Consider the following 144179-nt stretch of genomic DNA (forward strand, 5'->3'; position numbering starts at 1 on the left):
AGTGCATTCATACATGTTACTTCCTGCTTTACTTAACTAGAAGTGTTTGTGAAGAATTCAAACAAAACCTTTATTAAATGGAATAATATAATAAGGAAGCTTTCTGGATATGGATTTTCTTTATGAGTAGATTTATTATTATTACTAATTTTACTACCAAGTCAATTGTTTCATGTGTTCGATTATTTCTTTACAAGCCAGTTTTGATAGTTGATATTTTTCTTAATAAAATTGCCTGTTGCTTCTAAGATAGCTAATACAATTGTTTATATTATTTCTTCCTAATCATTTTTTTTTACAGTTGGCAGTAAAGTTCTCTCTTTCACTTCTGGGTCTATTAATTTGATCTCTCTCTCTCTCTCTCTCTCTCTCTCTCTCTCTCTCACACACACACACACACACACACACACACACACACACACACACGCATGCACGCACGCGCACTTGCTTAGTAACTGGATATATTATTTTGGAAAGTCTATCAACCCAATCCCACAACCACACTTCAGTGGTGAGCCTCTGGTATTGCTCTTTAGAAGATACACCTTCACCTTTAATTGAAAATAGTACTCAGATGTTATCTTGGTTTCTTTCTGAGGACGCACAACTACTCCTGGTTTATAATGTGTTGTTGGTTGCCCTGGGACTTAAATCGGTTTACATGATAATCCAGTCAAACCTGGCTTTCTTTTAATTGGAATTAGTTCCATAAAGTGTTTAATATTTGTTCTGATCCTAGGAGAGCATCTCCAAATTGTCTCCTTTTCTGATTCTCTCTTGAAAATTGGTCAGCCTACAATCTGTCCTGTATCTTCTTTCATCATTGAGTCTAAGAATATCCAACCAAATACCTTTTACTTTAATCTTGTCTGGTTTGGGGAATATCCTTAGGCTTGTGCTTCTACATATTCTGCTGCAAATTAAATCAGTTCCTTAGGAAAGAGATAAGGAGTTTGCATCCCGCTTCTCCTCCCAGGCAATATTGCAGAGCCAGGGCTGAATCTGAGAGTGGAAACAGGGACCGATTTCTGTCTGAGTGATGCTCCAGAGTTGATGTAAAGAATTCCACAAATGGGTGGGAAATTTCTGAAGCTGGCCTGGAACCTTTGATCCTACAGTCTCAGCCACCCAAGTACTGGGATTTTATAAGGTTTTCAAATATAAATTTTGAATTTCCATATTTGACAACTATAGGATTCTCAAACCATTTTTTTAGCTTTCCTACATAATTTTAGGAACTAGATGATTTTATTGGGAAGAATAGTTACTTTTTTTTGACCCAGCCTGGAGACACATTTCTGCATTATATATTTGGCTATGGTTTCATTTTCTTATTGACATTTATATTTTTACTCTAATTAAATTTAGTGAGGTTTTCTTTTTCAAATCACATAAACTACTAGCACTTTATATCATTTTTTAATGAATTAGAAAATAAGTCAGTAAGCCAGGCATGGTGGCACACGCTTGTAATCCCAGCATTTGGGAGGCTGAGACTGGAGGATCGCGGTTCGTGGACAGCCTCAGCTACTTAGTGAGACCCTGTTTCAAAATAAAGAATAAAAAAAATAGGGCAGGGGGTGTAGCTTGGAGGTCAAATGCCCCTGGTTTCCATCCCCAGACCCGTAAAAAAAAAAAAATATTGTTGATTTTAAAATAATTTTCAAAGTTTAGAACTGAAGAGTACTTAATCTCTCCAGGATATTATTCATTCTTTTTTATATTAATTCTTAAATTGTATTAAAGTTTATTAATAAATTATTCTAAATTTATGATAATTTTTAGTATTTCATTTGTTTCCACAGTATGACCATCACTAGTTTGTTTCTCAGACTTTTTTTTTTATTCTACCATATACAATTTATTATTGGCTATATTTTTAATGGAATTGGAGATTGAGTGCAGAAGCAGTCTGCCTCTGAGCTACATCCCTAGCCCTATTTTATTTTTACTTAGGAACAGAAACTCATAAACTTGTGAAGGCCTTGGTAAGTTGCTGATGCTAGTGGTGAACTTAAGAGCCTTCTGTCTCAGCCTTCCAAGTACTAACATTACAGGCATACACCACCACACCAGACTATTGACTATTCCTTTGAGTTTAAATTTTATAGATCAGGGACTTTCTAGCTAAATGAAGATGGCAATTCTGTTTCAATTAGCTACAATGGTAAAAACCATTAGAAAACTTAATACAGTGACTTAAGTGGATATATATATGACTGGTTAAAGATGCTGCTTGAGAAGACAGGGTTTTTATAATATGTACGGGAAAAGGAAAAATTAGAAGTAGAAAAGCACAAGAATTCTTAATTTCTAGAAGTAGAAAAGGGTGTCATGCAAAGTATGAAACTGAAAAGAGCACACAGAAGTGGGGAATTGAACCACTAAATAATTGTTTATATTATTGATGATTGCCATACAGAACAAAGGTATATCATTTGTAGGAAGATGGTTAGAACTGGAAAATATTATGGTAAAAGAGATTAGCCAGTCGCAGGAAGTAAAAGGCTATATATTGTCACTCATATTGTGGAAGCTAGAGAAAATCTGAGAAAGAAAAGTGACCTCAGTTAAATGAGATATTAACCTAGTAGAAATTCAGAATGGTGTTGGGGGAGGGAAAGTTGGAAAGGTAAAAGGGGAAACTTGATGAACAGAATGGTTCATATAATAGTGTGTTTATAGACAAAGTTATTAATATCAATTTCAATATTATGTACAATGAAGAAGAGGAAACAAGGTGGAATTGGGAGTGAAACACCAAATGCTGTGTGCGTGTGTGTTTCTATCATGCTGAAACTCATTATAATGTACAATTTCAGTGTACCGTTTAAAAAAATACATAGAAGTTAATGCCCCAATTTCCCCAGTGCAACCCAAACCCATAGGAAATAATTAAGCAGTCCCCCCCCCCTTTTTTTTTTGGTACTGGGTTTTCCTGGAAGCCCTTTTGCCTCCAGCCTATGCTCCCAGACATATTTTTTATATTTTTATTTGGAAACAGGGTCTCCTAAGCCAGCGCGGCTGGTTTGAACCTGCGTGATCCTCCTGTCTCTGCCTCCCAAGTGCAGGGATTACAAGCTTGCGCCACCACGCCCGGCTCAGCAATTCCCTATTGATTATATATTTCAACTGCAATATTGTATAGAAAAATAAGATTAGTCAATATTTTATGAGATACTTTTGGATATGTTAAAAACAAATATTGTTAAGATCTCTCTCCTAAAAACTCCTATGCCTGCCGGGCGTGGTGGCGCACGCTTGTAATCCCCGCGCTTGGGAGGCGGAGACAGGAGGATCGCGCAGGTTCAAAGCCAGCCACGCTGGCGTAAGAGACCCTGTTTCAAAAATATAAAATAGGTCTGGAAGTGTAGCCCGGAGGTAGAAGAGCTTCCAGAAATCCCAGTACCACACACACACACACACACACACACAAAAAAAAAAAAAAAAAAAAAAAAAAAAAACCTCCTATGCCAAACAATATCACTGTGTGCCTTAATAGAACCCACTTCTCTGAAAAATAATTTCAGTGATTCCCAATCTTTATAAATCTTCACGTCTTAGCCAGGCGTGACGGCATACTCTTGTAATCCCAGTACTCAGAAGGCTGTGACAGGAGGATCACAGGTTCACTGCCAGCTTTAGCTACTTAGTGGGGCCCTCTGATATTCAAAAAGACCCTGTTTTAAAACAAAAGAAAAATAGGCTTGTGACTGTAGCTTGGAAGTAGAATGCCCCTGATTTGCATCCCACAGTGCCACCAAAAAAAAAAAAAATCTTACAATATGACTCTGGCCACTTATTTATATTTTGATTAATAATTTCATGTATACCCCAAAATTATTAACTTTGAATTAAAATCAATAGTATTCTTTATTTAGGGATAGATTAGTCCCTCAATAAATTTTCCAAACCGGTTTTATTTCTGCTTCCTCCCTCCTGAGAATTGTTGTTAGCACTGATTTATTGCATTAGCACCTCTGTCAAAGGGTAAATACAGAAAATAAAAGAAGATGAAACAGTCCAATTTAGTTCTCCTTATGGACTCATAAAAACATTTAATGAAAGAGGATTTTTTTATAGGATGAATAAAAGTAAATTCCTACTTTTCAAAAATTATTTCCTTTTAAATTATATACATGTTTAACTATTACATGACTTTCATTAATATTTACAGTTCTTAAAACTTTTGTCTAGTATTTGAAAATAAATTTAACTTAAATAAAAAATACTGCAATGAATAAAAGTAATGAGTGGTTTACTTTTTTGTAAATACTATAAGAAAAAAATAGGTGAAGTAATATATGGTAAATCCCACTATGGCACAAAAGCAATAGGATTAATTGAAGCTTCTGAAAACCCAACATTAAATATTATTATTAACAATGCTATTACTACTTCTGAATGCAAATCACATTAAAATAGATTCATGTGGCTTTTTATAAAATGCTATAAATTGTAATAAATTATTCTTTACCTGTTATGATGTGTGTGTGTGTGTGTGTGTGTGTGTGTGTGTGTGTATGTGTGTGTGTGTGTGTTTGGTATTGGGGATGGAATCCAGGAGCTACCTCCAAGCTACATGCTAGCCCTATTTTTTAAATCCTTATTTTGAAACAGGGTTTCACTAAGCTGTGAAGGGTCTCACTAAGTCGCTGAGGCTGGCCATGAACCTGCAATTCTTCTGTCTCAGCCTGCCAAGTACTTGGATTACAAATGTGCACCACCACAGCTGGCTTCCTGTTATGATTTTAGCTTCGTAACAGTCCATATTTTTAACATTTTAACAATTTTTGACTATATTAAGACTCACAGAGTTTCCCTCTTACTCAAACCATTACTAATCTGCGATACCATGATTTTTTCTCTGATAATTCTCATGTTTTTAATGGCAAGTAGTATTTTTTCCAAACATAGTTTCTGTGAAAATATTATTGGCACCCTTTTTCCTCTTAACACTATAAATAATTTCCAAAAATAACATAAAGATTTCTATCCAAAGCAAATTGATGATAACCCAAAATCGGTTGTAAAGCTATTTTAAAATAAAGAATAAAATTTAAAATATAAATTTGTAGCTGGGCGTGGTGGCGCACACTTGTAATCCCAGCATTTGGGAGGCTGAGACTGGAGGACTGCGGTTTGCAGGAAGCCTCAGCTACTTAGTGAGGCTCTCTGCAACTTAGTGAGACCCTGTTTCAAAATAAAGAATAAAAAAAAATAGGGCAGGGGATGTATCACAGAGGTCAAATGCCCCTAGGTTCCATCCCCAGACCCCCCCCCAAAATAAAGAATAACACATACATTTTGAGGTGGAATTATAGTTCAGTATATGCTTATAAGTAATTGGAAAACTAAAGCAGATTACTTTTTTCATTAAAAAGTACTTTTATACTTCAAGGTATAACAATTTTGATATTATTGAGATGATAATACAATTCTTGTTGGTTTTCACTGACTTCAAAGTTATAGTAGCTATAGGCAGCTTCCTCCCCCTACCCTCATTCTCTTCCTGGTAAAGAATAATTCCATTTCAATTTGAACAATAATTGTACACAGTTTTATAAACTTAGTATGTCCCAGGAATTGTCCTATAGATGCCAAGTGTATCTCATTAATCATCTGAACAAGAAAGGTAATGTTATTTTAAATATAAAAGAGGGCAGAGAGTTAAATAACTTGTTTGATATTTCTTTTTTCACATTTAATACATGTATATTTATTCTTTATTTTGAAACAGGGTCTCACTAATTGCAAATGGCCTAAGTAGCTGAGGCTGTTCACAAACCACGGTCCTCCTGTCTCAGCCTCCTGAATGCTGGGATTAAAAGTGTGTGCCAGCATGACTGGCGACAGTTAGTATTGTAGAAGTGTTTACTCATGTATTTTATTTTATTTATTTATTTATTTATTTATTGGGACATTGTAATCATATATCACATTGGAATACAAGACTTGAGAGGATATACAAGCACACATCATCCAATTAGCCCTCATCCAGCCCCCATCCCATTCCCTTCCCCTCCCTCCATCCCATGCTTGTCTGGTGATTAACTTTGAAACATTTGTTTATGTACCTCCTGCGTTTTAAAGAGGCTCCATCCTCCCCTATTCTATACCCTCTGATTGGTCACCTTAGTTGCTTCACTATAGGGCCCTTTCTATAGCTTGACCTCTGCCTGTTGCCCCTTTCCTCCTATTTTTTGCTGATTAGGGGAAGCATCTGATTTTTATTTTCTGTGATATTTCTCTGCGCATGCCGTATTTCAAGTACTGATCCCACTCTTGACGGTCCCAGTAGTGGCCTGGCTACCCGGTGGACTGATCCAGACCTCCCTGGCTCAAGCAGTGGCCTTGCCTCATGGGGAGGCAAGATTCTTGTCTCGCTGACCCTGGCACCAGCCTAACCCCTCTGCAGGCTCCGATCCCAGCATCAGAGGCCCCAGCACCGGCCTTGCCTCACGGTGAGCTCCGATCCCAGCCACGCTGGCCCCGGCATTGGCCTAACCCCTTGGCAGGCTCTGATCCCAGCCTAGGAGGCCCAGTAGCAGTCTTGCCTCACGGCAAGCTCCAATGCCGGCCATTGGCCCTGGCACCGGCCTAACCCCTGGGCAGGCTCCGATCCTAGCTTCGGAGGCCCCAGCACTCGCCTTGCCTCACAGAATGCTCCGATGCTGGCCATTGGCCTCGGCACTGGCCTAACCCCTCGGCAGGCTCTTATCTCGGCCTTGGAGACCCCAGCACCGGCCTTGCCTCACGGCAGGCTCTGATGCTGGCCACTGGTCCTGGCATTGGCCTAACCCCTTGGCAGGCTCTGATCCCAGCCTTGGAGGCCCCAGTAGCGGCCTTGCCTCACGGCAGGCTCCGATGCCGGCCATTGGCCCTGGCACCAGCCTAACCACTCGGCAGGCTCTTATCCCAGCCTCGGAGTCCCCAGCACCGGCCTTGCCTCATGGTAGGCTGGCTCCCATCCCAGCCTCACTGGCCTCAGCACCGGCCTTGCCCCTCGGCAGGCTCTGATCCCGGCTTTGGAGGCTCCAGCACTGCCTTGCCTCAAGGCAAGCTCCAATCCCAGCTTTGCTGTGTCCATCGCCGGCCTCACCCCTCTGCAGGTTCCAATCCGAGCACCCTCTTCGCCCAACACCACACACCCTTGTTTGATATTTCTGTGGAAGATCGAGGGTTTGAAGAATTTTTATGGGTCCCTTGAAAGTCTGTGTTTCCACAATTCTTTTTATAATTCACATTTTTCTTTCAATTGTGATAAAGTATACATAACAAAATTTTAAATCTTAACTAATTTTAAATATACAGCTTAGAAGTACTAAGTACATTCAAGTTGTTTTGTGCAACCAGATTAATTTTTCAAAATAAACCTTTTATATTTTTGTTTCCTTTTTTTTTTTGTGTGTGTGTGTGTGTGTGTGTGTGTGTGTGTGGTACTAGGGATAAAACCCAGGGGCATTCTACTTATGAGCTACACTCCCAGCCCTATTTTGTATTCTGTATTTTGAAACAGTCTCACTAAGTTGTGGAGGACCTCACTAAAGTTGCTGAGTCTGTCCTCCAACTATGATCCTCCTGTGTCAGCCTCCCAAATGCTGGGATTACAAGTGTGCACCACCACACCTGGCTATTTTGCAAAATTAAAGTTCTGTATCTACTAAAAATAAAGTATTTTAAAATATTTTTGTTTTCAGGTTATACAACAAGTAATGTTTTTAATACTGATTATTAATTGGGTCACAGTGGCTTCAACAGCTAAAGATCTGCCTTTTATATAAGGCTATGTGTATATTCATTTTTTAAGTTTAAAATGTCTTCGAACATGAGAGAGGAGGATAGAACTTTTATTGTCATTTATCTGGAGGCAATGAGCAAAATCCAGCTTACTTTAGAAACAGTTGGTCAAGGATAATTCTCAGGAGACAGAAGAATTTTCTTGTGGATTATCACCTTTTGTTTGGATCACTTGAATTTTATCAACAAGGACCAAGAATAGTTAGTGGCAAGAGTCATGAGTGGCTGGGCGTGGTGACACATGCTTGTAATCCCCGCACTTGGGAGGCGGAGACAGGAGAATCATGCAGGTTCGTATCCAGTTGTGCTGGCTTAAGAGACCCTGTTTCCAAATAAAGAAAAAATATAAAATAGGTCTGGGAGTGTAGCCCAGAGGTTCAAGGGCTTCCAGGAACCCCAGTACCACCAAAACAAACAAATAAACAAACAAAAAGTCATGAGTACATCCAGAGACATAGGCAAGAAAAGATAGATTACATTAAAATCGAATTAAATTATCTAATTTTAATTTACAAGTATTAAAATTTTCATCCAATTAATTGTATTCCTTCTTTTAATAAAATAAAAAAACAACTTAAATGTATGAACGATTGCTATGGAGTTACATGAAGAATTTAACTATAAAGGTGTGAGATTATTTGAAGCTTGCTCATTTCTGATTAACAAGTGTGTGCTTAATTTGCCTTTGGAAATCAATTCTCCGGTTTATCACTTAGCATTCACATAGGGTGGCAAAAAAATTAATAAATGTATTTGGAATGACTAACACTGAATTTCTTGCCCATTATTTACAGTGGGAAATATGTACTTGAATTTGTATATTTTAGTTCAATTCCTATTTTATGCATCTACTATGCCTCCAATATCACCTGAGGAGGTATTATTACCACATGTATATATTTATATATATTTTTTAATTTTAGTATGCATACACTTTACTTTACAATATATTTTTAGGAAATAAAAAAGAAAAGTAGGAAATCCCAAACCAAATTTCCCTGAGAAATGCCCTAAGTATTTCTAACTTGTAGATTAATTAAAATTAACTATGTTTATTTTTACTTATAATTTCTGGGAAGCTACATTTATATCATTTTATATGGTAAGAGGCAATTACTGAAATCATTCCAGAAGGAAAAGTATTATTACTATATTGAAGATTTGTAGGACACACACACACACACACACACACACACACACAATTCCAATTTTTTTTAAGATTGATTTTCTCTCCAGATACCATACTGAATTTGTTGATCAGTTCTTTAAGCTGTTTGATTTTGTTGGGTCTTCTAAGTATAGTATCATGTCATCTGCAAATAGTGAAACTTTGAGTTCTTTTCCTATTTGTACTCCTTTGATTTTATTTTTTTGCCTTATTGCTCTGGCTAGCATCTAAAAGAGCATGTTGAAAAGAAGGGATGATAGTGGACATCCTTGTCTTGTGAATAAAGAAATTTTAAAAATATTAGAAGTTAGAAAGACCTCCTATATTCTTAGACAGGCAATGGCCCATTATCAAAAGCAATTTACAGATTCTAGGCAATCCCCATAAAAATATCAATGGCATGCTTTCCTGGTATGTACATGGCTCTGAGTTCAATCTCCAGAACACTACACATACACATGTGTGTATGTAAAAATATGGACACGAAAATAGTCCTAAATTTTATATGGAAGAATGAGAGACACACATTAACCAAGAGCTATTTGAGTAATAAGAACAAAACTAGAGACATCATGATATTTAATTTTAAGTTATACTACAGATCTATAATATCAAAAACAATGTGGTATTCATATAAAATTAGACACATTGATCAATGAAATATAATAGAAAATATAGGGAGCATAGCGCACAAGTATAGTTAATTCATCCATGACAGAATTACCAAAGCATATGTTGAAGAATATATAGCCTTTTTAGCAAATAGTATTGGAAAAACTGGATATCCATATGTAAAAAATGAAACTAGATTCCTATCTCTAATTCTGTATAAAAGTTAACTCAAAGTGGATTAAAGACCTAAGATTTAAACCAGAAATTTTCAACTACTATAAAAATCAAAGCATCAATTCCATCATATATACACAATTAGAAATTCCCTCAATGAGCTCAGGACATAAGAGAATCAATAGATAGAGTTGTATCAAACTAAAAATCATCTGCACAGCTAAGAAATCTTAGGAATATAAAAATAGTTCCTTATTACAGAAATAGTAGGAAATCATCACTTGCTACAATTCTGACATAAGATTATATATGGAACTCAAGAAACAACACCAAAATAACACCATAAATATCCTAATAAATAAACAAGATATTTAATTAATCTAACATTTCTCTAAAAAAGAAATGTACAGGAAAAACATTCAACATTTTTAGTAACAAGGAAAATGGAAATCAAATCTACACTGATATTTTCTCTCACCCATTTAAAATGGCAATCATGGGAAAACAAATTATAAATTCTGGCAAGGATGTAGGAGAAAAAGAACATTTATACATTTTTGGTAGAATTGAAATTTATTACAACTTCTATGGAAATCCATATGGAGATTCCTCCAAAAGAATCAGAATAGAATCACCATATGACCCAGCTATGGCACTCCTCTGTATTTAACCAGAAGAACTAAGGTCAGAATATTATAGTGTTGCATGTGTACACATGTTTATAATAATACAAATTACAGTAGCCAGGTTATTTAACCTACCTAGGTGTCCATCAACAAATGAATGGGTAAAAAGTATGTGGTATATATACACTATGATGTTTTACTCAGTCATAAAGAAGAACAAAATAATAGCATTTGCTGATAAATGGATGAAAGTGAAAAACATCATGCTGAGTGAAATAAGCCAAACTCAGAAAGACAAGGAATATGTTTTCTTTCATATGTGGAAGCTAGAGAGAATAAAGTAATGAACAAAGGGAATCATAAAAATGGAATTGAGACCAATAAAATATAAGTGGTAGATTAAGAGGACATATGAGTAGGTGGGAGACGAGTGGGAAAGGGGAAATGCTAGGAATTGAAATTGATCAAAATATGTTACATGCATATATGAATAAAACACAGTGAATGGCACATTTATGAATAATTATAATCCACCAATAAAAGTTATATATAAAATAATTTAAAAGAAATATCTTGATTTCAAATCTGCAAATCTTCCAGTTTATACAGGTAACCCAAAGAAATATAGTTCAAATTTGGCAGGTAACCTACTATAAGACCAGTGATAATGTCACTACTTCATAGTCCTTGTGAAACCCAGTGTTGCACGAGAACATGTGGCCCAGTACTCGATGTCCTTCATATAAATCAGCTGGGCGTGTTCATATCAGAACAAGATGCAAATGAAAAAGCTTTATGAAGCAATTGCTTACTGTAAATTTAGTCTGGTATGCTATTTATTTCACTTATTATGTTCATACTTTTATTGATGCATTACAGTCTAACATCATAATGTAGTTTCTAGTGATGGTGACATACATGCACACAGCACTTGGTGAATTTTCCCTGGGCTCACTTCCCATTCTCTCCTTTTCATACAAGCTATTGAGATTGGGATTGGTATTATCACCTGGGTACATAATGTCAGTGGAAGTGTTTTTGTTTTTGTTTTTGTTAATCCCCCTAACTTCCCTAAAACTACCTCTCTTGCTCCATTCAGGTTTCTCCATTATTTGGAGTCCCTCTCATATCCTAATTACTCCCTGGCTTCTACATGTGAGTGAAAACATATGACCCTTCAGGAATTTCTGAGACTGGCTCATCTCATTTAACATAATGTTTTCCAGGTCCACCCATTTTCGAGCAAATGGACATAATTTCTTCTTTATTGCTGAGTAGAAATTCATGCTGTTTATAATACTTTTGGAGTGATTACAATTATGGCATAAATCTGTTTCTAATGTAACTTTATAGTATACCTAATATTCACTTCTATAATCCTCAAACGTTACTGACCTTCCTTTAGCCATTAGTAAGGAAAAAAATTTGGCTCACTGACACTTTTGCTGAGTGCCTACTGTGAATCAGCACCAGAAAGTAACCTAATCATTTCTCTAGCTCTTTTCCATTGTATATAGCACTGTGAATCCCTGGGTATGTTTGATATATACTGAAGAACAAAAATAATATACACAGAAAGAGACTAATTCATGTTTTGTTGTATCTGCTTTCTGAAATGTTTATTAATAAACTATTAAAACAAGGTACAAAAGCACAGTTCATTTTTATGTTCTTATAAATATGGATTTTCTTTTTAATTTTTAAAAACATTTTACCTTTCCAAAACTACTTTCCATTCAACATGAGAAATAATACAAAGAGAAAAAAGTAGCTGTGTTAAAATAATGTATCATTTTTACAATGCTGTTTGTTTACATAATGCCTTTATTCTTTCTAAAATCGGGTGAAAATTTAAATTTTTGTGGGTTGATAAAACTTTTATAATTCTTGCACTGGAATGTGTAGAGTCCTCAAAATGTTGGATGATTTTCTGACTAAAGTAATTTCTCACTGAAAGAAGATAAACACTACTATATAAAATACAAACAAAACTAGTAAATAATAATTTTAAGAAATGAAATAATTAATTTATGGGAGAGCAATTTACATACACATTCTATATGATTTTAAATGCAATAATGATGAGATCCCTGGAGAAACCAGGCCCAGTAAGACGCTGGGTTCTGGGCAGGGGTCGCGCGCGGCGCACAAAAGCCGGGGCCTGGGTCGCGGGACCCTGGGCCCCGGGCCGAACTGCGCGTAGCACGCCAGACCCCTGGAGAAACCAGGCCCAGTAAGACGCTGGGTTCTGGGCGGGGGTCGCGGGCGGGGCACGCCTAATGGGGCCCGGGTCGCGGGACTCTGGGCCCCTGCCGAACTGCGCGTAGCACGCCAGACCCCTGGAGAAACCAGACCCAGTAAGACGCTGGGTTCTGGGCAGGGGTCGCGGGCTGGGCACGCCAGATGGGGCCCGGGTCGCGGGACTCTGGGCCCCAGGCCGAACTGCGAGTAGCACGCCAGACCCCTGGAGAAACAAGGCCCAGTAAGACGCTGGGTTCTGGGCGGGGGTCTAGCACAGGGCACGCCAGCTGGGGCCCGGATCGCGGGACTCTGGGTCCCGGCCGAACTGCGAGTAGCACGCCAGACCCCTGGAGAAACCGGGCCCAGAACAGAAAAAGATAAAGAAAAATATCGGAGAGGTGGTAAGAAAGCCGTTATGGATGCCAGGACACTGGAGATGCAGACAAAACTTATCTAAATGCACTGGAACTTATGGAAAAATTCGCCGTGAAAGAGGACTGCTATTTCTCTATATTGTTAAGAATCTCAGACATCACATATAAGGAGAGAGTTTAGCGGAGACCAAGGAGAAATGCGGTGTTGAAAGAGTTCTTCGCAATGGTGGTAGAGACTTGTATTCAGGAGAAGCAGAAACCGGATCTTACCAACTTTATTTTTTTGGAGAAATTACACCAAATGTCGAATGCTACCATCACGCATGCTTAGGAACACTGGACAACATTCAGAGTGGAAAAAGAGCCTGGGAAGGATTTGAAACGGTGGAGGCAGTGGCAATGCCAGTGGCCAATATTCGGGGGAGGCAGATATCTGATACATTACAACTGGAACCTTTGAAATACTAACCACAGAGACAGTGATCGGAACCTGCTGAGGGGTTAGGCGGGCGCCGGGGCCAGTGGCCGACATCGGAGCTTGCTGTGAGGCAGGGCCACTACTGAGGCCTCCGTGGCGGGATTGTAACCTGCAGAGGGGTTAGACCGATGCTGGGGCCAGCGAGGCCGGCATTGGAGCCTGCCATGATGCAAGGCTTGTGCTAGGGCCTCCGAGGTCGGGTCCGAAACATGCTGAGGGGTTAGGCCGATGCTGGGGTCAGCGAGGCCGGCATCGGAGCCTGCCGTGAGGCAAGGCCAGTGTTGGGGCCCCCGAGGATGGGACCGGAGCCTGCTGAGGGGTTAGGCCGGTGCTGGGGCCAGCGAGGCCGGCATCGGAGCCTGCCTTGAGGCAAGGCCGGTACTGGGGCCTCGAGGCCAGGATAAGAGCCTGCCGAGGGGTTAGGCCGGTGCTGGGGCCAGCGAGGCCGGCATCGGAGCCAGCCATGAGGCACGGCCGGTACTGGGGCCTCCGAGGCCAGGATAAGAGCTTGCCGAGGGGTTAGGCCGGTGCTGGGGCCAACGAGGCCGGCAGCAGAGCCTGCTGTGAGGCATGACCAGTGCTGGGGCCTCCGAGGCCGGGATCGGAGCATGCCGAGGGGTTAGGCCGGTGCTGGGGCCAGCGAGGCCGGCATCGGAGCCTGTCGTGAGGCAAGGCCGGTACTGGGGCCTCCGAGGCCAGGATAAGAGCCTGCCAAGGGGCTAGGCCGGTGCTGGGGCCAGCGAGGCCGGCATCGGAGCCTGCCTTGAGGCATGACCAGTGCTGGGGCCTCCGAGGCTGGGATCGGAGCCTGCCGAGGGGTTAGGCCGCTGCTGGGGCCAGCGAGGCCGGCATCGGAGCCTGCCGTGAGGCAAGGCCGGTACTGGGGCCTCCGAGGCCTGGATAAGAGCCTGCCGAGGGGTTAGGCCAGTGCTGGGGCCAGTGAGGCCGGCATCGGAGCCTGCCTTGAGGCAAGGCCGGTACTGGGGCCTCTAGGCCAGGATAAGAGCCTGCTGAGGGGTTAGGCCGGTGCTGGGGCCAGCGAGGCCGGCATCGGAGCCTGCCGTGAGGCAAGGCCGGTACTGGGGCCTCCGAGGCCAGGATAAGAGCTTGCCGAGGGGTTAGGCCGGTGCTGGGGCCAACGAGGCCGGCAGCGGAGCCTGCCGTGAGGCATGACCAGTGCTGGGGCCTCCGAGGCCAGGATCGGAGCATGCCGAGGGGTTAGGCCGGTGCTGGGGCCAGCGAGGCCGGCATCGGAGCCTGCCGTGAGGCAAGGCCAGTACTGGGGCCTCCGAGGCCAGGATAAGAGCCTGCCAAGGGGTTAGGCCGGTGCTGGGGCCAGCGAGGCCGGCATCGGAGCCTGCCTTGAGGCATGACCAGTGCTGGGGCCTCCGAGGCCGGGATCGGAGCCTGCCGAGGGGTTAGGCCGCTGCTGGGGCCAGCGAGGCCGGCATCGGAGCCTGCCATGAGGCAAGGCCGGTACTGGGGCCTCCGAGGCCAGGACAAGAGCCTGCCGAGGGGTTAGGCCGGTGCTGGGGCCAGCGAGGCCGGCATCGGAGCCTGCCATGAGGCAAGGCCAGTACTGGGGCCTCCGAGGCCAGGATAAGAGCTTGCCGAGGGGTTAGGCCGGTGCTGGGGCCAACGAGGCCGGCATCGGAGCCTGCCGTGAGGCATGACCAGTGCTGGGGCCTCCGAGGTCGGGATCGGAGCATGCCGAGGGGTTAGGCCGGTGCTGGGGCCAGCGAGGCCGGCATCGGAGCCTGCCGTGAGGCAAGGCCAGTACTGGGGCCTCCGAGGCCAGGATAAGAGCCTGCCAAGGGGTTAGGCCGGTGCTGGGGCCAGCGAGGCCGGCATCGGAGCCTGCCTTGAGGCAAGGCCGGTACTGGGGCCTCGAGGCCAGGATAAGAGCCTGCCAAGGGGTTAGGTCGGTGCTGGGGCCAGCGAGGCCGGCATCGGAGCCTGCCGTGAGGCAAGGCCGGTACTGGGGCCTCCGAGGCCAGGATAAGAGCTTGCCGAGGGGTTAGGCCGGTGCTGGGGCCAACGAGGCCGGCAGCGGAGCCTGCCGTGAGGCATGACCAGTGCTGGGGCCTCCGAGGCCGGGATCAGAGCATGCCGAGGGGTTAGGCCGGTGCTGGGGCCAGCGAGGCCGGCATCGGAGCCTGCCGTGAGGCAAGGCCGGTACTGGGGCCTCCGAGGCCAGGATAAGAGCCTGCCAAGGGGCTAGGCCGGTGCTGGGGCCAGCGAGGCCGGCATCGGAGCCTGCCTTGAGGCATGACCAGTGCTGGGGCATCCGAGGCTGGGATCGGAGCCTGCCGAGGGGTTAGGCCGCTGCTGGGGCCAGCGAGGCCGGCATCGAAGCCTGCCGTGAGGCAAGGCCGGTACTGGGGCCTCCGAGGCCTGGATAAGAGCCTGCCGAGGGGTTAGGCCAGTGCTGGGGCCAGTGAGGCCGGCATCGGATCCTGCCTTGAGGCAAGGGCGGTACTGGGGCCTCTAGGCCAGGATAAGAGCCTGCTGAGGGGTTAGGCCGGTGCTGGGGCCAGCGAGGCCGGCATCGGAGCCTGCCGTGAGGCAAGGCCGGTACTGGGGCCTCCGAGGCCAGGATAAGAGCTTGCCGAGGGGTTAGGCCGGTGCTGGGGCCAACGAGGCCGGCAGCGGAGCCTGCCGTGAGGCATGACCAGTGCTGGGGCCTCCGAGGCCAGGATCGGAGCATGCCGAGGGGTTAGGCCGGTGCTGGGGCCAGCGAGGCCGGCATCGGAGCCTGCCGTGAGGCAAGGCCAGTACTGGGGCCTCCGAGGCCAGGATAAGAGCCTGCCAAGGGGTTAGGCCGGTGCTGGGGCCAGCGAGGCCGGCATCGGAGCCTGCCTTGAGGCATGACCAGTGCTGGGGCCTCCGAGGCCGGGATCGGAGCCTGCCGAGGGGTTAGGCCGCTGCTGGGGCCAGCGAGGCCGGCATCGGAGCCTGCCATGAGGCAAGGCCGGTACTGGGGCCTCCGAGGCCAGGACAAGAGCCTGCCGAGGGGTTAGGCCGGTGCTGGGGCCAGCGAGGCCGGCATCGGAGCCTGCCATGAGGCAAGGCCAGTACTGGGGCCTCCGAGGCCAGGATAAGAGCTTGCCGAGGGGTTAGGCCGGTGCTGGGGCCAACGAGGCCGGCATCGGAGCCTGCCGTGAGGCATGACCAGTGCTGGGGCCTCCGAGGTCGGGATCGGAGCATGCCGAGGGGTTAGGCCGGTGCTGGGGCCAGCGAGGCCGGCATCGGAGCCTGCCGTGAGGCAAGGCCAGTACTGGGGCCTCCGAGGCCAGGATAAGAGCCTGCCAAGGGGTTAGGCCGGTGCTGGGGCCAGCGAGGCCGGCATCGGAGCCTGCCTTGAGGCAAGGCCGGTACTGGGGCCTCGAGGCCAGGATAAGAGCCTGCCAAGGGGTTAGGTCGGTGCTGGGGCCAGCGAGGCCGGCATCGGAGCCTGCCGTGAGGCAAGGCCGGTACTGGGGCCTCCGAGGCCAGGATAAGAGCTTGCCGAGGGGTTAGGCCGGTGCTGGGGCCAACGAGGCCGGCAGCGGAGCCTGCCGTGAGGCATGACCAGTGCTGGGGCCTCCGAGGCCGGGATCAGAGCATGCCGAGGGGTTAGGCCGGTGCTGGGGCCAGCGAGGCCGGCATCGGAGCCTGCCGTGAGGCAAGGCCGGTACTGGGGCCTCCGAGGCCAGGATAAGAGCCTGCCAAGGGGCTAGGCCGGTGCTGGGGCCAGCGAGGCCGGCATCGGAGCCTGCCGTGAGGCAAGGCCAGTACTGGGGCCTCCGAGGCCAGGATAAGAGCCTGCCAAGGGGTTAGGCCGGTGCTGGGGCCAGCGAGGCCGGCATCGGAGCCTTCCTTGAGGCATGACCAGTGCTGGGGCCTCCGAGGCCAGGATCGGAGCCTGCCGAGGGGTTAGGCCGCTGCTGGGGCCAGCGAGGCCGGCATCGGAGCCTGCCTTGAGGCAAGGCCGGTACTGGGGCCTCCGAGGCCAGGACAAGAGCCTGCCGAGGGGTTAGGCCGGTGCTGGGGCCAGCGAGGCCGGCATCGGAGCCTGCCGTGAGGCAAGGCCAGTACTGGGGCCTCCGAGGCCAGGATAAGAGCCTACCAAGGGGTTAGGCCGGTGCTGGGGCCAGCGAGGCCGGCATCGGAGCCTTCCTTGAGGCATGACCAGTGCTGGGGCCTCCGAGGCCGGGATCGGAGCCTGCCGAGGGGTTAGGCCGCTGCTGGGGCCAGCGAGGCCGGCATCGGATCCTGCCTTGAGGCAAGGGCGGTACTGGGGCCTCTAGGCCAGGATAAGAGCCTGCTGAGGGGTTAGGCCGGTGCTGGGGCCAGCGAGGCCGGCATCGGAGCCTGCCGTGAGGCAAGGCCGGTACTGGGGCCTCCGAGGCCAGGATAAGAGCTTGCCGAGGGGTTAGGCCGGTGCTGGGGCCAACGAGGCCGGCAGCGGAGCCTGCCGTGAGGCATGACCAGTGCTGGGGCCTCCGAGGTCGGGATCGGAGCATGCCGAGGGGTTAGGCCGGTGCTGGGGCCAGCGAGGCCGGCATCGGAGCCTGCCGTGAGGCAAGGCCAGTACTGGGGCCTCCGAGGCCAGGATAAGAGCCTGCCAAGGGGTTAGGCCGGTGCTGGGGCCAGCGAGGCCGGCATCGGAGCCTGCCTTGAGGCATGACCAGTGCTGGGGCCTCCGAGGCCGGGATCGGAGCCTGCCGAGGGGTTAGGCCGCTGCTGGGGCCAGCGAGGCCGGCATCGGAGCCTGCCATGAGGCAAGGCCGGTACTGGGGCCTCCGAGGCCAGGACAAGAGCCTGCCGAGGGGTTAGGCCGGTGCTGGGGCCAGCGAGGCCGGCATCGGAGCCTGCCATGAGGCAAGGCCAGTACTGGGGCCTCCGAGGCCAGGATAAGAGCTTGCCGAGGGGTTAGGCCGGTGCTGGGGCCAACGAGGCCGGCATCGGAGCCTGCCGTGAGGCATGACCAGTGCTGGGGCCTCCGAGGTCGGGATCGGAGCATGCCGAGGGGTTAGGCCGGTGCTGGGGCCAGCGAGGCCGGCATCGGAGCCTGCCGTGAGGCAAGGCCAGTACTGGGGCCTCCGAGGCCAGGATAAGAGCCTGCCAAGGGGTTAGGCCGGTGCTGGGGCCAGCGAGGCCGGCATCGGAGCCTGCCTTGAGGCAAGGCCGGTACTGGGGCCTCGAGGCCAGGATAAGAGCCTGCCAAGGGGTTAGGTCGGTGCTGGGGCCAGCGAGGCCGGCATCGGAGCCTGCCGTGAGGCAAGGCCGGTACTGGGGCCTCCGAGGCCAGGATAAGAGCTTGCCGAGGGGTTAGGCCGGTGCTGGGGCCAACGAGGCCGGCAGCGGAGCCTGCCGTGAGGCATGACCAGTGCTGGGGCCTCCGAGGCCGGGATCAGAGCATGCCGAGGGGTTAGGCCGGTGCTGGGGCCAGCGAGGCCGGCATCGGAGCCTGCCGTGAGGCAAGGCCGGTACTGGGGCCTCCGAGGCCAGGATAAGAGCCTGCCAAGGGGCTAGGCCGGTGCTGGGGCCAGCGAGGCCGGCATCGGAGCCTGCCGTGAGGCAAGGCCAGTACTGGGGCCTCCGAGGCCAGGATAAGAGCCTGCCAAGGGGTTAGGCCGGTGCTGGGGCCAGCGAGGCCGGCATCGGAGCCTTCCTTGAGGCATGACCAGTGCTGGGGCCTCCGAGGCCAGGATCGGAGCCTGCCGAGGGGTTAGGCCGCTGCTGGGGCCAGCGAGGCCGGCATCGGAGCCTGCCTTGAGGCAAGGCCGGTACTGGGGCCTCCGAGGCCAGGACAAGAGCCTGCCGAGGGGTTAGGCCGGTGCTGGGGCCAGCGAGGCCGGCATCGGAGCCTGCCGTGAGGCAAGGCCAGTACTGGGGCCTCCGAGGCCAGGATAAGAGCCTACCAAGGGGTTAGGCCGGTGCTGGGGCCAGCGAGGCCGGCATCGGAGCCTTCCTTGAGGCATGACCAGTGCTGGGGCCTCCGAGGCCGGGATCGGAGCCTGCCGAGGGGTTAGGCCGCTGCTGGGGCCAGCGAGGCCGGCATCGGATCCTGCCTTGAGGCAAGGGCGGTACTGGGGCCTCTAGGCCAGGATAAGAGCCTGCTGAGGGGTTAGGCCGGTGCTGGGGCCAGCGAGGCCGGCATCGGAGCCTGCCGTGAGGCAAGGCCGGTACTGGGGCCTCCGAGGCCAGGATAAGAGCTTGCCGAGGGGTTAGGCCGGTGCTGGGGCCAACGAGGCCGGCAGCGGAGCCTGCCGTGAGGCATGACCAGTGCTGGGGCCTCCGAGGCCAGGATCGGAGCATGCCGAGGGGTTAGGCCGGTGCTGGGGCCAGCGAGGCCGGCATCGGAGCCTGCCGTGAGGCAAGGCCAGTACTGGGGCCTCCGAGGCCAGGATAAGAGCCTGCCAAGGGGTTAGGCCGGTGCTGGGGCCAGCGAGGCCGGCATCGGAGCCTGCCTTGAGGCATGACCAGTGCTGGGGCCTCCGAGGCCGGGATCGGAGCCTGCCGAGGGGTTAGGCCGCTGCTGGGGCCAGCGATGCCGGCATCGGAGCCTGCCATGAGGCAAGGCCGGTACTGGGGCCTCCGAGGCCAGGACAAGAGCCTGCCGAGGGGTTAGGCCGGTGCTGGGGCCAGCGAGGCCGGCATCGGAGCCTGCCATGAGGCAAGGCCAGTACTGGGGCCTCCGAGGCCAGGATAAGAGCTTGCCGAGGGGTTAGGCCGGTGCTGGGGCCAACGAGGCCGGCATCGGAGCCTGCCGTGAGGCATGACCAGTGCTGGGGCCTCCGAGGTCGGGATCGGAGCATGCCGAGGGGTTAGGCCGGTGCTGGGGCCAGCGAGGCCGGCATCGGAGCCTGCCGTGAGGCAAGGCCAGTACTGGGGCCTCCGAGGCCAGGATAAGAGCCTGCCAAGGGGTTAGGCCGGTGCTGGGGCCAGCGAGGCCGGCATCGGAGCCTGCCTTGAGGCAAGGCCGGTACTGGGGCCTCGAGGCCAGGATAAGAGCCTGCCAAGGGGTTAGGTCGGTGCTGGGGCCAGCGAGGCCGGCATCGGAGCCTGCCGTGAGGCAAGGCCGGTACTGGGGCCTCCGAGGCCAGGATAAGAGCTTGCCGAGGGGTTAGGCCGGTGCTGGGGCCAACGAGGCCGGCAGCGGAGCCTGCCGTGAGGCATGACCAGTGCTGGGGCCTCCGAGGCCGGGATCAGAGCATGCCGAGGGGTTAGGCCGGTGCTGGGGCCAGCGAGGCCGGCATCGGAGCCTGCCGTGAGGCAAGGCCGGTACTGGGGCCTCCGAGGCCAGGATAAGAGCCTGCCAAGGGGCTAGGCCGGTGCTGGGGCCAGCGAGGCCGGCATCGGAGCCTGCCGTGAGGCAAGGCCAGTACTGGGGCCTCCGAGGCCAGGATAAGAGCCTGCCAAGGGGTTAGGCCGGTGCTGGGGCCAGCGAGGCCGGCATCGGAGCCTTCCTTGAGGCATGACCAGTGCTGGGGCCTCCGAGGCCAGGATCGGAGCCTGCCGAGGGGTTAGGCCGCTGCTGGGGCCAGCGAGGCCGGCATCGGAGCCTGCCTTGAGGCAAGGCCGGTACTGGGGCCTCCGAGGCCAGGACAAGAGCCTGCCGAGGGGTTAGGCCGGTGCTGGGGCCAGCGAGGCCGGCATCGGAGCCTGCCGTGAGGCAAGGCCAGTACTGGGGCCTCCGAGGCCAGGATAAGAGCCTACCAAGGGGTTAGGCCGGTGCTGGGGCCAGCGAGGCCGGCATCGGAGCCTTCCTTGAGGCATGACCAGTGCTGGGGCCTCCGAGGCCGGGATCGGAGCCTGCCGAGGGGTTAGGCCGCTGCTGGGGCCAGCGAGGCCGGCATCGGAGCCTGCCTTGAGGCAAGGCCGGTACTGGGGCCTCCGAGGCCAGGATAAGAGCTTGCCGAGGGGTTAGGCCGGTGCTGGGGCCAACGAGGCCGGCATCGGAGCCTGCCGTGAGGCATGACCAGTGCTGGGGCCTCCGAGGCCAGGATCGGAGCATGCCGAGGGGTTAGGCCGGTGCTGGGGCCAGCGAGGCCGGCATCGGAGCCTGCCGTGAGGCAAGGCCAGTACTGGGGCCTCCGAGGCCAGGATAAGAGCCTGCCAAGGGGTTAGGCCGGTGCTGGGGCCAGCGAGGCCGGCATCGGAGCCTGCCTTGAGGCATGACCAGTGCTGGGGCCTCCGAGGCTGGGATCGGAGCCTGCCGAGGGGTTAGGCCGCTGCTGGGGCCAGCGAGGCCGGCATCGAAGCCTGCCGTGAGGCAAGGCCGGTACTGGGGCCTCTGAGGCCAGTTTAAGAGCCTGTCAAGGGGTTAGGCCGGTGCTGGGGCCAGTGAGGCCGGCATCGGAGCCTGCCGTGAGGCATTACCAGTGTTGGGGCCTCCGAGGCCGGGATTGGAATCCTGCCAAGGGGTTAGACCGGTGCAGGGGCCAATGGCCAGCATCGGAGCCTGGCGTGAGGCAAGTTCACTCCTGCGGCCTCCAAGGTTGGGACCAAAGCCAGCTTAGGGGTTTGACCGGTTCAGGGGCCAGCGAGACCAGAACTGGGTCCTCCCATGAGGCAAGGCCGCTGCGTGAGCCAGCGAGGTCTGGATCAGTCCACTGAGTAGCCAGGCCACTACTGGGACCATCAAGAGTGGGATTGGTATTTGCAACGCAGCATGCACAGAGAAATATCGCAGAAAATATAAATCAGACGCTTCTCTTAATCAGCAATAACTAGGAGGAAAAGGGCAACAGGAAGAGGTTGAGCTATAGAAAGGGCCCTATAGTGAAGCAACTAATGTGATCAATCAGAGGGTATGTAATACTGGAGGACGGAGCCTCTTTAAAATGCAGGAGGTACATAAACAAATATATCAAAGTAAATCACCAAAGAAGTGTGGGATGGAGGGAGGGGGAGGGAATGGGACGGTGGCTGGAGGAGGGCTAATTGGATGATGTGTGCTTGTATATCCTCTCAAGTCTTGTACTCCAATGTGATTGATATATGACTACAATGCACCAATTTAAAAAATAAATTAATTAAATAAAAAAAAAATAAATAAAAAAAAATAAAAAAAAAAAAAATAAATGCAATAATGATCTCTTCTCTGAATAATTTGGAAGTTCTGATTAACTTATTGTGGTCCAAACTACCAAGGTGTAACATGAAGAAGATATTTAGAATGTAACACATCTTAAATATAGATTTCCTAAATTTTTTAGAAATATTTAATTGGATAAATACAAGTTATACAATATAAACAGGGGGTTTTATGTTAGAGAAAGTCTATGGTCCCTGAGTTGACAAATAATGGAGTTCAAAAATTTTTTTTTCAGTTAGCTGCTCAAAATTTTAGTAGTTACTTCATTCTTTCCAAATGTTCTTTCACTAAAATAAAATGTAAATATGTAATATGCCATGGACCCTAGAACTGTTTATAGGCTAAAATTTGATATTTTAAAAGATTCGTGAAAGCATTAGGACACACTACCAGGTACAATGTACTTAATGCCCCAGACAATATTTCTATAATTCATGAAGTAGTTACTGGATAGACAGTTTCACCACAATTTTACCTGTTTCTCTATATGTAGGAAACATTTTTCCACATATCTTCACATATAATATTACCTCTTGAGCATCTTCCTTTTCTCCACTTCATTCATCTGTCAGAACTTATTTTTATGTAAACTTCTGCACAAAGCCATCAAAGTCATAAAAATCCATGGCAGTTTCTATTCTATAACCTAAAAGCACTAGAATTTTTGTTCACTCATTTAAGTCCTTCCAGATATATCAGTACCTGGATTCTCTAAATTCATTCTTTAATATAATATAAGGAGGTGGGCAATAATAAGCTAGACAATTTACTTCAGGAGACATTGGCTTAATATAGGAGACTTTGTTCTCCTCTTTCTGCTAGAAGGTATATGGAAAGGGAGATCTTATACCCATGATTTTGTCTGTTAGTTGTTTTTGTTATTGTTTTGTTTTGATTACTAATTAGTAGATATCAGACTTCATAACACTAGGCTTTGGGACAAGGAATGGAACCTGGGATAGAATATTGACTCAAGGACAAGAAAATGCATAGGCAAGTAGAGAATATATATTTTCAGAGAGATAAATAATTAATTTCCATACAAAATTAAAGAAGAAAAACACTATTGGAAAGAAAGAGGAGAGAAAGAGAAAGAAAAAGTAAGGAGATATTGTATGAAACACTTACACAAAAAATTCAACATATACTCCTATATACTTTCAACATCCCTTCTTTATGCCCTGTTTTGCATACCTAACTTGATCAGAAGGAATAAGAAATGTCTGTAATGTATCCTTTAAAGTGTGACATAAAAACTAATGCCTCAAACAAAAATATTCTGTAAAATGGCAGTGAAGAAGGGAAGTAATATGGTAGAGATGGTAGTCAAATCACATTCACTAACCCATCATTTTCTAAATATTGAGTTTAAAAACATTTGTGTTCTTACATAGCAATACTATAGTCCCTAGTTTTCCTTGCTCTTAGATGAAATAATTAGATAAATTGATAAAGTTTTTGGTGATGGAATATGAACAGAAGTCTCTGATGCAAATTCTATGTCGGGCCCCAAAACAGTTCAAGGACAGCCTCAGCTACTTAGTGAGACCTTTTTCACCTCAGTGAGACCCTGTTTCAAAATAAAGAATAAGAAAACAGGGCTGAGGATATTGCTTGGAGCTAGAATGTCCCTGGGTTCCATCACCAGTACTGCAAAAATAAATGAATAAATAAATAAAATATGGTAATTTAAAAATATGCTATATTATAAAGAGTTATGATTGTGCACCATCCTATCCATTTCATAATTATGAAAGTAACATTCTATACGTATGCTCCAGACTATCTTCCCAGCATTGCATATGTGTTACCCATTTCTTCCTCAAACTAGCATCTCAAGTAGTTACCAATTCATATTGATTCTCTTCTTCATGCCTGGTTCATTCTTTCTTTGGCTTTTTGCCTTTTTCAGCAGAAGGAGGCATTGGCAAGTGCTTGGAAGGAGGAAATAGAACAGTTAGGGCTCTGGTCAACCATTGCTCTGATATAGAGTCACACTTTCTCAAAAACAGCTGTTGCCATGTGAATTTTGCAGTTGTATTCTCATCGATTTTCAACAACACAGTTTATCTAACTGGTCACTTAAGTCACAGTGGTGGTAACAGCTCAGCACTGTTAATTTTTTGTACCTCATAGTTTCTGTTTTTCTTTTTTGTGGGATGGAGATCAAACTCAGGAGCATTTTACCTCTCAACTATAAGACCAGATCTACTTTATATTTTATTTTGAAATAAAGTCTAAATAGGTTCCTAAGAGTCTCACTAAGTTGCTGAGGATGACCTTGAACCAGTAATCCTCCTGTCTCAGCCTCCCAAGAACTAGGATTACCTGTATGTGCCATGATGCCAGGCTCATTAGCGTCTCTTTAACTGAACCATTGTTCCTTGCTGACATATTTTCCTCATTTTATAGACAAAGAAGTATAAGCACAAAATGATCAACATCCCAAATTTATACTACAAATGATGCAATAAGGATTCAAAACCAAACAATCTGATGCAATATCTATATACTTAAATCTTAGGCAATAGTGCTCTGTGAATCAGCACTTACAGACACAAATACTTGCTCAAAATACCTTGTAAATAAATATGACTCTCTATGAGTTAACCTTTAAATCATTAGAAAAGAGGTTTAATTTTGTAATTTACAGGATATACAGTGCCAATTTCAATAGGAAAAATGTTATCAATGATCTTAGAAAATAAGGGAAAACATAGTTTGTGGTCCATCTAATAGAAAAGCCACAATAAATGAAATGACCACAGTGTACAACTCTGGTTGTCCTCACCGTTGAGGTCATTGCAAATATGTAGGAGAAATTAAGCTGCTTTCTTCTGGTGCCACTAAATAATCACCAAACCTCACAAAAGACATTTGTTCCTACTACACGTGCATCTCGCAGCTTTATGCTTTTGAGTTGTTTTTGTTATACTTCCTATAAGAAGTGAATGCACTAGCCATGCATATTAAAATTATGCTCTTCCTTTAGGTGATCTATTTCCATTTTAAAGTACTAGATAAATTGGTATTCTGAATATATTTATTAGTTTCTATCAGTTTGGTTAAGGAGTATCTGACTCTGTAGGATAGAGCTGTTTTCAAGCATCTGAGGAAATTGCATTTTTAAACTTGTAAGACTAAGGAACAATCATTTTATTATAAAGAGAAATTTTTGTTTTCAATTTAAATGCTGGCAATAAAGGAGTAATAGAAAGATGGTATACAGTACAATTAGCTGAAAACATAAACATGCTAGCTAAAAGGAATCTTATTCATCAGCATCATCCAGAAATAGCACTATGATACAACTCTGTATGCCAGGTTTTCCTAGTCACTCCTAGTTAACAGCCACGATCCTCAAAAGATTCAAGTTTTATTGCCTAACATAGAACATGTCATAAAAGATATACAAACAACTAAGCATGAGTATAGAAGCCAGCTTGACAGTAACATTTCTCAGGGTGGAATAATAGTTGTCATTCCTGTCTATCAACAAGTCTCTTGTGGGTTTTATTTTATCAAAATTCCTCCTGAGAGAGCTGACTTCTTCCATGTTTTTTCCTACTCCAAAAAAAGGGGAAAACAAGATCTTGGACCACAGGATGACATAAATTCCTTGGGAGATTCAGAATTGTCTGTTTAGTCTTTCTGATTCTGATTCATATGCACTATAAGTGGTTCTTCAGGGCCTGACCTTTCTAGTCTCACAAAATGATTTTATTATTGATTTGGTTACTTCCAGGCTGTATGACATTGCAAAAGGTGGATACTAATTTCAATATTCAATGGTTCTAATGAAATCTTTATTTATTTATTTATTTATTTGTTTGTTTGTTTGTTTGTTTATTTGCAGGTCTGGGGATGAAACCCAGAGGTATTTGACCTCCGAGCTACACCCCGTGCCCTATTTTTTATTCTTTATTTAGAAACAGGGTCTCACTAAGTTGCAGAGGGCCTTACTAAGTAGCTGAGGCTGTCCCTGAACCGCGATCCTCTGGTCTCAGCCTCCTGAATGGTGAGAATACAAGCGTGCACCACCACGCCCGGCTCTTATAATTCTTAAATTAAATAATGTGTCTGACATGTGAACCACTTATAAAAGCTATTATTGTTTTTATTTTAGTTCCATTTGAATCCTAATAACCACAATGGAAAGCTTCATTTGGTTACTAAAAGTTACCCTAGAATTTTATAGACTTAACATTATGAATATTAATATTATTTTACTTCAGATGAGTAAATGAGCAATTGCATGGAAATCTATAATTAATAAATGCCAGTTGAACCAGCTTTTACTGTAACTATACATATTTTATAAAAATATAGGTGAGAAAAAGTTGTTACTGGCTAGTATATCTTTAATTACCAGATAATGAACAGATATATTTAAAATTGAATACATTTTTCAAAGATACTTTGATATAAAATTTTTTGTTTTAATATTTGCATCGGAAACAGTTACTGAAACTAAAATAGACATATTTGAATCATTTTAATTGCAAATAGCTAGGTTTTAGTATGATATAAACATCTTTATTGAAAAATGTTTGGTTGCATTTTACATGTTTTTGAATCTATGCATTCAAACATGAATATTATAGAAAAATGTCTGCCCTTGAGAAGCTGTACTGATATATAATTAATCTGAAATTCTAATAATTATTCCCTTGCCTTATAATAGATAATACATATAATAATTTTATGGAATTGAATAGAAAATGAAGATTTCCAAGAGACCATTTTTAAGACTGTAGTGTTCCTATATGTGTATGCATTTATACACACATGTGTATGCCATTTACTTCACCAATCCATTTGTGAGGGAACAAAACATTTAAATTTATTCCTAAGTTTGGTTATTGTGAATCATATTCAAATAAACAAAGGAGTACAGATGTCTATTCGCTATACCTATTCCCATTACTTTCAAAGTACACCAGAAGTGGGATTGTTGGATCAAAATATAAAACTATTTTTGATTTTTTGAGAAACCTTCATAGACTTAATAAAGTTGATTATATTGATTTACATTCCCAGCAACAGTATACCAGGGTTTCTTTTTCTCTGCATCTTCCCCTATACATATTATTTTTAGTCTTTTTAATATTGTCATTCCCAAAAGTGTGAGGTGATACCTCACTGAGGTTTGGATTTTCATTTTCCCACTGATTAGAGATATTTATCATTTCTTTATGTATTTGTATTTATTGGTTATTGGTCTATTGAGAAATATCTGTTCAGATTCTTTGCTCACTGAATGAGTTATTTTCCCTTGCTATTGAACTATTTGAGTTCTTCTTATTGTTTTGTATATTACCTCTTATCAATTATATGGGTTGCAAATATTTTTCCCAGTCCATCAGTTGGATCTTCAATGTTAAGTTTTCTTTGCTGGGCAGAAGTTTTTAATTTGATGTTATTTGAGTTATCTTCTTCGTTATTTATGTCACCTGTGCTTTTTTTGGCTATATCTAAAATATCCTTGCCTACATGAATGCTTAGTAGCTTTATTTCTGTTCTCTTCTAATAGCTTCACATTTTTAGATCTTATTTTTTCAATTATTTTTACATATTTACCTTTTATGAAAATAGTTTATGTGCTATTCTATCTCCACTTATAATGGATCAAAAATATTCTGAAATAGACATGCTAGTGCTTATAAACTTTTATCATAAAAATGAGCTGGTTGAAGATTCTTAAAATTTCTATTTTACAATAAATTTCAGAAATTGCTAGAAAAGTAGAGTCTTTTTCTCTGTCCATGTCTTTGCTTTTCTGGATTGATTCTCTTGGCCTTTCTCTATTGCCACAGTTTAAAATATTCCAGTGGATTTTTTGTAAAATTTATTTCAAAAATTAGATTCATTCTCATTCTGACAACAAGAAAAGGAAAAAGAAGAAAGAATGACTATATGATAGAGCACACTGATATTATTTAATTTGTTGTTTTATAATATACATTCTGAAAATTTAAGACTAGTGTCTTTCATTATTGCTGTATTTTTCTTCAAAGCTTGATTTAGTTATTATTAATGTGCTATAAGCTTGATTATTTCAATGTAAATGCCACTGTCTTCTGTGTTATTGTTGTTGTTTTTATTACACAATCATAGACCCTTTACACAATTTTTGTTTTTTATATTCTTAAGTGAGCAGTTTTAATTCTTGGTATTTCACTGTCAGAGGCTCATCTGACTGTCTGCAAATATTATAAATCTTTAATCTTGAAAAATAACTCAAAATAGCAAAATCACATGAAGCAGACATTTTTATCTGAGCATATTCTCTTCTATCCACATTTTGTACCAAATAAGTCAATACTTCAAAGATTGAGACTGGCTTTTCAGAAATTGCTCTTTTCTGTTTATTCTGCTTGATAATGAACAGAAATCCAGAATGTGTGGGGATACCATTTCACTTCCCTACCAATATTTGCTGAGATGGTCACATAGCAGAAGAGAAATGGAATAATTTAGTGTCTGATTCTTTGACTTTTCCAGAAGAGCATTTATTATTTATTTGAATTTAGAGTTTATAGCAAGGATATATGACATCATGAAGATTGAAGACAAAATCTGAATCAGAAAAAAGCGGAGAGGATTTTAAGTCACTGTAGCTTTGTTCTTGAAGGAAGTATGTGTAGCTGAGTCTGCATATTTTCAGCTAAGTTTCATAACAGTTCTACAAAGCAACTTCCAATTATAAAATATTATTTGTTAATGATCAGGAATATCAACATTCTAATAGGAAGCATACAAATGCAATTAAAACTCTACCAATCTATAGTAATTGCATAGAAAATATTAAAAATTTTAAATAAGAAAAGATTGGGGTATTAATTTCTTGCTGGTCATACTAGAATTGCTGATACCTGGTGAGAGTAAAATTAGACCATGTATTAGTAAATGTAATTATTGCTTTAAATTCCTCCACATAAAATGCATTTCTTCACTCAGAATGGATCTCTTCTACCACATTTGTCTTAGAATTTCACTGACTAAACACATTTAAAAATTAAAAGAATATAATGAACTTCGATAATTCATACAGCGTTTGTTGAAATATCAGCATTGTGTGAATGTGTGTGTGCTGGCATTGAACCCAGAGTCTTTCTACTTTTGAGCTACAACCTGAGGCTTTTTTATATTTGTTTGAAAAAAAAAATCTTGTTAAATTGATGAAAACCTAGCTAAGTTGCTCAAGATGGCTTTGAACCTGCAATCTTCATATCTCAGCCTCTCAAGTACTAGTATTAAAGGCATACGCATTATACCTGGCTAATATCTGTATTTTTTTTTTTTTCGGGTCTGAGGATGAAACCCAGGGGCATTTGACCTCCGGGCTACACCCCCTGCCCTAATTTTTATTCTTTATTTTGAAACCGGGACTCACTCAGTTGCAGAGAGCCTCACTAAGTAGCTGAGGCTGTCCACGAACCGCGATCCTCCAGTTTCAGCCTCCCGAATGCTGGGATTACAAGCGTGCGCCACCACGCCCGGCTGCATTTTTGTTTTGAAAAAAAAAAAAAATTTTTTTTATGGTACTGGGGATGGAACCCAGGGGCCTTCTACCTCTATGCTACAACTCCAGACCTGCTTTATATTTTATTCAGAAACAGGGTCTCACTAAGTTGCTGAGGCTGGCTTCGAACCCGAGGTCCTTCTGTCTCAGCCTCCCGAGTACAGGGATTACAAGCGTTCACCACCACTCACTCTGGCTTGTTTTGAAATTTTTAATGAGGTAAAATAAGACAATCACACATCATACTAATGACTTTAGTAAAAACTTTCTTCAATATAAAAGAAAAACATAATTATGAAATAAAATGGAGTAAATAAAAATAATATGTTGTTAAAATTAAACTGATAACATTATGAAATTATATGTACATACACTCTAAAATTTATACAGTAAAAGGATAAAACTACTAATAGCAGATTTTAGTAACATATTCATTAACAATACTACTAATAGCATATTTAGGTCTTTGAAACAGCTTCTGATTAAATGCAATCTGAGATTTTTAAAGAAATGCCTGATCCCAAGTTTTTTTTCTGAAAAACAAAAAGTGATTTTGATATAAGCCAGGATAACAGAAATAAGAAAACTATCTTAGTCCATTTGTATTGCTATAATGAAGTTTCTGAGACTGGAAAATTTGTGAAGAGCAAAAATTTATTTTCTATGCCAGGCGTGGTGGTGCATGCTTGTAATCCCAGCATTCGGGAAGCTGAGACCAGAGTATCATGGTTTGTGGACAGCCTCTGCTACTTAGTGAGGCACTCTGCAACTCAGTGAGACCCGGTTTCAAAATAAAGAATAAAAACTAGGGCAGGGGGTGTAGCTCGGAGGTCAAATACCTCTGAGACCCCCCCCACACACACACACCCCGGACCCCCCCCCCCACACACACACAAAAATATATATATATATTTTTTTTCACTTAACATAATGTTCTCCAGTTCCTTCCATCTTCTTGCAAATGCTATTATTTTATTCTTCTTTATAGCTGAATAGAATTCCATTGTGTGTATTTCCCATAATTTTTCAATCCATTCATCTGTTGATGGAGATCTAGGTTGGTTCCATATTTTGGCTATTACAAACTGTGCTGCTATGAACATGGGTATGCTTATGTTAATGTAGTTCTCTGATTTCAGCCCCTTTGGAAAGGTATCCAGGAGTGGTATAGCTGGATCAAAGATAAGTCAAGCACAGAAAGAGAAGGGACATATGTTTTCTCTAATATGCCCAAGCTAGGGAGTAGTGGTAATACCAGAGGGACTCCAGATGACGGAGGAGAAATTTCAGCAAAGCTAGAATGGAAGGATAGGAGAGGAAAAAAATCTGAGGTTGTTCAATGGAGGAGCTACATATGAATATGTGTAATAGTATAAATATAACAAGGTTAACCTGGACACTCTTTATTGGGTAGGGGGAAGGGGAAAGGGGGGGAGAGGGCATGAAGCACAATCTAAATGTACACCATTTTCAATATGTTCAACTTATAAATAAAATAAAATATGGAAGAAAAAATTATTTTCTAACAATTCTAAGAATTCCAAGATCATAACAGCCACATTCAGTGCCTGGTGAGGGGCTGTTCTCCAATTCCAAGATGCCATATTTTTGGTGCATCAACTAAGGAAGGGCCAAATTCTATATATCCTGTTGATGTTGGTTTTTAAAATAGAAACGAATGGTTACTGATACACTATTTTATTAAATAGAAAATTACTATTTTATGACATTCATTCAATAAATTGATTTAGGCAAATTTTACAACTGGTAAACTGGTATTGAAATTGTTTGATTTATAATTGAAGGAAAAGGAGACATTCATATGAAACCAAAATAGTACTCTATACACTGTTTTTTAGACATAGGCTGGTAAAAAAAAAAAACTGTAATGGAATAGTCAGATATCATAGTCGTAATATAATTAACTAATTAAGGACTATTAATACCATGGTGTGATGGTGCACAGTTGTAATCTCAGTACTTGGTAGGCTGAGATAGTAGGATCACCTGTTTGTGGCCAGCTTAAGCAGATTTCAAGACTCTAATGAACCTAGCAAGAGACCCTGTTTTAAAATAAAAGAAGGCCCCAGCACCGGCTGGGATCAGAGCCTGCCGAGGGGTTAGGCCGGTGCCAGGGCCAATGGCCAGCATCGGGGTCTGCTATGAGGCAAGGCCGCTACTGGGGCCTCTGAGGCTGGGATTGGAGCCAGCTAAGGGGTTAGGCTGGTGTAGGGGCCAGCGAAACCAGAATTGGGGCCTCCCATGAGGCAAGGCCGCTGCTTGAGCCAGTGAGGTCTGGATCAGTCCACTGGTAGCCAGGCCACTACTGGGACTGTCAAGAGGGGGATGGGTACTTGCAACGCGGCATGCACAGAGAAATATCGCAGAAAATAAAAATCGGATGCTTCCCCTAATCAGCAAAAACTAGGAGGAAAGGGGCAACAGGCAGAGGTTGAGCTATAGAAAGGGCCCTATAGTGAAGCAACTAAGGTGATCAATCAGAGGGTATGGAATAGGGGAGGATAGAGCCTCTTTAAAACGCAGGAGGTACATAAACAAATGTATCAAAGTTAATCACCAAACAAGCATGAAATCGAGGGAGGGGGTAGGGAATGGGATGGAGGCTGGATGAGGACTAATTGGATGATGTGTGATTGTATATCCTCTTAAGTCTTGTATTCCAATGTGATATATGATTACAATGCACCAATAAAAAGAAAGAAAGAAAGAAAGAAAGAAAGAAAGAAAGAAAGAAAGAAAGAAAGAAAGAGAAAGAAAGAAAAGAAAGAAAGAAAGAAAGAAAGAAAGAAAGAAAGAAAGAAAGAAAGAAAGAAAGGAAAAATGATTAGGTGTAAAACCAGATAGAATGATTGTAGGTTCAATAACCAATACCTAAAACAAAGAAAAAATATTCATTAATGAAAAACTGTTTAGATGTTTCTGTCTTACTATGTGATTAAATTGAACTATAAATAAATATGAGATTTAAAATGTACATGACATTTAAGCCATATTTAATGTATTGATACACCATGTTTTCAGAATTATTAATTTACTTCAAAAGAGGGAATGTACATAAAGCAACACATCACATAGTACCTATTATATTGTCTTTGGTAACATTAATCCTATTTTACTTCCAATGTTCTTAGTTATGCAGTATATTTCATAAAAAGAGAAAATGTGTTTATCTTGTTCAATTTCTTATCTGTAAAAGTCAGCATTATGTATGAGTCATAGTGAGTGTTCAATACATAATTATTCAATACAATGAAATATAATAGGACCTTAACATACAAACTTGCCCTTACCTTTGACAAAAATTGTTTTTCTAACAGATATCCCGATAAAGAAAATTATCTTTCTAGAAAAATATCCCTCAAAATGGATGAATAAATCACCAAATTCAAGCGGAAAGGTATAATTTAGGTTTGAGTATTGAAGTCTCTGCTTATTAATTTTTTACTCTTTATTATTGTTTTTTTAATTTTTTTAATTTTTAAAAAATTTTAAAAAATTTTTAAATTTGATTGGTGCACTGTATTCATACATCATAATGGGATTAAAAAAAATAAACTTTTGTAGACATACATGCACACATCGCCCAGTTAGCCTCTACCTGATCCCCACTCTGTTCCCTCCCCATCCCTCCTTCCCATGCTTGGCTTAGTGGTTGACATCTAGTATCTAGTATTATAGCAATTCATCCAAAATTAACAGTGATAATCTCACATAACAGTTTCATTTGTCTGATACCAAGCTTTGGATGACTTAAAGATAACATTTTAATATTTTTTTTGCTATCTTTCTTACCATAAATTTTTTTTTTTTAGTGATTAGAGAAGAATATCTGTTTCTAAGAATTAGTGAGAAGATTACATAGCAAATGCAGCATTGGAATTGTGTCAGGTACTAACTCCTATATCACTTGACCGTATCTACATTGCTCTAGAGTTACTGCAGCAAGTCATTTCAGAGTTTGCAATAATTCTAAACAGAAAGGTGAATTATCTGGAATCTTTTTTATGTTTGTAGATAATCTCAGTTTAATTCACTACTAAAACCCGATGTTCATTCCACTTCTTGACATTAGTCTGCTTAATATTATCATAAAATATTAGTAGTTCTAAATTATCTACTTTCTGAGTCCTGAATTCTGAAACAAAAGATCAGATGAAACATAAAGCTAAAGAGGAATGCAAAAGTTGCTCCACTTTTAAGTTTATAAAGAAATCACCTCAGAGGCCATGGGTTAGATGTTCTTAAATAGAAGCTGGAAGCTGGAAGCTGGCCTATATTTCTCAGAATCAGGAAAGTACAATCTTAGAATAAATTTTTTTGCTTTTATTTATTTATATTTTTTCATCTTGCCTTGCTTAGGAAACAAGGTCACTTCATTTGATCCATCTTTTCTAGCAATGTATTAGTTTATGACAAAGCTAGGGTGTATGGAGCTTTTGATCTATAGAGTTCTGTTTGATTGTGGAAAGGCAATACTCATATACAGAATACAGATTGAAAGAGATAAAATAACTGTGAGGAGATAAAATGAAGCATTTAAATGCACTGTACATTTAGACCTGAAAATAATTATTTGTAGGAAAACTACTAAATCATGTTTTGAAAACCAAATTTACACATTTTGTTACAGGCATCAATTCTAAATTTATGGTATTTTTAAAACAGTACAATCATATTTTAAGGCCTTGACATTTGACTTTGGACAAAAACAAGCATTATGTAACTTTGGATAGTTATTAGAATTTTTGTGTCTCACTTTACTATTGAATGAAAGGATGGTTATATAAATGGCAACTACTTCAAAAAGTCTATTGAAAAAAATAAACAAGATATGGATAAAAATTGAAAAAGTACCCATTGTACTACATTTTACCACACTTCACTCTATTCTAATCGTGTCACATTACAATATTTAATTTGTAACATACTATTATCTCTTAACAGTACAGGTCTTTGTGGCTGTTGATACTTAAAATGCCCTTCTTTTTTTGGCTCATATGGCAGGCATTGCCTTATTCAAGAATTGATCTTTCTGAGATTCCAGAAACCACATCTCATTAGCTTAATCAGATATGTAATATCTTCCAGGATCATTTTGAGTTTTTTATTAATCATTGTGACATCAAATGAGTAGTCTGTGATACAGGCCTGTTCATGCATGTGTGTAATCATAGTACTTGGGAGATTGAGACAGGAGGATCACAGTTTCTCAGCCATCCTTAACAACTTATTAAAGCCTTCTACAACTGAATGAGATCCTATTTCTAAAACAAAATAGGGCAAAGAGTGTAACTCAGAGTTAGAATGCCCCTAGGTTCATTCCCTGTAACTAACTAAATAAATAAATAAATAGCCTATGTTCTCTTACACAAACTTTTTCTGAAATCTTAAAGAAAGAGCAATATAAAACTAAAATATATATTTCTCATAAAAGACATACTTTATAAAGATTATGTACAAACATCACAAATTAACATATAAATTAGAAAGATCTGTTTTCTGTCATCTATCTTAATTTGTCATTGATATTGACAGAAATAAAGAATGCCAATTTACTAGTAACTCAAGAAAAACAAAGAAAAAGGTGAACAGAACTGAACAAAACAAGAAACAAATAAATAAACAAATGTTAATAATAAAAGCAAATTTGAAAAATGACTCTCATGTTACAGAAGTTAAAAATCGAGAAATGGAGCCAGACATGGAGGCTCACACTGTTAATCCCAGCATTTGTGTGGCTGAGATAGGAGATCCCAGTTCACAGCCTCAGCTACTTAGTGAGGCCCTTTGCAACTCAATGAGACCCTCTTTCAAAATAAAAAGATAGGGCTAGGGATATAGCTCGGAGGTAGAATGACACCATTTGGTTCATCTACACTTGGACAATGCCATTTTTGTTTGTTCTAGCCCACATGGTCTCTAAATGCCTAATGTAATGCTTTTCCCCCTTAGATAACAAGCAAGTAGGTTGGTTTACTCATGGTTTCCTGTCTTTGACAGAAAAAGGTGTTTTTTTTTAATGTCTTGATTTCCAGAGTAACCTATTACTATTAAACTGTTAAATTGGGTAAATGAAAAATACAATGAAATGCTTTAAAATGCTCTTGGTTTCTTAAAATCAAAATAACATACACAGGATGACTTTTTTGGTCTCTTTACTAAACGCAACACAGACTGCCACACATTTTTTTTTAGTTAATTTACGATTTTATTATCAATATTATGCAATGCTTTGATAAGAACGTTACCTAAAAGTCATTAAGTAGTTGTTTGTGTTGGGAACAAAAAGATAATTTTGTCCGAGTTAAACATAGATTTAAGAAGAAAAAAATGAAAGCATGAGATCCACTGCTCTGACTCCTGGTGAAACAAGTCAGATAGACCTCTGCCTAAGTGTGGCAGGGGCAGGGGCCATGATGCATATGTGGGGACACAGCTGATTTATCCACTGTCCAAAAAAGGAGGAAAAGGAAAAAGATGAATGTGGTAGAACCAGAAACTTCTGTGCGTAGCTTCTCATGTCTTTGGAGCCAGGCATCACTCTGTGGGGCATAATTGTGCCACTGCAGGCCATCTCCCATTGCAGAAATTGAGGGGAGGGGGGCAGACATTCAACCAATTCTATCCCCATACAGGACACAAATAGATCTGATCCCTCCTTGGCCTGGTGTGATAAACCCCAGCATTATTTTGAGACCAACCTTTCCCTGCAAGGCTCATATCAAGGGCTTGCTCCTAGTGCTGTGACTTGTGCTGCCTGAAACTCTCCACCATCATTGGTAGAGTCCCTTCTATCACCAGAAGCCCTAATACATCATCTTTCACTCACTCTGTGCCACCATCTTGGTACTTCATGCCCTCACAAATATGTGGTTCACTAGGACCTACCATTTTTGCTCACTTTATGCTGACACATGGTTTAACTAAACTGCCCACCCATATCTAGCATGCCTATGCCCAACAGTTACAACCTGTCACCAGCAAAATAAGCTGCTGGTGGATTTCTATGCCTTTTACCAATGTGTTACCTCTGGGAGGGGTTACTTCCTGTTCCACATCATGATTTCTTCCCATTCCAGGCCTTCTGATGCCTCTAGACAGGTTTATAAGGGAAGTGCTTATACGCACTGTCCCAGGGTGCCCTTCCAGAGGGTGAATACTCAGGTACAGCCAGGCTAAAACCAAAAAACTTTTTCTAATAATATTTCTCATAATTTATTTGACTTTTGGACCTAAATGAACATACTTCTGAAAACATGGGTTATCTCAGTTACATAAAACTCTAAGTTTCTGTCACCTCTATTTTTGACACAGCTGCTTCACAGTCAAATATTCATTGCTCTTTATATTCCCATATCTTTGGTACCAAAAGGCCTTTTGAAGTTAAAATGTTAACAGGAAGACTTTGATCCTATAATTGGAGAAAAATGTCATACAAATGTAATGCTCTTGGGCTCTAAGCATTGACATATATAATATAAAATCAGTGGGTACCATTTATACTGGACTAAGTTTTGATAATATCGACTCTTTTTTTCACAACAATAAAGTAAAATTATCCTATTTTTCAGTGGACTCTTGGGCTGTACCTTAGTGTTAGCTATCCATATACCTAGAATATATATTTTTCTTTTCATCTCCAGATGAAAAGGTATCACCTCAAACATTTATTTTTTTAATATATTTTTATTGGTGCATTGTAGTCAAACATCACAATGAAATATAAGACTTGTTAGAATATCCAAGTATACATCGTCCAATAAACCTTTATCCAATCCCCATCCCACTCCCTTCTCCTCCCTCAATCCTATGTTTGATTTAGTGTTTAACATTGATATATTTACTTACATACATCATGTGCTTTAAAGAGTTTCCATCTTCTCCCATCCCATCCCCTCTGATTGGTCACCTTAATTGCTCCTCCATTGGGCCCCTTCTTCCATTAGATTCCCTCCTATTACCCATTTCTTCCTAGTTTTGCATATTAGGGAGAGCATCCGATTTTTTAGTGTGTGTGATATTTCTTTGCGTATGCCACTTTGCAAGTTCCGATCCCACTCTTAAAGGCCCCAGCACTGGCCTGGCCACCCACTAGATTCTGCTCCCAGCCTTGCTCGCTCCAGTACCAGCCTTGTCTCATGGCAGGCTCCAATCCCAGCCTTGGGGGTCACAGCAATGGCCGTGGCTTTAGGCTAGCTCCTATCTTGGTCTCTCTGTCAATAGCTCCAGCCTCACCAAATTGCAGGCACCAATCCTGGCCTTGCTGACCCCAGCACCGGCCTCCCCCCTCAGCAGACTCCAATCCCAGCCTCCGAGGCCCCAGCACTGGACTTGCCTCATGGCAGACTCTGAATCTGGCCTTACTGGCCCCGGCACCAATCTCATCACTGGAAGGCTTCGATCTCTGCCTCCGAGGCCTCAGCAATGGTCCTGCCTCATGGCAGGCTCTGTACCTGGCCTCACTGCCCCCAACACTGGCCTCACCCCTTGGCAGGCTCCAATTCTGGCCTCGGAGGCCGCAGCACTGGCCTTGCCTCACGGTAGGCCCCGATCCCAGGATCCCGGCCTCAGAGGCCCCAGCACCGGCCTTGTCTCATGGCAGGCTCCAATCTCGGTTTCACTGGCCCCGGAACTGGCCTAGCTGCCCAGCAGGCTCCTATCCTGGCCTCTGAGGCCCCAGCTCTGGACTTGCTTTCTTGCTGTGCATCAGGCTCTGTTCTCTGGTATGAGCAGGTCATCTACAGATGATCCCTTTTTTCTCCCCTGCCACCTTTTTTTTTGGTGTTCTGGGGTTCCTGGAAACCTTCTGCCTCAAGGCTTTACTCTTAGGGACCCACTTTTTTTCTTTAATACATACACACACACACACACACACACACACACACACACACACACATATATATTATATATGTGTTATAAAAATTATATATATATAATTTTTTTTTTTAAATTTGGAAACAGGGTCTCTCAAGCCAGCAAGGCTGGCCTCGAGCCTGCATGATCCTCCTGTCTCAGCCTCCCAAGCATGGGGATTACAAGCGTGTGCAACCATGCCCAGCGTTCTTCGATTTTTTTTTAATATGAGGGAGCAGTACATGTATTTTGTGGAAGCTGTGACCCCAGATACCCAGTGACAATAAAATTTTGTCCTCCCTCTAAATTCAGAGGTCCACAGCTTCACTCCAGAGAGCAGGCTCTGCTGCTCTATATATACCCTGGCCTCCCACTCTGTGCAGAGGAGCGTGGTGGCCATGAGGGCTGATGACTCCCAGAACCTGCAGTGTTGTGGCCCACCCCAACCATGAGGGGCTCCCTCTGAAACCCCCCAAACCCTCATACCACTTAGCATGTTGTCCAGAAATCCCGATCATGTGTGGGAGTAGCAGTCTACTTTTAGAGAGATTTCCTCAGAAGTTTACGGTGGACTGAACTGGATCTGACTGCCCCTCCAAACTCTGGTCACAACCACCACCACTGCTTCCACTGCCATCTCTGTTCTCTCCCGAACACCCTTCCTACAGTTTGTTTTCCAGAATTCCCAAGCATTTGTGGCATTAATGGTATACCTTTGAAGATACCTTTAAAATTATGATGTGCATTGGATTGAATCTTTGCTTCTACCAAATGGTAACCACTGCTGCCCACTGTCACAGTCATCTCGGTTCTTTTCTGAGCACCCTCTTCACACAGCATGTTGTCCCAAGTTCCCGGGAGTGCACAGTGGTAGCATTCTACCTCTGGGGCTATTTCTTCAAAAGAATCAGATCTCTGCCTCTCCTTAATACTAGCCACTGGCATTGCCACTGCCTCCACCATCTCAATTCTTTCCCAAACTCTTTTCCCACACTGCATGTTGTCCAGTATTCCTGAGCATGTGCGACAGTAGCATTCCACCTTTGGGGCAATTTCTTCAGAAAATCAGGGTGGATTGGATCAGATCTCTGCCTCTCCCAAATACTAGCCTCCACTGCCACAGCTGCTGCTGCCACCACCGCCTTCCTCCTAGTTCTCCGCTGAGCTCCCTCCTTACAGATGATGTCCAGAATTCTTAAGCATGTAAGGAAGAAGTGGTCCCCCTTCGCAGGGATTTTTCCAAAGTTCCAGGTCAGTGGGATATCTTTTTTCTGCATCTCCAGAATCCTGGCTGCTGCCGTGGCTGTCTTAAACCCTCTCCAATATTTATTCTTCTTTCTTTCTTTCTTTCTTTCTTTCTTTCTTTCTTTCTTTCTTTCTTTTTTTTTATAAGAGAAGACATTATGTGTGGTTTGAAGAGGTTGTGGGATCAGTCACTCAGTAGCAATGAATTTTTTCTCCCTTCCATGAATAGAGAGACCCACAGCCTCATCATGCAGAGCAGGATCTGATGTTCTAAGCACAATACAGCCCAGGCGCAGCACAGTGGCACTGAGTTCCTCAGGATGCGCGGCTCGGCACTCCTGCTCATTACCGGGCCTCCCTTGACTTGGGCTTGGCCTTCTGCCTGGCACTGGGCCTTCCTGGGTGTGGGCTGGGCCACCTGCCACCTGCCCCCACTACTAACATTTAGGGCTAGGGATATAGGTTAGTGGTATATCACTTGCCTAGCAAATATGAAGTCCTGGGCTCAAATCCTAGTACCACAAAACAAAAGAAAAAGCAAAGGATGACAACAACAACAAAAATTAGACTAACATACAAATATTTATTATTCTAGATACTATAATATAATAGATACAATTTGAAATCTCATTTAATCATGAAGAGTTAAAAGTTTATTTTTGTCTCAGTAAAATCTCAGTTTTGAATACTTCTCCAGTAAGTCATTCAAGGACCTTTCATGCCAGATTTTCCATTTTCAATCTGTGGCTTACCTGCTTTTGTTTCACCAGGAGAAGGTGGGATGCGAAGTGGATATCATGCTAGAAATTACTTTTAATTGTGTGAGCCTGCGAGGGGTGTACATGTCATGTATTCATATTCTATGGCTTACAAATCCTAACTATATACCCACATTTAAATGAACAAAATGCATGTACCATCTAATCAGTCCCTATACTGCCTGATTTAATAACCATAGAAATCCAATAAATTTATACTTCACTGATTAATATACTGCGGCTCTCAGAAATCAAGCAGATACCCTCAAACCAAAAAGCAAATGCAGATAGAAATGCAAGTCCAGAATTTTTAAACCTAAACCTCATATTGTTTCAACTTAAAATAAAATTTTATTTCTTAGTATGATAGCCAAAGAAAGTGAAGTGGATGAAAATAAATTATTAAAACATTTTTGTTATAATAACAAAATATTGTGAGTAGTTTTCCACTAAAACTTCTAATTTAATATGATAAAATGAGTTAGTTGTTTCTACCCAATTCTGGTAATATAAGATAACATATTGAAATTAGCCGACATATTTTTAATTTTAAGTAAAAATACATTAAAAATAAAAAGTTATAGATTCCTTTCGTTAATATAAAGTTAGATTTTGAAGTCACTCTCTTAGATATCATAAACTTCAGTGTAAATTTGAATAATTAAGACAAGAATTAACTTAAAAACTCATTCATGTTACTTTTTATGTGTATGAGCTCTCAAGCCCTTTTTATTTTTTATTTTGAAAGAGGGTCTCGCCAGGTTTCTAAGAGTCTCATTAAATTACTGAGGCTGTCCTAGAACCCGAGGTCTTCCTTTCTCAGTCTTCCAAGTACTGGAATTACAGACTTGGACTACCACTCCTGTCTCATGTTTTTATTTTTATAAGCAATAACTCAGTCATTTTTGGAAATTTAGCAATATATGTACAATTGATTATCATTGCTTCAACTTACAAAAAGAAATTTGTAGTTTTAGTTTAATTGTGAAAATAACTGCACATAAGAAATAGGTAATATATTATATGGAGAAAGAAAAGACCCAGAATAGCCCAAGCAATTATCAGATATAAGAACCATGGAGGAGGCATCCCAATCCCTGATTTCAAATTATACTATAGAGCAATAATAGTTAAAACAGCATGGTATTGATACAACAGGCATACAGACCAGTGGAACAGAATGAAAGATACAGAAACAAACCCATAAACCTATAGTCAATTGATCTTTGACAAAGGAGCCAAACTCATTCACTGGAGAAAAGACAGCCTTTTCAATAGTTTTGGGAAAACTGGCTATCCATTTGTAGAAAGATGGAACTAAATCCTTACCTCTCACCATGCAAAAGAATCAACTCAAGATTAATCAAAGACTTAGAAATTAGACAAGAGACTATGAAGCTATTAGAGAGGGCATAGGCTCAACACTACAATATATAGAAACAGGCAGTAACTTTCTCAACAAGACCTCCAACGCACAGGAAATTTAAGCAAGAATTAACAAATGAAATATCATCAAACTAAAAAGTTTCTTCTCATCAAAGGAAACCATCAAGAACCTCAAGAGAAAGGCTACAGAATGGGAGAAGATCTTTATCAGCCACCTCTCTGATAGAGGGCTAATATCCAGAATATATAAAGTGCTCAAAATACTCTAGCAAAACAAATAACCCAATCAAGAAATGGGCAACTGAACTGAATAAACATTTCACATGAGAAGAGAACAAATGGCCAAGAGATACATGAAAAGATGTTCAACATCATTAGCCATCAGAGAGATGCAAATCAAAATTATGCTGAGATTTTATCTAACCTCAGTCAGAGGTTACCTCCTTGGTTAAGTTTATTCCTACATATTATATTTTTTTTGTGGGAGATCCTCAGTGGAAGTGTTTTCTGAATTTCTTTTTCAATGGATTTATGGTTGGTGTACAGGAAAGCTTCTGATTTTTAAGATTGATTTTGTATCCAAAAACTTTGCTGAATTTGTTGATCAGTTCTATAAGCCTTTTGGTTGAGTTTGTTGGGTTTTCTAAATATATCATGTCATCTGCAAATACTGAAAATTTGAGTTCTTCTTTTCCTATTTGTACTCCTTTGATTTCCTTTTCTTGCCTTATTGCTCTGGCTAGAGTCTCTAGTACTATATTGAAAAGAAGTGGCAATAATGAACATCCTTATCTCATTCCTGTTTTTAGGGGGAATTCTTGAAGTTTTTCCTCATTTAATATGATGATGGTGGTGGGCTTATTGTAGATTGCCTTTATGATGTTGAGATATGTTCCTTCTATTTCAATTCTCTGCAGTGTTTTCATCATAAATGGAAGTTGGATTTAATCCAATGCTTTTTCAGCATCTATTGAAATGATCATGTGATTTTTTCTTTGATTCTGTTTATATGATGAATTACATGGATTGATTTTCATATATTGAACCAGGCTTGCATCCCTGGGATGAACCCTACCGGTTTTGAATGCATGTTGCTAGTATTTTGTTTAATAGTTTTGCATCCAGTTTCATCAGAGATATAGGCCTGTAGTTTTTTTTCCTTGAACTGTCTTTATTCAGTTTGTGTATTCGTTTGATGTTGGCTTCATAGAATGTATTTGGGAGAGTCCCACTTTTTTCAATTTCACGACATAGTTTGAGGGTGTTGGGGTTAGATCTTCTATAAAGGTTTTATAGAATTCACTTGGAAAACAATCTAGTCCTGGGCTTTTCTTTGATGGTAAGCTCTTTATTGCTGTTTCAATCTCTTTGATTGTTATTGTTTGGTTTAAATGTTCTATATATTTTTGACTCAGTTTAGGAAGGTTGCATTTATCTAGGAAGTTGTCAATTTCCTACAGATTTTCCATTTTTTTTGGAGTATAGTTTTTCAAAGTAGTTTCTGATAATCCTCTGAATTTCTACACTGTCAGTAGTAATGTCTCCTTTTTCATCTCTTAACTTCATAATTAGGATTGATTCTCCCCTTTTTTTAAGTTAGGATGGCTGGTGGTTTATCTATCTTGTTAATTTTTTCAAGAAACCAGCTTTTGGTTTTGTGGATTTTCTGTATTTTTTTTTATTCTCTATTTTGTTAATTTCTGTTCTAATTTTAATAATTTCCTGTCTTCTACTGGCTTTGGGGTTTGATTTTTCTTGCTTTTCAAGGGCTTTGAGGTGTGTTGTTAGGTTATTTATTTGAAGATTTTCTGTTTTTCTTATGTGAGCACTTAGTGCTATAAATTTTCCTCTTACTACTGCCTTCAAAGTATCCCAGAGGTTTTGATATGTTGTTTCTTTATTTTCATTTGTTTCTAGAAATTTCTTGATTTCACCTCTTACATCTTTTATGACCCATTCTTCATTCAGAAGTGTGGTGTTCAGCCAAGCATGGTGGCGAATGCTTGTAATCCCTGCGCTTGGGAGGCAGAGACAGGAGGACCATGCTGGTTCGGAGCCACCCTCACTGGCTTAAGAGACACTGTTTCCAAATGAAGAAAATATAAAATAGGTCTGGGAGTATAGCCTGGAGGTAGAAGGGCTCCCAGGAACCCCAGTACCACCACACACACACAAAAAAAAGAAGTGTGGTGTTCAGTCTCCATATGTTCATGTTGTTTCTCTGTGTTTTCTTATAGTTGATTTCTAGTTTCATTCCATTACAGTCTGAAATGACACAGGGAAGAATGTAACATTTTTTAATTTGCTAGTGCTCATTTTGTGTCCCAGGATGTGATCTATTTTGGAGAAGCTTCTGTGAGCAGCTGAGAAAAATGCAAACTTTGCTGTAGTTGGGTGAAATATTCTATTTGTGTCCAACAGGTCCATTTGATTAATGGCGTTCTTTAGTTCTGAAGCTTCTTTACTGAACTTTTGTTTGGAATATCGGTCTAATGTTGTGAGAGGTGTGTTGAAGTCTCCCAGTATTATTGTATTGGGATTTTTGTGTGACTTCATGTCACAGAGTTTGATTTATGAAAGTAGCTGCACCTATGTTTGGGGCATAGATGTTGATTATTGTTATTTCCTCTTGCTGGATTATTCCTTTTACCAGTAAAATATGACCTACTTTGTCTCTTGTATTTAGTTTGGGTTTGAAGTCTAACTTCTCTGATATCATAGTTGCTGCTCCTGCTTCCCTTCAAGTTCTGTTAGCATGGATTAACTTCCTCCAGCCCTTTACCTTGAGTTTGTTCTTATCTTTACTTGTAAGGTGTGTTTCTTGTAAGCACCAGATGGATGGATTCTGGTTTTTAATCCATTTTTCCACTTTATGTCTTTTTATTGGGGACTTGAGGCCATTTACATTCAGTGTGATTATTGAGAGATAATTTTTAATTCCTAACATGCTAAGATTTTATTTCTGTTTGAGATACTGTTTATTCTTCTTTGCTTAGTTGTCTGCTGAATGGAAAATCTTGTTTCTTTGATTCTGGCATGTATAACCTATTTCTTCTTTGTACTTAATCTCCTTGAGTATTTTGTCTAGCGCTGGTTTTGAAGACATAAATTCCTTCAGTTTCTGTTTGTCATGGAAGCTTCTTATTTTCCAGTCTAATTTGATTGATAGTTTTGCTGGGTTGAAAATTTGGGGCTGGAAATTGTTTTCTTTCAGAGTTTGGAATATGTTACTCCAAACCTTTCTGGCTTTCATTACCTAGTTTGGGAAGTCTGGAGTGATTCTAATTGGTTTTCCTCTGAATGTCACTTGGCCTTTTGTTTTTGTTGCCTTTAAGATTCTCTGCTTGGCTTCCACATTGTTCATTTTTACAATTATGTGGCATGGGTATCCTCTTCTCCAATCTTGTCTAAAGGAAGTTCTATAAGTTTCCTGGACCTGTGTATCAACCTCTTGCTCTATGTTTGGAAAATTTTCTGCTATTACTTCCTAGAAGAGATTATTGATCCCTTTTGTTTCACCTTCTTCTCCCTCCTCTATTCCAATTATTCTTAGGTTAGCTCTCTTAAAATGGATCCATATTTCTTCAATGTCAAAATTTCTGCTGTCAGATTTTTTTTCTAAATTATAAACTCTGCATTCGATTTTGGAGTGATCATCTTCTAGGAGCAAGATTATATTCTCCATGTGGTCTAATCAATTGTTTATTCTTTGAATTGAGGCCTTTATTTCAATGATTGCATCATTTATTTCTTTTAAACTCTCTCTAAATTCTTTTCAAAGATCCTATATTGTTTTTACAGTTATTTTCCTGATTTGATCTTCTGGAGATCTCTGAATTTCTGTGTTTTCAGGTTCTGATGTTGTGGAGTTGTGGGCATTCATTGCTCCTTTGTTATTCTTCTTTCCCATGATTTCAGAATTTTGTGCCTTCTCTGGATTCTTCCCCGGATCATTATGACTTCACTTAGGGTGCTCTGGATCTCGAGTCTGTGGTAATCTTAGTCACCAGTACTCCTTTACTGGGTTGTATTGCAAAGTCTCAGACCCAGGGAGTTAATCAAGGCTCCGTGAGACCATGGGCATACCAGGCTGGGTATTTTCACACAGGGAGCTTTGACTAGGGTGTGGTATCTCTGCCACTGCTACTCCTTCACTGGGTTGGACTGCAAAATCTCAGACTCAGGGAAATTATCAAAGCTGCCCAAGTCCCTGGGGGTGCAGTACTGGGATTTCTCCTTTAGTGGCCGCAATTTCACTTATGGTTATTGAGAGCGCTGATCTGGAGCTTCAGGATGTGATTAACTCGTCCCTGCCTCTGGCAATATGGTGCTGCTGCCACACCCCTGGCAGGAATGAGGCTGGAGTATTTCTTTTTTAGTTTGGAGCTCTATTCTGAGTCCCTGGGGGGCATGATGAGCTTGGCCACTGGGAGTTTTAGATGTTCTTTGTGCTGAACAAACTGCTGAATTATACCTGAATGATCTACCCACAGCTGCTCATTTCAGCTTCTTGTTTACCTTTATTCTCTGGAGCCTGGTGGGTTGTTGATTGCCCTGATCTGGAGCTGTTGCAGGCATGGTGAACTCACAGCTGCTGCTGACAATATGGTGCTGCTGCTGGGCCCTCGGCCTTGAGGTTGGCATATTTTTTTTTTTTTTTTTTTTTTTTTTTTTTTTTTTTTTTTGGTTTTGAGCTCCATTCTGAGTCCCTTTCTTCTCTGGAGCCTTGTGCTATGAGGCAAGATGGCGCCGGTGTGGCTCCACTGCTGCAACGTGGCGTGGTTTCTTTTCTGGTCTGTTGTTGTTCTTCTAGTCTTCTTTTTCTCTGTCCCTTGTATTTACAGTGTTTATTTCTCTGCTGATGGTGTTTTATGGCTATGAAAAGCACTGATTTTGTGGCAATAGAGATCAATTGTTACCGGGACTCATAAATGCTTCTTTTCTCAGTTGCCATCTTACCGGAAGTCCTCTTTTTCTTTTGGTTATGTTGGCTAGCAGTTTATCTATCTTGTTTATTATTTTTTGAGAAACCAGCTTTTGCTACATAGTTGCTATTCCTGCATGTCTTGAGTTCTGTTGGAATGAATTTTCTTGCTTCAGTCCTTCACATTTAGTTTGACTCTCTTGTGTCTTTCTTGCAGGCAACATAAAGATTGATTCTGATTTTTAATTTATTTTGCCACCTTATGTCTTTTATTGGAGAGTTGAGGCTATTTATATTCAGCATACTTATTGAGAGATTATTTTCAATTTCTAACATTTGGAATTTTAACTTCTGTTTGAGGTAATGTTTGTTCTTCTTAGTTGTTTGATGGAAATCACTGCTACTCTGTTTCTGATGTTTATTACTTATTCTTAATTTGCAGTTTATCTCTGAGTATTTTTTTTCTAGTGCTGGTTTGAAAAAGATAAATTCTTTCTACTTATGTTTGCCATGCAAGATTTTTATTTTTCCATCAAATTTGAGAGTTTTGCTGGGTAGGAGATTTTTTTGGCTAAAGTTGTTTTCTTTCAGAGTTTGAAATACATTACTCCAGGCCCTCCAGACTTTTATGACTTAGTTCTGGATGTCCAAAATGATTTGAATTGGTTTGCCTTTTCATGTTACTTGGTCTTTTGCCTTTGTCACTTTTAAGATTCTCTCTTTGGCCTTTATGTTAGTTAGTTTGACTCTTATGTGGTGCGGTGAACTTTTTCTCTGATCTTGTCTAAAGTGGGTTCCATATGTTCCCTGTACCTGTGTGTTGACTTCATTTTCTATGATTGGAAATTTTTCTGGTATTACTTTGTTTTTTTTTTTTTTTAAAAAGATTGTTGATCCCCTTGGTTTCACCTTCTATATACTCTTCTATGACTATTATTCTTAGGTTAGCTCTTTTAAAATAGACACATATCTCCTCAATGGCAAATTTATGCTGTCACATTTTTTCTAAATTATATAATATATTTATTTATTTATTTATTTATTTTTGGAATTGTCATCTTCTAAGAACACGATTTTATTTTTATATGGTCTAGTTTACTATTTATTGTTTGTATTAATGTCTTTTAATTCAATTATTGTATCCTTCACTTTCTTTAGAGAAACATGGTATTTTTATCTAGTGTGTTAGGGAATTCTAGATCATATTCCAGGCTAGTGCTATATCCCTAACTTGATATCCCTAGATAGGGCAGGTGACTGAGAATGTTGGTGACAGAGAGTTATTTGTGGTTAGGCTGCTTCATGTGGTAGTATGCTTTCTTCTTTCTTATCTTTTTTTTATTGTGTTGGGGGAGAGGTTCTGCAGGTTAAACCCAGGGTGTTGTACTTCTGAGGTACACCACTAGACCTTGTTATTTATATGTTTGTTTGTTCGTATGTTTATTCATTTACTTTTTTATTTATGGAAATATGGTATTGCTAAATTGCCAAGGTTCTTGTTAAATTGCTAAAGCCCTCAAACCTATGATTCTCCTGTCTAAGCCTTTCAAGTACTAGGATTACAGGCCACTGTGCCGAACTAAGGTGCCTTTTCTTTTTTTTTTTTAACTGTGGAAAGGCTGATAAGTATCTCAGAGTAGGGAAAGAGTCTTAAAGTGAAGAAGGCAAGTACTGGAGAAGGTAAGTACTTCTAATATTAGAAACATGATAATTCATCTCCTACCAGTGATAGAAGAATAATGTTTACAAAGATGGATGTTTCTTGAATTCCAGTCCATCTTGTTAGTACCTTCTAGAGATCTATGTCTCTCAGTGGGTTTTTGAGAGTTTTGGGGTTTCAGAGACCATGGATTTCAGAAATACAGACCATTTATATTCATCAAAATCATGCTACCATATTTCTTTCATGAAAAGGGTGGTCTCAGCCCTTGCAGGAAAAAGTCTTTTTAAGTCAGGCTATATTTGGTGGCTCATTTGCTCTTGTAGAATCTATCTGTACATCCAGTATTTATGTTGAGTGATAGGAGTCCTAAGTAATGAACACAAAGGGGCGTTCTAACCTGGGCAGATTTGTAGTCGAATACCCTTTGTCAGTGCTGCCCATACATATTTGTTTCTCTCAGTGGGAGAGGAAAGTCTCAGAATAAGGGAAAATAATGCTTCCCTGGGCACCTGTTCTAAGTGGTGGAGTTTGTAAATTCTCTGTTGTTATTTTATTCTTTCAGTTAGTTTTCAGTCTATTTCTGTCATAGCTATCCTCCAGCTGCCTCATTTATTATTCCAGACTTTACAGCTCTACTTAGAAAAAAAGATCAGAGAATAAAATATAAGCAAGCTCATTCAGATCTATGTTAGTAGTATATACTTATGATTATCTTCTTTTCTTAATAAATTTACATAGGATTTTTATTAAATATCCACCTTTGTAATAAGTTATTTGTCTTGAATCTCATTTTAATTAATAAAAATTTTACACCATCTTTTTGCTTCATATTCCCATGTTATAATTTTTTTACTCACTTAAATAGAAAATATTTTTATATTTAAAGTGTATCATTTTTAGACAGCATATACTAGAGTAATGCTTTTTATATGTTTATATTTTATGTTATCTATTATTGTATTATTTTATAAGTTGTTTATTATTTTTACATTTTTAAAGTTTATATTTTGAAGTTATTTATGTTTTCATACTAATTATTATGTTAATTATATTATTTTATACATTTATTTATAAGTTTACTTATATTTTTATGTATGTTACCTTTATTTTTTATTTTGGTGCATTATAGTCATACTTCTTAATGAAAAACACAAATTATGCTTTTAATACTCCTATGTTTTTAGTCTTTTCGTTTTAATGGTGCATTTAATACATTGACATATAATATAAATTCTGATATGATTAGATTTCATTTTGGCTTTTAGTTTTGAGATTTCTGTTTGTCTTTTCTTACTTTTATTACACTTCTAAAAAGTTTTTAATATGTTTCTAATTCTATTTTAACTTTATGTATTTTTCTTGCAAAATATATCTGTTTCTTAAGTAGCTATATAGGAGTACAAAATGTGTCTTTAACTTTTCAGTATATTCACTTCTTATGCAGCACTGTTTTATATAGTATTTGAAACCTTTCAAATTAATTTCATTTACTCTCACTTAATTTTTTTATAATTTTCTTATGTGCAACATGGGCAAATGTTATACATTCCATCAAAATGCCATAATACATATATATTTTTGATGGTACTGGGTTTCCTGGAAACCCTTCTACCTCCGGGTTATACTCCGAGACAACTATTTTTTATATTTATATTTGGAAACAGGGTCTCTTAAGCCAGAGAGGCTGGCTTTGAACCTGCGGGATCCTCCTGTCTCAGCCTCCCAAGCACAGGGTTTACAAGAGTGTGCCACGATGCCCGACCCATAATATTTTCTTTAAGTTTGCATAGATATTATAAAATATTATGAATAGTTTACACGTGTTAGCTATCCATTTATTTATTTATTTATTTATTTATTTATTTATTTATGTTTTGCATCTGTGTGTTTGTTACTGGAAATGTAACCCAGGGGCTTTCTACCTCTGGGCTATACTCCCAGACATAATTTATATTTTATTAGGACACAGGGTCTCACTAAGTTGCTGAGAGCCTCACAAAGTGGCTGAGACTGGCTTCGAACCTGTGCAATCCTCCTGTCTCGGCCTCCCATGTACTGAGATTACAAGGGTGTGACACAAAGCCCAACTATTAATTCATATTTTAATGTTCTTTCTAATGATAAATGTTTCCATCTGATATAATTCCATGTAGACTGTAAAAATTATTTTATAATTTTCTGTAGAAATCCCTTAGTGAAAAATCCTTTTAGTTTTTTTTTTTTAATCAGAATGTACTCTCATTTTTTAATTATTTTTGTAGAAAATGTTTTCCAAATAAACAATTCTGATTTGTTGGATATTCTTTGGACACTAAATAGACTGATCTATTGTCTTTTGGCTTCTATTACTTTTGATATTAGTCAATTGTAATGATTGTTATTCCCCTATATATATATATAGTGTTTCTTTTTTCTCTGTTTCCTTTTAACACTATCCTAAACTCTATTTTTAGTAATTTAGTAATTATGTGCCTAGTTAACTACAAATGTTAAATTTTTCTGTCATGGAGAAAGAAATCTATTACAAAAAATAGAAATCACATAATTATAAATGCAAGAAAATACAATGCTATGATGAAGAACACAAAACAGAATGAAAAGCAGAATTCTAAATAAGCATTTAGATAAGGATCTTCCAAGGGCTTGCATTTATGGTGATACCCAAATGATAATAAAGAAACAACAGTTAAGACACAATAAGAATAGTCTAGGATGATATAACAGTGAGAACAATGATTTTGAGATTAAAATAAAAGGGTTTGATTGTCAGGAACTAAACATCAATCTAATTTCAGGGGAATAGGGAATGAGGTGAAATAAGTTTGGACTATATAAACAATATTAGACCATGACAGACTTCAGTTTTGTATTAGCTTTAGTTCATAATCACTGAACAATGTTAAGCAGTGGTGTAATTCATTGTGGTTTGTTTCTTTTAAAAACGTTTGCCGCTGGGTGTGGTGACACAAGCTTGTAATTCCAGCACTTGGGAAGTTGAGACTGGAGGATCGCACAGGTTCAAAGCCAGCCTCAGCTACTTAGTGAGACCCTGTTTCCAAATAAAGTATAAAATAGGTCCTGGAGTTTAGCCTGGAGGTAGAAAAGAAAAAAACCCCCAAAAACAAAAAAAAAAAAACCTGTTCTATTTTAGTTTTCCTTCCTGTCTATCTCCTTTCTACCTACTTATTTCTTTTATCCTACATCAATTCCAGATACTTCCAACTTTGACCCAGTGCTCCACACCCCACACAATTTTGACTAGATCTCCAGGTTAGAGGACTAAAAGTCTTCCCATGTCCAGATCTTTAGAAATCTCTGAGCTCTGGAAAGCAAACAGAGCTTGTATTTGGTCAGTGTTCTAGAACCTTGGCTTGTTCTTCTCTCTCACTGTCTTTTCTACCTCCAGGCTAAACTCCAGGACCTATTTTATACTTTATTTGGAAACAGGGTCTCACTAAGTAGCTGAGGCTGGCTTTGAACCTGTGCGATCCTCCAGTCTCAACTTCCCAAGTGCTGGAATTACAAGCTTGTGTCACCACACCCAGCGGCAAACGTTTTTAAAAGAAACAAACCACAATGAATTACACCACTGCTTAACATTGTTCAGTGATTATGAACTAAAGCTAATACAAAACTGAAGTCTGTCATGGTCTAATATTGTTTATATAGTCCAAACTTATTTCACCTCATTCCCTATTCCCCTGAAATTAGATTGATGTTTAGTTCCTGACAATCAAACCCTTTTATTTTAATCTCAAAATCATTGTTCTCACTGTTATATCATCCTAGACTATTCTTATTGTGTCTTAACTGTTGTTTCTTTATTATCATTTGGGTATCACCATAAATGCAAGCCCTTGGAAGATCCTTATCTAAATGCTTATTTAGAATTCTGCTTTTCATTCTGTTTTGTGTTCTTCATCATAGCATTCTATTTTCTTGCATTTATAATTATGTGATTTCTATCCAAAGCAATATTCAATATGAATAAGTACATCATGTGCTTTAAAACGTTTCCCTCTCCCCACCTCCCATCCCCACAGTTGGCTTGTCTTATTTGCTCCTCTATAGGATCTCTTTTTTCACCTGGAGTTCCTCCTATGACCACATTTACCCTAGCTTTCTGTGATATTCTTAAGTATTAACACCATATCTTAAAAGTTCCTAATAACTTCTCATTTTTATTCCTCCATTTTTATAAACCCATTAAGATAGACAAATGCCTGCAGGCTCTCCAAAAGACGGAAACCTAAAACTATAGAACCCATACTTTGATATCATATCACTAACAGCCTATTTTCTGTAATTTTTTTTATCCCATACATATATTATCTGTATTTCACTCCCACATACAAGACATACTAAAGGCAAAAATACAGTAGAAAGAAAGTAAACAAGCTTCAAAATTTGAGTAAAATATGGTAGGAATGTTGGCATTATTAGGCCAGAAACATACAAATAATTTCTTACTAATATGCTGAGGACTTTAATAGGAAAAGTAATCAGCTTGCAAGAAAAAAGGACAATGTAACTGAAAAGGATATTATAAAAAGGATCATTTTCTGATGAGCATTATAAAATATCAAAAAGAAAGTCAGGTGGCACATGCTTGTAATCCCAGCATTTGGGAGGCTGAGACAGGAGGATCTCTGTTTGCGGACAGCCTCAGTTATTTAGTGAGGCCCTCTGAAACTTAGTGAGACCATGTTTCAAAATAAAGTATAAAAATAGGGCTGAGGGGAGGTAGCTCAGAGATAGAATGTCCTTGGGTTCCATTCCCAGTACCACAAAAATAAAAAAGAAATGATAGAAACCAAAAGTCCTATAACAAAAAAATGAAGAATGTTTAAGAATCTCTAATTTTGAGTATGTGAAAATAAGAACCTCTAAATATAAAAAGAAAAGACAAATAAAGAAACAATATCCAAGACATATGATACAACTAAGTACCAAGTGTGATAAAATGTGTTTTTTGGGAATCAAAAAGGAGAAGAGATAAAGAAACAATATTTGAAGCAATAACTACTTAAAATTTCAACAAATTGACACCAGACATTAAGCCACAGATAAGAGAGATCTCAGGGAAAAAAGCAGAGAAATAATAAAACCACTAAGTTATAGCATATTTAAAATATTATATTTACATTGAGACGTCAAAAAAAGAAAAAAAAACTTCTTTGAAAGAAGCTGAAGAAGGAAATACCATAACTATAGAGGAATGAGGATGAAAATTATTTCTGACTTCTCTTTCAAAACAGTACTCGAAATAAGAGAATGAAGTTTAATATTAGAAGTGCTAAGAAAATTTTAAACAGTACTGTATGTTATCCTTTATATTTTATAATCAAATTCATTAAAGAACACTTATCTCTGTGATATTATACAAGATAAAAAGGGATTTGTCTTTTTATACAATAATGCCATTCTTATGTTGTTGTAGATTTAAAAATTATTAACTCATGCTAAATACACAGAGTTTTCTAAAATTAGAATTGTATTATTAACCAATACTTTAGTTCATACTACTTTGAAATCCATAAACTTTACATAAACGGAGAATCAAATCATAGAATGCCAAACTCTGAATAAACCATAATAATCATGCAGGCCAATGCACTCATTTCCCAACTGTGAAAACAAATCTTACAGAAATTATGTAAAATATACAAATCTACATAATGAGTTACTAGTAGATCTGGATATATAATGCAGTTCCTAACTCCCAAGTTAAGGCTCTTTCCGATCTCTATGCTATATTTTGAAAGCATTTGCCTATCTCAAATCATTGATGAAGATCCTGGTTCACTATTATATGATATTATCTATTAGAAATTGTTTCACTTACTTATCCAAATTGTAATTCTATTACCTAAAAAATAACTGCCATTTAAAATATTTTTATAGAGAAACCAGGGCAATTCTGCTGATTTGCTGGTAACAGTTCTAATTAAATCCTGTGATTCCAGCCTAAATATTAGGAGTACAGATTTTCTCAATTAAATAGGTCCCAAAGCCATTATCAAAGTGCCAGAGTAAAATTGCAATGAAGATAAGAAAAAAGGTGATAAAATAGTCTTTGTATATAATAAGAAAGTAAACTTTCTAAGGGCACAAAGTAAGATTAATAGAAAGTATTGAATACTCATTTGAGGTATGTTATTGTTACTTTCAAATTAAACTAGTGAAAATTATTGTGTGATAATTTTAATCTCTAACAAATTTTTGTTGCTTGAGTATAGCACAGAGAAAGAAAATAGTTGCTTTTACTTATGATTCAGGTTCTCCAGCTCAGCATTAAAAAGGATCTAGCTTGAGGATATTTACAATAACCTAACTATAAAGAGCAAAACATAAAATCAAAACTTTGAAGAAAGGAAGGAAAGAAGGAAAATATAGACAGGCCAGTGTAATAGATATTTAGATGACAGTGATGGTAGAGAAATGTTTCAATGGTGAGTGAGAAAGATGGGAAGTGGTGATTTGGGAGATTTATAAATAGTAAAATTAACCCACAATTGCAAAGGTATGACTATAGGAATTAGACTATATGAGCCATGAGCTTAGGAGAGATCCATAAAATGTCTCTAGTGGCCAAAAGGTCTGTAACTAACAGTAGAGATGGAGAGATTTGGAAATATTCTTGAGGAACAGAAAAAAATATCTGCCCCACACCACTGAGTATCTTTCTGGTTCTGAGTCTAAATTAGAGTAAAAACAGCATTTCTTTGATAATGCTATAGCCAGGTGTTATCCTCAGGAGGAACTCATTTATGTATGTATGTATGCATGTATTTATTTATTTATTTATTTATGTTTGGTACTAAAGATGGAACCCAGGGACATTCTACCTCCAAGTGATACCCCCAACCCTATTTTTTTATTCGTTATTTTGAAGCAAGTTTCACTGAGTTCCAAAAGGCCTAAGTAACTGAGCCTGGCCATGAACCACAATCTTCCTTTCTCAGTCTTCCAAATGCTGGGATTATAAATTTGTGCCACCATGGCTGGTCAGGAGAAACTTGTAATACAGAGTAGAACAAGGAAATGTTCAGAGAAGAGGTTAATAAAAGAGCAGAAATTGATGTTAACAAGCTGGGAACAAGGTGGCACATGCTTATAATTCCAGTACTTGGGAGACTGAGACAGAAGGATCACAGGTTCACAGCCAGCCTCAGGAACTTAGTGAGGCCCTCTGCAACTTAGTGAGACCTTGTTTTAAAATAAAGATTGAAAATTAGGGCTGTGGGTGTAGGTCAGAAATAGAATGCCTTTGAGTTCCATTTCCAGTACCGCTAAAAAAAAAAAAAAGAAAAAAAAGAAAAGAAAGAAATAGAAATTGATGTTAACAGATTCAGAGTTCCAAATGACAAAGAATGTAGGGTAGGTCAGTTTTGTATTAGACTTTTTTCATTTGTGACCAAAATATATGACATGAATGACTTAAAGGAGAACAGATTAACTTAACTTTAGTTCACAGTTTAAGAGGTTTCAGTCCTAGAGTTATGGGGGTCCATGTCAGAAATATGGTTGAAAGGGCATGCCAGAGTAAAGTTACTAAGTTCATGGCACCCAGGAAGCAGAGGGAGAAAGAGCAAATCTGACTGGGGATAAGAAATACCCTTCCTGAGCATTACTCCCATAACCTACTTCCTTCAGCTAGGTTCTGCCTCCTTACTGTATCTTCACCTTCTAATAATCAATTCATATTATGATTCATTAACTAGATTAATCCACTGACGAGGTCAGAGTCTACATTTTCGAAAAGCCCCACTTCTGAACAATGGTGTATTGTATTGGGAAAACAAGCAAGATGGGACTACTCTAGACTTTGCATTCTGTTTAATTTGCCTATGTGTTTGTTTTTATGACCAAACACATTGCTATTTTGATTACTCTAGCTTTGTAGTATATTTTATAGAAAAATTTTATAACACCTTCTGCTGTGTTCTTTTTGTTCAAGGTGGCTTGGGCTATTTGTTTTTTGTTTTTGTTTTGTATTTTTGTATATATTGGTTATTTCCCTGGGTTTGAAAATTATATCTTCAGAAAATATATTTTATTTGTGCACTGTAGTTATATGTTATAGTGTGATTCAATGTAATACAAACACACCACACAGCACTTGGTGTGACCTGCCCTAGATCCAACCCCAGTTTTCTTGCTCCCCACACATGTTAGTGAAATTGGTATTGATACTTTCATATACGTACATAGTATTATTTGAACTATGTCCTTCATGAAGCTTTTTTTTCCACTTTCCAACTCCCACTTTTTCTACTATCCTACTGGTCTCTCTCATTTATCTGAAGTCCATTTTGTTTACTATTTTCTGTTTAGCTTCGCATATGAGAGAAAACATATGACTCTTGACTTTTCTGAGACCAGCTCATCTCACTTTGTATAATATTCTTTAGTTTCATCCATTTTCCTTCAAAGGATATAATTTTTTCTTTGTTATGGGTAAGTAAAATTCCATTCTGTGTAAACACCATATTTTATTTATTCATTCATCTGTTGATAGAAACCTAGGTTGTTACCAAGTTTGACTATTGTGAATGGCTGCTATATCTATTCATGCTATATTACTTTGGAAAAATATTGAGGATTTGTATAGTTTGGACATACGATGGTTCCATTCATAATCTGGTTTTGTCCCTAGTCTGTTTTTTAAGTTTTTGAAATTAGCTTATTTTTATATATGTATTGGTACATTATAGTCTCACATAGCTTTACATACATGCACACAGCATTTGGTGAGCTTTCCACAGGCTCCTCACTCTTCTTTATAAATGATATTGTGATTGGCATTGGTATTCTCACATATGTACATAATATCAATGTAAGTGTTTACTTCATTAATTCTCCCTCTCCCCCTGACACTCCTCTGTAACATCTCATTTACTCCACTGGGGTTTCTCTTCCTTTAACTAAAGTCTGTCTTGTGTCCCAATTACTTCTTAGCTTCTGCATACGAGAGAAAATATGTGACCTTTCACTTTCTCTAACTGGCTAATCTCACTTAACATAATGTTCTCTAGGTCCATTCATTTTCCTACAAATGGCATAATTTTGTTCTTCCTTATTATTGTGTAGAATTCTATTGTATGTATATTTCCAAATTTTGTAATTTATTCATCTATTGATGGATGGTATCTGGGTTGATTCCATAATTTGGCTATTATGAATTGTGCTGCCACAAACATGGATATGCATATATCACTATTACATTCTCAGTTTGGTCCCTGTTGAGAGATGTTCAAGATTGCTATAGCTGGATTATATGATAGAAACTTTCTCAGTTTTCTGAGGAATCTGAACACTGATCTCCATAGCAGGTGCACTCGTTTGTAATCCCCACAGTGTAGAAGAGTTTCTATTCCCCTACATCCTTGCTGCCACTTCCAGTAATATTAATCTTTTGAGGAAGCTCTGTGCTTATCTCCATTTTGATCATTTTAATCTATACTCCCACCAACAGTAAAACCTCATTGTTTATTCTTGAATGCCATTCTAACTGGAGTTAGGTGTAATTTCAATGTAGTTTTGATTTGCATTTTCCTGATTGCTGATGATGTCGAACATTTTTTCCATACATATCGGCATTTTTTATTTCTTCTGCAGAATGGCAAAGTCCATACAAATTTTAATATTTGGTTTTATTAGTTCTTTGGAAAGTTTTATTTGTATTTTGATAGTATTTTAGTGCATTCATGAATCAATTTGGTTACTATAGACATTTTAACAGTATCAATTATTTCAATTCATCAACATAAAATGTCTTTCCATTTTTTGTATGTGCCCCATTTTCATCAATATTTTATTGCTTTCATTACAGAGGTATTCCTCTCTAAAGGTTTCATAATATTACTTCTAATGATATTTTGGAATAGATAATTCTTCATTGATATGGCCTATCTTGTACATTGTAGGATGTTTAACATTAACTTTTCCATATGCCTAACTTTTCCAGAAGCCAATACCACATCCTTGTTGTCACACTTAAAAATGACACGATAAAATGGTCCCCAGGAAGAATAATCATTCCTTGTTAATAACCACTGATATATACATATGTGAAATATAAAAAGTATATAGTGAATGAACTTCACTTAATGATATTGAATAGATTTTATAAAAGCTTATTCAATTCTATTTCAGTCCCTTTACAGTGTTCTTTACCACATATTAAAGAATTAAAAACTAAAATTCACATTTCTTTGTTTCTTTGAGAACACAGTTTAAAGCATGCATGTTATGTGTATAAAGCCAAGTCAAATGCCAGCATTTGATCTTGAATGTAAAGAAAACATCATAAAGCCAAGATACAGCTCCTGCCAGCAAGCATTGCCACAATCATGTTTAGTCTATATAAGCTATGTTAGAAATCCACATTTAGAAACCTAACTTTATCATTCTGGATGGACATAGGGAAGACATCTTCTTTGCCCAGTTCATGTCATTATTTACATTGGTCCTAGAGTCAATAATTATGGTGTCTCCTTAATTTTTTAGCTTCTCAAACATCATAGAATAGGCATCTGCCTTAATGGTCTAGTTTAGAAAGTTCATTAAAAGCTGCTGATCTATCATTTTTGATAATTTTTAAACCGCATTATAATGATAATAAATAATTATCTTTCTTTAGCCTATGTACAGGGTATCTGATGGCCAGGAACTGAATCCCAAGTAATTCTCTGGTGCCTTCTGAAATTTCTATAAAATGAAAAAAAGAGATTTTCAAATTGCAAATTTATAGTTATAAAGAGAACAGAAAAGGAAGCTTTGTTGGATAAAGATGCTAATAGGTTTTTAATGAGAGAATTGGTTGACACATTAGCAGAGTCATGAAGCTGATTGTCAAGCACCTGCAGAGGATAATGCAAATGAATAGCAAGATAACTCATGTGGCAGAACCTTGAAAAGATCCAGGAGTTAGGCACACTGATATAATAGTGAAGGATCTAAGTGTGCATATGTGTGCAGTTAAAATAAAATCAGAGAAATTGATAAAAGGTATAATAAGGAAAAGATAGTGTTCTGTTCCCAGGTTGCTTTCCATTTTACACAGCTCAGTGACTGCCCCCAAAATTTGATTATTTACTAATGGATTGAACATATTTAAAACACAGAGCCACTAGATCCATGGATCTAGTCATTGCAGAATTAAGTAGAGAACACAGTCTGAAAGAGCAGAAGTTTTAAATCAAATTCTATGCATGTAATGAGACTTCCAGCAATTCTTGATATGATTAAACTTTAAGAATGTTGCCAGACAGATGTACAGACTTCAGTAGAGAGATAAGTATATCTTGCTATGATAAAACTGAATGATGCAGTAGAAAGAATTATAGATACTAATATTTAGAAGTTCCCTAATTGAACAGATGGATTTGCCATTTATTCATGTAAACTTTCTACCTAGAAAACCATTATTTGACAGTCTTCCTCCCCAACCCAACACAGAGCTTCTACATATATTTAGCACCCAAATTTTATAATGATAATGTAAAATATCAGATACTGGGGAGCAGATTTGTGAGTATCCAAAAATATGGGCGAATGACTAAAACAAAAAATTAAAGATGCTTTGCAGACCATTTCTAGATCATGATCTAGGGCTTGAAACTCCCTGGACTAATGACCTGGAGAGAGCTTCCATATTCTGCTGCTTTTTTTTTTTTTTTTTTTTTGAGCTATTTTCCTGAAGTCAGGCTATGCCAGAGTAACAGTAGCTAGATAAGGACAGAGCAGGTTTTGTGTGTAAATAACCTGAACAGGTTGTACTGTATCAAGACATGTGCCTTGGAGGAAATGTTCTGTGCTCTAGATAAGTTTTAGCTGAGGAAAGAGAAGTGGATCTGGCCAGAAATCTAGAGGTAGCTATTTGTTTTCTTACCTCAAGTACTGCAAATAAGTTAGCCTTGCACCTGTATGCCTGCTAATCAATCTCATGTAACTGGATATGTAACTCAGGGTAAATATTTTAAGATCTGTGGGCCTCAGTTTTTTCATGTAAAGAAATGAAGATGCTGACTGAATGTGGTAACACATGCCTGTAATTCCAGCACTTAGGAGACTAAGACAGAAGGACAGGTTTGAGAAAGAACAGGTTTGAGGGAAAACACAAAGTAACCTAGTGAGATCTTCTTTAAAAATAAAAATAAAATAGGAATAGGGAGGCAGCTCAAAGGCAGAAAGACTTTGGGTTTTATCCCCAGTACAACAAAAAGGAAGGAAAGAAGGAAGGAAGGAAAAAAGGAAGGGAGGGAGGGAAAAGTTTGAATTTGATTTCTGAAGATGGTTTAATCATAAACATTTTATTATTTTTTTCTTTTCAGTTTCTTTATGTTTTATACTCAATAACATTTATTTGCAGGGTCATGTAAATAATAATTGCATAAAATATGTTCTATTCATTTAAAAAGAAAAGTGATTAAATATACATAAAGCAGCAGGCTTAAGTTCATTTCCGTGCCTTTTATTCTTCCACTGCTTTGGAAACCTTTAACCAGGTGAGCAATAATGCTCTCGTTGACCAGAGGGGCCTCTGGCAGTGACTCAGCATCTTCTGGCTCATTTTTCCCTTAGACTAAGTTAAGATGCCAAACCTAAAACAATTTTCCTATGCAAGATTTAGCATGGAAGGAATTACTGAAACCACGGGGTGGAAATTAATGATTAGCTTGAGATGCTATTAGCATACCAGCAGGAGAAAAGACTAAATGAGCTATGATCTGAAGTAAAATATGTCATCCTGGAAATTGCAAGTGATATGATGGAGAAACAATGCTGGGTAATAGGGGAGTAGAAGAAGTGAGCTATTAGACCGAGAGGCAAGGAGACAGGCATTTAAATTAAGAGGACAGAACAATGAGATGGCTTGAGTTAATTTGCGAGAATCCAGGCTGAAAGACACTGTGGTTAGTGATTACAGACAGGAAGCAATCCATCAGGCTAGGGAGGGAGATGCAGCACTAAGGAGACAGGCAAGAAATAGGATATGAAAGCACTTTCCTATCTGGATAAAACAAGCAGATACAAAATTCATTCTAAGCACTTCCTTTGTTAAGTGACATCATTATGGGCTACCAAGAGCAAAGTTCACTGCTCAAAAAATTATTGAGAAGAAAATGAGGAGAGGAGATATGAAAAGTTTGAAACTAACAGGAAAAAAATTGGGCTAATGCAGACACACACACACACACACACACACACACACACACACACACACATCATTCTCCACCATTTTGTCAAAGGCAGGTATAAAAATGCGTAATTTTTTAAGATAATATATAGAGAGCATTTGTAGTGAGCAGCATTTTGTGAATCTAGCTAGGCTCATAGGCTCAAACAGATCACCTCATCAAGAGCTGAATTTTTACATGTACAACTAACAAGAAAGTCCCAATATTATGTATAATTATATTGTACCAATAAAAAAGGTAAAAAACAACCACAAAATGAAAATTTCTTTGTTTGAAAGGAAAGGTATATGAGTTTTTCTGTATATATACTACTGTATCTTCACAGTGACATGCAAGTTTTGCCTCTTAGATATCATTCTATTTTATGTCTGTCCCCAGGGAATTTGGTTGGGAGAAACATAAGCCTGCAGCTGTACTACAAACAGGCCAAAGGAAATGAATATTATATTTTTTTTCATTTTGTATGATTGAGAATAGTTAATGAACGTAGAAATTAGAAAAGCCCTTTTTATTACAAAGAAGCTTTTAAAATTTTTCCTACTATTATACACAAAGCTATAGGGATAGATAGGAAACCTACAATTTTGAATTGTGCAAATTTTCAGATTTAAAATTAAACATTACAATAAATCCCATTTAATGGGTTCCCACACTAAACACAGAAATTCAGCTTTGTAAATATCAATATCCCTATTTCTAGACCTAATTTCTTTAAAAATTGTTTTTTTCTAATTGTTTAAGAATTGAAAATATTTAATCTTATCTATTTTTTTACTTTTAGCAATGAAAGATGTTTAACAAAATAATCAAGGGCATAATTATTTTAAAAGAAAAATAATTTTCCAACATTTCAAATCTTTTTTCCTCATTAACAAATCTGTTTTCTTTTCTTTTTTTTTTTTTTTTTTTTGGTACCAAGGTCAGAACCCAGGGACATTCTACTTCAGAGTTACATCCTCAGCCCTATTTTTTATTCTTTATTTTGAAACAGGGTCTCACTGAGTTGCAAAGGGCCTCGCTAAGTAGCTGAGGCTGCCTGCGAACTTGCGATCCTCCTGTCTCAGCCTCCCAAATGCTAGATTACAAGCTTGTGCCACCACGCCCAGAAACAAACCTTTATTTTTCACATTTTATTTTCAGAAATCAAAACTATAAAGGTGAGTGACAGTACATCTGTATACATATATACTCACATCCTGAGTCAAACTTTTACAATGAAATAAGTTCAGTGAGAAAAATGCTACATAATTGATGCATTTTAGAATCAGTGAAAAGTCTAAGACAGCATCATCATCTTTTCTCGGTGATAAAATAATCCTTCACAAAGATAATACTTGAAATGGAACCTGAAGAATAAGGAGAGTTTACCAATTTCCCAGATTGGAGAAGGTCACTTGGGGCTGATGACAGCATCTACGTGGGCTTCTTAGTGCTAAACATTAAAAACAAGCTATCAATTTTTTTATAAGCTTGAGCATAAGAAGTGAGGAAGAGGGAGAGTGACCCAGAAAAGGGGGCTTAACCAATGTGAGAATAAGAGGACAACAACAAAGAATAATTAAAGGAAACAAAGAGATGATTAGAATCTCCTACCTTTCCAAGTTTACCATCAGTTTAACATCAGGATTTGGAGCTTTATTTTAACACAAGAACATGTGTCTTGTTTTGTTTCACCTGATTTGATGTTGGTGATCAATGATCATGCACATTGCTGTCAAGCAAGTCAAATTTGTCATCACAGACCATGTTCACCTATTGATTTTCTTTTTACCAATTGAGCAAGCTCCACGGAATATTTCCAAAAGGATAATAAAAATAGATACTATTTCATATTCAACATACATGTCTTGAAATAGTGTCTTTGTATAATTGAGCAAATCATAGTACTTTACTCTTTCCTGTTTTAAGAGTTAGCAAACTTCTCAGCCCTTCAAATGCCTTCTTCTTTATTAATTGGTGAAAATCATTATTCAGACAGATGGCTTGTTTAAGGAAAGTGGTTACTTTTACATCTCTGGGGAAGAGCCATCTGTTCAGATTAGGGGTCTGGGGCTTCCAGATGTTGCCATCCTCATAACCTATAAAGTTTTTGCTACTCATTATTTTAACTATGATAAAGCATTCCCCAAAGAATAACAGCTGCCTTACACGATTCTCCCCACCAACACACATACAATATCCAGGAATAGTCTATTTAAATTGATGCCAAATTTTTTAATTTGATTTATCCTTTTCTTTATTCATACCTGCCTTTTGGTTCAAAGTTTAAATTTCCCATTATTAAAATAGAGTGGAGAAAATTTTAAACTGGCAAATGGCTCAAATGGACGTTTCTCCTAGGAAAATACATAAATTGCCATAAGCCATAGAAAAATGGCCCACATTAATCATTAGGGAAGCACAAAACAAAATCACAGTGAGATACTACCACATACCTTTAAATGACTAGTATAAAAAAGCAAATATTGTGAAATAACAAAGTTGTGGAGAACTTGGAACACTTAAGCTTTATTGGTAAGTTTGTGAAATCCTATAGCTGCTAAGCTAATAGTGGGGTTGTTCCTCAAAAGTTAAAAAAAAAAAGAATTACTATATAATTTCACATTTCCACTGCTAGTGTTACCAATCAGCTGAAGACTCTTTTGCTAAATTCCAATAGAAAACATGAATGGGCACAATACAGCTCACTTAGTGTTAGCACCTCAGAGCTTTGAGTGTCAGCAGCTTTCAGCTCTTGGCATTAGCAGCCCTCCTTGCTGTTCTCCTGATAACTGGAGCCAGAACCACCAGCAATTCTCTGGAACTCTTGCAGCAGCCATAGCTGGCAGCATCTGGCATCTCTTCACTGTTCACTGTCATTCCCTGCAATCCTCTAGCTGCTCTTAGTGTTATCAGCCCTGACTGCTGCCCTCCTTCAGTGCCAGCAACCTGTTTTACAGTTCTTAGTTCATCCAGCTAATCCTGCTCTACTTGAGATAGAAATCATGAATAGGCAAAGTATAGCCTCCAATGGGGGTATTATTAGGGCTTGAGCTGTACATACCATAAGGGAAGCAGGACACAAACTGTTCCCAGAAGGGTAAATGGGGAAGAACAAAATGGACAGGAATTGGTTATTCCTGTGGCAGAATATTTGTCTAACATGGGTGAGTCCCTGTGTTCACCCCCCAATGCCACAAAATAAAAATGAAAAAGATAGGCTCACACATGCACAATGTTCTGACAGCTAACCTCAGACTTTCTGCTTAGTCATAGGAAGGGAAAGGACTCCTTCCAGACTAAACTGGAAACAGATGATTGCAGAGGAGAGTCATCCAGAGAGGCAAGGAAGTACAGTCATCTGGGATAAAATCATGAGGAAAGTTGCAACAGTCAAAGAAAAAGTGAAATATTGTTAAGTACAGTGCTTGTAGGAAGATTAAATAAGTCCTAAAGATGAAATATGGTGATAGCTGTACAACAGTAAGTATGCACTTAATACTAATGAAATTATATATTTAAAATGGTTAAATGGTTACAATGCTAAGTTTAATGTTAATGACAGTTTTCCATAATAATACAAACTACAACAAAGGTAATTCAGTGATTTCTAAAATTCTGAAAACTAAGAGCACATGTTCTAACTTGACAGTTTTGTCTCGTTTTTCCTTCTTTGTATAAAAAAAGATTATCGTACTTGTTTTGTGTTCTTAACCTTTGATCTTTTACATTTTCTCTCTGAAAGTTGATAATTATCACATAGTCTCCTACACAGCTAAAATAACTAATTCTCATCCTATGGCCTTTAAAGTTTTCTTGCTGGATCAAGGACAGCAGTTTGCCTTAATAGCTGTACAGAGAAGCAACACTTGAGAGCAGACCACAGTGAAGCCAATCAGAACAGTCCCTACTCAAAATGCAAAGACCTACTAGGGACTTCACATTGCAGCATCACAGGAAAATTGGAAAAACTGTGATGGGCTTTCCCATATAATTTGAAGACCCAAGTAAAAATGTGTAAAAAGGGCCAAATTTTAACTGTTGAACTGGCAAACTTCCTATGAATTTAATGCATATTAGTTTATAAAAGAAACAAACCAAAATAGAAAATGTATTAACTGATATTAACATATTTATTTTATAACAAAAGTATCAACACCTGGTGGTGATATTAAGTGTAACTTCTTGGTTGAAATGGTGTTTTCTGGGTCCCTGTTTCCCTTTGTGGTTAACACATGTCTTGGGCTATGCATTGAGACTATAATAATATCATATTTCTTTCTTTCTTTCACCCACTACTCTTAGCATCCATTGGTGGAAATTTCTTGCAACAATTAGATCTGTGGCTTTTTGCTCTTTGATAGATTTTCTGCTGAAATGTGATTTGAATCCACAGTAGGTAAAGATTATCTACGTTGCGGAAGACAGTTTTTTTTTCTTCCTCAGGTACTGCATCCATATAAGAAATATACATGTATCTCTTACTATTGTTCTTCCTCTTAGTCATTATTGGATTTCATGAAAAATGCTACTTATCTTCCGTCAATAATATGTCTCATTTTCTCAGCCACATAATTTGCTTTGGAACTGGGGTAGAATGAGTGAAAAATAAGACTGGGCCGATCACCATCGAGTCTGTGTCCTGCATAAATCCTGAAATAGCTGCAACATTCTTTTTAATATGATAGATATCCACAGCCGAAAAGCTCATTGATTTTATTATGCATCCTGGTGCTTGGGCCTTTAATGAAACAAATCTCATTATATGTAAGAAAAATCTCTTCAGATTCCACTTGTTTTATTATTACCTAGCCCTTCTGAAACCAAGGGTGTTTTTTTTTTTCCAAAGGAAGAATGATAATAGACTGTGATATTGAATTCCCTTAACATGAAAGAAAAAAAATTCCTAAAGAAAAACTTGGGAGAATTAAGTGACCAAAAGACTTCTCATTATTTCCATTACAAAAAAAAAAAGAAAAGAAAAGAAGAAAAGAAGATGAGATGAGTGAGATGTAGAGAAGATGAGAAGATGAGAGTAGGAGTGGCTCTGCCTCTATATTTATGTGTGTGTTTTTGTAAAATACTTAACTTCCTTAGATTTTAGTTCCTCTAAAATTCAAACAAAGGCAGATAAGTGATTTCTAACATGTCACATTGCATGGGATATTCAAAAAAATTATTCAAATTCACATAGGCGAGCTTAAATGATATAGTTAAGTATGATCACTGCTTTTCCTAAATCTATTTTAGTTTAGTTTACGTATTAATGGCACTACTTTTTATTCCACTTACTTCTTTGTTATATATTAATTCTGACAAGTAGAAAACAAGTTAAAATAAGATGAATCTTTATAATATGCATATGAATAGGTTTGTTTTCATTATTTCCATATTACTTTAAATGTACAATATATTAAGAATTATATCAAGACAAAGAGAAGAAATCATACAGTACATCTGGAGCATTCATAGTGAATATTTTCTTAATTTAAATTTGTTTTTCAGCATATCTATACCAAAAGAATCTTACTCAAATTGCATAGTAAACTATACACTGTAAAAAAATCTGTATAATATATTTTCCCCCTAATTTCCTTCTTTATTAAATTCTACACATAAAACTTTAAGTCTATTGAAGCTAGGATCTTGTCTTAGCCATCACTGTACCTTTAAACTTGTTTAGACTTGTTCAGTATTGTCATTGTAGGCATTCCCATTATATTTAGTTGAATTGAGTGGAATTGAGTGCAAGATCATTCCTGGTTTGGCATGAGAGATTTAGACACCGACAAGAAAACTAAGCTCAATTGTTCAAAAACTGTTATAGAATAGAATAGTTGACTTTTATTTCTTGACTAAAGACTGTTTTTTTTTTTGTGTGTGTGTGTGGTACTGGAGATGGAACCCAGGAACATTCTACCTGCGAGCTATACCCCCAGCCCTATTTTTTATTATTTATTTTGAAACAGGGTCTTACTGAGTTGCAAAGGGCCTCACTAAGTAGCTGAGGCTATCCACAAACTGCGATCCTCCTGTCTCAGCCTCACAAATGCTGGGATTACAAGCCTGCTGAACCACTTCCTGTGACTTTTTTTTTTTAAAGCTTCCTTAGAGAGTTACTGTGCACATTTAATTAAAATAATTCTCTATTTTGAAAATTGCCTTTACTGAGTAAAAGAATTAAAATTTTTTCTGCAAAATAGAAATCAATTGATATTAGATCAAAATTAAACAAAAGTACAAGAGCACCAAATATATAGCACAAGATGAAGAAAATTTTAGCAAGGAAAAATAAATGTTTATGATACTCAAAGTTCTAAAAAAGATTCTATCCTTAAAATCTAGGGCCAATCCAGGCATGGTGGTATACATGGTGGTGTATAATACCAGTACTTGGGAGGCTGAGACAGGAGAATTCCAGGTTTGAAGTCAGTCTCAACAACTTAGTGAGGCTTTTTTAGCAATTTAGCAAGATTCTGTTTCCAAACAAAAAAAATTAAGATATAGGGTTGGGGATGTAGCCTTAAGATAGAAGGGCCCTGGATTCCATACACAGTAACACACACACACACACACACACACACACACACACACACACGTCAGGCTTACTTTAATACAATATACACAATTTCTTTTTAGTGTAAGCATTAGTGCTACCCACAGAAAGGTATCTTATTCAAGTATTTTGATCTGATGGGAAAAAAGGTATAGATGGGCTTTCCAAATAAAGAGAAAAAAATAAATTGAAACAGAGAAATGTCCATAAAAGAAATTCACTCAAGTATTACCCCTTTCTTATTTCAGAAATAGGTGGGTGGCCAACATGTCTGCCTTATAACCCACTTGAGCAAAACCTGATAAATGTTTTTTTTCTGAAAACTCACTTAAAACCCACAATTTATTCTTATCCAGAAAGGAAAGTAGTAGAGAAACTGATCTACCTTTTTGCAGAGAAAAACACATAAAAGTCACCTTTACTGATCAGTTGAAAATGTGAACAAACAACCCTGAGCACCTGGCAGGTCAAAGAAAAAAAATGAAATTTTGTTACAGAGTAAGATGTACAAGTGAAAATACTTAGAGAAGAATTTTAAAAATTCTAGTCAGTACACTCACTAAAATGTGAATGCATAGCTAATAACTAAAACAGAAATGAGTAAAGCACAAAAAAGATTTATGAAGAATTAAATGTACATGATGTACATTCACAAGTATATCAAAGTCAATCACTAAGCCAAACACGAGAAGGAAGGAGGCAGAGGGAGTGGAGTGGGAATTGGTGAAGGGCTAAATGAGTGATGTGTATATGTATGCCTCTAACATCTTGTACCCCATTAAGATGTATGACTACAATACACCAAATGCATTTGGGAGTCTGAGACAGGAGAATCGCGGTTCATAGACAGCCTCAGCTACTTAGTGAGGCAATCCGTAACTTAGTGAGACCCTGTTTCAAAATAAAGAATAAAAAATAGGGCAGGGAGTGTAGCTCAGAGGTTGAATGCCTCTGGGTTCAATACCCAGACCTGCAAAAAAAAAAAAAAAAAAAAAAAATGGTGTAGCTGGGCATGGTGGTGGTACAGGGTTGTAATTCCAGTACTTGGGAGGTTGAGACAGGAGACTTGGGTTCTCCGCCAGCCTTAGCTACTTAGTGAGGCCCTCTGCAACTTAGATCCCGTTTCAAAATGAAAAGAATAAAAAGTAGGGCTGGGGGTGTAGCTCGGAGATAGAATGCCCCTAGGTTCAATACCCAGTACCCCCCCCCCCCACACACACACACAGGAATGAAAAGAAAACACTAGGTAAATCAGAAGGTCAATAATGACGGTAACACTTTAAGAAAGGTACTGAAAATGGAGACCCTCCAATCTCAGCATTCCAGGTACTGGAATTTCAAGTTTGCACCACAATGCCAGGTTGAAAGATGAATTTGTTTTAACATATGAATGAGTAAAAATCATTATCATAACTTCTATTCATTAATATGTAATGAGAGATTTAATATAATACTGTCTTAAAATGTCAATAAGTTAATTTGTTAAATAGTTAGCCAAAATAGCATTACAAATAGTATATACATATATGTGTCCAATAAAGTGAATCTTTGCATATATTTGAAATAAATTACTGAAGTTCTTATGGCACAAAAGTGAAAACAATCAAAATCAGTCAACATAAAATATCATGAAAAATTTAAAACTATAGCTGAGTATGTCTGATGAGGCATCAAAAAATTATTCAGGGAATTAAAATAAATTCCAATTTTCCTTGAAGATTAGGAAATTCTCCTTTAAGTAGCACTTGTTTAGTGATGTAGGGGGTTTGCTTACTTTTCTGTAGATATAAACACACTGCTTTTGCTGTATTTCTAGTTATGTGATTCATCAAAATTGTCTTACAAACTCAGTATCTGCATAAAGTATTTTTACCGATTTGGATTCATATATATATTTTATAACTGTTTCAAATTATAATTGCTAATTCTGGCTGCTAAGTTTTATCAGAACAATTTATTTTGCAACAGTGAAACCTCATTTTCCATAAGCACTTTCCCAAAAAGAAAAGAAAAATATTGGTGGCATTTTTCTTTCTGGTGAACTGGTTTGTCAGCATTTTTAAAATAAAAGTATTTCAGTCAAGTCAGATGAGATAAAAGAAGCAATTTCTTTTGAATACAGAGGAAAGAAAAACCTTCAAGAAGAAATGCTTTATAATTACAGACAATGAAGTACCTGTTACTATGAAAAGGACAAGATAAACCAACTCATATTTTCTATACAGAGAAAAATATTAAGTAATGAAAGTAAATATAAATTATTTTTCTCTACAAAAAAGTGACCCAATTTTTAGTTGTGATGTAAAATTAGAAATTTATAACATGTATCAAAGGTTTTTTGAATTTAAGATTATTTGCAAGCTGGGCATGATGACACGTTTTTCAGTTCTTTCAATTTCCCTGTAAAAGATGTAATTTTGTTTTTCTTTGTTACTGAATCAAATTTCATTGTGTGTATACCTAATAGTTTTGTAATCCAGTCATCTGTTTATGGAGATGTTGGCTGATTTCATAATTTGGCAATTGTGAATTGTGCCACTATGAACATAGATACACATGCATTATTTTGGTAGTTTGATTTCCATAATTCTGAGTAGATACTCAGAAGTGGTATGGCTGTATCATATGGTAGCTTCATTCTCATTTTTCTGAGGATCCTCCATACTGTTTTCCAAAGTGGTTGCACTAATTTGCAATCCCAGCAAAAATGTATTAGAGTTTCCACTTCCCCCACATCCTTGACAACATTTGTTGTTGTGTTTCTAATGATTGCCATTTTAATTGAATTAGGTGAAATATCAGGGAAGTTTGATTTGTATTCTTCTAATTGCTAATGTTAAAAATTTTCTCATACATTTACTGGGCATTTAAATTTCTAATTTTGTGAAGTGTCAGTTTAGTTCAGTTGCCCTTTTCTTTTCTTTTCTTTTTTTTTTTTTTTTGCGAGTATAGGTTTGGAACCCAGGGGCATTCGACTTCAGAGCTACAACCCCTGCTCAAATTTTATTCTTTATTTTGAAACCGGGTCTCACTGAGTTGCAGAGGGCCTCACTAAGTAGCTGAGGCTGTCTGCGAACCACAATCCTTTGGTTTCAGCCTCCCGAATGCTGGGATTATAAGCATGCGCCACCACGTCCGGCTTCAGTTGCCCATTTTTTTTATTGGTTTTTTGTAAAGGGATGAGTTTCTTGAGTTCTCTGTATATTCGAGGTATTAGTTCTCCGTCAAATAAATCATTGGCAAAAGTTGTATCACATTCTTTCAATTCTCTGTTGAGGTTATTGATAGTTTTTTTTGTTTGTTTTTTGTTTTTTTGCTGTTTTCTTTTCTGCTCTTCAGTTTAATGCAATCCAGCATAATGTTTCTTCTGTTAGTGTCGTGTGCTTTTGGTGTCTTGTTAAGAAGGTTTTTATCTGTGCCTTTCTGTTCAAGTGTTGGCCCTATGTATGTCCTGTTCCAAGGAGCTTCAAGGGCTCTGGTCTAATTTCCAAGTCTTTAATCCATTTTAAATTGACTTACTCAGGGTGAGAAAATGGGGTTTATTTCCATTTTTCTGCATATGTTTAACCAGTTTTGCTAGCACTACTTGTTGAAGAGGCTTTTTCCCAGTGTATGTTTTTGGCTCCTTTGTCAAAAACCAATTGGCTGTAAATATGCAGATTTGTTTCTGGTTCTTCTATTCTTGCCCATTGGTCTATATTCTGTTTTGTGCCAGTATCATGCTATTTTTATTTCTGTGACTTTGTAGAATAGTTTGAAGTCAGGTATTGTGATGCCTTCTGCATGGTTCATGTTGCTGAGAATTACTTTGGCTATTCTGGGATTTTGTTGTTCCAAATAAATTTAAGGACTGATTTTTCTGTGTCTAAAAGGAATGGCAATGGTAATTTAATGAGCATTGCAGTAAATCTCTAGATCACTTTTGGAAGAATGGCCATTTTAATGATATTTATTCTGCCTATCAAAGAACATGGCAGATCTTTCCATCTCCTAAGATTTTCTTTGATTTCTTTTTTAATGTTTTATATATTTCTTTGTAGAGGTCTTTTATCATCTTGTTTAGGTTTGTTTGTTTGTTTGTTTAGTGGTGGATAGTCCAAGTGAAAGTGATTTCTGGATGTCTTTTTCAGTGGCTTTACAGTTGGCATGCAGAAAGCTTCTGATATTTGAAGACTGATTTGTATCCAGACACCTTGCTAAATTTCTTTGATCAGCTTTATAAGCTTTTTGGTTGAGTTTGCTGGGTCTTCTAATAATAGTATCATATCACCTGCAAATAGGAATAATTTTAGTTATACTTTTTTCTGTTTTTACTATCTTTACTTCCTTCTTTTGACATTTCTCTGACTAGAGTATCAAGTAGTATATTGAAAAGAAGTGATAATAATGGACATTATTTTCTTATTCCTGTTTTAGAATAATTCTCACAGTTTTTCTCACTTTAATATGATGTAAGTTGTGGGCCTTTTGTATATTGCCTTTATGATGTTGAGTTATGTTCTTTCTATTCTGATTCTCTGCAGTGTTTTTAGCATGCATGGATATTAGATTTTATTGAATAATTTTTTTAGCATCTATACAAATGATCATGTGATTTTTGCCTTTGGTTCTGTTTATGTGATGAATTATATGTATTTTTTGTTGTTGTTGTTGAACCAGCATTGCATCCCTGGGTAAACCCTACTTGATCATGCTGCATGGTTTTTTAAGTGTGGCTTTAAATAGGCATTGCTAGTATTTTGAATAGCAGTTTTGTGTCTAAGTTCATCAATAATATAGGCCTATAGTTTTATTTCTTGAGCTATCTTTATTTGATTTTTAATATTAATATGATTTTGACTTCATAAAATTTATTTGGGAAAGTCCCATTTCTTTCTATTTCATGGAATAGATTGAAGGGTATTGGGATTATCTCTTCTATAAAGGTTTAATATAATTCACGGGAAACCATCTGGTCCTGTGTTTTTGTTTGATGGTAGGCTCTTTATTGCTGCCTCAATACCTTTTATTGCTCTTGGTCAGTTTAAATTTTCTATATTTTCTTGGCTCAACTTAGGATGGCTATATGTGTCTAGAAAAATTCTCAATATGTTCTAAGTTTTCCATTTTGTTGGAATATAGTTTTTCAAAATAGTTTCTGATAATCTTCTGGATTTCTCCACTGTCAGAGGTAATATCTCCTTTTCATCTCTTATTTTAGCAATTTGAACTGATTTTATCTTTCGTTTTGGTTCTGTTGTCTGGTGGTTCATCTATTTTGTTTATTTATATTTTTTGAGAAGTCAGATTTTGGTTTTGTTGAGTTTTTATATTTTTTTATTTTCTACTTCATTGATATCTGCCCTGATTTTAGTAAATTTCTGTCTTCTACTCACTTACAGTTTAGACTGTTCCTGTATTTTAAGGGCTTTGAGTTGTGTCATTAGGTTCTTTTTGTTTGTTTGTTTGTTTTTTTGGTGGGTTTTTTTGGTGATGTTTTTGTTCTTCTTATGTGGGCAAACAGTGCTATGAATTTTCATCTTAATATTGCCTTCTAGGTGTCCCAGAGTATTTGATATGTTGTGTCTTTATTTTCATTTGCTTCTAGGAATTTTTTAATTTCTCCCCTTACTTCTTCTATGACCCATTCCTCATTCAGCAGTGTGGTGTTCAGTCTTCATATATTTATGTGGTTAATCTGAGTCTTCTTATTATTGATTTCTAGTTTCATTCCATTGGGGTCTGAAAAGATTCAGGAGAGTATGTCACTTTTTTGAATTTGCTAGTGCTCATTTTATGGCCCAGAATGTGATCTATTTTGGAGAAAGTTTCATTAACATCTGAGAAAAATGTTAACTCTACTGTAGTTGGGTGGTATATTTTGTTTATGTTTAATGGGTCCTTTTGGATTATAGTGTTCTTTAGGTCTGCAGCATCTTTACTGAACTTTTCTTCTAGAAGATTGATCTAGCAGTGTGAGAGGAGTGTTGAAGTCTCAAGTATTATTGTATTGGGATCTACATGTGAGTTAATGTCACAAAGAGTTTGTTTTATGGAAGTGACTGCACTTATGCTTGGGGCATAAATTTTGACTATTATTATTTTTTCTTGCTATATTGTTCCTTTTACAAAAAGAAAAATGACATGATTTGTCGCTTTTGAGACAAATAAAAAAGATAGGCCTATGTCTCTTTAATGTCCAATTCATGCTGTTGAGTTGTTTCTCTAAATTATATGATATATATTCATTTTTATGTGGTCATCTTCTGAGAGCAAGATTCTATTTTTTAGTCTACTGTATAGTAGTTTTTATTGATGCCTTCAGTTCAATAATTGCATTCTTTACTTCCTTCAGAGATTTTATCTGATTCCTTTCAGTGTGTCAGAATCCTTTTTATTTATTATTTTACTATGATTAGGCTTTCTAAATTTTTTTCAGAAATTCTTTATTATTCTATTAAAGTTCTGATTCTTTCTTTTGGCAATCTCTGCAAAACTGTGTTCTCAGATTATGTTATTTTGGGGTCATGAGAGCTCATTGCTTCATTGCTATTCCTCTTTATCATGATTCCAGGTTGTTGCTTTTGATAGCTTTCTCTCACTTTGTGTCAGCTGGTATATACAAGGGCAAGTTGTGTTGTATTCACTAATTAAGGTTGATTAAAGAGGAAGGCAGACTCCAACTCCACTTTTACCAGATTGAACCACAAAGCCTCAGACTCTGCAAGTCTATAGCTTGCTTAGTGAGTTTCTGAGGCCATGCTGGCTGGTCTCCCATGAGGATGGCTGTTTTACTTACAGTGCTGTTGAGCACTGCTCTAGATCTCTGAAGGACATGGTGGTGAGCTCTGTTGCCACTGCTCTAAGTTGTAGCTGGAGTTTGGCAGGATGAGCCAACTGCTTACACTTCTGATGAGTTGCAGCCACTTAATTTGCTTCAAGTCATTGGCTTTTTTGCTGGAGGTCTCTGTCAGCCAAGTGCCAATAGTCCCAGCTCAGTAATGCAAGATGGCACGACCTCAGCCCCCATAGCTGCATCCATTAGAGGGAGGCAGGGTACTTTTCTGCTCTCTGTTTTGCCTTCTAGCTTTCTTTCTTCTGCCTTTTAATTCTCAGTGCTCTGTTCAAATTTATCCTGGTTTCTCTCTCTTGTCAAGACATCATTTTCATTACGATAGAGATAGTGTCAGCAGGACTGATATGTGCTGCTCTCCTCATTTGATATCTTTAGCCGGGCATTGTGGCACACGCTTCTAATCCCTGCACTTGGGAGGCTGAGACAGGAGGATCACACAGGTTCGAGGCCAGCTACTTAGTGAGACTCTCAGCAACTTAGTGAGACCCTGTTTCCAAATGAAAAATAACATAGGTATGGGAGTATAGCCCGAAGGTAGAAAGCCCCTGGGTTCTACCCCCAGTACCACCAAAAATGAAAAGAAAAAAAAAAAGACTTTACAGAGGTGCCAGCTCTAACCCTTTCAGATCCAGGAGGTCCAGGATCTTTTGTTTCTTCTTCTGATAAATGAAGGGGGATCTAGACTAATGTCTTCAAGTGTTTCCCTTATATTTTCTTCTCCTTATGTTTGTAATAGTTTCAGATTTTATTTAACTTTTGATATATTTTTAGTTGATTATTTTTAAATGAAGTGAGAGTTTAAAATCTAGTTTAATTCTTCAACATGTGGCTAACCAGTTTTTCTAGCACCATTTCTTAAGGAAACTTTTTGTCTAATGCATGTTTTCGGCACTTCAAACATTAGTTAACTGGAGATGTGCAAATTTATTTCTAGATTTTTTCTTTTGTTCCATTTGTTTTTGTGTATGTTTTTATGCGAGTACCATATTGTTTTGGTTACTATAGCTTTGTTGTATATTTTTTTGATGTGGTATTGCTGATATCTCCAGTTTTGATATTTTTACTCAAGATGCTTTGGCTCTTTAAGATTTCTCATCATTTAACATAAAATCTAGGATAGTTTTTATTATTTCTATGAAGAAGCTCATTGGCATCTTGATGGGTATTCTATTAAATTTGTTAATACCATCACTTTGGGTAATATATATTGATACTTATTTTTTGTTTCTTACCATATTTTCAGTTGCCATATTTATCTTTAGTTCCTTTTACTGTTTTTTTTTAACCCCCAGAGTTGTTGATATTTATTTTTTTCACTTACAAGTATTTATTGTCTTAGTACTATATTTCTTAAAACTTTTAATTTAATGATTATAATTATTTATCTAGCTGTTTGAACAGTTTATCTTGCTCAATACCTGTGTATCTCCTGGCAGCTGACAATGGATATGGTCTCATATTATTGAGCACCCTTTATAAGGTGGGTTCTCTTAGAAAACAGACTGTAAGATGAAGAACAAATTGAAGTAAATTTTTTAAAATGTGTTTTGGGTATTATCTTTATAAAAGAGGAGAAAAAAAGTAGCAAGATTAGGCAAAGAAAGGGATCAGGCTGCAGTAGAGTCTCAATAAAAGCTTCAGCTGATTGTACATTTTCTGAAGTCAAGATGTCCATTTAGGTTATCCCCTGTTAGAGTGAGAGGACCAGGCCTTTAAGCTATGGAAGCTACCAGTCACTGAATGCAGGCTGCTCACTGGGAAGTGAGGCAATCTCCACCCAAGGCAACTTCCTGCGACAGCTGGCATCAAAGAGATATTAGACCCCTTCCATCCATATTGGGTAACTGAGCTGCTCATTATAATTACAGCATCCATCCACTACTCAGCTCTGAACTTGTCTACATATTTTTCTAGTGTGTGTGTGTGTGTGTGTGTGTGTGTGTGTGTGTGTGTGTGTGTGTTCTGTTTCTCTGGTTGTGATGTCTGCCCAAACCCTTCATACTGCTGCTACCCATAATTACCTAAATCCGAATCTGAATATTGTTGCTTATTTATACCTTTTTAAGCTCTGTTTTATCTCTTCTGTTAAAAAGCTGCAAAATCAGCCCTGTCTCATTGTAGCCTTCTCAATGGACTGGAATAAACTGGATGGAGTTAAACCATGTAAATTTCCTTGTATAGCTCTGCCTATTTTCTACAATAATCCAACTTTCTGGTTAGTCATGAGCATAGAATAGTAAGTACTATACATCAAGCCAGTACCGTACATCCCTGTTAGATACAAAGTTGAGAAATCTCTTTTTTTCATGTGCCTATGTAGTGTGATATGGGCAAATTAAAATCCAAGCTCCACACTTTCTGGTTTTGGTGATACATAGGAAAAAATCTTTATTAATTCTTGGTTTCTTAATTTTCAAAATTTAGATAATATCCACTTCACAAAGTTGTTCATGTACTAGAAATTGTAGTGATAATATAATATTTGTAGCACTGTGGGAAGTACTTGATTACTGCCCAGAATGCATTAATTTTTGCCTTCTTTCTCTATCTCATTAATAGATCTTTAATGGTCTCTCATCTTTCTTTCCCATGTATCTATCCCCCATGGCCACTGTCCTCATTACATACTTAATAAATAATATATTATCATAAGCCTAGAAATAAAATAATTTGATAAATTTTAACTTGTAAAGTTATCTTAAGGAAAAATAAAATATCCTAGGAAAGCAAAAATAGAAATCACCCTTTTTACATTATTAGAAGTTTAAATGTACTTTAATTTTTAGGGTTCATATTTAATAGTTGTATATAGCTTGACTGTAAACCCAATTTGAGAACATATAACAATTTGTTATGGTACATCTGTTTTCAAAATAGAGAGGCATTAACGCCGGATGTGGTAGTGCACGCTTATAATCCCTGCACTTGGGCGTTTGAGACAGGAGGATTTTGCAGATTCAAAGCCAACCTCCACTGGCTTAAGAGACCCTGTTTCCAAATAAAAAATATAAAATAGGTCTGGGAGTGTAGCCTGGAGGTAGAAGGCCCTTGGGTTCCATTCCTAGTACCACCAAAAAAATAAAAATAGAGAGGCATTAAATGTAAATTATTATATTTATTATTTTATAAGTTTGTGTGTACTTATTTCAAAATTTCACATAAAACAATTACATGTTTTAGAACTAATATATCTCATGAAATGTTTCCTAAAATATTTTTAAGCATCAGATGAAATCTATAACACTTTACCCCAGGAAAAAAAAAATGTTCATATACAGAGAATTTTCAAGACCATTTCTAAAGCACATAAAATTTGTGAAGTAGAACCATAGACTTTTTCACAATGGCTTTTAAAACTTTAAAAGAATTAACTACATTTCAAAAACTCTGTGTACATGCCAACATACATGTATACATGTATACATACCCAATTCACAAAAAGGAAACTAAAGGTTCATGAAACAACACTTGTACTTACTGTGTGCTATATACTCTTAGTTTTTGCTATTTTTGTCTATCCTATTCTATTATATCTCCAACTTGAACTTATGACCTATTACTCAATCATAAAAGAATAATAGGTTAATTCACAGTCTGAAAAATATGGCAGAAGTTCTCACAAGTTTTCATATCAAAAATAATTCTCTGGGCATTGGACAAAATTATAAATTTCTGAATCATAAGTAGTTAGGTATATCTTAATTATGTTTATTTTTAATTCTTGAAAAATGACTACTAAATGAGTGGAAAACATTATCATTATATACAAGTCAATTAGACTATCTATCATCTGTCTATCTATGCTCTATCTACCTGGAGAGAACACTAGATCCACTAAATATGACAAAAATTTGGAAATATTTTATGTTTCCATACAAAAATCACTGAGTAAAGTTATATTTTAAATATAATTTTGTCAAACTTCATCATGATAATTTTTAAGTCATTATCTTCTCAGAGTTAAAAATAAATAATCTTAGACAAAATTCTACTAAGAATTGTATGAATTAAACTTATTTATTTCTATAACTAGTTCATTTTTTTTTAATTTAGGAGGCATTGTAGTCCCATTCTTCAAAAGCTTTGGGAGGAGTCAGAAGCTTTCAAGAAGTAGGGTCAAATCCTTTTTCAGGCACTCACTTTGCTGCTAGTTATCAGGACACCTATGTGACAAAATTGCATATTGCATTCTTAAGTCAAACCTGAAAGCTGTGCAGGATTATGTTCTATTTCACAGTGTTCAGTAGACCTCAAAGTAGACATTGCTGGTATTATAATTAAATTGCAAGCCATTAGTCACAAATCTGAGCTAATAGCACTCACCTTTCATGTTTCTATCTCTTTGTTAAATTCAATATACAAGCTGTCTCAATAGCTTGCTAAAAAGCAGTAGCCCAACCAGAGGCCAAGTCAGAGTATAAAAAAAAAATTTTTAAGCCCAAACATTTTAGCTAAGCACAGTGGGAATAATAATACAAGTTGAGGCAGCTAATCTGCAAGAGAATATATAAAAATCTGTGCAGCAGCATCTTGAATTCTGTAATGATATAGGTGGGGACTACAAAACTAGTAAAATGTGGGGCTTTTCTAAATGTTGAGGGATATCAACAAAATAAACATGGTGAGGGGCTCCCATGCTTTATAATAGACTGCATATTAGTAGAGAGATTTTTTTTTAAATTATAAAGTTACCTTAAGACATCTGTACCAAAATCTCCTATTCAGGAAGCTATGATAAAATTCACATTAAAAAAGCAAAAATAAAGTTCAAAATCTCAAAAGCTACATTGACTACTTCAGTTCCTATCAGCTTTATACATAGGTTTTTCAAAATCCTGCTTGAAAGTTAAGTCAACCCACACCATTCTCTAATTAGCAATCAATTAGTAAACTATACCATATGTATGAAGAATGTCGGTTCAGTAATAACTGCAGAACATGTTGTCTTCATTTAAGAAGTTGACAGTTAAGTTTCAGAAGAAAAGCTAACACCCAGAAGCATGCAGTTAAATATGCAAATATATATGATGTGATATATAACTGTCATAGCATCCTCAGTGTAATTGAAATTGTTGGCTATGGGTTCACAGAGAGTGTGAAGAATATAAGCTGGGTTCAGAAAAAATGTTAGGAACAGAAAAGTAATCTGTATATTCATGACAATGCCATTTATTTATTTCAGTAGGCAAACTAAATAAAGATTTATATTCAGTGTAAATCCATGTGTTGTGTAGTTCGAATGTCAAACGCTCTCTTTCTATATATATATATTTAAATATAGAAGAGCATAAAAACCACTATACCTTTACAAGTGCCTTGCTGAGAAAAAACTTAGAAAAGTGGTTTTCAAATTCTAGCTAATTTTTAGCATCTGAGTTTCTCAGAGAAAATGCTTGTCTCCAAAGGTTGAAATTCTTGACTTTCGAACTTTAATGGAGGCAAAGTGTCAGAATCAGCTATAAGTATATATGACTTTATTACTTATGAAATTAATGTAAATATTAATTTAAAATTATGCAAACTTATTTCTACTTGGAAAATTTCTATTTTTTTCAGTGTTGTCTCAGTGTTTATTTTGATGTTATTATATAGGCATGAACATTTTTAGCTATAAAATTTTATCTGTTTCTTATTTGACTTTGAAAGCCAACAGTTCCCAAACTAAATAAGATATAATTATAAACAATTTAAAAAATAAGAATTTAATTTAATGGATGAACTTCATTACTTTATAGCTGAACAATTCTCAGTTTCCAACCTATAAAACCAATCAAGATGTCCAACAACAGAGGGATGGATTATAAAACTATGGGATATATACATAATGGAATTTTACTCAACCATAATGAAGAACAAAATTACATCATTTGCAGGGAAATAGATGGAACTGGAGAAAATTTTGCTAAGTGAGATTACTCAGTCAAAAAAGTGAAAAGTAAGATGTTTTTCCTAATATGTGGAAGTTAGAGAAAAAATGGAACTTAGGAGGAACTCCAGACAAAGGAGGAGAAACCTTAGATAAGTGAAGGAGAAGACTTAACTGAAGAAAGGGTAGGAGGGAAAATGAAAACACCTCAATGAACATGATATACACACCCCTTACTGGACATGATATATCAAAGTCAATCACAGCAGGGGAAAGAGATGGGGAAGGAATAGGGCAGGGACTTTGAGAGGGCTCAGTGAGTGCTGTGTGTATATATGCCTCTGTCACCCTGAACTTCATCAAGATGTATGATTACAATGCACCAATGAAAAATATGATTTTTTATATATCAGAAATCTACATTAGATATGTTTAGGTATTTTATGCAACTCAGAAAATTTTATTTTTGTTCTGATGGAAACAAGTTCTACAGATATTGGGGATTAGAATACTAGTGAAAGATTTGTTCTCATTGTAGACATCCACATGTATTTTTTAAATCATTATAAATTGGAAAGTGTGACACAGTGTTTTACTATTATCATCAGTCAAGATATCTCTGATTAAAGTCAATACATAGAAAATGTTACAAACAAATGTATTAATTAAATGTTTGTATTTTCTTGCATTAACTTAAATAGATTGTCTAAGGATTTTAATTATGTTTATTCATAATGTACATACAATGATAAAAAATGAGGCAGAGGTTCTCACATAGTTTTGACATTCGGCATATGTGTTTTTACAGAATTTCAAAGTAAACTGAAATAAAATAAGCTTAAGACTCTGTTTCTTTATGTTACTTCAGTGTAAGTAATAATCAAGCAGGGGTTGATCAATTTTTAAGTATATGGTGAGACACAACCATTTACCAATGTTTCCTATTCACAACTATCTAAATTTGTTTCATTTAAGTTCAGCATTTATTATTTTAGTAAATTTACAAATTATTACATTTAATCAACTCCAATAATACAGAAATACTATTTGCCTCATCTTCTCAAATGAAACTACTATTAAATGTTTGATTTGAATTCTTTACATCCTAAAATATTTATAAACATGCATACTAGTATTACAAGTATATGCATTTTAAAATTTACACATGCACAGGTATTAAAGTAAAAACTGTGATTGTACAGATATTGAGAGGAAACCTTTTATTGACACCATAAATATTATAGACTTTTAAAATGTCTCTATTTTTCTTCCTTGGACTGTGTGTGTGTGTGTTTGTGTGTGTGTGTGTGTGTGTGTGTGTGTGTGTGTGTGTACACGTGCTTTGTGTCTGTGTATATATTTCTGCATTTTATATATAGTCATCATTTATTCATTCAGGGCCATAAAGCTTTGCCCACTAGTATGATATCATAAAAAATGTTATAGTAAGCATTCTTACAGAAATACGTGTACCTGAGCTGCAATTACGTTAGTTGAACAAAGATAAAAGTTTAAATTATGCAGAAAACAAAATTTAACGTATGTGGACTTATGAAAATTTCTTGTCAATATGAATTTCTACAGTACCCATCTATGTACAGTTATTGATCTGAAAACTACATTTATTATTATTATTTTATATATATTTATTGGTGCATTATAGTCTCACATAATGTGTTTCAGAGTGATAGGACTACATGAACACACAACTTGTACAATTGACATAAATGTATACTGCTTCCTCCCTTTTCTTTACATAATATTGAGATTGCATTAATATTTTAATATATATGCATAATATTAGTGGAGTTTCCTTCATTAATTCTCCCTACTCCCCACCTCCTCTAGACTACCCTCCATTGCTCCACAGGAGTTTCTCCTCTATTATTGAAAGTCCTGCTTATATCCTAATTAATTTCATTATTATTTGAACAGAAATACTCTTTGATTTCTATAAATTCTTCAAGTAATTGGTTGATTTTTCCAATATTTGATATGCCATATAGCTAATTTTCATCTTTTTAGTGCATTTTTCAAGGAGATTTCAGAACAAAGCATCAAACCTTATGCTTTCAGTCAAATACCTATTGGATGGTAGTAGTTTCTATGCATGTACATGAAACACAGATTGAAGGTTCGTGTGACTGTTGCAAGACGGCCCAGTGGAAGAGACAGAGACATAACAGATAATCTAATTAACTAAATATTATAAAAGTTATAAACATGAGATAACAGTTAAAAACTAGAAGTAATAAAGCAGGTCTGAAGATTTGGGTCTATTCTTACAAGAATAATGTTAATATTGAATTCTAAGGAGTGTATAGGACTTTAACAAAGAGGACAAAGAAGAAAAATGTCTAAAAACAAATTTTTCACAAAGAATATTCTCAGAGAAATAATATAAAACCATGGAATATAATTTTTAAAAATAGTTAAATTTTTTTCATCATTAACATTTATTTGCCACAACTATCATATAACATTCACTGTCAGAAAGAAAGAAAAGTTTACAAACTAGTTTCACATTCTTACTTTATTCTCCAGTACTCTTCAAAACACTATATTTTGTAAGAAGCCAAAAAGTTAGTATCAGAGTGATGCTATAATGTACCTAAAACATTTTCATGTCATATCCAAGTGAGCACAGGCATTTTGGGCTTTTGAAAGTCATTCAACCTTATGATGATAAAAGGTGACAGCTGATTAAATTTTTGTAGTCATGCCTCTTATTTTATGATGCCCCAGATGTTCTCTTCTCCTCCATTTAAACACTACACACACTCAAAGCATAAACATATTTGTTTTTCAATGTGCAATTAAAACAGCCTGAACTCTAGAGACTATGAGCAGTATTATTTGACCTTGTGTGATCTGCAGTTACAATATTCGCCAGCCAAATTATGATAAAACAAATAAGAGGTTAATGAAATGGCTTTGCTTCTTCAAATTTATAACAAAGCTAAATGCTAATCAAACATGTTTATTTTTACAGCTTTCTTTTTCATTTTGACTCCATGTTCCCTGCATTTACAATATCTTTTAAAACTCAAATTTCATCCATTTGTTTTGCATTGGTAGCACTTCATATCACATATATATTTTATTATTTATTATTATTTTATGATTATTATTATTTTACATATATACATACATATTTTTTATTTTTGCGGTACTGGGGATGGAACCAAGGGGTATTCTACCTCTGAGCTATACCTCCAGCCCTATTTTTTATTCTTTATTTTGAAACAGGGTCTCACTGAGTTGCGAAGTGCTTCTGTAAGTAGCTGAGTCTGTCCGTGAAAAACGATCCTCCTGTCTCTGCCTCCCAAATGCTGGGATTACAAGGGGGCGCCACCAAGCCTGGATTTCATATATTTTAAATAGCTTTTGAGACATAATTGCACACATTTGAAGTGTACAAGTTAATACATTTTGAAATGTGTATATACCCAAGAAAACATTTTAACAATCATCATAAACACACTTGATAACTTTCCCAAAGTTTCTACATGTCTCTTTCAAATTAATCCTTCTCCCCATTTCTTTTGTAATCAATCTATTTCTTCCATTAACAGGCAAATCATGGATTAGCTTTGTAAATAGCTCCAACAAACTCATTTACATTTTCCATTTCAAGTATTTTATATGAATACTTGTTTGAACTAGCATAATTATTTCAAAATTCACCCATGCTCTGATTATAAGATATATAGTCAGATAAATACATATATTTTATATAAATAACATGCATACACTAATATATACTTATATATTTCCCTTTATTTTACCATTAAATAATATTCAGTATGATAGATTTGCCACAGATTCTTTATATATTCATCCATTAATTAACATTTGAGTTATATCCTCGATCTAGCTACTATAAGTAAAGCTGTCACAGCGATTTATTTATAAGTACTAGTATGGGTTTATACTTCCATTTATCTTGGGTGAATAGGCATAAGTAGAATGGCTTGATCCTGTAGAAGGTATACATTTATCTTCTCAAGAAACTACCAATGTGGCTACATCATTTTAAACCCCTACCACTAGAATATGAGAATTTTAGCTCCCCCTGATCTTTGACAATATTTAGAATGGTCAGTCTCTTCAAATTTTGTCATTCTGATATTTTTAATAGTTTCTCACCATGTTTTAATTTTTGTTTCTCTAATGATAACTTATGCTACTTTGCTAAAAAATTTAAATCTTTATTATTACAGCTGCTAAATTACTGCTACAAATATTTGTCAAAAATAAATTGTCCACATATATAAGGACATGTTTTTTCTATTCTAGGTCTTCTGTCTTTCCATATATTTAATGTTAAATATGTTATTAATTACAATAGATGAAATAATGAGTGAAGATTAATTCAATAGATAAACTAGTGAATGAAGAATGTGCATCTAAATTATAGGTATATGTAAGTAAAAATTGAAATACAAACAAAAGGGAATGTTTATTTTGAATAATTTCTAAGAAAGAAAAATTATTTCAAATTACTTATAGTCTATTTGTCATGAGATATACTAAATTGGTATCATATGTCTAAAAGGAATATATAATAAATATTTTTGTCCTCTAGAGAATTACATTATATTAGATCTGAAATTATGATCAAGTTTAATTCTCTCCTAAACCTTAGAGGAGACTGAGAATTTTCAGAGGATTAAAATTCTAATATCTAGACCAGGCAAAATTGAGATTCGTGTATCAGGTGAGCCTTGACCAGTATATTTTATATTATTTTCAGCTGACATTTCAACCTTCACTTAGTAAAATAGGTTTTATTGTGAAAAATAAATGGACAAACTATCACTAATAGGATATTGTGCTTTATTCAATAAATGTAAATGTCTGTAGCACTAGTATGTAATATAAATCTAATGTGGTTTGATCTTCTGTCATAATGTAGATGTTTATTCATCTTCCTCTTCATGATCTTAATAAAGTTATCTTAAAGTTCTAAAAAATTTGCTCAGGAACCTTCAATAGACGATTTCACTGGGAGTTTTTGGTCCAATAATTTTATTAAGGATTTTAACATCCCTATTTGAAAATGATAGTTTTAGCTGTTAAGGTATATATTAGTACCACAAATATTAAACTCTACTATCTTTTACAGATTTGAAATAAAAGGGTGCTAAGGATTAGTCAGCCTATTAACTAACTGAAGTATAGAAGACTCAGAAATTCTGACGCAGGAGTAATTCAGAACTTCCTTATCGAGGGGAAGAATGGACCTTGTCCAGGTGAGCAAAAGTAAAAGTTATACATACAATATTTTATTTCCTATTACAAATTTATATGCATGAGACATAGGGTCAATTCTGAATAGTATTCTTGACAGGAAAACAATTTCATGTTAAAATGGAGCAAAAATATCTCCAGCGAAAGACTGATTAAAATATACTCTGAAAATTTTTAGCAATGATCATGGGCCAATGGCTTCTTAACTCTGGAATCTATCTTTCATTTTTTTGGTTTATTAATCTCATAAAATGCTATTTTTAAAATAATATTTGAAGGGGCCTATGAGACAGTTATTGAAAAGCAACCCTTTTAATACTATCTCATTGTGCTACTAACATTAGTAGAAGAAAAGTAGTACCCCTCACTTCAGCAATAAAACATAGTCATCATTAACCCAATTGTGACTGGTACAATTTGTGAAATAAAGCTACTCTCTCATAGCTTATACCTTTCCCAAGTAAAACCTCCAAGTACCCTTTAGGCAGTCTCATTATAATGCTTTTCAAATTACAGTTAGTCAGGTGTAGTTGTGCTGGTTTATAATCCCACGACTTGGAAGTCTGAGACAGGAGGATCTCAGGTTCATGGCCAGTCTTAGCTACTCAGTGAGGCCCTCTCCATAACTTAGTGAGATTATGTTTCAAAAATAAAAAATAAAAATCAGGGCTTGGGCCGGGCATGGTGGCGCACGCTTGTAATCCCCGCTCTTGGGAGGCAGAGACAGGAGGATCGCGCGGGTTTGAAGCCAGCTGCGTATGCTGGCTTAGGAGACCCTGTTTCCAAATAAAAATATAAAAATAGGTCTGGGAGTGTAACCCGGAGGTAGAAGGGCTTCCAGCAACCCCAGTACCACCAAAAAAAAAAAAAAAAAAAAAAAAAAAAAAAAAAACAGGGCTTGGAGTATAGCTCAGGGTAGAAACACTTGGGCTCAATTCCCAGTACCAAGAAAATATTATGTGTGTGTGTGTGTGTGTGTGTGTATATATATATATATATATATATATATATATATATATATATATATTTGTTGTTGTTGTTGTTGTTGTTTATAAGATCCATTGCTACAAAGTTTGATAACAAGAAATATATTTCTCAGAAAAACAAGTAGAGGAAGAATAAGAGGCTAGATAAGTATACTTCCATCTCTAAAAGATTATATTTCTGTTGCCACGAAGAAAAAATACTTTATACTTTCATTGTGACACAAATCATGCTATCTGGTGATTGATGTAAACAACAGATTAATACAACTATTATAATAACAATATTGTATACATAGAAAAAACATCACTTGGATGGAAAAACTACAATGTTTTTCTACTTTGAAATTGATAACTCAAAATTTTAAAACAAGGGACTAGGATAGCTCAGTGATAAAGCATCTGCCTTGTTGGTGGCAGCTCTCTGGGTTCGATCTCCGGTTACAAAAAGATATTAAAAAATCAAGAAATTTCTAGAAACAAATGAAAATAAAGAAACAACATATCAAAACCTCTGGGACACTTTGAAGGCAGTATTAAGAGGAAAATTTATAGCACTGAGTGCTCACATAAGAAAAACAGAAAATCTTCAAATAAATAGCCTTATGACACACCTCAAAGCCCTTGAAAAGCAGGAACAATTGAACCCCAAAGCCAGCAGAAGACGGGAAATTATTAAAATTAGAGCAGAAATTAACGAAATAGAGAATAAAAAAACAATACAGAAAATCAACAAAACTAAAAGCTGGTTTCTTGAAAAAATTAACAAGATTGATAAACCATTAGCCAACCTAACTAAAAAAAAGAGAGAATCAACCCAAATTATGAAGATAAGGGATGAAAAAGGAGACATTACTACTGACAGCGTAGAAATCCAGAGGATTATCAGAAACTACTTTGAAAAACTATACTCCAACAAAATGGAAAACCTGGAGGAAATCGACAACTTCCTAGATAAATACAACCTTCCTAAACTGAGTCAAGAAGATATAGAACACTTAAACCAACCAATAACAATTAAAGAGATTGAAACAGCAATAAAGAGCTTACCATCAAAGAAAAGCCCAGGACCAGATGGTTTCCCAAGTGAATTCTATAAAACCTTTATAGGAGAACTAATCCCAATACTACTCAAACTATTTCGGGAAATAGAAAAAACCGGGACTCTCCCAAATACATTCTATGAAGCCAACATCACACTAATACCCAAACCGAATAAAGACAGTTCAAGGAAGGAAAACTACAGGCCTATATCTCTGATGAACTTGGATGCAAAACTATTAAACAAAATACTAGCAACACGCATTCAAAACCACATCAAGAAAATCATTCACCATGACCAGGTAGGGTTCATCCCAGGGATGCAAGGCTGGTTCAATATACGAAAATCAATCCATGTAATTCATCATATAAACAGAATCAAAGACAAAAACCACATGATCATCTCAATAGATGCTGAAAAAGCATTTGATAAAATTCAACATCCATTTATGATAAAAACACTGCAGAGAATTGGAATAGAAGGAACATATCTCAACATTATTAAGGCAATCTACAATAAGCCCACTGCCAACATCATATTAAATGGGGAAAAACTTCAAGAATTCCCCCTAAAAACTGGAACGAGACAAGGATGTCCACTATCACCACTTCTCTTCAATATAGTACTAGAGACTCTAGCCAGAGCAATAAGGCAAGAAAAGGAAATCAAAGGAGTACAAATAGGAAAAGAAGAACTCAAGCTTTCACTATTTGCAGATGACATGATACTATACTTAGAAAACCCAACAAACTCAACCAAAAGGCTTATAGAACTGATCAACAAATTCAGCAAGGTATCTGGATACAAAATCAATCTTAAAAAATCAGAAGCTTTCCTGTACACCAACCATAAATCCACTGAAAAAGAAATTCAGAAAACACTTCCACTCAGGATCTCCCACAAAATAATAAAATACCTAGGAATAAACTTGACCAAGGAGGTAAAAGATCTCTACAAAGAAAATTATAAAACACTGAAAAAAGAAATCGAAGAAGATCTTAGAAGATGGAAAGACCTTCCATGTTCATGGATTGGCAGAATAAATATTATTAAAATGGCCATACTCCCAAAACTGATCTACAGATTTAATGCAATGCCCATTAAACTACCAAGATCATTCCTCACAGACATAGAAAAATCAGTCCTTAAATTTATCTGGAATAACAAAAAGCCCAGAATAGCCAAGGTAGTTCTCAGCAACAAAAACCACGCAGGAGGAATCACAATACCTGACTTTAAACTATACTACAAAGCCATTGTAATAAAAACAGCATGGTACTGGCAAAAGAACAGATATATAGACCAATGGAGCAGAATAGAAGACCCAGAAACAAGTCCACACACTATCAGTCAATTGATTTTTGACAAAGGGGCCAAAAACATACACTGGAAAAAAGATAGCCTCTTTAACAAATGGTGTTGGCAAAACTGGTTAACCATATGCAGAAAATTGGATGTTAATCCCACTTTTTCACCCTGTACAAAAGTCAACTCACGATGGATCAAAGACTTGGAAATTAAACCAGAGACTTTGAAGCTCCTTGAAGAGGGCATAGGTCCAACACTACAACACATAGGCACAGACAAACATTTCCTCAACAAGACCCCAAAAGCACAACAAATTAAAAGGAGAATCAATACATGGGATTGCATGAAACTGAAGAGCTTCTGTTCAGCAAAGGAAACTATCAAGAATCTCAATCGAGAGCCAACAGAATGGGAGAAGATTTTTGCCACCTACACCACTGATAGAGGACTAATATCTAGAATATACAGAGAACTCAAGAAACTCAACACTAAGAAAACAAAACATCCAATAACAAAATGGGCAAATGAACTAAATAGACACTTCACAAAAGAAGAAATTCAAATGGCCAATAAATGCATGAAAAAATGCTCAACATCACTGGCAATCAGAGAGATGCAAATCAAAACTACCCTGAGATTTCACCTAACTCCAACTAGAATGGCCATCATTCAAAACACAAACAACAACAGATGCTGGCGAGGATGTGGAGAAGTGGGAACTCTAAGACATTGTTGGTGGGATTGCAAATTAGTGCAACCACTTTGGAAAACAGTATGGAGAATCCTCAGAAGAATGGGAACAAATCTACCATTTGATCCAGCAATACCACTGTTGGGTATCTACCCAAAAGAAAAGAAACCAAACTATCAAACTAATGCATGTGTATCTATGTTCATAGCTGCACAATTCACCATAGCCAAACTATGGAACCAGCCAAGATGTCCATCAACAGATGAATGGATTACAAAACTGTGGGATATGTACACAATGGAATTTTACTCAGCCATCAAAAAAAACTCAATTACATCATTTTCAGGGAAATGGATGGAGCTGGAGGACATTATGCTAAGTGAGATTAGTCAGGCACAAAAAATAAGAAATCAGATGCTTTCCCTAATATGTGAGAGTTAGGGAGAAATGGGTCATAGGAGGAACTCTTGGAAGAGCATCAGTAACTTTTAACTCTGTTTACATTGTCTTTGGATATACAATATTTTTTTATTTTTTAAGGGAGTTTATTTACCCTTTTGTTGCCTGTGCCATTGAAATCATATCCAAGAAATCACTTCCAATTTCAATGTTGTGAGGTTTTATGACCCAGATTTTCTTCTAAAAGCTGATAGTATTAAGATTTATATTTAGGTCCTTTATCTATTTTGAGTTAATATTTGTATATGTGTTAGGTAAGGGTCCAATTTTATTATTTTTCATTTATTATTATTTTTCAACAATATTTAGTTAAAAGACTAGTATTTCCTCCACCAAAAGTTCATGGAAACCTTGTCAAAAATAACTTGACAATGTATGGAAGAATTTATCTCTAGGCTTTTATTTAGCTCCAATGGTTTATATTTCTGCCTTTAGAACAGTACTACACTGTTTCAATTATTGTAGCTTTATATGGTTTGAAATCAGAAAATATACATCTTCTAGCTTTGTTCTTCTTTGAGACTGTTTTGGGTATCTAGAGCCCATATTCCATATCAGGATAGATTTTTTTTCTGAAAAATAAATAAATAAATGTATGATAGTTTCACCTAAAAAAAAAAAGAAAAAAAATATTCTCTGGTAAGAAAGAAAGAAAGCAAAAAGAAATATTGAAATGTTATCTTTAAGTCATCAAAAGTTTGGTACCAGACAAATGAAACTGTTATGTGAGATTATCAATGTTAATATTGTATAAATTGCTATAATACTAGATGTCAACCACTAAGCCAAGCGTGGGAAGGAGGGATGGGGAGGGAATGGGGTGGGGATCGGGTAGGGGCTAACTGGGCGATGTGTGCATGTATGTCTACAAAAGTATCTTATTTATACCACTATGATGTATGAATACATTGCACCAATAAAAAATAAATTAAAAAAATAAAATAAAATAAAAAAATAAGCTAAAAACAAAAAACAAAAACAATAAAAGTGGGCAACTGAACTGAATAGACACTTCTTGAAAGAAGAATTACAAATGGCCGATAAGTATATGAAAAATATTTGACATCACTAACACTCAGGAAAATGCAAATGAAAACTACATTGAGATTCGGTCTAACTCCAATTAAAATGGCATTCATCAAGAATACAAAAAATAAATCCTGGAGAGGATGTGGGGAAATAGAAACTCTTAAACAGTATTGTAAGATTGTAAATTAGCACAACTACAATAGAGATCAGTATGGAGGTTTTTCAAAAGACTAGAAATGGAACAACCAAATGAAGCAGCTATACCACTCACCATTCCTTGGTATTTTTTCCAAAGAACTAAAATCCAGGCATGGCAATACATTCCTGTAATTCCAGTACTTGAGAAGCAGAGATAGGAGATCACAGGTTTGAGGCCAGCCTCAGCAACTTAGGGAGGACCTATTTTCAAATAAAATAATAAAATAAGGCTGAGGATGTAGCTCATGGATAGAACAACCCCAGGTTCAATTCTTGTATCTCCCCATTCACACACTCACAATCAGAATTCCATAATGCTACATGCATATCCATGTTTATAGCAGCACAATTCACAATAGACAAATTATAGAAACAAACTAGGCACAATCAAGTTTTACTCTCCCACAAATAATAACAAAATTGTGAAATTTACAGGAAAAATAAATGAAAGTAAAATATTCTACAAGATCAGCCAATCTCGGAAAATCAAGGGTCATTTGTTTTCTTTTCTAGGCAGAAGCTAGAAAAAAAAAACCCACCAGAAAACAAAAAGGAATTCAGATAAATGAAGAGAGAAACTATAGAAAAGTGGAAGGAGGCTGGGGTGGGAGGGGGAGAGGAGAAAAAGAAAAAAATTGAGGAAGGAAATAGATTAAATAATTTTATGTTCAAATAGGAAGTCATCACTAGCAATTTCACTAATGTGTACAGGTAGAGAGGCATAGTGGGGGTGATGTAGAAAATATACCAAATGATATATGCATGTGTCAATGTATCACTTAGAATCTGACTGTGATATATAATTATAACGCATCAATAAAAGCAGAAGAAATTACATTGCTGAAAAACTTCTTTACCTGTCATTACGGTTCAACTATTAAAATTTTTTCTCAATTCCTCTGAAGAATAGGCAAGGGCAATATCAAAGTTGTCTTTGAAATCTTGGGTTTCTTTTTATATTGAGCAATAAAATGAATTAACCACATTGTAGCAATTTTTAAATTTCACCTTTAAACTAATGGAACTTTGTCATAAAAAAATAAAGAAAAATTTTAGTAGAAACTAGAAAGTAGTTCTAAAGAATGTGTCAATCCAGTGACCTCAGTCATAAGTTCATAGCTAAAACAATAATAAAAATATTATTTAGAATTAAAGTTTGTTATTGGGAAAAATAGTTAAAATCATTTGTCTCATTTTTTTAAATTATACTATAAATGCATCATTTATGAAATTTTGAATTTACACTTGTACATTATAGTTTTTGAAACATCTGTTTCTATTTATATGTATATGAACAAAGATCTATCTAAACCATATAGCTATATCTTTTGGTAAAAATATTATAGTCATATTATTCCTGAAACTTTAGTAAGTATATATTAAATTATTATAATGTTGTTTTAACTGGGCAAGTGTTTATTAGGTTTTTATATTTTTCCCAAACAAACAAAATAATTCTCTTAGAGCAACAGGGAGGAAGGTGGTAGGCAGAAGTAATTACAGAATTGGAATTTCTCCAGAACACTGGGGCTAACCTCCTGATTATGAGGACAGCATATTTTACAGCCACAAGTGATTTCAGATGAGCCTAATCTAGCAGTTCCTGCTTCCCCAAAAGGCCTCTTCTAATTCCTGCTGGAGCAATGACCACCTGGGAAGGTAAGTGATAAATTTTATTTTCAGCACACAGTCACTTCTAAAATTCATACCTCTGATTACTTAGGCAGTCTAAAAGAGTTGTCGATATAAAAATATTTTAGCCTGTTCTTGAAGACCTAAGAAATTATAGCATATAAGTCATAAATATGTACAAAACAAGAAGAAAACACTAAGTAAAGAGCCAATTTTACCTCACTTTGTAAATAAGGCCAGTGAATTGAAGAACAAAAGTGTCTCTTCAGAACCTGTTCCTGCACACTATATACAAAGGGTAAACAAATGTTAAGTCAGTCAATGCTTGAATCATGATATTGGCTTAATTTATGATATTGAATTGATATCACATCATGATATTGATTCAATTCAAATTTTAATACTTTAGTTCAGTCAGAGAGATAAAACAAGTAACACTGGAACTGCTGGTATATCATTAAGTTTCTCAAAGGAAGTTAGGTATAGATATCAGAATATATCATCAGATTATTTTCCTAATTTGTAAATGTTAAGTTCTGAGTGAATTTGATAATTATATATAATGATTAGAAGAACTTGGTAAAAAATGACTCATCACTGTCACACACACACACACACACACACACACATACACACACACACACACAAAATAATGCACAAGTGAAGGAAACACATGCATATATAATCTAATTACCAAGGAATAATGTCTCTAATTTATCTACTGCTCATGAGTTTCTGCTTGCAAGATGTCAGAGTTAATAGAGTTTACAAAAATTACTTAAGGACAAACAAAAGAAAGTTCACAATGATTTATTTTGTGTGTGTGTGGTACTGGGGATGGAGCTCAGGGGCATTCTGCCTCCGAGATATATCCCCAACCCTATATTTTTATTCTTTATTTTAAAATAGGGTCTTGCTGAGTTGCAGAGAGCTTCACCAAGTAGTTGAAGCTATCCGCGAACTGTGATCCTCTGATCTCAGCCTCCCGAATGCTGGGATTACAAGCATGTGCCACCACACGTGCCTTTTGTTTTTCTTTTATTGAATTGGTTTTTACATGATAGTTCTAAACATATCAAATGCATTTTGTCTCTATATAGGATACTCTGCCCCAAGTGGCAAAAATCTACTTATGTTTGCGTTAATGAGAAATATAAACTCCTGTGGAGAATAGGCTGTGCCCAGCTCTGAGTTACTCCATTTTGTATAGCAAGTTTGCCACAAGTTACTCTCTTAAATTTACATGCTGAGTAGAATGATTGTATACCATGTTTAGACAAGGAAACCAACATTATATGTATAGCACGACCATAAGGAAAAACTGAAATATAAATTAATTTATGCTAATAAAAACAAGCACTTGTGAACTCACCAAATTAAAATTAGCAACATATGAATGTGTGGGCATGTTAACCTCGTATCTGAAATCCAGGCCCGTGAGCTTCTCAAACACAGGCCATTGAGCAAAGCAACTCTTCACTTGATATTCATAAGAGGAGAAGCAACCCAAGATAGGTCATGGTGGCACCCAGACCCCATCATCTGGTAACAAAGCTTGACTAGGAAAATAGCCGTTGCAACTAACCTTTGAATCTCTATCACCAGGCATCTACCCCAGGCTTCAGCTCACTGAGGTTTCTCCTCTGTATGCCAATAAAGCAAATCCATTCTCCAGATGACAGATACCTCAGATTGACACTCTGAAACTGCCATTTTCTTGACAACTATTTAGGACTCATTCATTAAATCTCTTACGTGACCACTAAGGGTGGTTCTTTGCATCTGTATTTGCTCTCTGCCTGTGTTCCCAGTTTAGCCTACAAAATTCCTATACATTTGAACCCTTTCCTAGTCTTTCTATAGTCTACATATGTTATTTTGTAAAATGTGATGTGTTGAGTATTATAGATATTAGAAATTAAGCTGTAATAAATAACTTGTGATTGTCTTGGTCATGACACTAAGCAAATCATGGCTACATGGTTTAAGAGCAACCAATGAAAGTGATGTCACTTAGGGAAATTAGAGAAATACTCAAATATGGTTGTTCTATGCCCCATTTGGGCCTGCTTACAGAGATTCTAACCCTGTTGCCTATTTTTACAGACCTTTCTTTGAAATTTTGGAGGAAAACTCCATAAAATCTTTTTTTTTCCTTCAGAAAAATCAGCATTAAATGAGCACCAAGATTGACCACCAGTGGGAATGCTAGCCACCCTCTTATTAATAATTGCTACTTTGTTCTTTTTATTCACAGCTGTTAGCCCTGCCTCCGTCGTAGCCATGCAGGCCCTATTTCAATCACAACCATGACTTCCTTTTTCTTTTCACCCATTTTACTTTCTTCTGCAATACTATTTTTCTCAGCCCCAATTTTAAATGTGCCTTTATGGCCATATAAAATGTCTCTATTTTACTTTCTACTCTCAGAATTCAGTGTATATTCACTGAATGTGGACATCAATATTCATAATGCAATTTGGATACTTTGTTTTTGAGGATTTTTTTCGACCAGGTTAATCAGTCCATCATTTTTAAATTTGACTTCACACAAAATTTCAGGACATGAGCAAATCGCCAATAAGTTCTTTGCCAGAATGTAACATATGTGGCCTCTACTCCATTTTGCTATGACATCTTCTTTGCTTTCAAAAATCTACTGAGCATTCTCTTCCACCTTTCTAGCAACATTCTGGCCCTTCCAACTTTCTTTCACAAAACAGTTCCAAAGACAATCTACATGGTCAGACTTAGAAGTAACCATGTCCCGTCTCCTCTGACACTAATTTTTATCTCAGTCACTACTCCTAAAAGACTGGCCACACAAATTAAAGAAAGAAGTATTCATTCACTCACAGTTTTTGGAGATTTTAAGATTCAGTCCATATAAGGCCATCATCTGAGTAGCTCAAGGCATGGGGGCAGGAAGTAGAGAAGAGAATGCTAGGGTGTGCTCCCATGTTTCACATCACAGAGGTTGTAATCAGACAGTGAGCAAAGGGAGGAGAGAATCATATAAAATTCCCCAAACAACACTCCTATGAACTCCTTCATAGCAACCAAGCCCTGTTTCCAACATTTCTAGAAGGACATCCTAAATTTAAACCATAATTGTGTGTGTGTGTGTGTGTGTGTGTGTGTGTGTGTGTGTGCGCGTGTGTGTATGTAAATATATATTCATTCTGTATAAATATTCACACTGTAATTGTTTAAATGTGAAATATATATATATATTTATTTATTATATGTCTGTATATATATATGCATACATACACATTATGTATATGTATACTTAGGATATATATCCTATATATATTTTTCCTAACTCCTACCTTGTTATCACTTTTATTTCTTTTAAAACTAAGAATCTTGCCTGGCGTGGTGGCGCACATATGTAATCCCCGCTCTTGGGAGGCAGAGACAGGAGGATCGCGCGGGTTTGAAGCCAGCTGCGTATGCTGGCTTAGGAGACCCTGTTTCCAAATAAAAATATAAAAATAGGTCTGGGAGTGTAGCCGAGAGGTAGAAGGGCTTCCAGGAACCCCAGTACCACCAAATAAATAAATAAATAAATAAATCTAAGAATCTTAAAATATGCATTCCTAAATATTGCCAAGTATATGGACAATAAAAAATGGAATTTTTCCAACCAAATAATTTATCCAGGAAATCAATCCAAGAAGAAAAATAAGAAAAAAAGAAGTATAGGTTTCAGATTTTTATTGGATAGAGAGAAATATTATCAAATACCCATTTAGAATAAACTGACTACATCTCACTCTTTGGTACTTAATTGTATTTTCAACAGATATAACAGAAAGTTCCATAAAAAGATGGATTATTAATTTAAGAATTTCAAATGTAATTGTTCCTTCTCTAATGTAACATAATTTTATGAGATATCATGTAAATTAACACTGGATTGTATTTTACAGTCACACTGATTCAATATGATAATATTCACAAACTATGATTTTGTTATCCAGGTTGGCATGAGATTAAAGAATATTCAACAAAAAACAAGATGTCCCCTTTATCTTCTGGCATTTATCATAAGCAATTGTAAATACGTATGCAAACAGTATTTTTTGTGGCTATTCATATATAACTTGAGATTAAAAACTGGACTATTTATTTTTATTTATTATGTGCCTTGTATAGCCTTAAAGTACATAGTAAATGTACAGTAAACTGAATTAAAATGAAAGAAAATGATGCTTATGTGGGCATAGAGGAGGCAGCATATTTTTTCAAACAAATTTAATTTTGCTCAGATCTATTCCACCTATGGCATGCAAATCGAAGTACTCATCATAAGTCCATGATAATAAATTACCCTAAAGGAAGTTATCATGTGACTGTTATATGCTATACAATAAACTGCAATGTAACGATGTATACTATGGAAACCCCTGGAGTCTTTACTACTCAAAATTCATTGGCAATAGAAAAATATTATTCAATCTTACATGTTTGCAGTAAAAACTGAAATGACAAAATATTATCATAAAAATTGTGTTTCAGAGTCTCCAGCCTAGTTAGATACATGTAATATAGTCCTGGCTATAGATTTAGGTATATTTCAGATATAGAAAAGTTTAGAACTGGTTAAGAAAGCAAACTTGTATAATTATCAGCCTAGCATATCACAGTCCATTCAGATCAACCAACAATGTGGAGATAAAGCGAGATGAAAGAGCATATGCCTACTTGATGATGAGCTCATATCTCATACTGTGAATTGGATGTCTTAAAAATATGTTCCATGCAGGTGCAAACTGGTAAATTTTAAGTATTTAAATTAAACCCTTATTTTCAAGCATTCCAATCTGAGTACTAAGGAATCAAGATGTCAAGCACTAATAGAGATATTGTTTTTTTAGAAATACTGTGATTCAAATACAGCACCTGTGGCATTTTCTGCAAATGGGATTGAATTATACAAGGAATAATCATTTCTCTACAGATAAAATTACCTGTACAGAACAATGCTTTTAACAATCAAATCTGCAGTGATAGATATAAACACATCTACTTGTGTGTCCATTTTCTAAAGAGAGTACATAACTTTCAAGATGGTTTCATAATGCTATGTAGGAGACATTTCCACATGTTCTTATGATCCTTAAATTATTACTTTCAGGTTTTGCTATTACCCTTCTAAATTTTAGTGTTTTAATTTGAGATGATTGTGGATTCACACTGTAATTGTTTAAATGTGAAATTTTCTCCAGAGGATTATATATTGAAGACTGCCCCAGTGCAACAGGGCCCAGAGGAGGAGTTTTTAGGAAGTTATTGAATCATCAAGACTCTAACTTCAGTGGATGGATCCATTGTTAGATTCATAGATAACAGACTATGAGGATCTGGGGAAAACTGTAGGATGTGGAACCAAGTTGAAGGGAGTAGCTCCTTTGGGTGTGCCTTAAAAGACTATTTTTCCCCCTGGGTTTGTTTGTTTGTTTGTTTGTTTGTTTGTTTCTCTTTTCTCTCTCTCTCTCTCTCTCTCTCTCTCTCTCTCTCTCTCTTTCTTTCTCTCTCTCTCTTTCTCTTTCTCTCTCTCTTCTTCCAACAGGTTTACTTCCTCACAAGAGACCCAGAAAAACTAAATCTAGCCAAGTATATACTGAATTCTCTGAAACTGTCAGCCAGAATAAGTCTTTTCTCCTTTAAGTTGTTTTACTTGAGTACTGTATCCCAACAATAGAAACCTTGCTAACATACATATGTGGTAGAATACTCTCTCAATTTTTGACAATTTGATGATAATATGTTTTGATGTGGGTCTTTTTGGAATTATCTAACTTGCTGCAACTGAGCTTTCTGAATATGGATTTCCACTTCCTACCCTAAATTTGAGTAGTTTTCTTTCTTAATTTCTTTGAATATAGTTTCTTCCCCATAACTCTATTACTCCTGGTGATATAAGTGATCACATCCCAAAGTCTTTTAAAGAATCTTTACTGTCTGAAATTTCTTTCTCAGATTTAATTCCAGTTACTTATTTGTACAATAGCCAAATCTTTCTTCTGCTTGATCTGGTGTACTGTTGAAGCCCTGTATTATTATTATTTTTTTTTTAGTATAGTTATTGTACTTTTCAGTTTTATGCTATTATATTTTCTATTTATTTGTTGAAATTCTTGTTTTTTATTTATTATTCTCCTTTCCTTGGTGTTCATCCTCATGCCTGCTTCTTTGAATTTGTTAAGTTAAATAATATATCTATATTTTATTATGTTTGGCTTTTAGAGATTTATCTTGTTTTACTTGTGTTTGTTTCTGCACATTCGATGAAACAGGCATCTTTCCCAGTCTAGACTAGTCTCATGTAAAAGGTGTTCCTCCTCCATCAGCCCGCATAGAGGTTCTAATCCCCATCAACTCTTTTTGTTTGTCCAAACCTCTGCCTTTTTAATTAGTGGCCCACAGTATATTAGAGTGTGTCAAATGGCGTTGTACCATTGAGAGCAGTGAAACAGAAGCCATTTTCTCAAGATGCAGCTTGAAGGGAATAAGTTTTGTATATGTGTTCTAATTTTTTCTAACCTTGTGAAGAGCTGAGAGCTCGAGCTTATCTCCTACTGATTCTATTCTATATCACAGAAAGGCTTCATGGCTGATGCTTAAATTCTCATTCAGACTGCTCTCTTTGAACCAGGGGAAATAGATAAAAAGTATTTGCAAGTCTAAACTCGTGTCTTTAACCTCTATGATCTAAAAGACCCCAAAATGGAGTGTTTAGAACTCCGTAGGTTATTTAAAAGCCAGTCCCGCGGGGCGTGGTGGCGCATACTTGTAATCACCGAGCTTGGGAGGCGGAGACAGGATTGCGCTGGTTCGAAGCCAGGCCCGCTGTCTTAAGAGACTCTGTTTCCAAAAATAAAAAAGTATAAAATAGGTCTGGGAGTGTAGCCTGGAGGTAGAAGGGCTTCCAGAAACCCCAGTACCACACTCACACACACACACACGCGCGCGCGCACACACACACACACACACACACACACACACACACACAGAGCCAGTCCCTTCAGATTGATCTATAATAAAGTTATGTTCATTCTATAGAGATTTCTTCCAGTCATGGTCTCATGGTCTGCAGACCTACTTTTATTGCTAGAGAAAGCCAGAGAAGGTATATAGAATATTCTCCTTCCTTTTCTTGTTGGCAGAGGCAGAGGTGCACAATCTCTCTCTCTTTCTCTCTCTCTTTTTTTTTTTTTTTTTTTTTTTTTGGTGGTACTGGGGTTTCTGGAAGGCCTTCTACCTCCGGGCTACACTCCCAGGCCTATTTTTACATTTTTATTTTGGAAACAGGGTCTCCTAAGCCAGCATGCATGGCTGGTTTTGAACCTGCTTGATCCTCCTGTCTCTGCCTCCCAAGCACGGGGATTACAAGCGTGCGCCACCACGCCTGGTGCACAATCTTTTCAAATAGAAAGATTGCAGGGTTGGAATTATCTTTGGAAGAAGATAGGGGCTGTAATCACTCTTCTGTTCAGGCAAGCCAAAGTATCCAATCCTCTCTGAAGGAGACTTCTGGTTTGCAGTTATCAGTGGAGTAACCTGGGGAAGAAGCTACAAGGAGAGTTGCTTTAAGACTCAGCATAGAGAAATCTTCTAGATTTTTTCCAATAAAAGATTTCTGTGATGTGTCTTGAGAAACACAAGAAGGAAGGTATATAAAATGCATATTTTTATTTAAGCTTGAAGAGAATTGTTTATTTTCTCTGTATACCCCCAGATACAGGGCTGTTAAAAGCCAGAATGATGGAGAGCTGCTAGAAAAGTGTATAGTCAAACCCTTCCCAGGGAGAAATTGGAGGCTTAACTGGTCCCAAGGGCCATGACTCTTGGGAGTATCTATGTCATCTAAAATTTTCCCTTTATTCTTTGTGATAAGGGAAATCCTTTGGCACCACACTTGTGCCAGTTCTGAAGAAAAGTTCTTTAAGAGCTAAGCCTTTCAGAAGAAGCTAAATGTTGGGCACTATATATAATCTACCCCATCACCTCTCAGAAAGAGGCTGAGACTTGGGGCATTTCTACAACTGTAAGGCACTGTGCTCAACTTGGTGTTAGCACACAAATATGTCTTCCTATTTTGATGGCAATATTTTCCCAGGCATCTAGCATATGGGAGGCTTTCATCTAGATTCTGGATTTCTCTCACAGAGACTAAATATGTGTGTAGGTGTTTATGAGCTGTGTCTATGAAGGTGGGGTAGTCAGAGTGTCCAAATTCTGCCATGTTGCTTATGTCACTGTGAGCATTTTATTTTTTAGTTTTACTATCCAGTTGCTTTGTTTTGAGGTGGTAATAAAACTATGCTTCTACTACATATTCCTCTTCTTGCCTTGAATTTATCAAAAATATTTACAGTAATTATTTCAATCATTTATTGAATTTTGATAAAAAAGCAAATATGCAGATTTTTTTCTGGAAGATATATCTTGTGCCCTTCATATTAAGTAAACATAATTAACAATACTACTCAGGTAAGTTTTATTTTACTAGCACTATAATTTTTATAATATGGTGCTCTTTGTATATGTATCTAAAGATAAAATGTTGTGCCCTATATAATTGCCACCCTGCAGAAAGAAAAATATCTAAGAATTCCTGAGACCATTGATTTTTCTTGTTTTGAAATCATTAAATACATTATCTTCTATATATCCCGACAAAACTATTTTATGATAGCTCTAAAAGATTCAGCTAGCCAGGCGTGGTGGTGCACACTTGTAATCCCTGCGCTTGGGAGGTGGAGACAGGAAGATATCACCGGTTCGGAGTCAGCCTCGCTGGCTTAAGAGACCCTGTTTCCAAATAACAAAAATATAAAATAGGTCTGGGAGTGTAGCCCAGAAGTAGAAGGGTTTTCAGGAACCCCAGTACCACCAAAAAAAAAAAAAAAAAAGATTCAGCTAAATGTCAAAAATCACAGGCTTATGAACTTACTTAAATATTTACATGAATAAATTTAGATTTCAACATACTTTGAAAGTTGAGCACATTAAGAATTTTACCTTTGCTTCCAGAAAGTTGTCTAGCTGAAGGCCCTGAAATTTTTTAACCAACATATTACTTAGAACCCAGGAGAGCTCCAGCTCCCCATGTTAAATCCTGAAGTAACTCAACTCATTGCTTAATACTTGTAATACTTGAACACCTACAAAGTGCTCACATCAGTTCATCTTCTCTGAAATAGATATATCTCTAAAAGGGTGCACTCGAGCAGCATCACTGAAAAACAAAGAAAAGAAAAAGGAAATGGAATTGTCATGTTTAATCACTTCTTTTCCCGAGAAGAAAGATTTAAGCATGTGAAAATGAAATCACTCAAGTCAGAATTAGGCCAACTGCTGTGACTAATATCTCCATGATGAAACAAGCTTATTCATTTGTAATTCCGAGCACCTCACACAAAATATAAAACATAATAGACACATGAAAGTTCCTTCCTGAAAGAAGGAATGAATCAGTGATTTAGAGGAGTAATTGTTTTTTCTTGAAATAATGAGTCAATGAGTGAAGAAACAATCTGATGTCTTCACTAAGATATAGAATCATATAAAAAGTTAAATAATGAAAGGCAGAAAAGAGCATAGATTTTGAATAATATAAACTTGCATGTGAATCTTATTTCTGTCATTCATTATTGTATGATTTGTATTTTAAAACTTCATCATACTTACCATGTTTGAAAAATGAAGACATTATTACCCACCCAGCCATACTGCAAAGAAAAATGTCTGTACAAAGAACTTGACCAATTAGCACTCAATAAGAATCTGTTTCCTATCTTTTCTTTAAAATAAAACTCTTCAAAAATATGATAAGAATTAAGGTATGGTGGACCACTCCTTAAATCCCACTATTTGAGAGGCTGAGACATAAAGATCTCAGCTTCAAGGCCAGCCACAGCAACTTAGACCCTCAGAAACTGAGTGAGACCTTGTTTCAAAAACAAACAGATAAATAAATGCCAGAGGTATAGTTCAGTGTTGGAGTATTCTGTGGTTCAATCTCTAGTACCAAAATAAAATAAAATAAAACATGTTTACTAAGTAGAACTCTAAAAGTTATTTTAATTGTAATATTTAAATCACTTTTACATTGCAGGAAAAAAAAAAGACTATCCAGTAACTATTTTGTATTCTTCTTGGTCCAGTGATTATTCATCGTATGTCATATCCATCATTGGAGCTGGCACACTGATAATTATTGACTTGTATTCTCAACCTAACACATGTTTCCATACCAACTTTAATTAAGTAGAAATTTCTTTGGATTTGGAACACGCATTCTCAGTCAGTGAGTTTCTTTATTTATTTTGTGTGTAAATTAGTTACAAAAAAAAAGCAATTGTAGTAACTTTTGTCCAAAGAAATAATCCACTGGACTGCAGTTCATTCTTAAAAATGCAATAATTGTACCAAAAAGATGGTCAAGATAAAGTCAGAGAGGCATTTTCAAAGTGGGTCTAGAATAACAAAGGCCAGATGTGAGTGTTGAGAAGCAAATAGACACTTGATATCCTCCTCCCTCTTTAGTGTCTTTCCTCTCTTCTTTCTTGTACCTTTACTTCTGCTGCCATACTCCATTTCAGTTAACATTTTAAAGACTGTGTTTGCTGATATAACTTTAAAAGCTTGCACTGGACTTTCTATGAATAGGAGATGATGTCATATATGATTATTAATGGGGAAAAAACACACTTGATTTTCAGTTAAAACAAGGATTCTTTTGTGATACAAAATTCAGGTAATTTTTGTAGAGCTTCATAAATAAAAAGCTGAGAAATATCACAAAGATTTTCCTGGATAACATCTATGGCACATAAAATCATGGTTATGTGCACAGTAACTTCCTATAGTATTCATGGATAAAGGCACAGATTATTGACCCCCTAATTGAGGAAGAATGGTTCTTTAAGCCAGCCAAGTATATGTTGTTAAGTAGTCTGGCTTAAAAATAGCAGCGGTGCCATATTGCCACCGGCAGCAGCAGCAGCGAATTCAAGGAGTCCAGTACAGCTACATCTGCGAACTCAAGAACAGTGAGTCAAATTGCGGGCCATAGAGGAGAAATCCCAGTACTGTACTCCCTGGGACTTGACCCAGTGGGGGAGTGGCGGTGGCAGAGATATCACACCATAGGAGAACGTGCAACCTGGCACCCCCCATAGTTTAAAGCAGCCTCTTTCGACTCCCTGGGTCGGAGACTCTGTGATACAATCCAGTAAAGGAGTAGTGGGGTCTGAGATACTACAGACTCGAGATCCAGAGCACCTTAAGTGAAGTCATAGTGACCCAAGGGAAGAACCCAGAGGAGGCACAAACTTCCGAAATCATGGGAAAGAGGAATAATACTGGAGCAATGAATGCCCACAACCCCACAACATCAGAACCTGATAAAACAGAAATTCAGAGATTTCTAGAAGATAAAATCAGGAAAATAACTGTAGAAATAATAGAGGTGCTTCGAAAAGAACTCAGAGAGAGCCAAAAAGAGATAAAGGATGCAATTAATGAAGTAAAGGCCTCAATTCAAAGCACAAACAACCGATTAGAACACATGGAGAACAGAATCTCGCTCTTAGAAGATGATCATTCCAAAAATGAACGCATAGTTTCTAATCTAGGAAAAAATATCCAACAGCAGGAATCTGACATTGAAGAAATATGGGCCCATTTTAAGAGAGCTAACCTAAGAATAATTGGAATAGAGGAGGGAAAAGAAAGTGAAACCAAAGGGATCAACAATCTCTTCAAGGAAATAATAGCAGAAAATTTTCCAGACATAGAGCAAGAGGTTGATACACAGGTCCAGGAAACTTATAGAACTCCCTTTAGACAGGATCGGAGAAGAGGATCCCCACGCCACATAATTGTCAAAATGACCAATGTGGAAGCCAAGCAGAGAATCTTAAAGGCAACAAAAACAAAGGGCCAAGTGACATTCAGAGGCAAAACAATTAGAATCACTCCAGACTTCCCAAACCAAGTCATGAGAGCCAGAAGGGCTTGGAGTAACATATTCCAAACTCTGAAAGAAAACAACTTCCAGCCAAAAATTTCCTACCCAGCAAAACTTTCTATCAAATTAGATGGAGAAATAAGAAGCTTCCATGACAAACAGAAACTGAAGGAATTTATGTCTTCAAAACCAGCACTAGAGAAAATACTCAAAGAGATTAACTACAAAGAAAAAATAGGTAACACACACCAGAACCAGAGAAACAAGAGTTTCCATCCAACAGACAACTAAGATTGGTTATCTGTGGAGATTCATTACTTATGTTAGTCTTTTACTTATCTCTAAATGGTATTGTTTGCCTTTATTGTTGTTAATTTTTAGGATTTCTAGTTGGAATATTAATATACCTTCAGATATAGAATTTGGAAATATTTTATCCCATTCTATTAGTAACTGTTAACTCTGTTTACATTGTCTTTGGATATACAATTTTTTTTTTAGGGAGTTTGTATACTCTTCTGTTGCCTGTGCCATTGAAATCATATCCAAGAAATCACTGCCAATTACAATGTTGTGAGGTTTTATGACCTAGATTTTCTTCTAAAAGTTTATAGTCTTAAGATTTATATTTAGGTCTTTTATCTATTTTGAGTTAATACTTGTATATGGGATTAGGTAATGGTCCAATTTTATTCTTTTCCATGTAAGTATTAATTTTCAACAATATTTAGTTAAAAGATTATTATTTCCACAACCAAATGTTCGTGGAAACCTTGTCAAAAATTACTTGACAATACAGGGAAGAATTTAGCTCTAGGCTTTTATTTAACTCCAATGGTTTATATATCTGCCTTTAGAACAGTACTACACTGTTTCAATTATTGTAGCTTTATATGGTTTGAAATCAGAAAATATATATCGCCAGGCGTGGTGGTGCACGCTTGTAATCCCCGCGCTTGGGAGGCGGAGACAGGAGGATCGCGCAGGTTCGAAGCCAGCCGCGCTGGCGTAAGAGACCCTGTTTCAAAAATATAAAATAGGTCTGGGAGTGTAGCCCGGAGGAAGAAGGGCTTCCAGGAACCCCAGTACCACCAAAAAAAAAAAAAAAGAAAGAAAGAAAATATATATCTTCTAGCTTTGTTCTTTTTCAAGATCGTTTTGGGTATCTAGAATCCATATTCCATATTAGGATAGATTTTTTTCTGAAAAATAAATATATAAATATATGATAGTTTCACCTAAAAAATAGAAAAAAAAATATTCTCTGGTAAGAAAGAAAGCAAAAACAAATATTGAAATGATATCTTTAAGTCATCAAAAGCTTGGTATCAGACAAATGAAACTGTTATGTGAGATTATCATTTTTAATTTTGGATAAATTGCTATAATACTAGATGTCAACCTCTAAGCCAAGCATGGGAGGGAGGGATGGGGAGAGAACGGGGTGGGGATCGGGTGGGGGCTGACTGGGTGATGTGTGCATATATGTCTACAAAAGTTTGTATCCCACTATGGTGTATGAATACAGTGCACCAATAAAAAAAAATGTATAAATAACAGAAATACCTAACACAAAATGACTGAAATATATAGTCAAATATTTCCAGCGAATGGAATCTCTGAATGAATATGTGGTAAGAGGAGACAGACACATTCAGTGATGAATCTTGGTGAGCTTATACCTGGATTCACTAGGAGCAAAGTCATGAGCACAGACACACTGAGACATTGATACACTTTTGTAGCAATTAAGAAGCCTAACCAACATTTTGTCTTAATTTGAGGCTTAATCACATATTGCCTGTGACATCTGGCATATAATTGCCTTATCTTGTTATTTAATTTTTCATATGTGGATGTCAAATGCACATTCACAATAAAAATTCCTGGAGGGCACATGCTGAAAATATAAGTCTAACTCATCCACGGCTTCTCACACATTATGCACATCCTTGATAAATATCTGTGGCTTGATTAAACCATGTAAAGAATCTCCATCCTAGTCAATTAACCAAGATTACTAGATTTAAAAGCAACGAAGGTCTCACTGGTGCCACACTCTATAGTTTGACTGTAGTCATGGCCCCCATATCATAGCAGTGATGGTGTCTACTAAAAGTAACTCGCCAGTCATAGCCAGCCAAGAATATTTGAGATTTGTCATGGAAGGTCCACTTCCTGTCAATCTGCCCAACATATAATGATTTTATAAACCTGGAACTGGGCCACAAACTTCAGAAATCAAACCTAAAGCTACCCTTTGCATCCATTTTTTTTTTTTTACAAGTAGTGATTAAGTGAAGAAAAACATTTTAATTCATCTAATTTTTCAACCCCAAGTAGGGAACTAAGTCTTGTTGCCATAAAAACCAATCTCTAATGTGGTTATATTCATTTCCTATAGATTTATATTCTTTGATTAATCCAAACATCTACACAAATACATGTTATACTTTAGAAATAAGCAAAAGACCAATACAATGAGTAAAACAGAGACTATTCTGACCTTGTAGAAAGTTATCAGCCATTATTGCTTGTGTCTGGCAGAAATGCAAAGGCAGGGAGAGGAATGTGGATGCTTGAGAGTGGAGAGGGGAGGTGGTTTTAGGTCTTCCTTATTGAAGGCTGTTGGCATAGGGAAGCTGGAGGCTGGCTAGCCAGAAGCAGGATGTCATATGTGATTGGTTGTAAGATGAAACTGGGGACAAAAATGAGAGAAGTTCTCACTTATGATTCAACTCTTGGCAATTTGGTGTCCATTGTGTCAGAAGTTCCTGTTGAGCTTTTTTGCCTGAAACTAAGGATAGCAAGAGGGCTTCCCATGAGTCTCAATTATAGCATCTGGCTTCCTGTGTTGTTTATTGCAGGTAAAAGAGGTGGTTTTCCTGGACAGGTTGCTACAGATTAAATCTTTGTTTTAATATTTAACTCACCCTTTGAATATTCATTCTCTACACACACACACACACACACACACACACACACACACACTACATTAGGAATTCAGAATGTAGAATCAAACTGCATGCTCATTGTTTATTGAAAAGGGCAACAGTATTATAAGATCAGGGGCTAGTGAAGATCCAGTCAAACATTTCTACATCTAGAAAAATAACCAGTCCAGAAAAATCTCAGCAATGAAAGAACAGATTGGAAAAGATAGAAATAACAATAATCGAACTAGTTATATAAGTATTAAAATAAAGCATGCGAAATAAAGGTAAGCTATGAGCTTATTGAGATTGGTATTTAAGAGAAGATACTATATCTAAAGCATCTTACCCAAATTAAATGAAAGAATTCTTCTTTTGGCTTTTAGCATCAAATGAAGGGCAGATGATGAACATACCAAGTATGGTCATAATGGGTCCCAGTCTCAATGCTAGCAGATAGGAGAAAAAAGTTTCTCTTTTTAATCTGTATCTTTACAAATTTAAATTTACATTTAAAATTTAAATTTACATTTAAATTTAGTAAATTTACATTTACAAAATTAATTTTAAAAAAATAAGAAATCGGATGCTTTCCTTCTAATATGTGAAAGCTAAGGAGAAACGGGCCATAGAAGGAACTCTAGATTTAAAAAAGGCAAATTACACCTTTATATATACTATTTAGTTGTACTTTCTTGAAAGATGTAGTTCAAAAGTTAGAATCTTAACCACACTCTGATTTAATTTCAAGTGCTCCTTATGAAGTAGTTTTAAAACCTCTCTTAAAAATTTTATTTTCATATGAAATATTAGGTATTTATTTCTCTGATTGTTTTGATATGATGCAGATGCTTTAATGACTTGTGGAAGAGTCAGTAAGAACAAAACCACACAAATATTCTACTTCAGGAAGAGTTTCAATAAAAATGGCCATAACATTTTGCATAAAGGGTTGGGGTTTGGAGTGAGAGGGCCTGGATTCAAGTCCTGGTTATAACAATAATGTAGTGGTTGAGTTGTTTAAACTCTCATCTAGAAATATAGTCCCGTTAAAAAACTAAACATGAGTACTGATTTTGAGCTCTTAATTGTACAATTATGTGGTTTTGGTTAATAATAGACATTAAAAAATATCTTAACAGAAGTTAAAGACCAAGTTGAATATTAATATGAGACCAGCACATAGGTATCAGCTTATGAGTTTAAATATGTCATGATTGTTTATTATATGATTCTCAAAAGAGAAAAAAAACATTTTTAAAGTATATAAGCTATTTCAATAAGTTTTATTTTCTTTTAAAAATTAATTCCATACAGCAAACAAATGAAAAATTTATTAATATCTACTCACTAACAAAAATAAAGCTATCTGAAGCACAGAAAATTTAGATAATTTTCAAAGCTAGGTAAACATTTAGTAATAGTGGAGGAGTGATACAGACTATTCCTAGATGAATACTGCAACAGTTCCAGCAGTTATTGAGCTTGCAAATCTCTTACCTGTCAGGGCTTGGCCTTCTTGGATTTTGCTTCCATTTGGTCAAGTTTACATTTCTATACATATGATACATTTATATTTTGTTTTCCGTACTTAGTATATATATTGGCACCTGAATTTTCCCCGTTGAGATAAAAGAGATTTAAATTTTTCCCACCAAAATAATTACAAAATTTAGCAAAGTTGAAGATTAAGCATTTAGTCAATGAAGCTGATGATACTTTCGTTTTAGCAGAATAAATCATGTTCTGCTCCTTGCATATAATGGGCATTTAATAAACATTTGTTGCATAATTAGAGGAATAAACATATTAGGAAGCAATTACAGAGCCTCGCTGGTATACTTCATTATCCTTCGCCTATACTAAAGCCAGAATTCAACTTTCATATTTATTATGTAAATTTTGCATGTAATTAAGAGAGTTAGAAGGCCAGGACACTTGTGTAGTTCATGTAGGTTACCCAGGCTACTAATAAAAAGTAAACCTGGTTCAAGAATAAAGCAGCACAAGTCCAGATTACTATAACCAGAAGGTGTTTTTCTTTTAAAAATATATTATCTAAATAATTGCCTTGACATTATTATTTGCATTTTTTGTAAAGATGCAGATTAAATGTATATCTGAGTCTCTATTTCTATTTTGGGCTATTGTGCATGACATTTCTGGACTTTGTTTTTTCTAAGTAATTTTCACCTTAGAAGGCTACTTATTTCTTATCATGATATAAAAAGCAGAAGTATATAATTAATAGCATTGCCCTGGACAGAAAGTCCACATAGCTGAGTTCACATAAATGTTCTTCACATTGAAATAAAATCTTTCTGGCTGGAATTTTTAAGAGATTTTAGCTTTAAATTTTCTATGGTGTATAGTTCAATATTTTATATTTCTTTAGTAGATTTTATCTGGTTTACCATAATCCTGTCCATGGAGCCCAAGTATAGGATTACATTATCAATAAATTAATATTAAAAATTATTTTAGTACTTGATTTATGTCAAGGCAGAGTTATTAAAATATACATCATAACATTGTAGACATTGAAAATCACATTATTTTAAGTTTTCAATTACACTTTGATGCTATTATAAAAAATCCTCTGATTAAAGTTATCTCATCAGCTCAGTCTTATTTCAAAAATATTCTACTTAAATACTTATTACTTTAATTCACAAATACTAGTTTATCATCAGTTTTCCTTTGTCATCTGCACTGAGGTTATAAAAATATCAAAGACCTTTCCAGCCTTCAAAGGGTTGCTTTTATTGGGTCCAACAAAGTACTTTTAAACAGAATTTAAATCTTAATGAAGTATAGAATGTATATTACAACTTTTTATATAACAAAACTTGGGCAGCATTGTCAGCTTGAATATTACTTGTATGTGATTTGGTCACAAAATAGTAGAAAATAATTTCATTTGGATATTCAAGAGTCATTTAACTTTGTAACTATCTTAAATGGACATGGACACTAGTAAATTACTTTTTTTTTTACTCCAAATAGCTAATGTAGAAGTATAAAACAAGAGTTTCTCTGCTCTTAAAAAGCCAAACGACTGTGTTCATGGAGGCTTGAATATATCAATGATTATGATTTTTAGCTAGTAGGTGGTTGATTACTGTGAAATGGTAAAAATCAATGAAGATGAGTAAAGAAAGCCAGTACTTTACCCACATATATAATTTTATTTAACTAAATTATGAGAACGTTTTCCTTGATATCTGTGCTTAGCCAGCCAATGAGCAGCCCATTTAATTCTCCACATTCTGAATGTCTTAATTTTACCAAGAACCAAGAAATATAGAAAGAAAAGAGAAATAAGTTCAGGAGAGTTTTCTAGTTTGCAAGTCATATGCCTCATGCAAGATGAGGAAAATCTTACCTGGCTAGAATATTCCAGAAACTAAATATTCCGCCTAATATTATTATTATCAGGAAAATAACATTCATTTATTAAAACTTATGCAAAGAAAGAACCTTTTTAAAAATTCTGGAAAAATCTTTGAAAAATATAATAGTACTATTATATGAAACATATTTCCCTGAATAACTATATGTTGGCATTCTTCAGGAGCCATTCACACTATTAATCTCATTGTAAAGAAAAAAGACGTCAGCGCATGTAATAGACAAAAATTAATGAGCAACTTCTGGAAATTGCCCCCCAAAGTCTGCTTTCATATGACATTACTGTATTTCAAAAGGAATATTTCAGTTATCTAAGTTTTTCAATCAATAAAAATTTACATTATTTCCACATATTTGTGCATTTTAAATATTCTATTGAACATAAATGGTATAAATTTAAACTATGCTTGGTGCCCTCTCCCCCACCCCGCCCCGCTTTTCCCTTCCCCTCTCCCACCAATGAATGTCCAGGGTAACCATGCCATATTCATAATTTTACACATATTAGGATGTAGACCCTCATTAATCAAGTTCAGTCTTCCTTTTCAGTCAAGCTTTGGTGGTATTTCCTCTCCATTTCCTGGAGTACCACTGGTATCCTCTACGTTCCCTAGTTTGGGCATATTAGATGTTCAATAAAAATAAATAAATTAAAAAAACAACAACAAATAACCAATACCACATAACCCATTTTTTCTTTGTAAGAATAAACTAAATTAGAAAGCAATCATAACAACTAATTTAAAACCAATAAAACAAACTGGTTGGAAATTTTAAAATGCATTCCTCAATAACTTCTTGTAAAAAAGGACATCACCATAGAAATTTTAAAATATTTAGCATGAATTGTAACTAAGTGGTTAGAAAAGTACTTAGAAGATGACACAAATGCAATCACTAAAATAAAATTGGAAAAAAATAAATATTCTATATGAGAGAAAAATCTTCACATTTTTATAAAGTTCCCAGAATATTTTAAGTCAAAATTGAACTTTTTCTATTTTGTTGATAATTTGAGGTCAACTTTATTTAATTGTTTTATTAATTTATTTAAATATTAATTATGAAGATGATTCTAAATGTCATATTTTAATGAAACTTCAAAAATTTTTTTTGGTTTCTGGAAACCCTTCTACCTCCGGGTTACACTCCCAGACCTATTTTATATTTTTATTTGGAAACAGGGTTTCTTAAGCCAGGGAGACTGGCTTCAAAGGCTACACAATCCTCCTGTCTCTGCCTCCCAAGTGCGGGGATTACAAGAGTGTGCCACCACGCCCAGCTGAAACTTTAATTTGTATACAGCAGTTAGCAATCAGGTAATATATCTACTGAACAAAAGATCACCACATTTTATTCTTTTGGCACATTGCAATTCTACATCATAATGAAGTGTAAAGTGATAAAAATAAATACACATGTAAAATGATTTTATTATATCTATTACCTTAATTTATTCAGAAGTAACAATTTTACTAAGAACATAAAAATTGGTAATATTAAGTAATATTATTATTTCTGTACATAAGATATAATTAGAAAATATCTAAAAATGAGACAAAAATTTTTCATGTTCTCATTAGCTAGTGATTTCTACACACATCTTCTTTGGGAATTTTCCTCTAATGATTTTCCTTTGGCTACATATGTACATGTTTGCATAATGGAGAACATATTGCATCCAAAATTTGTTTGATTTAATATAATACTCAGCATCATTAATTTATAAATATGGTATATTAATTACCTGCTATAATTGCTATATAAAATTTCATGTATGGAACAGAGAGATGTATCATAATTCATTTATTAAATAATGAACACTTATGTTTCAAAATTTTTCTATTATAAAAAATACCTAACTCAATGAGTATGTTAGAACGCAAATGTTATTACCTTTTAATTGGTCATTTACATCATATTAATAGTGGATATTTTCATAGATGATTGAATTAAATATTTTATAGTGTTAAAAGCTTCTTATAATTTTTTAATGTTAGGAAATATCATTAAGCTTTTATAAATAATTATTTTTGCATATTGCATATTTTAATGTTATAAAAGATGATTATTATTAATCCCATTTTACAGTTGAAGAGAAAATACAAATAGAAGCTACTTACTGACATAAGGTCATACAATAAAGTGATAGTATTTGCCCTCAAGTAATCTACCTATAGGGCCTGTGCTTTTTTATTTTTTTTTAATTGGTGCATTTTAGTTGTACATCCTAATGGAATACAAGATGGTAGAAGCAGTCATGCATACATCACTCAATTATCCCTTATCCAATTCCCACCTCATCCCTCTACTCCATTCTTTTCAAGTTTGACTTAGTGATTGACTTTGATATGATTGTTAATAAACATCTTTTATATTAGGAAATTTTCCTCTTTCCTCCTCCTATTCTCCTCAACTAGATCACCCTTTTTGCTCATCTATATTTTCCTCCTGTGACCCATTTTCTCCCTAACTTCTGCATATTAAGAAGAGCATACAATTTCTTATTTTTGTGATGAGCTAAACTCACTTATCATAAAGTTCTCCAGTTCCATTCATTTCCCTGTGAATTGATGTAATTGTGTTTTTCTTTGTGGCTGAGTAAAATTTCATTGTGTATATATCCCATAGTTTTGTAATCCATTCATCTATTTATAGACATCTTGGCTGGTTCCATAGTTTGGCAATGGTGAATTATGCAGCTATGAATATAGATTTGCATAAATTAGTTTAGTAGTTTGGTTTCCATTCTTTTGGGTAGATACCCAGAAGTGGTCTTACTGGATTATATGATAAATCTATTTACATTCATCTGAGGATCCTCTTTATTGTTTTCAAAGTGGTTGCACTAATATGCAATTCTATCAAGAATGTATTAGACTTCCCACTTCACATCCTTGCCAGCATTTGTTGTTTTTGTACTTTGAATGATTGCCATTCTAGTTAGAGTTAGGTGAAATATCAGAGTAGTTTTGATTTGCATCTTTCTAATTGCTAATGATGGTGAACATTTTTTCATACACTTATTGGCCATTTGAATTTATTCCTTCTTGAAGCGTCTATTTAGTTCATTACTAATTTTTGATTGAGTTATTTATTTTCTTTCTTTCCTTCTTTTGTATTTTCTTTCTGAATTTGTTGATCAGTTCTATAAGCCTTTTGATTGAGTTTGTTGGGTCTTCTAAGTATCAGAAAACACATTACTGTGTTTTTTGTCTTTTGTTATTTAAATAAAATTAAAGAAAATTTAATTAACTCATAATTGATTAGCTTATAACAGTAAATTTTACTGTGCAGGTTTTAAAATTTTAGTTTCCTTATCAGTGAAATGGAGATTATAGCATAAATTTATTGCACTAAAAATGGTATAAAGTGATGAAATGTGATTAGTATGTAGATCATGTTATTGATATTAGAATTGTTTCAATTAATTGTATCTTCATTAAATTTTGATAAAATAAATGTAATGAGAGAAAAATAACAACCAAATATTGTTTGTAATCAATCTTAAATATAGAAATATGTTGAGAAACACTTTTGTGTGTCTGTGTGTGGTACTGAGGCAAGAATCCAAAGTTATTCTAATAAGGCTGAGTTACACCCTCAGCCTTATTTTTTAATCTTTATTTTGAGACATGTTCTCCCTAAGTTGCAGAGGTCCTCTTTATTTAGCAGAACCTGGCCATAAACCCATGATCCTCCTGTCTCAGCCTCCCAAGTTCTGGGATTATAAGCGTGTGTCACCACGCCCGGCTTGGAGTCAATTTTTAAAAATCATGAGCATTAGCTCTTCAGAAGAACTTTTGCTTGATCTGATGCCTTTAATCTTCAGCTTTCTAAATAGAAGTGAACAATCTATTTCTAACAAATGTATACCATTTAAGATTTATACTCGGAGACCCACTATTTTTCTTCTTTATGCTCATCTATGATATGATAAAGGTAACAAATATCATACATGAAAGCCAAAGCTAGGCCTACCCTCTTTCAGGATCCCTCCCCTACCCTGTGTAGAGAAGCTAATCAGTCTCTTCTCTACTTTTTATTTGCTTAAAATTAAACTTCTATGTGTGTGTGTGTGTGTGTGTGTGTGTGTGTGTGTGTGCGTGCGTGTGTGTGTGTGTGAGTGCTTTTATTGGTGCATTATAGTCTAATGCCATAATGTAAATCATGTTTACAATGGCACACATGTACACGCTCTTGGTGCCACCCTCCCCATTTTCCTTCTTCTTAATACAAAGTAAATTTTCATTTTTTAAAAAAGCTGAATCTGAGATAATTGTTCTATAGTGCCAAGATAACAGATAAAATACATAATCTAGAATTTACTTTATTGGCATGTAGTAAATTATAAAAACCTTTTGCATCATGGTTCTTAATGGAACAAAGAAAAGCTGAGGAAATGCAACCTTCCTCTTAGGTCCTTAAGATTTATGACTATAATAAAACTGACTACACAAAAGCACACATTATTTCAAGGAAATGCTAAGCATCATTTTAACACTGGTTAAATGTCTGGTCTTCAAAGCAATAAAATGTAGCAACCAGTGATTTCAGCTTCCTAACACTTGCTTACAATAAGCATCCTACTTCTATGCATCACCAAGACACACTACACTTTCTTTAAATATCCCCTGAGGGAAGTGGAAGGGCCAAATAGAGAATAGTAAATGAGAATTACCCTCTAGGGTACCAGAGAGCTTTTGGAAAGCAGAAAAAAATTGGGTTCTTTCTCTGAGAGAAGATTTGGGGCAAGAAGAGATTTGGGTCAAGCTGGAAGATTTGGGGAATGTTACTAGATTTTCATCTTTCTATCTATGAAACATTATGTGATTGAACTAAGATATTTTAAGAAACTTTTCATCTACTACAAGTGTTTAAATCTGTATAACACTATTAATAAAGGAAGGCCAGCATGACAGAAGTGAAAAAAATCTTGAGTAGAAATAATGTAATACATCTTCCAAAAATTATCCTGGTGAGAAAATTAACGTCAAACATGGTAATTCAAACTATGAAACTAGTCGCTATTTTAATTTATATTTCTATTTTGATTCCTGCCTTTGCCCCATCTCTCTTCATAAATGTCTATATCTCATTTGTTCTTTTCACCCAACATTTTATGAGAAAATTTAGCCTCCTTATTTGCATGTTTTCACATATGCAAATGTGTTCATAAGCTTAAATGAACATGACTTTTAAAGGGACAGCTAAAATGCTAATTTAATATGCTAATAAGTGTATCTAATAGAGCAGTGTGGAGAAAATCATAAATGTAGACTTACAATTCTAGATCACTTGTATAAATTATGATTATGTAAAAATGTGAAATTAGATATAAAATTTATATTATAAATTCTGAGAATATTCTACTGAAGAATAACCATATGAATTATAAAATAGTGATAATATTTTAATAATCATGGAGATAAACATGTGCCCAAAAATTCAGAATACTAAATATAAGAATTTTTTCTGTTTTGCTTATTTCAGTTCAGTATGTTGATTATCACCAAAAATAATGTTGGTAATTACTCTAAATCTTCCAGAAAGAAGAAAGCTTTGATTTATATGTCAATGTTAAAAATACATCTTATTCAGATATTTAAATACAGCAAGAGAATCAGATTGCTGAACATTTTATCTAAATCTGTGAATAGATTAAGCTGAAACAGCCAGAAGACAAAATGGTCAAATCATTGTTTCCACTTTGGGAAATAATTCATTCATTATCTGAATAAATAAAACATTGAGAATTTAATGGTTATACTTATATTAAAAATTGTATACTAAATTAAAAATAATTTAAATGTAAAATAGGTAAATTAAATATGTCACACTCATAAAGTAGAAATAATAATCTACTGTTAAAAATCAACTATAACATTTTAAGGTTATCCAAAAAATTTTATATTAAAATTTCATTCATCTCATTTTGTGCAGAAAATAATTTATATAAAGCAATAGTGTCCAGGAAAGAGAAACAGAATATCAAAATATGGAATATTGGTTGTATCAGGAAACACTGAAATACCAGAACGTTTTGGCATGGTAGAAAATCTAAGACAATCTGTAAATATATGAGTCATTATTTGGTTAGAAGTCTTACCAATAATTTCTCTACTTCCATTTCAGTTTACTAGATAAATAATCCTAAATTTTAGGAAGATATATTGATACATTTTTCTAAACATGACAATGAATATGGCATAAAGAGATTAAAGTCAACAATGTACGGTAAGTACAGATGGAAAATGTCTGAAAATTCAACAAGAACTACAGGATTTGTGACTAATAGTATTTTTTTCTAGTAATCATGTCATCAGTCTGAGATATAAGTACATTCCATACAATTCTTAGAGCACAGATACTGAAGACTTTGTTTTGCTCTTTTTTAAAAACAAAATTAAAACAACAAAAAAATGGATAATACATTATAAAAAGTTTTGGATATACTAAAATGCATATTGCCATATAAACTAGAAATGCAAAATGAAGGCTTTGGATTTTTCTACAGCAAAAAAAAAAACAAAAAAACAAACAAAAAAAAAAACTTTAACTTTGTAACTTGATATTGCCAAGTGTGCTATCTTCTGATAAGTACTCAACCAGAAGATGACTTGTTTGGTGAAATAAGACTGACTTCTGTTTCTTTCTTTTTTTATCCTTACCTCAAACTTTGCACTGAAAAAAAAGGTAAATATTCTGAAAGGAGAAGCTACAGGAGAAGATGTGAGAGTGAAGCCCTGAGTCATTGGTCTACTCAGAAAAAATAAAGAAATTGAGTTTTCAATAAAGAGAAATAATACGCCCTAAAAATTTTGACTCTAAGCTCCTATCAGTATTTTTTTCCTTAGAAAAACAGAATAGAGTGCCAGGAGTGGTGGTGCATGCTTGTAATCCCCGTGATTGGGAGGCGGAGACAGGAGGATCAAGAAGGTTCAAAGCCAGTCACACTGGCTTAAGAGACCCTGTTGCCAAATAAAGCTATAAAATAGGTCTGGGAGTATAGGCCGGAGGTAGAAGGGCTGCCAGGAACCCCAGTACTACCAAAAACAAAACACAACAAAACAAAAACAAAAACAAAAAAAGAATAGAGATCAGGTATAGGAAAAAGAAGAACAAATTTCTCTTTTCTGTTCACATATCTTAATATATTTTTATTTTTTATTTTTTATGCTAAGAATTGGATTTTTATAGTTTTATTGCTTCATTATAGTCTCACATCATAATGCAATTCATAGGAATAGTGACACAAATGCACACAGCACTTGTTGCTTTAGTCTGCTCCCTCCCTACTTCCTCTTTCCCCAAAGAAGCTATTGAGATTGGTGTTGGTATGCTTACATAATTTCAGTGGAAGTGTTTCCTTCATTAATTTTCTCTTTCTTCTTTCTTCACCTAATCCTCTTTCTTTTTCTTCTGGAGTTTCTTCTCCATTATCTAAGGCCTCGCTTATATTCAAATTACTCCCTAGCATATGTATATGATAGGAAACATATGACACTTCACTTTCAGTAACTGGCAATACACTTAACATCATGTTCTCCACATCCATCCATTTTGCTGCAAATGACATCATTTAGTTCTTTTTATGGCTGAGAAGAATTCCTTGGTATATATACCCTATAATTTTGTATACATTCATTTTTTGATAGATTCCTAGGTTGATTTCATAATTTGGCTATTATGAATTACGGCACTATAAACATGAATATTTTTATGTATCTATGGATCATTTGTATCTCTTCTTTTCTGAAGTGTTTATTCAATTTTGTTGCCCATTTCTTATTGGGTTACTTTTTTCTAGTGTAAAGTCTTTTATATTCTTTGTATATTCTAGATATTAGACCTCTGTCAAAGGGATAGCTGATAAAGATCTCCATTTTGTAGGCTTTATCTTTAGACTCTTGATAATTTCTTTTGATAAGAAGAAACATATAGTTTGATGTCACCCCACTTCTTACTTTCTGTTTAAACTTTCTGAGCTTTGGGGGTCTTGTTGAGAAATTTTTGCCTGTGCATGTATGTTGGAGTATTAAACCTATGCCCTCCTCCAATAGCTTCACTGTCTCTGTTATGAATTTCTGGTCTTTGATCCAGCTCAAATTAACTCCTGTGCAGGGTGAGAGGTAAGAATTTAGCCTTCAAATGAATAATCAGTTTTCTTAATACCACTTATTGAAAAGGCTTTCATTTCTGCAGCATTTGTGTTTGACCCCATTGACAAAGATCAATTGGCTATAAGTGTGTGAATTTATTTCTGTATCTTTTGTTTAGTTTCATTGGTCTGTGTGCCTATTTTTGTGCCAATACCATGCTTTTAAATTACTATAGCATTGTAGTATGATTTTAAATCAGAAATTGTGATGCTTCCTCCATGGTTCTTATTGCTGAGAATTGCTTTGGTTACTCTGGGAATTTGGTTTCTTCATATAAAATTTAAAAAATTGGCTTAGTTGCACACCTGATATAATTTGCCCCATTTTTGATTCTGGGATTTACTTCTTTTCCCTTCTTTATGATTTATTTCTTTAAGTATATTCTCTAGTGCTGGCTTGGTACTTCTAAATTCTTTAATGTTCTGCTTATCTTAGAATGTTTTTGTTTCTCCACCAATTTTGAATGATACCTTTACAGGATATGGCAGTCTTGGCTGGAAGTTATTTTCTTCCAGGGCCTGGAGTATTTAATAATAGTCCTTCCTTGCATTCTTGACTTGAATTGAGAAGTCTGGAATGATTTGATTTGATTTTTTCTGAATTTCACTTTTTCTTTTGTTCTCACTGCTTTTGTGATTTTTTTCCCTTTGGCCTCTATGTTAGTCATTTTGATTATTATTTGGCATGGGGATCTCCTTCTTTGATCTTGTCTTAACAGTATTCTGTATGTCTCCTGTCTTATTCAGAAATAAATTCTATTGATGTCTTCAATTCATTTATTGACTCTTTCATTTTCTTCAAAGCCCCATTTCTGGTTCTTTCTCAAAACCTCAATTTTCTTTCTCATTATCTGTACACTTTTTGTGAGGCCTTTCATCATATTGAAGATCAAAATTTGGAATTGTCCTTCTTGTATTTTCTGCAGATCAGTATTAGTAATTTCCCTTGTAGTTGAGTTGTGAAAGTATATTGTTTCCTCACTGTTCCTTATTCTCATTTTTCAGACTTCTCAAGTTTGTGTTTTTGTTGCCTCAGCATCTTTTTCCTCTTTGTGAGTGAGTCTTGTTTTATTTGTTATCCCTTTATAATAAAGTTCATGCTTGATATATATTCACCTTTATTAATCTGATTCATATAGTCAAACTATTGAGTTTGTCTCCCAGAGCCTCATTAACTAGATACAGTTTTTACTGTAGGTAAATAAGAGTCTCTGATTGGCTATAGGCTGTTGTGCTCTATAGGCACACACTTTATAGGGATAGAAATTATGATGTTCTATTCAGAGCCTGTAGCCTGCTGTTTGAAACTTATTGTACCTCAGAAGCCACTGCCTCTCTGCTCATTGTGGGCCCATAAAACTGCAGAGTGGTGACCTCTGGCTTCTGGACCAGTGGGTTTAGGCTCAACAAAGCCAGCTACTGCAATGTTCCAAACTTGTAGCCTGGCCCACTGACAATTGATGGTCCCTTGGAGACCACTCCAGATCTACTTTCATGGCCATATGTGGTACTTTCATGCATACCTGTGTGCCAGGCACAAAGTCTGCTTATGAGAAGAGTATTTAGTGCCCAGCTTGTAGCTGTTATCAAGTGAAACTTTATCAGGCTTCTAGTCTCTTGGAACAGCCTGGTGAAGATGGAGCTGATGCCACTTTTCACCTAAGGTCCAAGGTCTGGCAGGAAATTGGCTTGCACAATTCCAAGCCAAAGGCTTGGGTCGCTTGGTTCCTTATCCTTAGAGACACCACTGTGGTCCTAGGTGGCAGCAATCATGGAGCCTTTGCTTGCCTCTGGTGCTGGTGCTTACAGCATCCAAATATGGTCAGGTTCAAATGCACTGCTTTTTGTGCCTGTAACTCGATAGGCTGAGCTATTTCTCCTAGACACCTTGGGTGAGTCTCTCACAGTGACCCCCAGAGACTGCATAAGGTCTTGGCTAACTGGACTACAGGTCTCCCACCTGAATGTTTCAAAAAGCGATCTACTAATTCATGTTTCTTCTGTGTTCAATATTATTTCCCATCCCACCTTCACAGGTGTGATTTGCAAAGTCTTAGACAACCCCCAAATTTATTTTATTGCTATAAAAATCCCTGTGGCCATGCAGGGAAGTCTACCACTGGGAAGGCTTGTTAACTCATGGTCTTGGTGAGTACAGCTCCAAACCACTGTTGGAAAAAATGGGTTCAGCCACAGCTGCAGAGTCTGGTTGGATAATATGGTCTACCAGGTCCCTGTCAAATGTGGAGCAAAATCCCAAACACTTTCAATGAAGATCTGTAGTTGCTGGCTTCAAAACAATCCAGTTTCTTCCTGCAGGTCTCTGGGACCCTCAATGCTGGAACCAACAACCCTAACATGCTTGATCAAGATAGCACAGCCAATGTTACAGTGGGTCTCTGGTGACCAGGTGAGACACATGGAAAATTTTTATTGTCCTCTGATCTTTCTTCTAGTTCTGATTCTGTTGCTTTCCAACGATGATTGTTTTGTTGAGCTTTTCCTTGCCTTTCTTCCCTTGTCAAGAAGCAGTCTTTTGGGTGATTGAGTTCTGAGCCTCAGTGTGCCCAAACCCTGTTGTCTCCAAGTTGCCATCTTTCATCATCTCAAATTTCTTAACTTGATTTTATCTTTACTCACAAAAAATATTAGTCATAGGTTCTGTGTATTAAAATATAGATATCCTTTGTGGACCCATTACTCATTCCACTACAATCATATTTTTGAAAGAAATTGGTGAGTATTTTATTTATTTTTATTTATTAATACACTGTTATTATACATCATAATATATTATACGAACATACCTTCACACATCTCTTGATATATTTTCTTTGCATCCCTTCCTTTGTTACCATTCTCTCTTCCCATACATGTTAGTGGATTTGGTAATAACTTCATATACTGACATAGTATGATTTGAACAGTCTTCTCTTTCAACTCTTTTTTTTTTTCTTTTCCAACCCACCTTTTTAATTCTCTACCTTTATTCTACTGGTCTTTCTCTATATTATTAAAGTCCCTTATGATTCCTATTTTCCTCTAGTTTCCACATATGAGAGGAAATATACAACTCTTGACTTCTGAGACTGGCTAATCTCACTAAGCATTCTATTCTCTAGTTTTATATATTGTTCTAAAATTACATAATCTTATTTTTATGGCTAAGTAGAAGTCTAATATATACAAATATATTTACATAAATAAAAGCAATAGCAGTAAATAAAAATAGATTAAAGTGTAATGAATAATACTTTAGCCAACAAGATTAAACTGAACTATTCAACATACTTAAAGAGTATATGCTTTGTTATATTTTAATAAATTACAGTAGAATAAAAATTATTTAAAAGCTTTTCATTTTATTTTTTAATACTGGGTATTGAACCCAGGGACATTCTACCTTCAAACTTTACCTCCAGTCCTATTTTATTTTTATTTTGAAAGAGTCTTATTAGGTTGATGAGTGTCTTACTATTGCTGAGACTATCCTCAAATCTGTGATTCTCCTTTCTCAATCTCCCAAGCACTGGGATGCCAGAAATGTACAACCACATTTAGATTTATTTTCTGTTTAATAATAAACATAGGCATTCTGGTTAATATATGATATCACATATAGAGGCTTAAATATAAAATAAACCATATTAATTGCAAAGTTTGAATTAGAAGTATAAGAAGGGACTATGATAATATATTTTAATATTAATGATTCAATCAAATTTATTAAATAAAGTTTTATTAGCATCATATCTAAGGTAATAGCAACAAATTTTGATAATTAAAAACATTGTAAAAATATTAAGCATAGATTAGTCTGAGAAGATAATAAAACTTTGAATCTGAAATGGAATGTCATAGCTAAATATTGGCATTAGGCCCAATCCATTTGAAAAAGATTTTCAAGGAACTAGTGGGCTGTAATTTTCACCTCAGGAGAGATACTTTCTTCATATTTCTTAATCTTAGATTTTGTAAAGTAGAAGAAGTGTTATAGTTATGAAATATAATGTCGGTTTTTTACAAAGAAATCTTAGTGAATCCTAAGAAACATCACATTTTACAACCTTGTTAGAGTTGTCATTTCCCATTTCTAGTGAATACTAATAGAAGGTAATGCATGAGAGTGACAGTCTGCCTAAGTAATCACCACAATATACAGCCAAATTATAAAAGGAAATGGTGCTAGAAATTATCTAATTTGTATAGCTCTCATTTAAAACTAAAAAATCTTTTTGTTAGTATTTTTATCTCATGCACTAAAACTAGGATAAATTCATAAGCTTATATCCTTACAAGATTGAGATCCAGAAACTAGCCTTTGTACTTTAAAAATTATATATTGTACCACATACATAGCTTTATATAACAATAAACATAAGGAATAAGTTTGGTACCCAGGTTTTACTGTTCTGATTTCACCTAATAGCAATAAATTTTATTTTAAATGCATATATTAATGTTAACAATTTAAACAGAAAAAACTGAAAATTGACAGTGTTATTAAAATTTATGTCAAAGTATAGTGTAGAACTATATACACCTACAATATTAAAGTTTAAATAATTCACTTAGCTTTTTTAATACATTTATTGTTGCATCATGGTCCCACATTATAATGTAGTTTATAATGGTAGTGACATACATATGCATAGCACTTGATAAGCACTCCCCTCTCCTTCATACATGGTATTAAAATTGACATTAATATTCTCAGATATGTATGTAATGTCAAAGAAGTGACTCCATCATTAATTATTCCTCTCCTTCCTTTTCACTCCATCTTCTGGACCAGCTCCGTTGCTCTACAAAAGTTTCTCCCAATTATATGAATTTTCTCTTGTACCTTAATTACTCCCTAGCATCTACATTTGAGAGAAAAAATATGACCCTTCATTTTCTATGACTGCTTAATATTACTTAAGATTATGTTCTCCACATCCATTCATTTTTCTGCAGATTGCATAATATGGTTTTTCTTAATTGCTAAGTGGAATTATATTGTGTGTATATACCAAAATTTTATACTGTATTGTTCTGTTGGTGGACACCTACATTGGTCCTATGATTTGGATATTGTAAATTGTTCTGGTAAACATGAATATTCATGTGTTATTTTAATATTCTGATTTTAGTTTCTTTAGAAAGAGAGCCAGGAGTTGTATAGCTAGGTCAATATGGTGTATTCATTCCCAGTTATCTAAGGGATCTCAGCACTGATCTCCATAGTGGCTTCACTAATTTGTAATTCCACCAAAAGTGTAGAACAGTTCCTATTTCCCCATGTACTCACCAGCACTTATTGTTGTTTGACTTCTTGGTGATTGCTATTCTAATTGGGGTTAGATACAAACTCACTGTAGTTTTGATTTGCATTTCTCTGATTGCTAATGATGTTGAACACTTTTTATATATTTATTGTCCACTTGTATTCATTCTTTTGTGAAGTATCAATTGAAATTATTTTATAAAGTCAATTGAACTTTTTTTGTAAAGTTCAATTGCCTATTTTTTGACTGGGTTATTTGTTTTTGTTAGTGTTGTTTTCTTATATCATTTTTGTTCTTCAACAAATACTTATTTGTTGCTTTTGGAGACACACAGCTGAGCATTACCTCCTGCCCTCAAAAAATCTACAGAATATAAAGAAAGTCAAAACTTATCAAATAGCTATAACACAAAATAATTGTGATAAATTATAATGGAATGCATATTTTTATAGAAGATAGAATAGGATAAGGTTGTACTTTTGTTAGAGAAGAAAATATTTTAATTGATTTTGGGCTATATCTTATTTGCAATAATTTTGTGGTTTCTAGTAGTTTTTGTAATTTTCTATGTGTGGTGTCTTTTTCTTACAATCTTCTCCAAAAAATTCAGCTCTCTTGGTGCTTTTCTGCTGTTTTACTTATCAAGAACACTGTTCTTTGCTACATAACTATGCCTTGAACCAGACAAAATATTGTGTGGTCATGGGTCTTGCTTCAGTTGTAACCCACAATAATATAGAAAATAAAAGGTTAATTAACTAATCTTATTGCATTAAATAGATGCTCCAAGCGGAGATTGCCAGAGTTTTTTTTTTTTTTTTTTTTTTTTTAGCTGTTTGTGACACAGTGTGGAACAAGAGAGATGAATTGTAGACATTGTTTGGTATCTAAGCAGACATTATATTATATAAAAAGAATAGAGTATAGTAAAATTGATTAGGAGAGATATATGATAAGATGAAATTAGAATAAGGAGAACAAATTGCTGTGTCAATTAGAAGAGTCAAGAAAAATATATCTCAGAAATAATGTACTGGGAGATGGTAGCTATAGACAGAAAACTAGAGCAGTGTCACTAGAGCAAGGGTTTAGAGAGAAGAACCTTTAGGATTCTAGTGAAGAAGCATGGAGCAGAAGAGAGGTGGTCTAGAGATAATGAGGGGAAAGACACACAGTTACTTCTGGATTATTTATGAATTATTGTTTTATTGTGAGTAAAATGGAGAGACGCCAATGTAGTGGTCTGATCACATCTGAGTGACATGTTCCAACCTAGATATTAACATTTTCATTTTTATGTACCTGTTAATATACTGTGTTATCCTTAAAGAAAAGGGGAGCCATAAAACAACCATGTTGTTCAATATGCTCTTTCTGCTCCCAAAATCCTAGCAAAATCAAGGAAACAATTAGAACAATCTCAGGCTGAAATGTTCAGATACATGTATTTTCCGAGGACACTGCTTTTCTCTCTTGCACACTGAAGAACTAGGATGAACTAATTTATTTTGTAGAAAGCTACTTTTTCTGCATGAATACCAGAACAGTTGTTCCTGTAAGAAACATGTAAGAAAACTAAGCAAGCTGATGCTAGTGATGTCACGGTTTCTACAGCATAACATGGAAAGGCTTCTCTGAGTGGAGACAGATATGGATCTGAGAGCAGTGTGGGGAAGATATGTGCCATTCATCTATCCAGCCATCACTGGACAAACACTGTGAGAACCAAGATGCTCTGGTTGGTGAAGAAACTTGAGGAATGGAGGTGCTGTTTATTCAGCCTTTCAGCACTAAACTCTTTTTGGATCAGTCACAGATGCCTTATAATCTTTCCTCAATAGATTATATATTTTTTCAGGCATCTCTGGGCACATTTTTTCGTCTCTGCAATTTACTCCACTCCCTGTCACAACTTGGCTATGGATATGATGTAGACAATAGAATTTCCAAATAAATAGGATGCAAAAACTAAAAAAAAATTCTAGGAAGCTATTGCAAAAATTTATAAGAACTTCTATAGTAGCTCCAACCTATTGGTAATAACATAAGTAATGAAAATCAGGCTAAAATACCCCAATTATGATGGCAATAGCATATGTAGTGAAAAATCAGGTTAAGAATAGCCTGAAAATTGTAAAACTTAAAATAATTTTCTGAAAGTTTAGATAAGTAGTATAAGAAAAGGAAAACATTCAAGGATTACTTCAGGTATTATGGCTAGAAAACTGGAAGAAATGGAATGTCTTTCACTGAGTTGGAGAAGGCTGTGTATGGAGTATATTGCTTGTGTAGTCAAAGAAAAGTAGAGTTCTGGTTTGAAAATGTAAATTTGAGAAGAATATTAGGATTTTTAATTGGATATTTAATATTTAATGATCTATAACCCTGAATGATGATCAACCAAAGCAGTCAGGACATAAATATTTGTAATTTTACATGGTACCTAGTATAAGTTATAATACATTTTATTAACTAATCTTTTAATTCCTAGTTATTCACTGTGTTTCCAGATTATTTTAAAGAACAGCTGCATAATTTTAAGCAAGTCATATTAATTTTAAATGCTTATAAGAAAAAGAGCTTAAAAATAGAAACAGCAGCTTGAAGTAGAAAATATACAAAAATTTATAGTAGAAAATTTTTATGAACATAATTGCTTTAGCATATGCAAACTTTGTTTCAGTGAGTGAAAGCATACCTAAGTAACAGTACTAACACACACACACACACACACACACACACACACACACACACACCTTTTGTTGGTATCTGTTTTATATAGGGTCTTCTACAGCATTTGTTGATCTAAATATAATTAATCATGACACCGAGGTGTTGCTTTTAAATAATTCATAATGTTAAAAAACATATTATTGAAACACTATCATATATGACAATGGTAGTATAAAGAACAGATATTTAAGTTTCTGTTTCTCTTCATTGATCATGGTAATTTTGAATATGAAAGTAGAATATTCATATAATTTGAAAATAAGGAATCAGATTAGAAGTAAGATGTGGAGTAAATCCTAGCTTTTAAAACATCTTCCTGTGTATATCAAAATAACCCTAGTAATTTTTCTCAATAATTTTTGTCACTAATATAATTATATCAGAGTTTAAAACCACACGGGAAGTAAAAAATAGTGACGGTGGAATGTAGCACATCTTAGAAGCTGTAACACACAAAAATCAACTACCAAGAAGGCAACTTCTTGACAAGAAAAATAAAGCAGCAAAGATACATATGAATAAAAACAGAAATAAATAAAACCATGGTAGAATAAAATCCAATAGTCAGAATGTAAAATCAATAGCAAAGAACTTGAGCCTGTAACTGACCTAATATGGTGACAAGTGCCATCTTGGGCTGCCTGCCCACACCAAGACTTCCTAGGGTATATCTTGTGTTATAAATGCTAAAAGAAATATACTATTTTTTTTGTGTGTGGGTCTGGGGATGGAACCCACGGCCATTTGACCTCCGAGCTACACCCCCTGCCCTATTTTTTATTCTTTATTTTGAAACCGGGTCTCACTGATTTGGAGAGGGCGTCACTAAGTAGCTGAGCTGTCCGTGAACCACGATCCTCCAGTCTCAGCCTCCCAAATGCAGGGATTACAAGCATGCACCACCACGCCTGGCAAAATATACTATTTAATATAAAAACTTAAAGAAGTCTAACTGATGCATCTATCTATCTATCTATCTATCTATCATCTATCTATCCATTCAACCATTTAACAATAATTAAATGCCTTTTTCAGGTACTAAAGTAATGAATTTATTTTTCAGAGGCAAAGTAATTAATTTGAGCAGGTATTACATAGTACTTCTTTATGAAGTATATATTCCTCAGCAAAAGTTTTATATTTTATTACCAAAATTTATATAAAACCTATCTACTTATTTCCATTTCTACCATCACTATTCCAGACTAAGCTGAAAACAGTTGTCTTCTATTATAGCCGAATAAATTGTCTTTCTACTAATCTTTTGCAAGCTTCTCTTTCAATTCCCATCCAGTCCTTATAATCTTAAGCTCCTTTTCTGAAAAGCAGCCACGGTACTAAATGTAAAATTTAATTCTGGTCATGTCACTCCTTTGCATAGAACCATTCATTGCTTTCCTGTCATACAATTCTCTTTGCACTTACAAAACTCATACCAGCTTTCCAGAATTGAAGTACTGAATGAGAATTTGTAATATTTTAAAGGCAGCAACTTTTATTTGGTTAGTCATCCTCCTATAACAACTTTCTACTATAGACTAATATTTATTTTAGATATTCAGGGTTTATATTTTGATTGAATAAGTGAAATATGTAACAGCAATATCATTATTTTTAATTCACCATGACAAAAAGACATGGTGAGAAAATAAGTCCAGACAAAATAAAGTTTGGTTTTATATGTTTGCATTATATTTAGGTTAAGAAGTAAAATAGAATCTTGAATTTGCAAGTGAGGCTGATAGGAATATCTGCCCCTCCATATGTACATGGATTATGATAAGAATCTTTCCTTTTTCTTTTCTCCTTTTTCACCCATCCAATAATGTCCAAGCAAAGAGAAGCAGAAAAAAATAAATATGGGAACAATAAAATCACAGTACTGGTAAAAGAAAGGCATTAGTAAATCAGCAGATAACATACAGAAAAGGAAGAAAGTAGCTGTAAACCCCAAACAAAAATCTATATCATTATTCCATGTTGAGTTCAAATTGAAGTGAGGGGATAATAAAAAAAGATTAAACATACAAAAAAGGAAAAACCTATAAAATACCAAATAAGTATTTTGAGGCCTGGGTAGTCAATTATGTCAGATATTGGTGAATTACACATAGTTGAAACACATCTTTTATTAATCTCATAATATGAAATCTATCCATGGTCTTGACATTAACAACTTAATTATATTGAAGGGGAAGGAACTGAGTGGGCATGGACAAGGAAGGAGGGGGAGTTTTTCTTAGTGAATTATATGAGAGATACTAAAGCATGCTAATTGGAATGATGCAACTGAAAAGGTGAGATTCTTGAGGCTAGAGACTTTAAATGAGCAAAGAATAAAGAACTTCTTGTTTTTAGTATTAAGTGTATGAGAGTTGGCTATATGATACCATGTGATTAATAAATGATGTCCAAATTTCAATCTTAAAAAAAGAACAAGTAAGAACACAGTTTTTAGAGCACCTAAATCTTTTCAAAGAAAATAAAAGTTTGAAATTAAATTTTAGGATTGAATCTTATATTAAATACATAAAAAGTGATGAAAATAATCAGTGGAAGATACAAGCTTGCAGGCAGGAGGTGAATCTGAAATAGAGATAAGGTTCAGGGAGTAATAAATAAGATTAAACCTTTAAGATTGAGTGAAATAATTGAGAAATTACAAAGTTCTTAGGCATTAGGGAAAACACTATGTCAAAACTATTTGGGCAGACTAGATCTAAGATAGAAGAAAAAGGAGTTTAGTACTGATTCTTGGGAGAGAGAGTATTTAATGAAAGAGTGTTATACATGATTGGATGCTGATTAGACATCATATTTGAATGCTGAATAGAGTCTTTCCTTTTGAATTTATCAGTATAGAATCATTGCTGATTTACTTTGTGTGTATTTGAATGTGTGAGGGGGATGGGTACTGGGAACTGAACCCATGGGTATTCTACCTCCAAGCTACACCCCAAACCTTTTTCAATTTTTATTTTTTGTTTGCTTTGAAGCAGGATCTCACCAGATTACTGAGAGGTTCACTCAGTTGCTGATGCTGATCTCAAACCTGGGATCTCCCTTTCTCATCCTCCTAAGTCCTGGGATTACAGGCATGCTCCACCACTGACAATAAGAAATGGGGGATACTGTTGTGGATAAGTCAACTGAGAATTTTCACTGTGAAGTACAAGCATTTTAATTTGAGGATAAGAGTAGTCTCAATAACTTACTATTTATTCCATTACACAAACATTTTTATGGGAATACTCAATGTAATATTTCATAGTTACATAAAATATAACATAGGTTACTTTTATTATTTATTATATTATAATTATCTTATTATGTGAATATAAAATTAGTAAATTTGTTAAATTTCACTTTTTCCTCTCTATTAATAGATATTAATAAATACATCAGAACCTGCTTGTGTATATTTTATAGAATCAGAAATTATATTTTGACTTGTTAATCAAATCACTGCATATTTAGAGAGATCATTCAAAATTGTTCCATCAAAACCAAAATTATAGCAATAAAGCATATTAATGCTGGCTTATATATTTAATGAATATTTTGTTTGGGGGCTACACTAAACTTAAAATTTATTTTTAGTAAATGTAATTTTCTATATATAGTGAATGATATTATAAACAGAAGGGGAATATTTTTAATTTTTTATTGGCGCATTGTAATCGTATATCTTAGTGAAGTACAAGATGGTAGGTAGAGGAGTACATGCACATATCACTTTAGCCCTTCTCCAATTCCCACCATATTTCCTCCCCCTCCCTCCTTCTCATGTTTTGCTTAGTGATTGACTTTAATACGTTTGTGAATGTACATCATGTACATTAGAAAATTTTCCTCTTTCTCCTCCCCTTCTCTCTCAGTTATGTTGCCTTATCTGCTCATATATAGTTTCTTCATCTAGAGTTCCTCTTATGACCAATTTTCTCCCTAGCTTTCACATATTAGGAAGAGTATCCCAATATCTTATTGTTGTAACTAATTTCCCTTAGTATAATCCTCTCCAGTTCTATTCATTTCCCTGTAAATGACTTAATTTTGTTCTTCTTTATGGTTGAGTAAAATTCCCTTGTGTACATATCCAATAGTTTTGTAATCCATGTATATGTTGATGAACATCTTGGCTGGTTCAATAGTTTGGCAATGGTGAATTTTGCGGCTATGAACATAGATATGCATGCATTAGTTTGGTAGTTTTGTTTCTATTCTTTTGGGTGGATACCCAGAAGTGATATTGCTGGATCAATAAAAAAGAACTATTTTCAAGAAACAATTTATGCACACAATAAAAATAAAAACACAATCATGATTTTAGTTTGACATGCAATGTACCACTATCTGTAAGAAATACAAAAGAGGATGATTAATATACATTATTTACTTCCACTGATTTGGACTTTCTAGTGTGACTGGATATATTTGGTTCAGCAAAATGTTTAAAACACATTTTATAAATATTTAAACAATCTCACTGAATCAATAAATTCTATACTAGCTATATCATTTTTATTACCAGGTGAAATTGAAAAATAGCTAGCTTTTCAAAGCAATATATATATATATATATATATATATATATATATATATATATATATAATGTATATATTTTTCAAGATAAAATATTGTGAACAAAGAAATTAACTGGTTATCCATTTGTAGAAAAACAAAATTAAATTTCTACCTTTCAACCTGTACAGAAATCAAATCAAGATATATCAAAGGTAGAAATTAGACCAGAAGCTTTGAATTTACTGGAGGAAAATAAAAGTTCAACACACCAACCTATAGGCACAGGTAGAAGCTTCCTCATTAAGATTCTCAAAGCTCAGAAAATTAAAACAAGGATGAATAAATTGGGATAGCATTAAACTAAAAATATTCTGCTCATCAAAGAAAACCATCAAGACTCTAAACACAGAACCTATTGAATGGGAGCTCTTTGCCAGCTATTCCTCTGATAAAGGACTAATGTCTAGAATATAGAAATAACTTAAATATTAAGACTAAAATTCAGTCAAAAATGGGAAGTTGACTTTAATAGACACTTCACAAAAGAAGAAATATAAGTGGTCAATAAATACATAAAAAAATTCAACATCATTAGCAATCTAATCCCAATCAGAATGGCAATCGTTAGGATGTCAAACAACAGTAACTGATGAGAAGGGTGTGAGGAAATAGAACCACTTCTACTCTTTTTGTCAGATAGCAAATTACTGCACCTTCTATGGAAATCAGGGTGAAGAGTCTTTACAAAACTGAAAATTAATCCTCCATATGATACAATTATACAACTTCTAGGTATCTTTTCAAAGGAACTAAAATCAAAATATTGTAGCAATATATACTCATCTATGTTTATAGTAGCACAGTTTGCAAGAGCCAATTTATAGCACCAACCCAGGTGTCCATTCATCCTAGATGAATGGATTACAAAAGTATGATATATACACACAATATAATTCTACTCAGCAATGAAGAACAAAATTATCTTATTTGCTAGAAAATACATGGACCTGGAGAAAATGATGTCAAGTGAGATTAGCCAGTCACAGAAAGTGAAGAGTCATGTGTTTTCTTTCATATGTGGAAGATAGGATGGAAGATGGAAGAGAAAGTTCACATAATGGAGAAGAAACTCCAATGGAGACAGGGAGGCAGTCTAAGGGAAGGGAGTGGAGGGAAGATCAATGAAGAAATCACCTCCACTGATATTATGTACATATGTGGGAAACGCATTCCAGTTTCAATATTCTGTATCTGGAAAAGGGAATGGGGAGGGAGTCAGGGGAAAACACACCAATGCTGTGTGCATGTATGTCAATAGCACTATGAAGTATACTATGATAAGAGACTATAATGCATTAATAATAGTATATAAAAAGAAATGTTCTAAAATTAGAATGTGATGATAGGTAAACAGTTGTACTTTTTACAAAAGCTGTTTAATTGTACATTTAAATTAATAAATTTAATGTATGTAAATTATAACTTAATGAACTTGATAAGGTAAATATTTATTGTTTGGTAATACATAAGCTTTGCAAATTTTTCTCATGTTCTTAAGAAGAACATTGTTAGTTACATGATAATGGTGTTTTTTAATCATGTATCAATACATTTTTTCCTGTTGCTTTATATTTCTCTTAAATTTTGTTTCATTTTGAAGATATTTCACTAAATACATTGAACTTAAAAGTTTTAAAATATCTCCCTTGAAAATTAAACTTTTAATTAACATTTTACTTGATAAATTTTGTTGTAACCTCTGAATCACTTGAAAAATATAGTTATTCCAGATTTCATTAGACTATACTTAATAAGTTTTAACATTTGGCATTTCAGTGTCCTCACTCTAAATTGTTTTTACTTTATTTTAGCCCATATTATGGTCTCTTCTGAAAATGTTATACATACTTTAAAAGAATATTTGTTTTGTTGTTAATGAAGTATTCAACAAATATCAATTAAGTAATGTTGGTTGATGCTTTTACTTTAATTCTTTCATTTCTTAGTCATTTTCTGTCTACTTACTCTATTAATTATTTAAAAAGGAATACTGAAATATCTGACTATAATTGAGGATCTATGCATTTTCCTTTGAATTCTATTATCTTTTACCTAATAATTTAAAGTAGAAAAATATTTTATATTTGTTATACATTGATGAATACTCTTTATCTGTGTTGACATTATTTATTCTGAAATCTCATCTGATACAGATACACCCATTCCTATTTCGCATTGATTAATGGTAGCATAGCACATCTTCTTCCATCCTTTAACTTTTATTCTCTTTCTGTCTTTGTATATAAAATACATTTTCTGTAGAAATATTATAGTTATATTGGGTTATTATTCAGTTCTACAAAATATTACTTTACACTGGGGATGTTTAACACTTTACATTATTGGGTTATTAATATTTTGTATTTAAATATGTCATCTTCACTTTTCTTTGTTTCATCTATTTTTGTTTCACTCTTTTGTTTTGCATTCATTTATTTTGTTTTTAAAATATGCTTTTATTGGTGTAGTCTCACACCATAATGAAAATCCTGTTGACAGTGACATACATGCACACAGTACTTGGTGGGCCCCCTGAAGTAAATTTTTTAACAGACTTACTGAAACATAATTACTTTATATACTATAAAGCTTACCTATTTTAGTGTACAATTCAGTGGCTTTAATATATTCACAGAGTTTTACATCCATCACTACCATCAATTTTAGACAATTGTTAGGACCTCCCAAAGAAACCTGCACCTTTAGGTATAATGGGGTAGGGGGTGAAATTTGGAGATTGAAAAATGTTGCCTTCATTTTTAATGAACAAATTTTATTTATAGAGCAGTTGAAGTCCCATAACAAAATGTAGCTATGAGTGGAAGAAGTTTCTTTTCTTTTCATTCTTAAATACACACAACCTCCTCCACTATTAACACCTTATACTACATTAATGCAAATGTGACCCCTGATAAACTTACACTGACACATTACAAACATCCAGTGTCCAGAATTTACATTAAGTGTTCGATATTCTGTGTTTTGAAAAATGTTTAATGATATACATATGCTATGATAGTACATACATATATTCATACAGAACAGTTTCTCTGCTCTAAAATTCCTTTGTAAAGTTTATTCATCCTTTTCTTCTCACTAATCCTGACAACTATAGGCCTTTTACTCTTTATATAGTTTTGTTCAATTATCTAGTTTTCTGTCTTTTCAGGTTGACTTTTTTCACTTTATAATATGAATGTGGGTTTCTCCAGGTCTTTCTGTGGCTTTATGGCTTCTATTTTTTTTAGCACTGAATAATATTTCATTGTCTGAATGTATCTCAGATTATTCCTTGTTTTATTAACAGAAGAACATTTTAGTTGCTTTTAAATTTGGACAGTGATAAATAAAGGTGCTTTAGATATCCATGTGCAAGTTTTCTTGTGGATGTAAGTTTTTATATCATTTGAGTAAATAACAGAGTGAATTTCTTGAATTGTATGAAAAGACATATTTAGTTTTGGAAGAAATTGTCAAGCTGCCTTGCAAAATGGATATTCCATTTTGAATTACCACTACTGTTGAGCAGGAGTTCTTGTTCTACATCCTCTTTGGCAAATATTGTTGCCAGAACAGGTCCCAGATGGTGTTTCTGCTGGTATGTTTTCTGTTCCAGTAAGTTACAAGTCTCTGTATCTATTTGTATTTCCAATTTTTAGATCAGCAGTTTACCCTGTGACCTCACCTTTTGAAGGATCTAAGAATTGCTGATTTTAAAGTTTGCTCATCTCTTATTGTGAGGAAAGATTGGTGAATTCTTAGCTTGTTACATGCTGAAATGGGAATCAGAAGTTCTGTTTTCTGTGTTATATATTTTATGATACTCAATATACATATTTTTATCTTCTCTTCTGGTATCTTCAGGCTGCAGTTTTGTTCTTCAATAGCATGTAACTTATTGGACTCTGGATTTGAGTAATATTATGCCAATTCATCTACATTAAAATACCTTATAAATTTTCACACTTCCATTTCCTTTTTTTTTTTTTCCTGGTGTTTGCCTTTTATTGTTAAATACTTTAAGTTTACAAATGTTTATAAGTCCCAAAATTAAGTTATTTTGTTTTGTGGAAAAACTAGGTTATCTTTTAACAAGTTATTTAACCATGTACAAGTCTTGCATATAGTTGACAGTGCTACATCTTTTAGTTCATTTTTTGTACATACTAATTTTCTTTTTGCTTCAATTTTTTTCTGTAAAATTTTTCTTAACTTTTTGGTAGTGACAATAAAATGCTTTCAGTTTTTTAATGTATTAAAAATATTCCTGAATTTACCAAGTTGTTTGATTTTTTTTTTCTAGGCCTAGAAAAAAATAGAAAATTACTATATTTCAAGTACTTCCAGATATTTTCCACAGTTTTTGCTTTGTATTTTTTCCTGTGAAGTTTATTGTCAGTCTGAAGTTCATTTCTCTGTACATGTATTTTAGTTTCTTTTTCTGCTTTCAATTTTTTCTTTATTAATCGTGAGGAGCAACTTGACTATAATTTTTATGTAGTTTTCATTTTTGTGATATAATTTCACTGTGCTTTTTGTAGCTGTGTAGATTATTAAAATTAAATTTGCTAAAATTTCAGCCATTTTCATATGGTTTTTCTGTCTCTTCTACTTTTCAAAAATTCTTTTACCTACACATATGTTTTTATGGTAAAAATTTCATTTTTAAACATCTTCTTTACTGTCTTGATGCTTTAATTTTAGATAATTTTTATCACTATGACTTCAAGCTTATTAATTTTCTTAAGTAACATCTAATATTTCATTAATCTTATATAGTGGATTTTGTTTCAGACACTTGTCTTCTAAAATTTCAAGTTTTTTACTGTTAAATATCTTCTCAAGCAAGTTTTTATTCACTGAAATATGATTAAAATAAATACTTATATCTTTCTCATTGTCCTTTATTGTCTAATGTTCGAAGTTTTCTGAGCTACTGTGTATAGTAGGTATGTATAAATTTTATATATATATATATATATATATATATATATATATATATATATATAAAATTTCTTTTTTTCTTTCTTTTCTAGAAGAAGAAATCCTCCAAGTGTAAGACTTCTTGAAAAATTCTTTAAGTCTCTTACTTGGTAAAATGCATTAGTATTTTTTATCTTTTTCTATATTTTTATATTATTTGAGTATTTCAATAAATTAGTTTAATATTCATTATTGCTATATTTACTTCATATCTTTATTTTTTCTACATTTAGTGGTTGCTATGATAAAGTTATGATCAATACAAATATAGTATGAACCAGATAAACAATTTTAAGTTTGAAGTATTCACATTAAATACAGTAAAAAAGCCAGGCGTGGTGGCGCACACTTGTAATCCCAGCATTCGGGAGACTGAGACTGGAGGATCGCTATTGGCGGACAGCCTCAGCTACCTAGTGAGGTCCTCCGCAACTCAGTGAGACCCAGTTTCAAAATAAAGAATAAAAATTAGGGCAGGGGGTGTAGCTCGGAGGTCAAATGCCCCTGGGTTCCACCCCCAGACCCGCAATAAATAAATAAATATTAAATACAGTAAAAAGAAAGAGGTGAACTTAATTTTATTACTTGTAGCTCAGATATACAAGAGTGTTCTTTTTCAGTTCATTTCAATATATACTTTTTTTTCAGAACTGAAGATTGAACTCAGTAATTCTCTGTCTGAGCTACAACCCCAGACATATTTTTTATTTTTATTTTATTGTGAATGAAAATTTTATTTCATTTTATATTTTTATTTTATCTTCAAATTAAGTTGCTGAAGGCCTTACTAAGTAGCTGAGGCTAGCCACAAACTTGTGATCCTTCTGTGTTAGCTTCTCAAGTACTAGAATTTCAAATGTGTGCCACCATGACTGGTCTCGCTATACTTTTTAATCATACCAGTTCACACAAAATTAGTAAGATGCTTTAAATTTTTATGCTGTCTTTGAAATCTTATATAAGATTTATATATATGAAACATTTCTATTTGAATGCTGCCTGTTAAGTAGAAATGTTTGGTCTGTATTTCTATTTCATAATATTTACAGTTGAAAATATAGATTAATATAACAGTTTTTCAGAAATAAAAGTTTTCTGTCAGCAAAACTGAATAAAAAGTAGTTTCTCTTTATTTTTCACTTCTATTTAGTTGAAGTGATTCACATATTTTTTATAAAAGGAAAAACTGAGGCTGGCTGAAATATATCTGTGTAGATTAAAAACATTTACTAACTTTTGTGTTAACTCAATAGATATATATTTTTTGGTACTGGGGATGAAACTCAGGGGCATTTTATCTCTGAGCTACACTCCCAGTTTTATTTTTTATGATTTACTTTGAAACAGGGTTTCGCTGAGTTGGAAAAGGCCTCACTAAGTAGCTGAGTGTCGCAGACTAAACTCAGTCGGGTCGTTATTGTCCGCTCCCGGTCAAATCCTCAGAAAGATGGGGCAAAAGGCAGGTGAAGTTCTGCAGCCTCTTGTCTGCAGCGATTCTTTCCCTTTAGGGACTGAATTTTCTTTAGGTCCCTAAATGACAATACTTTGGAAAGAACCTGAGGTGGACAAAGGCTTTTTGAGCCAATGACACTTTTTTACAAGAACCCCGAAAAATTTATACCCTTCACCAGTAAAGTTAATAGTAAGAGAAAAAGAAGTGAATGCAATCACTGTGAAACAATAGTGAATGACACGTAAACAAAGGTAAAAAAACTAGTCCGGTTTTCAGCTGGCTTTTGGCTTTCAAGAGATTAACTCCGGATCCTCTCCCAGATCTTGCAGACAAGCAGTTCCAAAGGGCAATCTTCCAGAGGAAACGGGCACGCCCAAGGCTTGGAGGCTTCTCGGGGAATCTTCTTTAATTTTCTTGGAACTTTCCATCTTTTGTGCTCAGTCCATATAGCAAGTATGGGGAGATGTGGTGATTCAGGTGGATGTGATAGGGTTTCTTCAGGTGTTGGCATTTTACCTTCTAAATCTGAAAGCTTAAGCAAACTCACAACACAGTTTGGCAGACAAAACACCACAAACAACACCATGAAGTTCTTGGATTTAATTGTCAGATGTATTTCCTTAACTGCTGAGCACTCTTCTTTAGACAACAAGCCTATTAGAAGCCTACTCATCTTTAATAATCCATTTCCCTGTCACAAACCCTCTGCAACCTGCTTTTAACCTTCTAATTCCTTTCTTTCCCAGTTGGGACTTTCTTATGATAAGCTCTTTTTCATGCAAAAATGCTTTTCTTACTCTTACGGTATTTCCTTTCTTTCATACATATATATTTAGAACATTTGTCCTTTATTTTGTCATATTCATTCCTAACCATGCGGCCAGTCTCTCTGTCTCCAGGAATGTTCACACTGAGGTAAAAGTCAACAATCTTTTTCCTTGGGTCTATTGTATTTGGGCAGCTAAGTTGTTTATCAACTAAATTGCTTTAAGGTCACACACAAGGTTTTATCTTCTCTGTCTCTAGGCAGGATCTCAAGGATAAACAGTTACCTTAAACTGAGCTACCGGTTACCGGAGTTAATGGCTTAACCTAAGTTAGTGATAGGAGTGAGGGTCGGAGACCATTTGTGATTGCTGCAGCTGGAATGCTTATCACAGCATCTGAGTTCTGGCCAGTTTTTTCATTACTATTGAGCAAAGCCAAGGGCATTTAGACAAATTATTAGAGAATTTATTTTCACGGACTCAATCTCTTTCATAGTCCTGGTCTCACATCACCGGAGCAATTCGCGTAGAGAGTTAAAAGGAATCATTACCAAGAAAATAATAGTCATGAAGGGTATCTAAAAGTGGGGGGTACTTTGGCCAGAGACGACACCTTCTTCTCGGGGCTTGTTGCCGATTAACTATGTGGAGTGGGGTCTCAACACATAGATGCCGAGGCAGCAGGCAGTCTTGGCAGCTGAGGCTGGCTGCAAACCTTGATCCTCCTGTTTCAGCCTCTCAGATGCTGGAATTACAAGTGTGATCCATATGCCCAGCTAACTCAATATTTTTAACATAATATTCAATAGCATACATGAAAAAGTAGCTATGAAGTCTGGTTATGGTGGTCCATGTCTATAATGCTAGCAACATTGAGGCAGAAAGATCTCAAGTTTTGGAAAAGTTTCAGTGCCCGGTCTCAAAATAAAATCTAAAATGATTGCAAATATTGTTTGGTGGTAGAAGACAGCTCTGAGACTGAATTTTTTCATTTTCAGTCATATGTTTTTCAATTTGGGTAGGTATTCCTCCTTGTGTATATCTCACAACTGAAATTATCTCCAAGTCTGATAACAAAATAGTGTCATTTATAGGAAAAATGAATGGATTGGGAGAGAATTATGTTAATTGAGAATAAGTCAGTCACAGAAAGTGAAGGGTCATATGTTTTTTCTCATATGCAAAAGTTAGGAAGTAATAAAGATACCAGAATGACTTCAAATAAAGGAAGTGAAGCTGCATTGGAGCCAGAGAGGTTTTCTAGGGGAAGGGGAGAGGGGAGAGGGAAAATCAAATGAAGAAATCACTTCCATTGCCATTATGTACATCTTTGAAATTACCAATGTCAATCTCAATATTCTATATGGGAAGTGGGGAGCAAGCAGGGTGCGGGAAAAGCCCACCCAGTCCTGTGTGCATGTCTGTCACCATCACTATAAACCACATTGGGATGTGAGACTATACTTGTCCCAATAACAGTATAAAAAAGAAATGTGTAAAACTATAATTTTTATTTTGAAAAGTTTCAATTTCAGCATATATTTTACACCTATCTTTTTAGGAAATAAATAAACTTTTCCTTGAGCTTCAATTTGAGCTAATTGATATGTAGTGTGATACATAGAAAACCTAACTACAAGAAAACATAAATAACACTACTATTTTTGTCTTTAATTATTAATTACTTGACAGACATTCCTGTGGCTTCAAGAAAATGTTCAATTGGAAGTAACATACAGTAAATCTTTCAAAAAAAGTTCTCTTCCATGTTGAATGAGATTAAACTGGTAAAGAACACAAGATTAATAAATTCGTTGTCATCTCAATCTTCTGCAAGTTCCATAAACTGTTAATGATTCATAGCATCTGTCACATAGACTGTGATATTTTCACAACTGTATCCATGACAATTTAATAAATCTGCTTCAAAAACCAGGAACAAATATTGTCAATATGCATAATACATTGAGATGAAGCAATAAGCAACACATCAGTGCCTTGTTTCAACACTGGTTTCTACAAAAGCGTATCTACATTTTTGACCTGATATAGCTGGAGCACCATCTGTCAAGACAAAACTAATTCTCTAATATTTAGCTCAAGTTCTTCTTAACAGAAGTAAAATATTAAAAATAATTCCACCACAGCTTCAATTTTTTAGGTTGCAAAATGACAATTCTTGGAGAGACAGAGCTCTTCATATGCAAATTTTTTCCTGCACATATTAATTGCATGGAGTCTATTACATTACCCAATTCATCTGGTGCTCAAATTACTTGTACTTTTTCAAAGTGGAATCTCACAGTGAAATAACCAACATGCTTTCATTCTCTTTTGCTATACTTTTTCATTTATAGTAATTTTATTTTCATTTATTCTTGGTCCTACACAACTTGTATGTATTTTCTTCAAATTTTAATAAAGTGTCTATTTCTGAGACTTGCAAAATAATTTAATCATACTTTAGATAAAGTAAGTATATAATATAATTTAAAATAATATTATCATTACTCATCCTATCTGCATAAGTAGAGAAAGTCCTTACAATGATGCATTGGTGTATAGACAATAATAGGAATTGAGATAATCAACTTTGACTGACTATATTTATAATATGTCTACTTATAATACTAGAAATAATAAATATGACTAACATACTAAAATTTAAAATTATCTTTCATAATGCTATAGGTAAAGTTACATATTACATAAATTATTTTATTTTGTTGTAAAAATGTAAAATAAAATTAATTAAAAGCAGTTAAGATTGAATGTTTAGTTCCTCCATTATTCTTATTTATTTATTTATTTATTTATTTATTTATTTTATTTTGCAGGTCTAGGGATGGAACCCATGGGCATTTGACCTCTGAGCTACACCTATTTATTTATTTATTTATTTATTTATTTATTTATTTATTTATTTGTGGTGGTGGTACTGGGGTTCCTGGAAGCCCTTCTACCTCCGGGCTACACTTCCAGGCCTATTTTATACTTTTTTTTTTTTTTTTAATTTGGAAACAGAGTCTCCTAAGCCAGCGTAACTGGCTTCGAACCTGCATGATCCTCCTGTCTTCGCCTTCCAAGCGCAGGGATTACAAGCATGAGCCACCACACCTGGCTTATCATTTATTTTGAAACAGGGTCTCACAAATTGTGGAGGGCTTCACTAAGTAGCTGAGGCTGTCTGGGAACCGCGATCCTTTGGTCTCAGTCTCCCAAATACTAGGATTACAAGCGTGTGCCAACCACTACTGGCTATTGTCATTCATTTTAAGCACTCCCTTCCCACAGGCATAAATTGTAATTGATATGTTAGACATATGGCTCTCGATATTAACATATAAACCTACATATCAAATCACTGTAACATCACATAATACTATATCACTTTACATAAAATTTAAAATGTTTTTATTGACCTCTTCATCTGAAACTATAATTTTATATATTTATTCTATATGTATTATAAGCCCACAATAAACTTTAATTATTTTTGCTTTAAACAAAATTACCATTTAAGAAGAATTAAAAATAAGAAAAATAATGCTGGATGTGATGGCACACCCTTATAATAACAGTATTTGAGAGGCTGAGACAAGAGGATCAGAGGAATAAAAAAAAAGAATTAAAAAATAAAACTGGCTGTGTAGCTTGGCAGTATAATGCCTCTGGGTTTGATCCCCAGTTCCACAAAAAAAAAGAGAAAAATATTTTTATATTTATCCACAGAGGGATCATCTTTTGTGTTTTTTCACTTTTTCTATGGGTCTATATTTCCTTCTAGTATCATTTTCCTTTGTTCTGAAATACTATTTTTTAACATTTAATCACATTTTTAGGTTTCTGATGATGAATTCTTAATTTTTCTCTCATTGAAAAATGTAAAGAAGCCGGGCATGGTGGCACAAGCTTGCAATCTCAGCATT

This window comes from Muscardinus avellanarius (assembly GCF_963383645.1).
Source record: "Muscardinus avellanarius genome assembly, chromosome: 13".
In the NCBI taxonomy this organism is placed as follows: Eukaryota; Metazoa; Chordata; class Mammalia; order Rodentia; family Gliridae; genus Muscardinus; species Muscardinus avellanarius.